Source organism: Phallusia mammillata, chromosome 3, assembly GCF_965637545.1.
Source record: "Phallusia mammillata chromosome 3, kaPhaMamm4.hap1.1, whole genome shotgun sequence".
In the NCBI taxonomy this organism is placed as follows: Eukaryota; Metazoa; Chordata; class Ascidiacea; order Phlebobranchia; family Ascidiidae; genus Phallusia; species Phallusia mammillata.
The window spans coordinates 31390210-31532936 of NC_137254.1; the positions used below are offsets into that span (position 1 = coordinate 31390210).

A 142727-nucleotide genomic window follows, 5' to 3' on the forward strand; every position below is an offset into this window, starting at 1 on the left:
TTAAACCATGGAACAAAACTTTAGGTAGCAAACCTACATAGTACATAGAGGGTTGCTGAAACAGATTGTTAATACCTTAGGACACACAACATAAGAAAATTTATTCATAATCGCCTATATCATATTTGTAACAGTATACATAAATACATAAATAGATATATTTGTAACAACACATAGATAGAGCTTCATTTTAAGTTTTTAGCTTCTCCTTTCCTCATTTCACCAAACTTCTTTACTGAGATCTGCTTTGAGGCATTTTAACGGCAAAAAATTATCAGGATTTTTTTCAGCGAAAGCAAGTGGTAACTGTGAATTTCACCAACTTTTTACATGATTTACAGATTTTTACCTTTGAAAGTTTACCACATTTTAACACAGTTACACAAGAAAATGATCTGAGTTCCGATGAAGTCGTTTTACCTGAAATGGGGCTTGAGCCTTTGCGGCGTTCTGCTTATAGTGTCCGTTTATTACCACCATCAATATGGAACCGCTGTGGGTTTAGTCACTGAAAATACGAAAGTTGACAATAACAGAAACGCCCCGGAGGTTTTTTACCGCCACATTCCAATCGAAAACAATGTTTTCTACAACTTACGAACTCTGAGATTGGCTGACAACAGCAACCAGTATGATGAGGCAAACCTACTCGACGCCATGCAGCGAAATTGCACATTTTCATCGACATTAAACAGTTCAAACTGGGTCCGACTTCCAGATGGGCGAGTCGAGTCGATTGACAAATACAAGAGTCGCAAGAAAAGCGAGTTTATGAAATTGAAAGCGAACCCGACCAAGAAGAGTGAAGTCCGACCGACTGTGAAAGCTTTTGATGTAAGTTACGAGTTTGTTTTTAGAGTAAAATTTTAAACTAACATTTAAGCTTTGTAATTGAAGTATAGCCGGAATTTTCGTTTGTATTTTTTTAGTGTGTAGATTTCGAAATTTTTATTGGTACTTTTTAGATTTAAAGTGAAAAAAATGGGGCTTATAGACAATATTGCTTAGAACAACGCTTAAAATTTAAATTCTGTGACACGATTTTTAACATTTTCGTTTAAACATTTGTGGAAATATTGAAGTATATATTTAACCTTTTATTTTTATTTCAAAAACTACTACATAATTAGCCTAGAGTGTGTTGTTTATTTCCATTATAATGAAAAACCTTTTCTATTTTCCAGCAAAACGCTCCCGCCAACCCAACCGGAAGGGTGAAAGATCCGAAAGAAGAAATCAACTTTGAAGCAAACTTTGCTGAAGTTGCGAGAGAACGGGAGAGATGCAATAAACTGGGCAATGACAATATTCTTAATGTGAGGAGAATTAAATAAGTTTATTAGCAAAACTGAAAAACTTTGTCAATATGTAATTGTTTGAGTGGTTAACCACAGTACGCCAGGTCTGTTAAAGGCGTTGCAATCAAGCCGGTATTCCAAGCATTCCATATGGCGCTATGGTTGAATGCATGGAGCTCGTTAGGACATCCGCTTTAAGTTGGCAAAATGGTCGGCAAAGGCTAGAAAAATCTGCATGGCCTGCAAAACTTGGTCAATCATGGTACGTCAGGTCTATTAAAGGCTTAATAATCAAGTTAGTTTCTAAGCATTTCCATTAGATTAAAAAAGGTTAAAAAATGGGTCTGCGGTGGGATTCGAACCCATGAATTTATGTTCAGAATTGCGAGTGTTATACGTTATGTTTACAGCCTAAATTAAAACTGCAGAACTGGATAAAAACGTGATTAAATATGTTTTGAAGATTAAGTATATCGCGCCAGGCCTATTAAATGCTTTCTAATCCAATCGGTCACCTAAGCATTCCTATTAAGCAATGGATTGTCTAAAAACTTTGCCTGCTGTGGGATTCGAACCCATGAAGTCATGTTCATGTCAACTGTTCAGAGCTTGTATGTGGGAAAATGTTTATGAAGCTTTAACAATATCCGTCTCGCAATAATGATGATGACAACAGCAGTGGTTAAAACATCTGCTTTACAATATATTCGCTATATATAAGCTCACTGCCAGTACAAGTTCTTTTTTGTCAAGCTACATAAGTTCTGCCTGCTACTACTGCCCCTTAGTTCATTTTTTAACAATAAGACGTTGTGACATCACAGTGATATCATCCATTATGACGTATTCTTTTCACTTTAGATTCCGGAAGTTCAGGAGGAAATGAAACAAACCGAATACAAGATTCCGAACCTCGTTCACTTTATCTGGTTTTCCTGCAACCCGTTCCGTATCGACCACTACATGGCGTAAGTGAGCTATGACGTAGCAATTTGTATGACATCATAACAAATCTGCAAAATATTGTTTTCGTGGATTCAGCTCGTGAAAACTTGAAAATGTGTTGAATTAATGATTCCTTTGTGTAAAATCACGTACAAAAACGGATGGGCATCATGGGCCTATATAATAAATCTAATGAAGCATGGTTTAAAAAGTAAAAACAATCAAATTTTAATTGTGTAGTTTGTGGGTCCATCTTTCGTGTAGAAATTATAAACCCAAGTCAAAATATTACAGTACGCCAGGTCCATTGAAGGCGTCATGTTGAATCAGCCGGTCTCCCAAGCATTCGCATATGATAAGGCACAGGCTAGAAAAATCTAATTGCACTCAGCAGAGAATTCAAAATTGCACTCAATGTTGCCTATAAAATGCCACTTAGCTGTGTAGCACTCAACTCATCTCTATTTTCCCCCACAGAGTGATGGGAGCACTCCGGTATCAACGTCCTCGTCTCGTTCTCTTCCACACCGACTGTGAACCACACGGAGATTACTGGGAAGCACTGAAGCGGATCGCAGGAAACAAGTTGAGAGTTGTGAAGAGAAGTCCTCCTGAGAAGATTTGGGGACTCGATATTAAGGTATTGGGACATTTTCCGCGACCACTGCAGCTTGTACACGGGCTACAGGTCACTTTGTTTCAAATTATCACTGTATCCGTCTCGCAATAATGTCTTTCTCACTTAAAACTACGCTTTGAACCTGTTTAGTTTACAGCACTTTGGAAGTTTTAAAAATTTTCCGACTTGACGAATTTGAAACACGTGACGATAGGGCATTTATTACGTCACTGATCAAGACTTACTAAGTATAATGTTTGTGAAAAAACTTTCCCACTGAACCACGTAACAATACATCATTGTTTACGTCACTGCTGGAGATTTTCACTTGACTGAGTATGATATCTATGTGCAGGTTGTTGAGCACCACGCTGACGTTGTTAGGTTGGAATTGATGTTGGAGGTTGGAGGGATGTATATGGACACTGATAGTATCATACTGAATAACTTGGACAAGTTCAGGAAGGAGGATATTGTGTTGGGACAAGAAACTACTGATGCTGTTGGTAAGTATATTAAAATAATGGACTAGACCAGTGGTTTCCAACTACTTATATTGCGGCTCGCACCAGACCTCAGAAAACCACCAAACATTGCTATTTTAGCTTTCAAAGTAATAATCTTTATTGATTTTCTCAAGGTTTTTTTTTTGCGGCTCCCTACACACTTAAAAAAATAAACATTTGGCCCCGACAATAAAAAAGTTTGAGAACCACTGGACTATACGTTTACGAAAACCTCATTAAGAGGTCAATAAATGTTACTGTCAGCTTTGCCCACCGCACCACGAGGGGTTACTGTAGGTCAAATTATGGATATTGATTTGCTGGAGAATAGTATTTTTTCCAGTTTTTTTTTATTGTTTATTGCATAACATGAAAATAAGCTAAAAAGAATATGACAGTTACATTTGGCCTAAACCTTTTTACTATTTTGTCCTTTGGAATCCTAAATAATCCGACCATTTTTTATGTCCTATTCGCATGACATGTTTTGGAGACCCATTCCTCCATATATTTTCGGTAAATACAATATATTAATTAGAAAATATAGGAAAGTAGCCTTTCCAGTTAAAGTCTGGTATTCTTCAGTGGGCTGAAATTTTTATGCGGTTTTTAGACTAAGAACTTTCCGCAACAAAAATGCCTGAAGGCGCATCCGCGTTATTGCTGTTTAAATCGGCATGTTACGTTTTAGCTTCGCAAAAATCCTTTTTCAGTAACTGTTTTTATAATTCTTTACACTTGGAGACTTCGTTAACCGGTCGAGAAAATTTTGTTATTTTGCAAATACTGAAATATGTTGTGACTGTATTATACTATCACTTTTCTTTTATACTAGGTTATAATTTACATAAAGTCATTTTTAGGTCAGTTGTATTGTAATTAGACTTTGCTGTCGATTATATGTAAAACTTATAAAAAAGCCTCATATACAAAAGCATAAAAATTTCTAATTGGTCACCTGTGTACAGGTTTGTTTCGTGGTTATAAGTTCAAAATAAACAAAAACATAAATATTTGTTTAACTTTTTATAAAACTTGTTTTTCTAGCCAACGGAATAATACTCTCCAGTCGTAACTCGTGGTTTCTCCACCGGTGGTTTTGGGAATACAAATATTTCCGCGATGATATGTAAGTTGTAAAACCCTACCCTATAATCCTATGTATGTTATCGAAACTGCTGTCATTCTTTACACACAGTGGTGGGATTCAACCGGTTCGCACTGTTTCTATAAAACCGTCTCATGAGACCGGCTGAAAAATATGACTTTTGTGAACCTGACAAAAAATTGAAATCCCACCACTGCTTACACATTAATAAAGCATGTCGTTTTTAAACTCTTTTGCAATGCTATATTTCTGGTGATTGTGATTGTTAATTTCCAACAAATTCGTCTTGTTACGTCAATATCGTATTTGTGATGCAACACAAGGGAATGCTTTATCAAGGTTTCAAAACTTTAAATTTTGAGAACCTGTACCTAAGAATGTTCGTAAAACGTTAAGAAGTTAGACATGCTGTACGGTCAAAGCAAATTACTAAAGAAAATAATCAGCAAATAGTTTTTGATACACTTGCAAGCACTGGTTCTATAGAACCGTCTCAGGAAATTTTATGAGATCAGCGAACCGGTTAGCATTACTGGTTACTGTCAATGGACTTTTTGTGACATAACCGGCTGAAAAATATGACTTTTATGATAGAACGGGCTGGCAAAAAATTGAAACCCACCACTGGTTAGGACTATAACTTGGGATACATTAGGACAACATCAGCACTTTAACTTAAATTCTTCTTGCAGCTGGGGCCACAATTCAGTGTTGGTCCCGTGGGGAATCTGGAAGTATTTTCCTGACACGATCCACATCGAATCGAACACGTTCTGTCGACCTAACTGGGGGGAGTTGAACCTCCTCTATTATGACCTCATGGACTGGAGCAAAAGCTACGTCATGCATCTCTACTCCAGGTGGGACTTCCCCGCTATGAAAAAGCTTTACTTGTGACGCCATAACGCTCGATTATTGCTTTATTTGTCCCCTGTTATTGTTACAAAACTCTAATAAAAATGCTCGGATGATAAAAAGAAGACCCTTTTTGCATCTATTGATTTAGTTGGTTAAAACCAATGGTGGGATTCAGCCGGTTCCATAGAAACGTTTTACGAAATTTTACGACATCATCGAACCGGTTAGCATTACTGTTCACTGTCAATTGATTTACTGTCAATAAACCGGCTGAAAAATATGACTTTTGTGATAGAACCGGCTGACAAAAAAATTTGAATCCTATCACTGGTTGTGATGCAATAAATACGTATTGATGTATATATCTTTTGACGTCATACCTGCCATTGTGACGTAGATTTATGGCGAGTTATGACGGAACAAGGGAAAGGCCGCTAAAGGAACTGGCCGTCCTCAACACGACCTTTGGTGAGGTCGCTAGACACGTGATTTTTGGCGACAAAGAAGTTCGTGACATCACAAACTGGATTGTGACGTGTGACGTTAAGGAAATTTTATACAGGTACGCGTGTAAGTTTTTTTTTGAAGAAAAGCGCTTTTTTAATTTTTATTTTTCATTTTTCAGCGCAAGACCATGGCATCATTAGTTGATGACGTAACCTGAAGTGTCACGTGATACCCACAGTGCAGTAGTTAGGCCGTGTGCGTTGAATCATGACAGCATAAGTCTTTTATTATTTTTAGTGTCTTACCTGATGATTATGATTTGTGCAGTAGAAACGATATTCTTACGTTTCATCGAACTTTCGTCGGGCTTACGAATTGCTTGTTTGTTTGTGAAGGTTTCAAAAAATCAAAATTGTTTATAAATAGGTTCTTTGTGTCATAATTATGAATAAAAAGTTTATTATTTCCCGCAATTCTGTTTTACATTTTATTATTTTTTTCACAACATGGAAATCAGCATTTGTGTAGGTTGCAGTGACGTCATGAACCCAATTGTGACGTTTTTTGTGACGTATGTTCAGCAGTAGAATGATCTCTCGAAATTTTATAATGGTACATCGATATTGCGCCATCAATTGTGTCTGTGTCACGTGTTTTTGCGTCACAAACCAAATACACATTTCCACGAGATTTCCGTGTGCGCGGAGCCGTTAGGTGGCGACGGAGAGCTGATATGCAAATCAGTTGAACTGGTTTGCGTTATGAAAAAAGATTATCCAAAGCGTTTCTAGAAATAGTTCAGAAAATTGTTAAAATGCTGGATCTTGATTGTCGGTATTGTACCAATCAATGACGGATTTCATATTTTCGATCCATTTCAAGTCCGGAAAGTCGCGTTTAGTTTCAAAGTCTTTGCAGAATACTGGGTACTTTTCGAAACAAATTGTAACAATTGTTCAGTTAGTCACGTGTCTAGATAAAGAACACGAGACAATGGGAGATTCCCCTGCGCTCGTCAAAGTTACTCTTTTACTAAGCCGGAAAGAAACTCAACTAAACTGAACAGAATCGATCGAAACACTTTCTTCAAGAGCGGAAAAAATCAGCACTGACTTTCCTGTCAAAGAATTCTCATTTTTTAAAACTCATTTTTTTCAATGTACGATGGTTTCAGTTTTGTTACCATTTTTAACCTCTGACGGCAACAGGCATGGTGGAAAAAATGAAAACTGGATTTCCTAAGAAGAATTTATTCAATCTGTTTCATTCTGCCGTCATGTTTTCACGTCACGACTTTTATAAAATCGTGACAAGAGTGTTTTTCCTTAAAATCTGTCTAGTTATCACGCCAGGGTTAAACTGTACAGCAGTTACTTGTACGCTTTACTTAACGGTTTTAGGCGTCTTACTAGTTTTGTCGCAAGCTTAGACCTTTTATAATTAAATCGTGAAAAAAGAAAAGTAAAGCAGTAAAATATAACTTAAAATGGGTTTCATGAGAAAAGTTTAAACAATCAAATATACTTGAAATCCCGATTCAAGGGTTTCATCAGTAAAGTTTGGAAACTAGTTTGGTTTTGCGGTTTGTTAAATGTTTGTCGCAATCTTGATGAGAAAAGTATTTTAAAAGGTGAATCAACAACTACAACAAATGTTCGCACCTTGTAGTCATTTTTGCAGAACAGGGAAAGTCACTTAACAACATTTGTTTCGATTCAGTTGTAGCCTACCGGTTTTGGTGTTTTCCAGCAATCGTCGCAATATTCAGGGCGAGCCATGTCATCGTCATCACCTCGACCTTTCCCGGCTTTCGGATTCGATTTTCAGGCAACAGCTTCCGGTTTCGAATATCAGAAAGTCGCACCGGAAGCTGTCAACAAAGATATCACTGACGACATCTGCAGTCGAATAGACAGAGCGGACCAACGTTGCATACGCAACAACCTAGCATGCAGGGCATCCCGACTTCGACGCAAACTCCGAAAAATTAACAATGAACGGCTAGCAACGGGACTGGAGACGCAAAACCAGGAGTTGAGAGAAAGAATCCGACAACTGGAATCGGAATACCAGGTTACCCAGCGATACCGCAACGTACTTTGTACTACGGGCGGCTGATTTACATAGCAAAGCAATTGACTAAAACTGAATCAAACAATGCTTTTTCCTAAATGCGAGGTCATCGGACGATTTATTTATTTCGTGACCAACCGCTAATGGAACATTCCCTGATAGTTTCATATACTGTCCCTATTGTACAGAGGTTTCTATTTTTGTTGTTTCTATTTAATTTGAAAATTGTTCTATTGTATGTAAAGAAAACATGTTTCTTTCTTTTTTTCTTTTCTACATGTTTTGTTTCTATCCTGTGTGAGTATCAACCATTGTGAATGTAACGCGGGCCGATTTTCAATTCGCAAGTTAATTAACTTATAGTCCGTCGCAGCGAATTAATTTATTTTTTTAAATATACCTCGTTTTTTTGACATCTTTTTTAATCCTTCAAACCTTATTACCCAATATGACAACAAGAGGCTCGGTGAAAAATGAAAACTGGATTTCCTGGGAATAAATAATAATTCAATCTGTTTCATTCTGCCGCCATGTTTTCACGTCACGACTTTTATAAAATCGTGACAAGAGTGTTTTTCCTTAAAATCTGTCTAGTTATCACGCCAGGGTTAAACTGTACAGCAGTTACTTGTACGCTTTACTTAACGGTTTTAGGCTTCTTACTAGTTGTGTCGCAAGTCCAAAGCTAATTTTACTTTGCTCGCTAGTTCGCAAAAATCAGACAATTTATGCATCTTTCTGTAGACAGGAAACGTTTAGGCTTGCGTTGTTAAATTAAACAAACCATGCATTTCAAAAATGAATAACCGATGCATTGTTTCTGGTAATTGGTAACGTATATTCGCATGTATTCTTTTTTTGTAATGTAAAGTAGAACCACGTGACGCCAGCTGGCCACCGGAAGGCCGCGCCCAGCTGCGTCCGGGAGAGTTTGACTAAGCCTTTGTGAAGCCCTTACATGTGTTGTTTATATTAATGACTGTCCATTAATATTATGATTAGATAATCTGTCATTTTTACCCTGCGTTACATTGTATAGTGTTTATTAAAATCAGAAGGTGGTGTGCTAATAGTTGTATATGCATTTAGAGGCATAGCCCTGCTAAATAGTTTAACTCTAATTTTAAACTGAAAATAGTGCACAAAGATCCGTAAGCGTAAGAGTGAATTCACACTTGATTAAGTATAAATTGAAAGATTTAATCTTTGTTAATATAAAATTGTATTTTAGTTTGTGACGACAGTTTGGACTTGAGACAGATATAGCAGTCTTAATAGGCTAACTGGAAGCGTTTACATTCAGTTAAGTTTGAAACTTAAAACTTAAAGCTTACTGGTATTGAACCACGATGAACACTGAATGTGTGGGGAACGCGTGGTTTGTGCCAACTGATTTAAATGGTGAATGTGTATTGCTCTTTCAGTAGTTTTATTATAAATTAACGACGTTTCGGCGTCCCATAGACCCATACTAGACGTTTTGGTCGGGTTAATGACATATCTAGAAGCACTATTTTTTTACAAAGCGACCAAAGGCATCAAAACACCAAACACAACGATGCCAAGCATTATAATAAAAACTTGCATGAAACTATGAACAGTAAAAATTGGGACTTTAAAATTTAAGTTTGACCTAAAAATTGTTTCCTTAGAAACGTTTGGGCCACATAGGAAGACTTAATACGTTCTAGCCCCGTGTTATCGTTTCATTCGTTTGCAATAAAGAGAGTCATATAATGACACTGAGCCGACATCACTTTGTTTCCAAGCAGTTGTTTGGTCATTGAGAGCCAGTTTCCTTTATGGTTTAAGCCTGGTTGTGGCATCGAACAGAATAGGTGAAGCATGGCGTTTTAGCCTGTACTTCCGACAAATTGAAGTGCCATTGGGTGACTACACTAGCTAATAAGGCCGATCTTTCGTCACCAGCTGCGCTGATGAGACCTTGTAGTTCGAAACATTGTGCACTGTCTGCAGCTTTTCATTTATTGGCTTGATGCTTTACATTGATGTGACACTGAGCCGACTTTACAAACTGTGCTTGAATTTTGCGTGTCAGGGAAAATCGCCTCGCTTCCCAACCTTTGTGTTCGTGCCAAGGTCGCCGTTGGATTGTTTGCACACTATAAAATTTCACAAGGTTTTATTTCCCGGTTTCGACTTGAAGGCCTTGTTGCCAAACAACCGTATACAAAGAGTGGCCGTTTGCCAGATTAATTTCGTGTGTTGAATATGAGAAGACTGGACTGTGGCAGTTTTTAATGCCACGCTGGAATGCCTAGTTTAAGCATTGTCAAAGTCAGCGAAAATCTATTAGGAAGTAAAACGAAATTCTGAACAGTGGAAAAGAATAAATTCGCGGAAAAGACAGTTTATTAAATCTTCTCTGCGCCTGCCCTCTGCTTCTGTTTACACCGTGTTCAATCTGTTTCTAGACTTGAAACTGGCAAAGCAAAAAACGCGTTTTTGCAACTATTAGGAAATGAAAAATCTATTAGGAAATGAAAAATGTTCTGATCAGCGAAAAAAAAATGGCGAAAAATCAATATTGGTGCAATTCGATAGATCGATGGGAAATTGTTTAAAATTCATTCCGTTTCAAACCGTTGTTACTTCCAGAAGGGGGCGCCAGGGTGTGGGATGTGAAACTTTGGTATCGCTTTAATCTAAGGAGCTTCGTTGAGCGGTGAGGCCGCCTGTGGAAAATGCCCCGGGGGAGACAAGAGAAGTGCGTTGACTTTAACAGGCTGCTGAGTTATGCAGTAGCAAATCAACTGTTTAAGGTTGTAAGTTAGAAGGACGAGTTGTTATTAATTTTGTACAGTTGAAATTTACACTGACGATTTCTACATATAAATATCTCGATTAACAACCTCGTGTCTTTTGATTTTGAGTCAGAAGCATTTGTTTCTTAATTAATCAGTTACTGAAACAGTTTTGACTCAGTGATCGTGGATATTAACATGCCTACTATTAGCGGGATATATCCGGTGCTTATGTTTATTGAAATTTACAACTGTTTCGGCATATTATTAGCCATTGTTCGTCAGCAAACATTTATTGCAGTTATCGGCCAAGTTCTAGTGCGCAAAATGATATGCCACGGTGGTTAATGCGTCTCATCACCCAAATGGTTGAAAGGTTCTTTGGAGCATGACTGATATGTAACAAATACATATCAGGTACTTTATCCCATTCAGTAGAAATATTTCAACCCGTTTTTTCTGTGGTCAATGCCTCAGGAAAATGACAGAAGCGTTTTATCTGAAACAGACTGATGAATTATTCAGTACTCAGAAAAGCAAGTCAGCCGAACAAGACTGTGGATGGAAATATGGAAATATGGGATAGTTATGTTGTATTTGGTGCAGTCGATATATAAAATTGTTTTAGGCTTTTTATGTGCTTTTCAAGTTGTGACATTTAGGCAACTTTTAATAGCTAACTTGTCGTTACAAAAACATGATTTAAAACTGAGACACACTGGCATAAACTCAAATACTTCAAATAACTCACTGGCAGTTTTCATTAAAGCGGTTTATTATAGATTCAAATTTGATTATAAAGTCGACCGTTGAAGGTTGTAACTGGTATGCCTGCTGTTGTTTGCAGTTTTACGTTTTTACCAACAGACATGTAAGCGCCAGAAGGGCATAAATTTATCTTGCAGGCAAATATTAAGCAACCCAACCTACTGAACTCAACAAACATACTATACATACCTTATCAAGGGACTCTTGTCGGGTGGGTATGCTAAGGTCAAATATTAACTATATAAAGCTAATCTGGATAAACATGCTTGTTACGCACAGTGCCTTTTTATTCGATGCGCTTGTATGTTTGGTGCAGTGGTGGGATTCAAATTTTTTGTCAGCCGGTTCTATCACGAAAGTCATATTTTTTAGCCGGTTCTATCACGAAAGTCATATTTTTCAGCCGGTTCTGTTACAAAAAGTCAATTAGTAACTAATAATGCTAACCGGTTCGCTGATCTCATAAAATTTCGTAATACGGTTCTATAAAACCGGTGCGAACCGACTGAATCCCACCACTGATTTGGTGGTATAACTTGTGAAGCAACTAAGTGACGTAAAAACCTATTTTCACATTATAGCGTTGATTTGGATTTTCCCAAGTGTTGGTTACGCCTTGGAGTCTCTTTTATTTACATGTTGCGCAGCCATCATGGTAGTTACGTCACTGAAGTTCTACGCCAATGGTGACGTAATTTATCGTAATGATTCTTAACACCAGATGGAGCGAAACGTGTTTCTTCGGGGCAGCAACGTTTTTCAACCAGATTAGCTTTATTACAGTTTTATTGGAAAGAGTAAAAAGCACAATGCAAATTTACTGATAGAGAACACTAACGAACACTGAATGTGTGGGGACCACGTGTGCAAACATTGTGGTGTATAATAGTGATTTGTGCCAACTGATTTAAATGGTAAACGAGTATTGCTCTTCCAGCAGTTTTTATCATAAATATAATCGACGTTTCGACATTCTATATACAACACGCCTTTATCAGGATATTGCATATCTTGCAAGACATATTTCTCATAAAGCGACAGTGTAGTTATTTCAATTCGATCAAACTGTGCTTGAATTTGGCGTCGCCTCGCTTACCAACCTCGTGCCGTGGGATTGTTCGCAGACTTAGAATTTTCCCAAGGTTTTTATTTCCCGGTTTCGACTTGAAGGCCTTGTTGCCCAGCAACCTTGTATGAGTGGTGACCGTTGGCCAGATTAATTTCGTGTGTTGAATATGAGAAGACTGGACTGTGGCAGTTTTTAATGCCACGCTGGAATGCCTAGTTTAAGCATTGTCAAAGTCAGCGAAAATCTATTAGGAAATAAAACGAAATTCTGAACAGTGGGAAAGAATAAATTCGCGGAAAAGACAGTATATTAAATCTTCTCTGCGCCTGCCCTCTGCTTCTGTTCACCACGTGTTTAATAATCTGTTTCTAGACTTGAAACTGGCAAAGCAAAAAACGCGTTTTTGCAACTATTGGGAAATGAAAAATCTATTAGGAAATGAAAAATGTTCTGATCAGCGAAAAAAAACAAAATGGCGAAAAATCAATATTGGTGCAATTCGATAGCTCGATAGGAAATTGTTTAAAATTAATTCCGTTTCAAACTGTTGTAACTTCCAGAAGGGGGCGCCAGCGTCTGGGATGTGAAACTTTGGTATCGCTTTAATCTCAGGAGCTTCGTTGAGCGGTGAGGCCGCCTGTAGTCAAATGCCCTCGGGGGAGACAAGAGAAGTGCGTTGACTTTAACAGGCTGCTGAGTTATGCAGTAGCAAATCAACTGTTTAAGGTTGTAAGTTAGAAGGACGAGTTGTTATTAATTTTGTACAGTTGAAATTTACACTGACGATGTCTACATATAAATATCTCGATTAACAACCTCGTGTCTTTTGATTTTGAGTCAGAAGCATTTGTTTCTTAATTAATCAGTTACTGAAACAGTTTTGACTCAGTGATCGTGGATATTAACATGCCTACTATTAGCGGGATATATCCGGTGCTTATGTTTATTGAAATTTACAGATGTTTCGGCATATTATTAGCCATTGATCGTCAGCAAACATTTATTGCAGTTATCGGCCAAGTTCTAGTGCGCAAAATGATATGCCACGGTGGTTAATGCGTCTCATCACCCAAATGGTTGAAAGGTTCTTTGGAGCATGACTGATATGTAACAAATACATATCAGGTACTTTATCCCATTCAGTAGAAATATTTCAACCCGTTTTTTCTGTGGCCAATGCCTCAGGGAAATGACAGAAGCGTTTTATCTGAAACAGACTGATGAATTATTCAGTACTCAGAAAAGCAAGTCAGCCGAACAAGACTGTGGATGGAAATATGGGATAGTTATGTTGTATTTGGTGCAGCCGATATATAAAATTGTTTTAGGCATTTTTATGTGCTTTTCAAGTTGTGAAATTTAGGCAACTTTTAATAGCTAACTTGTCGTTTACAAAAACTTTTTTCAATTTTCAACTAAGACACACCGACACAAACTTGAAGTATTTTGGCAGTTTTGGATTTAGCTGTTTAATGTAGATTAAAATCTGATCATAATAAATAAGCTATTGCTGCCAGGCATAATATCAAGGTATTTCAGTGTTATTTACCCTGATGAAGGCGACCTGTATAGGACGTCGAAACGTCGGAATAAAAATACATTTGCCAGAAGAGCTCTATAAACTTGATCTGATTATAGAATCAAACGTTCAAGGTTGCAGCGGGTTGTGATGTGTTTTGTGCAGTTGTTATATGAAACTGTTTAGGTATTTCATGTTGCTTGAGTCTGAAAAGCGTGTTTTAATATTTGGACACACTTGTACTTTGATAGAAAAAGCCAAAGTTGATTGTTAATTCCAATTTGATTTTAATTCAAAAATTTCATTAATTTGACTTCATCAAATTGACTATAGCTCTTATTAATTCTTTTTTAAGCACGTAATAGCAATAAGTGACGCGTGTGTTGTTTGTAGTTTTACGTTTTTACTAGCAGTTAGTATGTTTGTGTCAATTTTTACATTAAACGTCTAGTCCAGGGGTCGGCAACCCCTGGCATGCGTGCCAAGGTTGGCACGCGAGGTCATTAATACATGGAAATAACAAGTAAAATGGCACGCGTCGCCTAAAAGGTTGCCGACCCCTGGTCTAGTCAAAGCCTGAACGGCACGTTTAACGCGAAGTTAAATAGGAAATAGTAAAAAATAGGAATAGACACGTTTGTAAGTTATATTTTGTGGTTCAACTTGCGAAGCACCAACAATGTAAATAAGGCAAAGTTTATATTCGCTAATTTTTGACGTGAAAACCTATTTGCATATTATAGCGTTGATTTGGATTAATTACGCCGTGGTGTTGGATGCCTCCGTGGTAGTCACTGAAGTTCTACGCCAATGGTTGCGGAATTTACTGTAACGGTTTCTCACATCTGGTGAAGCGGAACGGGGCAGCAACGTTTTTCAACCTTTTTAAAACCACAGAACAGTTTAATCATTGGTTCACAACCTTTATCGACGAATTCCTCACTTAACAATTCAAAACATTTTTATTCCTCTCCAATAGACTACATAGTAGTAGATGCTAAACCATACAAAGATCATTTAAAATTGGGCATTTTATTAATTTTGCAGGGTTATATTCCCAGAGACAAAGTGACTATTTACAAACCACGTGCACAAATTAAAGTAAATTCCTTTCCTCAAGTGTAAAATCCCTCCCCTGTTAGGAACCACTGCTTTATGCATTAAAATAATTTTGCGGAACACCAAAAAAAAATTTACGGTAGTTATCTACGCCCATTCTATTACACCAGGGATCTTTTATTGGTGTTCGACAGAAATGGATTGCTTGCGAAACACCAGTAGATCTTTAACGGAACATTAGTTTTCTGAGGAACATCGGTTGAAAATCAGGGCCTATGTTAATGTTTATGGGGATGCAAGCAAAGCCGCAAGCGTTAGGGGAATGTCGATTACGCTTCTGAAATTTCAAGCGTGAAGTGATTTGAGGTTTCTGCTTATAGGGCAGTGAAAAACTTTCTGTATTGGCAGTTACATCTTCTTGTTATCGCTGATTTTTGTGTGCTCTGTTGCGGTTGTCGTTTTATAAGAAATTTGTCCTTCTCGTATGAGACGTCGAAAGGTCGATTATTGTAATAAAAACTGCTGGTATAGCAATATTAATTTATACACCAAGTTGCATCTATTACAAAAATCGTTCTATTAATTCCCCTTAATATTTATGGGCTTCCAACCCCCTATATACATAAAGTGCCATCCGCCTTGCAGTTAGATTTTGTCGCAGATTTATTCTCAACTCTGTCGGTTTGAGCAGCATCAAATTAGCTCGACAAGTGGTGCGGCATTCACTGCGTGTTTAATTTGCTTAATATATTGCAGTCTTTGTCACCCTCTTTATCTTTTGCCATGGGACTTCTATGCAGGCATATATACAGTAAAGTGTCGGAGTGTCAATCGCTAAACTTCACAGGGTTTTAGGTTCGAGTCCGTCTTCTGACTTACAAATCGTTGCTTTGATCTGTTAAGTCTTCCCAGCCGCATCAAGCCTCAAGCCAGTGGCTCTCAACCTTTTTTGTAACTTCCCACTATAGTCAGTCACCATTCATATCCCCCCTTTGTTATTGTCATAAAGATATTGTATTCCATACATTTACAATAATCTTTAATAATCAGAGTTGAGACCATAGATATCAAAGTAAACCTTAAAACAACAATTTGACTTGTACAATTTCCCACTGGTTAAGAACCGCTGCCTGAAACGAATTAAAAATTGCAACGAAGGCAAATGAGGGAGCTGAGATCAGGAAGCAATACGTCGAAAACCTTTTGACGTCGAGCACGTCTGTCGCCTTTCAGCAAAGCATACTGGCTTCATGAACATTCATGGTGTATGGTTAAGGCGAAGAGACATGTTGAACCATGTTAAGATGTTGTTGCTTGCTGATAAGAAAACTGCGTTGCACATTAGTTAGCAGTTGGATTTAGCATAAGCCAAGGAAGGGCTTTATATAAAGAATGAGTGCTTTTATTGCTATTGTACGTTACTGCCGTTTGTTTTAGTTCGAATTTACGACTTAGGAACACTACTGCCTTGAAAGGTGCTAGAAATGTTCTCGCTTAGTCAAGTCAGGCATCACACCTGGAAAGACTCTGTAGAATTAATGAGTGCATTTTGTTGCCCTTTTGTAAAACGTTGTTGTTTAAAGAACTTTGCATGCCATTACGTCCGTAAGACACGGAAGTAACAAACTTTAAAACAACAATTAATAATATAATTAGTGTGCACCGAACGTGCCTCAAAAGGAAACCAAGTATTCGACCGCGAGGCCTTTTCAACGTTTTCAACTGAACCTTGTGTTGTTGATGAAAGTGATGTGGTTTATGACACTGCAAAATCACTTTCGCAATGCGTCAGCTTTGCTAAACCTCTAAAATTCTGCAGAGAACGTAGCTCGTATTTTATAAATACAACATTTAGTTAACTCATAATGTTTCATATTGGCGGGACAATGTTATTGTCATTGTCCTGTTTGTTCGACTGGTTTAAGATCCTATCCGTCCGCATTTTTTTTCTTTATGCCCCTGAGGCGCTGTGCATTGAATTAAACCTTGCCTGCATTTATATCAGTGCCTATAATTATTTCTAATGACAAAATTTTGAACTTGCAAAAAAAGTTTTCATTTGGTTAAGCTACTTATTCAAGTTTGTGTCACGTGTTTCCTAAAACTGACTTCTTGTTACAATTTATGCAACAATTACGTAACAGAAGCAACATTTACTTGGTATAAATTCCAGCTACCTTTGTTAGACATATTCTCATGCGAGTTTTTTAATTATGCAGACAGTGTAAAGCTTAATTTGAAAAACCTTATTTTGAAATCTTCTGGTCAAATTATAAACATTTTTCCACCAAATTTTCCCTAATCAAACCATCAATTTTTTCACCAGAATATTGCAATAATGCGTCTCAGGTGCGGGACTTCCTCAAAATGTAGGACTCGCGCTTTTCTCTCACTTCTCTGTTTCTGCATTCTATCGCTCATCGGATATCAGTTTGTGACGTCACAATACGAAATCGACGTAAAACGTCGAAGTCTTTGTGTCGTTCAGCCACCGAGACTAAAAAATGGAGTCAAATCTGTCGCAGAAGAAACTTTTCTCACGCTTATGACGTGTCAATGCGACTACAAACTGCCTAATGACGTCACAATTGAAGTTGGGGGATTTTTGGGAAGACGAGATTTGACGTTGGATGAGTACAAGGTATTTCAGGCGAAGAGATTTGTGGATAGGTTTGGTCGGATGAGGGGAAGCAAAGTATCGAGTTTGCCGCCAATTCAGGTAAAATGGTTAATGGATTACTATCGCAACATTAGTTGAACAATAACTTCGAAACAGTCGGCACATCTTGTTTTTGTCCGATTGTTCTGCTAATTTTTGTTGCAAATTTACTTAAAATTTATATCTTTTGGAAAGTGGAGCCATCCACCCATATTGTTTTTGTATGTTTTATTTTTTTGCTTGTCAAAGGCTGATTGCACCCTTAGAAAAAGTGGTCCCAACCTAGTCAATTTTTTACGCATTCATCAGAATATATTTAGACCCTGGTTCACCCAAAACTCTACCCTATACGCGTAACCATTTTTATCAACCCTGAGGTTCTAGTTCAATTATCCGACCTTGCTTCACTCTTATCAACAAGCTTAAATTAATTGGAACGAAAAACTTTTTCCAACCCGCTGTGACTTGGCTGACGTTGGTTTTTTTTTTTTTTTTCACGGGGTTCGAACCCAGGACTCTCCCGGGGACGAATCCCGATCAGGGTTTTTATGTCTGTATATGGGTCAGGCGCGCCGGACCATTCGGCCAAGTTCCTGCCCTGGTTTTGGTCTTTGGCCCGCTGCAAGCAGAAGTTTGCTCCAGCTAACGGACGACGACGACGTCATGCTGGGCACGGCGGTCCGTAATTTGCTATGGTTGCTTAGCATGAAATAAAACAGCCGGTCTAACAAACGGTCTACTCTACACACAACCAAATGTTTTATTCGACGTGGGTGAGGTGGCAACCCAAGCCAACCAAAATTATCCGGCCCGCGGCACGTCTTAACAAAAAGTCTGGTTAAAATTCAATTTGGAGGTTGGATAAAGCTTAAACTTGAATGGAACGGGACAAATTAATGAGGCCCCCTGCGACTTGTGCCAGCCGAAGTGTCATATTGTGTCAGCCGGGCACGACGGGGGTAACTCGCAGTTTAATATAGTTGTTCGGCATGAAATAAAATTGCGGCTGTACGCACCATATGGCGTGCTCTTAACGATTTTTTTGCCCTTGACGACAGACATTTACAGAAATGTAATGTATAAATAATAATTCATATGTTATGAATAGAAACGATAGTAATAAAACCGTTCCTCAAACAATACGGCCACAGAAACGAGTTTGTGCGGCCGTAAACACATGTTCATTAAAATAATGTACTGACGGCCATGATGTAATTAAAATTCCATTGCAAAAAGGAAAATGTACTGACGGCCATGCTCAATAGATGGTATATATATGATCTATACCTATTTCTTTACATCTGTAATTTTAAAACAAAACCAGCAGATAAATGGCGCCTGTTTGTGAAATAAGGATCTACAAAGCGGCCGTCATGGCGAAAGTTTGTTTAAGTGTATAACACTAGATTAAAAATCACATGCGGCCCTCGGCATAATTTTTAAACTGCAATGTGGCCCTCGAACCCCACGAGTTTGACACCTCTGGACTACATCACTGCCATGTACCGATGATATAGATGTGATGTGTTTTAAGAAGTGCACCGGTATGCTCTTCGTTTTTATGTTCAGCAGACCTATATTAAACAAACTAAATCATAGTACGCCAGGCCCATTGAAGGCGTCATACCGTATCAAGCTAGGCTTCTTCTATCCGGTGCCTTGCCACATGGAAATGCTTGAAAGGCCGTTTTGATTCGGTACAACGCCATAATTGGGCCAGGCGTATTACGATTTATCGTAGTACGCGTATGACGTGATCGTTGGTCTGCATAGACCAGGGGTGGGCAAGCTTTTCAGTGTAAGGGCCACATTCAAAAGTTCTTAATCTTATGGGGCCGCATATTATTTTACCAATGGCCGCCAATTGCTTGTTTGTTTTTGTCTTAAAATAAGTGGTGTAATGAATTTGGTTTATATCATATATACCGTTTAAATCCACCTAAAATGCTCAGATCAACAATTTCTAACTTGCTGCATAAGTTTAGCAAAACGAAGCTAACTGTTTATGACGTCATAATCTGTAGTGTGACGATTGCGGTGCCTGTTTTTTTGCATTGTTTGCACACAAAGCCTGACGCATATAGTTACTAGGCAGGTAATGTTTTTTTCCAGTCTCACGAAATCTGTTTTTAGCAGTTTGAAAATCAAAATATTTGGCAAAATAGTTTTAGTTACGTCACGGCCGCCTGCATGTATTTAAATATACATGGTCACGGCCGCACAAACTCGTCTCCGCGGCCGCGTGGGGCCGTACGACCGCAGGTTGTGCACGCCTGATCTATCCCAAAATATTAACATAGTATTTCAGCTATGTGCAAATACGTTTGTTGTCACTTGATTGGACAAACATTGGTTGAAACGCTACAGTTGTAGTTGTTTTAATATAAACAAGCACGTTTTTTTGTTAATAAATTCCTTGCGCCAACATTAAACAATGCGAGCCGCCTTTAGTATCCATCTTTAAGTGTTGTGCGGGTCTGTGCTAATGATTCTGAAGCTTTTTTTTTTGCCCGTTTGCAAAGTACTGCAACGACCTGATCCAAAGTGACCAAAGTTTTGCCTTCAACAGTGCGAAGTGGGCTGTATTTGAAAACGTGAATCGATTTTACTTTCATTTACTTTTATCGAACGAAGAAATTGTGTTAAGTGACGATTTGCATAATAACGTGGCAGAAACAGTAGTCTAAAGCACGAACAAAGTTTCTGTGTTTAGTTCCTAAGTATGGTACGGATACAGATACTGCACATGGTATCGGTATAGCAAGTCACAACCTCGCTATTTTTTAATTTTTTTAAAAACTTTACGCCTGTGCTTATAATACTATTCATGGTTGCTCGGTAACTTTTCTCTTTGAATTTACTAACAATTGGCGGGCCGCATGAACTCCTTTGCCGGGCCGCATGCGGCCCGCGGGCCGTAGTTTGCCCATCCCTGGCATAGACGCTTCAGGGCTGACCCCAGTAAGAGTTTATGTTCATCTTAACTGATTACTGGTCATCCCGGCGATCCCCTACTAGGTCTGGACCGGCGTCTGCATGGACGCTTCAGGGCTAACACCAGTATATGTTTGAATCTTCACCCTAGCTAAAAAAACGTAAATTTTACATTAAACAATTTTTTAATCCCTTGTTATTTTATCAGGAGAAAGATTATTCCGACCCTTATCCACTACTGCACGATCCACACCAGAAGATTGAGATGGAAGAGATAAAGGCTGAACTGCAACGGATTAAGCAACAACACTTAGACTGGGGCGATGACGATCTTGGTCAAGTACGAATTTTCAGTGTTTCCCAAATTTTTTTTTACCGCGCCAGTGTTTAGGAAACACATCTCTGCAAATAAATTACTTTTCGCGTTTTTACAGCTGAAGCAAAAAGCTTCAAAAACAGCGATTATTTAACCCTCAGATGGGATAATTTATAATTGTAGGGGTTAATTCGATCATCACTTAATAGTTGGTAGATTTTCAAAACGAGGGTTTATGAAATTAAGTTGATGGTTTACAGCAGTGCTTCCCAAACTTTTTCATATTTTTTTCAAAATGGTCCCTTTGCCATTATTTCGAGGGCTCGCGGTTCTTAAGCCTAAATGTGTATTTCATAAAAACGAAGTTGATTGCAGGATTTTAGGTAGTTATGCAAAATTGCGCAAAAAAATCATCCAAAGACAGCTTGTGACATCACAGACAAGACAAAAAGCATTACGATTGTGCGCGAAGCATTTTTGGTAAATGTCATGCAGTAAAGGCTATTGTTTAGCAATGAAGACAGTCGATTTTCAATTCTACTTTGATTTAAAATTATTTAGTGGCACAAACTGAGAATTATAGAATTACTTCAACCACTTCGCGGTCCCCCAAAATTGCCTCACGGACCCCTAAAGGACCGCGGACCCCAGTTTGGGAACCGCTGGTTTACAGAAATAACGAATATGACAACTACTGCAATAAAACCACGCGTTTCTTTCTAAATTTTAACTGTTTTAGCTGGCAGCTGAACAGCGGTGTAAGCAATATCAATCAAATGTTGTTTCGCTTATCAAGGATAACATTACAAAAACGTATAACGTGGTGTTGAGAAAACCGTGTCTTTTATTATATGAGTTCTATTAACTTGGTGTCTTTTATTAGATTCCTGAGCTTCAAGAAGCTTTAAACCGTTCCACAACCCGAATACCAAACATTGTCCATTTTGTGTACTTCGGATGTTTAAAAGTCAGAGTTGATCATTACATGGCGTAAGTTTACAATTTTATTTCTTGTAATGCATAAAAACAAAAAACATTGTCTAAAAAACAAGTTTTCCACTTTATATAATTGTTTGTAGTGTTTATGCATTACAATAGTGCTATGTAACGTTTAATTTTGACATAACGGTCACTATTATTTTAATAGGACAATGAATTAATTTTATTTCAAATGTCCCCACGAATAAACCGTTAAATTACGATTTTTCGCCGAGGTTCTGGTTTGTTTACTTTGACCAATCCAAATTGGATGAACACGTGACCAGGGGAACCAATCACAGAGCTTAAATTTTTATTTGGGGATTTTTGCTATGAGTTGCTGAAGGAATGTTTTAATTTTTCATTTCAAAACAAAATTGTTGACTTCTGTATTGTTCACATTTGTGGCTAACATAATCAGCAATTCTTTGCCACATTTAAAAGTTTTTGCCTTAATTTCTGTGACTTTTATGTTTACACAAACAATTTTGTTTAGATTTTCTGGAGTTTTGCGATATCAGAAACCTGACTTGATATTATTCCACACTAATTGCGAACCCACAGGAGAATATTGGGAAGCTTTTAAATTTCTCGCTGGAACGAAACTGAAGATTGTCAAGAGGTCGCCCCCGAAATCTGTCTGGGGGATTGATATTGATGTAAGTTTCTGTAAAATTTTAAAATATACTTATTACGTATCTGTGATATGCTTGGTATAATATAAAACAAAGTGACACAACTTCACTAAAACAATCACTAAGCTAAATTAAGCTGTTGAGTTTGACAAAATGAAAATTAACATCTGTCTTTTTTAGGTGATGGGTAGAGTTATAAGTTTGTTTAACTTGGTAAAAAAAGACTTGTTGGTTGCACTAAAGTACTAAAACAGTTACCAAGCCGAAAATAGCTGCGCAATGTTAAAACAGTATGAAGCGCAAATTAGTAGAGGACACAATTAGTGGATAATGGCTGCTGCAGCAAAACAGTTTAAAAAAGTTCAAAAAAAGACTAAAGACTTCCTGTAAAAACCTGTAAAATCTAGTAAAAAAATGAATTGCAAATAGTTTATTAAAACGCTTTTGTTTTTGTAAGCACTATATCTCACTTTCAAACATTTTTTGAAGGTCAAATTTATAGAGCTCTTCTGGCAAATGTATTTTTATTCCGACGTTTCGACGTCCTATACAGGTCGTCTTCATCAGGGTAAATAACACTGAATGCGACTAGAACAGTGCACGATAAACAAAGGAAAAAAGAATGAAACGCAAGCACGTCACAACGCAACGAAAACACCTTTGATTTTTTGAAGGTCGTTGAACACAAAGCTGACGTAGCAAGGCTGGAGATTTTGTTGGAAGTCGGTGGAATATATCTCGACACTGACAGTGTTGTACTTACTTCGCTGCAAACACTTCAAGACAATGACTTGGTTCTTGGCGAAGAGAGTGAAAGAACGTTAGGTGAGTAATGAAGATTGTTGCTGTACAGTTGCTAACCCATAGTCACAAATCCTATTAACATTAAACAAGGCCAAGACAATCCTTTGTAACTCAAATGCTAAAATTAGATAAATTTAAGTATTGATCACTGTTTAATATTTTACAAGTCTTACATTAGTTGCTGACCTTAATGTGTGTGCAACTGCAACAAGTACATGCTATTGTAGTGTAAAAGATTGTTGCTGTACAGTTGCTTAACTCATGGGTCACAAATCCTATTAACATAAAACAAGGGCAAGGAATTTTTTTGGTGGGAAACTTGGCCGAATGGCCTGGCACGCCTGACCCATATACAAAACCTGATCGGGTTTTGTCCCCGGGAGTATCCTGGGTTCGAATCCCGTGAACGACAAAGGGCAATTTTCAGTTCTCGGACTGCCGCCTGATTGTCGAAAAATACAATGAAAAAAAAAAGAATTTCTCCTCCCCTCAAAAATTGCTACATTTTAGATAAATTTAAGTAGTGGTTGATGTATAATATTTTACATAGGCATCAACATAAGTTTTAGGTTAGTTGAAGACCTAAATTTGTGTGGACCTGCAACAGGTAAAGACTATTGCATTATTGGGATGTTTTACAAAATAGTGGGTCTAACTAGAGGTGTTGAACGTTGACCGAACAAAGAAGATCTCATTAAATAGATTTTAAACTGAGTTTTAGAGGGTCATTAACCCGGAATCACTGTACTGGTGTATTTTTAGAGCCTGCTTGTTTAGACAACAGTTCCTATTTATGGTCTGTTTCACCAGCTGGAATCATGTATGTTTTTAACTGGGATTTACTAGACTGTTTCAAGAAATGTTGTTTTAACTAATTGACTGTTTTTTGTAGCTCAGGTAGTTGTTAAATGTGAGTCAATGTTTTGCAGGAAATGGTGTGATTCTTACCACCAAGGATTCATGGTTTTTGCATCGATGGTTTTTGGAATACACATATTTTAAAGATGGAGAGTAAGCAAAACACTTTCATTTATTTTTCTGTTTTAAATATGTTAAAAACACAAATTATGCAAAAATGACTTTTTGTTATGTCTGACATTTGAAGGTGCACAATACAAAATATGATTTAAAAACTCTTTACCACTACAGTACACAGTAGTTTAGTTGCGTTTAACGCAAAAATACAAATGTTTAAGCAGAATTGCAGAAAGTTTATTTTTTTGTAATTTTTACTCCTTTTCTATTCACTCTATTGTGAGCTACATGTTTCAATGTTTTGAATGTAAGAAATGTGTACATACAAAAATGAAAGAAATTTATATCAAAATACTGCATGATTAAAAATGTTAGTCACACAAACGTAAGGGAAAAAACTTTATTGGAAGCAGCTTACAATGGAATATACACAGTACTTACTGTGACTACTGCTCTGTTGTACTTAAAGCTTGGTCTTACCAAAGCCCACCCTGCCAATTGCAATAAAACAGATGAATTAAACCACACATGTTTTATGCTTAGCTGGGCTCACAACTCAGTAAGAGTCCCGTGGGCATTATGGAGGATTTTCCCCAATCAAATTACTGTTGTGAAATCGATGATACTTCGCCCAAACTGGAGAGAAGTGAAATATATTTACAACAACAGATACAACTGGAATAACAACTATGTAATGCATCTATATTCAAGGTGGGTTTAATGCAAATACAATTAAACAATGTGAAAACATCAAGCCAATAGATGATAAGTTGTAGACAGTGCACAAGTTTCGACCTACTCTCATCAGTGCAACTGGTGACAATACATAGGCCATATTGGCTATTGTAGCCATCCAACGGCACTGCAGTTTGTTGGAAGTTACAGGCGAAATACCATACCTCACCTAGAGTAGAACTGTTACTTCCAACAAACTGGAGCCTCACCACCTTGAAACCAAAATGAAATTGTTACTCCCAACAAACTGGAGAGTTCTAAGGGGCTAAATTAGCTCATACAGCCAATCTCTCATCACCAGCTGCTGTGATGAGACCTTTTTGACACATGTTGAAATAGTCTTCTGGCTATTGAAGCTTGGTAAATTGGTATGCAATAAACTAGTGCAGTGTTTTGAACGAGAAGGCAGTTGTTTGCTAATGCACATTGTCACACTTACATGAGATCTACCATAATACATTCATGCTTAATCAACATAATAACCCTGCAAAAGGCAAAATTCCTAAATCAAATCGTTCATTTTTTTGTGCAGCGTGTTCAAGCATTTTTGTGCAGCAGCGCTTAGGCTGTTTGTAACCTAATTGTTTTTAAAAAAAAGCTTTACCCAGCACTGAGGTTGCATGAAATAAAACAGATAATGTGTAATGAAACTCTGAATTTTTTGTTTATTGGTGCCCCAAGGGTTCACAGAAGGGGACACATATTGCTTTTCTGTCTGTTGCTGGTTTGTTCCAGGCATTTGGTAAAGAAAGAGTGCTTCAAACCTATTAAATTTACTCATGTTAGTTCGTTATCCAGAGTTGATCCTCCTGAAGTTTGACCTCAAATGACCCAGCGGTTCACCCACAGGCCCCAAAGAAAAAAAATTATGGTTAAACCTACTAAGTACATCATTATGGAGTTTTATATTTTGTTGCTTGATGATTTGATTCAATTCAAATCCTATTATTTGTTTTGAAGGAATCTGTGGAGGTACGACGGTGTGGTGGAGCGCACTTTGAAGGAGCTCGCAGTGTTACAGTCAACTTATGGGGAGGTGGCCCGCCACGCGATCTGGGGGGATGCCCGTGCTCGTGACGTCACAGAGTGGATTGTGACGTGTAACATAACGGAGAAGCTGCTCACATGACCAAGCTACTGTGATGTCACACACGCGAACTGTTTTATTTTAAATTTATGCAAGCGAATCGTCTTTCGTCTGATACACTAGTTTAGAAGTAGAAAGTTTGGTGGTAAAATATGTCCTTGTGTTTGGGTTGCTCTAAAAGATACAAAAGAATCCACATCCACCTGAAGATTAAAATCTAGTTTAAAATGAAATCAACCCAACATTAGCAAATTCCCGGTGATTACTGTTCTCAACATCAATATAATCCAAAACCCAGTGTAAAACCCTAGGCCAAACAGAAGTAACGGTTATATACACCTCAAGATTAAAAAAAATGCAAATTCAGCAGTTTCATAGACATTTGACTCTCAAGAAAAATTACAGATTGGATAAACCTTCCTGGAAAGAAAGTCTCCTGCTCTTTGCACCTGCTGTATTGTACATCACGCTTTGGATGTTCCGTACTCTTATGAAGTCGACCTCGGTACAAAAATACGACTGGCTGAAGAGTTATGCTATGTTTAAGTTTTACCTGTCGGCAACGGTTTATATAAGGCTGGATATCTAAACATGTTCCACTTTTGTTGTTGTTAAAATCGGTGTGATTCATGTTTTTTTTGTACTTTATCACATCATGTTGTCACTTTATTATGAGTTGCATTTCTGTTTTGCCTTTCGCTGCTTTAATTTCTTCATACTTCCATGTTACTAAGTTTCTATGCACATTTATTCTCCTAGTTGCCTATCGTCTCGTTGTCTCTAATAAACTTGTTCCGTTCAGAATTTTTCAATGGACGTGAAGACACATGGTTTGAAACAAAGTTCTGACGATTGAAGCGGGGTTAAAACGAGCGCCCTTTTGCTTAATTATTTCAATGGAGTATAAGTTCATATCCGTTAGACATATCGGTTAAGCTTGCAATAACAAACCAAGTTAGAACTGTTGAATGTGACGTGGCTTGAAATCGCTTTGTTAAAAACGTTACCAAGCGAGTAATGTTTGCATATTGACTGAAAACAACCTCTGCGATTAGATTTATGCATTGGAATTTTTTGTTAAATTTCAATTGTTGCGTTTTTGTGAAATACCGTGTTTGTTCGATTGTAAGCCGCGGCCTATATAAGAGTTTTACCCTACAGTTTGTGCGGCTTACATTATTTGTTTGACACTTTAACATGCGGCTTACAATAGAGTAAATATGATAGATTTCATTCAGGAAAAAACAGTCGCTGGGTGCATAATTTGTAGTACTTTAACCTGACCCAAGGAAGTTTCACGTGATGTCGGGAACCAATCAGAAGTCTCCAAATTTACTTTTTGCGGGAAATTATTATTTTTATATTTGTCGTTGTCGAAGGAAAGTTTCTCACAAATAATAAAAACTCTAAACCACTTTTCAAGTTAAACCACAAAACCTCAACCTAACCCTAATAGCACTAACCGTCAGCAATTTACCCGATATTGAGCGGTTTCCGCGACGTCCCGCCCGTCCCGCCCATTCAGCGTTTTAGTGTCACCCCAAATATGTGTCTGTGTGAAAAAGAATACGCTGATAATTGTCTACAAGTTTGTTTTTGTATTGAGCAAAATGAAAATCCTTGACAATTTTTAGTGCACTTACTTAAATGTAGACTAGATAGGGCCAAACTGAACAAATGTGGAGCTTATATAGTTAGAGAAAAGGAATGGACCTTGCAATATTGACTATTGAGCTATGCATTTGTAGTACAGATAAATTTTGTGTGTGTGTGTAAGGCTGTGATTACTTGATTCTTATGCAATTAAATAGATTATGCAATTAACCGGTTGTCAAATAACCGGTTAAATGGGTTGGTAATTAATACCACAATTTCACCATTTTAAATAAAGAAGGCCATATTGTTCTAACAATCATTTGTACATCTTTTTGCTTACTTGCACAGCTTAAAATTTGTCAGACTTATTTTTTTCTCTAAAATAAACTTAATTTGGTCCATCCTAAAAGGTTTGCCTGACTTTAATAACATGAGTGTGTCTAAACTTGCATACAAGTGCAGTTACTCATGAAGGCTATTCAACATATTTTAAAAACCTCAATATCCAAACACAAAGTTTAGGTGTAATAACAATTCATTCAATTTACAGAATCTGAAGAAATACAAAACTTTGCACAACAGAATGGTGAGATGTTTCATGAAAATGTGTTAAGCAATGAATAAAGTGCATGTAACCAGAAGTAAGTAAAACTTTATCTTATTGTAACATTTAAGATAAGAAAGATTGTATTTATTTGTTGGTTTAGAGCAAAAAGATTTAGCAAATCTTCTAAAGAACACCTAATTGACAAAACAGTTTTAATAAAAAGTTCAAAACAAATAAAAACAAAATAAGCAAAAACAAAATTCTATGTACAAATGTTAACTGTCTGTTAGTTGTGCAGCTGAAGTTTCATGTGTCTTTTAACCAAAGGTGCAATAACACACACAGTGTGCAAATATGGTTTGCCAATGCTGTTTGTTTTTAGTGGGGAAAAGAGGTTTATGCATTGTGAAGTTATTTGTTTTTACCAAAAGTGGGACCAGTCTGACAATATGGTGAGTTTTTGCTATACAACTAAGCGAACCAGTAGTACAGTAAATAATGTGCAAAATTTTTTGGGAAACAATTTGTCTGCAACATGTCACGGTTAAGCAAGCTTTTCCATATTTTCATGCAATAATGATTATTATTATAGCCTTTAGAAGGCAGCAATGAACTTTTTCGTTTCACTTCACAGCTTGAAAGGAATACAAAAATTGTTGTTTATAATACATTACCCTCAGTTCACTGCGCTTGTGGTAAAAAGGCACAAATGCCAAATATGTTTTGTGTTCCCATGTGTGCTTGTGTAGCACCTTGCATGCATACGCTCTATATAAGTAAGTTTTTGTAATCACAGTTGTGACCCTGTGGCCCGACTGCTGAAGTCAAATTTACACCAAATGAAGAACCGTCTTTTGGCTTTGCTTCTGTATGCTCCAAATTGTTTACATGAAGTCACCATAGTGATCAGTGATTTTCAACCGGATAATGACCTAACTTTGTTTATATTTTCTGGGATGAAGCATTGGTTTGTGAAGTGAACTGGGCGCCTGCTGACGATGATGAACGAATGGTTGCTGTTTTTACAGGTTGGTACTTTCCGCATGTCACGAATTTAAGCACTGGATGGAGCCACAGAGCACGGACGTTTGGTTGTCGGACGCAGTTCAGAACGAAAATAATCAGACCCTGTAAAAAAAAGAAGCAGGTTAGGGTTTGAGGTGTTGTACTTAAAAAAATAATTATGGATGGCGGTTAAGGCGTTTGTGCTGAGGATATTTTTAGCGTTGATTAAGACCTGAGGTTGTTTTGAAATTGTTGCAGTCAATATTTTTGCATTGGTTCGATCGCCTTTGATATTAATGCGTGTTTTTTGACTTTTTTATTGGATTTATGTTGAAATTTGTCGAAGGCAGTTTTTCTAGGGTTTGTTGGTCAGTCTGCCAAAGCCCATAAATGTGTTTCCGTTTTGGCGAAGTTCCGGATTAACCGAATCCGGTTTAACGAGTTTTTAACGAGTGTATATATTGATAAGCGCAATTCGAATGTGACAAGTTTGGTCGTATTTAGTTTCCCCTGCTTGTAAACGCAGCACCAACTGTTTAAATTCTCCATCGACGCGATTGTGTGTGTTTTTTCGCAACACACATCCTGGTCGTTAGGGGGCGCTCACCTGGAAGATGTTGAAAATGCAGAAAAGCCATGAAGTGATTTCCAGATAGATTGTGTCGTCAGCCACAAGCATAAGAAAACCGAATATCCAAGTTATTCCGAGCATCACTATTAGTGTTGCCGCTACCAGCATGTCATTTTTGGTCGTACGCGCTGCAGCAGAAGATTGGACCTAAAACGTATAAAAAAGTGACGAATTAGCAACTTTTAGGGATCTTAAACGTATTAAGTGATGACTACGCAATATTTTGGGACCTCAAACGTATTAAGTAATGAAGCAACATTTATTGAAGTCTTAACCGTGGAAAGTTACGAGAGAAAAAATTTTGGATTTGAAACATGCCCAGTGATGACTCTGCAATTTTGTAGATCTTGAAGATATAATTGATCACTCAGAAAATTTATAAGACCCAAAACGTATTAAGTATCGACTTAGCAAATTTATTGAACCAACAGACAAAGTTATAACTTAAATGAAACTTTTGGTTTGAAAACACATTAAGTGATGACTCAGACTAGTTTTAGGACTTTTACCATGAAACACCTTCCACAACTTTTTTATCTTGTTGGATTCGTCTGTAACAGAACTTACATAGGTCTGTTCCTGAGCTGTGAAAGACATTTTTACAAATCCAACACATTTTTGTAAAAGGGCTTGCAAGAAATGTCTTTTGCAAATGGCAACGATTGGTATTTTCGATCCTTATGTAATTAACCGGAACCGTCTGTATAAACAACATCACTTAATACCACACAACTAAATCGGTCCTTTTGCGATTAAACATATTATGTGATTAAATGTAATTGTCTATAACACAACACAACATCACCAAATAACACGCAACTAAAACGACCATGCTGTACGCGTCATTGGGAGGATATTTTTAGTGTGTCAATTATGAGGTAATAGTGCCGATTCTCTTACCTCTTTTCGTTTGCAAGTGAGATGAACCAGAATGGATGAGCAGAAGAGAACATTGGCGATCGAGAGGATTGCGACTGGGATGATGAAAGCGTATCTGAGACTGTAGATTTGGAGCCAGCACATGTTCCGCGCTCTGTAGTGCGATTCGAAGAAAGGACTCGCTGAAAAAAAGTAGCACATTCATAAATTGTGAAGTGAAACTGACTTGAAACAACAGATATGTTTAGTTCAAGTGAAATGTCATAACATACTACAGCAGTGGTTGTCAAACCTTTTAAGCATGCGACGCATTAAAGTACAGAAATTTCCTTCCGCGGCACACTTCGCAGGCAAACATAACAATAGTTGTTCAAAGAGTGTTAATTTTTAACTTTAGTGTGGTGCTTTTTATTACCAACTAGTAAAATATGAGCATTGAAACGTTGTCATGCACACTAGTATTGCGGCATAAAGTCCTAAAACACCAGGGACGGTTTGCACTTAAAAAAGGCAATGTTTCGCGACACACAGTTTGAAAATTACTGGATTACAGGTAACAGGGTGGCGACCGACGGATTTGTCTTAATTTCAACTGACGCTGATCGTCTGTCGCTCTTTTTCAGTATTTTGTAAATGTTTCGTTTATTTACTGTTGGAGACCTGTTGGAAATTTCTATCAAGCTCACAGAATAAGAAATCTTATAAGGACCCCGTGTTACTTTTTAGTTCATGGTCCAAATCGTTTTGTTTCACCATACCAAAGAGCTCCACAACATTAAGTAACCGCCCAATCTAACAATGTACACGCGCTTAACCTATGAATTGTTGGAATGGTAATACAAAATCTATGGCACATTGTTACACCCAAAACACAACTCTTAAATGTTTTAAACAAGACCTCTTTGCCCTATTTAGAATTGAAAGTGCTTTCAGGCGTGCGTCTAGGTTGAGGTTGTCCCATTTTGCTAAGCACTACATAACAACGCTACCCTAATTTTTTTTAAAAAAGTGCTGTACGGCGTGAAGCTCACGTTGAGAAATTCTGTTACATGGGGAAAGCGCTCAGTTGTCCCAGTTTGCTTTTACTAAGTAGTACGTAACAACGGAACACTGAACTTACTTTTATTTGTAGCTTGTTGGTCAAGGTGGAATAGGGTAACCCCCGCAGTCAAGACCACGATAAATGCGGGTGTGACGTATGAGAAAACAGCTGACAACTTCCAAGCTCTGTTGGATCTCGCTCCCAAAACCTGGCGAAAAGAAAACGTTTAAACTAAATGGAATTTGAAATACACGAAATGAGCGTCGCTGTTAAACAAACATTGAAATATCACATTAGAATGGTAAGATAAACGCGATTTAAGTCTGTCGCTTTTAATGTTGACCATACAGAAGGTTTTCACAGAAGACCATGTTTTTAAATTAGGCGATAAACTCTTGGGTTTTGTCAGTTGCCTAAATATGCTTCTTAAAGGATCACTATCACAAACATTATTGTATTTCAAAGCTGTGAGCATCACAAACAATCCAATTGTTGCTTTTGTCGAAAAGGTTGCTCAATATTTTTTTTAATCGTTGGTAATTTTGTTTTTAATAAAACTACTTTTTAAATCCTTTTGTGCCCAAGAAACCAAATGTATACGGTATTCTGGATCTTACAATAACGTAGCAACAGTGGTGGGATTCAGGCGATTCGCAAATCCCAGCACTGCACTGTAGTGCTGTTTACCCTACCTGAACCAGAGCTCTGTACATGTTGTAGCCGTTTGCCGACATCCAACACCACGTGGCCAACAGGAAGTAGTGTAACAATACCGTTGTGACGTAACAAGGCACACTGTTGTGGATGTTGGAGATGCCGAAGAGAAATAGAAGATTGGAGACCAGCAGACAGAAGCAGATGTTAAGAAGGAAAATTGACGGTTGGCGACTTCGTAGCTCACTGAAAGTTGTAAGGTTAGTGGTTCAAATCACATGTTGGTTGCTATTGGAGGTTACGTATTTTTTGGTGGATTTTTTTAAAGGTAAGTGATTGTTTAGTTGCTGAATATTTTCTGCTGTATCTTAAACATACTTTAACAGCTTTAGTACAACCGTTTTAATGCAGGTATTTTTATAAACCTCGGGATTTAGGTAAATATAAATTTTGTTTGGTTGATAAATATTTTCTGGTGTCTCTTTAATAATTCTTTCACCGTTTTGCAACTATTGCTTTTCACGTAACAAGCATTTTTACTTTATAAAGTAAGTAAATAAATTTGGATAGATTGAGAGTGTGCCATGGTAGGTGCATCTCATACAAGTGGTTCACAATCTGCTTGGGTTAATTGAAGTAACTCGCGTTCAAACTTTAAACATCATGAAGTTATGCAAACGGAAATATTAAGGCACGTTTTTGCCATGTCTATGCTACCGTTATACGAACTACTGAACTTCACATAAAGGATTGGGCCTAGTCTTGAACTACTTTAAACGTTTTACACAATGTGCTCCCAAACATGTATGTTAGTTGCATTACATGGTTAGTTAGTAAGAAAACATTCAGAGTGTAGTTTACTTACGGGACAGTCAAGTAAATGATGATAGTTAGGGCGAGTCCTAAACAAGACATCCAGAGGCCGATTTCTGAGAAGATTTGTTGTGCGAAGCTTGATGCAAAGGTTTCTTCGCGCTAAAGAAAATACAAAGTTACAGATTTTATTATTTCTCCTTCCGCACTAATTGAGTACAAAATATATTAGAAACACAATTTATCAACGCCAAGTCAACATTTCATTCTATAGAAGACCTCGGTTAATCCGGATCTTTGTATAATTAGGACAAAACTCGAGGTACAAATGATTTGTAATGTGATAAGGCTTAAATTAATTGGTGAATCCGGATCTTCACCTATTCTGGACAATTTTTTTGGTCCAACCGGGTCCGGAATAACCGATGTTTACTGGACTTTGATTCTTATACAAAACGCGTGGCTTGTTTGTCCATCACCTGATGGAAAGTTGTAATTTGGAGTTCAGTATAGCAGAGTTGAACAGCAAAAGGGAATTCTGCGCACCATTTTATCTAACGTATTTATCCGACGCTTGTTTCGCACCTTTTTATTATTCCTTCACGTGACTCAAGTGGTTAAAAACGGGTGTAACTGATGTGGCCTTTCATATCACTGTTGATGGCATGAGCATTTGTCGAAACGTTTAATTATTAAAGCATGTCGCTTTTTATGTTAATTTGGGTCGTTATTTTTCTCATTAAACTCATGAACAGATCAGTATATAATGTTCCAATAGGGAATCGTATTCACATCTGGCAAACCGTCATGTTTTAATGCAGAAAGTTGTAACTTACGAATAGAAGGCTGTAGCTCCCAGGCTTTGCATAGAAGCATTCTTGATGGTTTGGTTGTTCCACTAACCGACAACCCTCATCTATTACAAACAAATTCTTTACCGGGTCCCAAATCCCACAATGCAAGTCGGTGTAGACTGCCTGCGTAGAAATAAACAATTTTAAAAAAATAAATGACTTTTTGGTGTGTTGACAACAAGTGCTAATACCAATCCCTTTTTTTAAAACATTTAAAAAACTTTTTCACTAAATCTAGACTGGAACACCATAAGCAATCAGTGCAATGCCTAAAACTTAAAAAACTGTTTAAACTACACAAACCAAACGGGCAGTAAACAAATGAATGAATTAATCAAGTTAGAAAATGGACAAAGTTTAGCGAAATAAGTGACTGAAAATGCAAAAATAGCCACAGAATCAATCATTGAATTTACACAAAATATTTCTAAAAAATTCGCCTAACTAACTTCTTCAATTCCTTATTCAAAGAATTTATTTTTATGTTACTTGGAAAATGGAAATCATTTTCCATTCTCAGTTATTATGGGTCCCCTTCCCTGAAGGGGACACATATTGTTTTTGTCTATATTTTTTTTTCTTTTTTTCTTTTTTCTTTTTTTCTTTCTAACGCAGATTTGTTCCCACGTTTTGGTCAAGAAAGAATGGTTCAAACTTTTTCAAATTTACACATATTACAGATATTGGTCTAAAGATGGTCCATGTGAATTTTGACCCCGTTTGATCCCTCGGTTCACCCACAGCCCCCCAAAACGTGAAATTTTTAGCGCGGATTTGTTCCCACGTTTTGGTCAAGAAAGAATGGTTCAAACTTTTTCAAATTGACACACATAATAGGTATTGGTCTAAAGATGGTCCATGCGAATTTTGACCCCGTTTGATCCCTCGGTTCACCCACAGCACTCCAAAACGTGAAATTTTTAGCGCGGCTATTGTTCCCACGTTTTGGTCAAGAAAGAATGGTTCAAACTTTTTCAATTTTACACACATTACAGATATTGGTCTAAAGATGGTCCATGTGAATTTTGACCCCGTATGACCCAGAGATTCACCCACAGGCCCCCGAAACGTTAATGTGTCTAACGCTCGTTTGGTCAAGAAAGACACTGTAGGCAGAAGTACCAAGAGAGTAACTCACTGGTTTACGATAGCGGGAGGGCTCAGCTTGACGTCGGACAGACGTTTTACGAGACATCGTTTCAGTGATTAGAAATCAGCTGTTTTGCACAGCAATGCTATGTCGTTTTATTAAGTTATCACTCACATTTTTAGTTTTGGCGAAGGTTTTACACCTATGACGTGATTTAAGCCTAATAACCGTGCTTCGGTTTTGTATATGTCAAGAAAAACTTTGTTAATAAAAGTTAAGATGAAAAAATTAACTTGACTTTTTTGCCAAATAAATGTTTTTTTAAATGCTCGCTGTCAGGTTGGCCGCCGCATGATCACGGGTTACTCAAGGTCAACTAGTGGGTATTACAAACACAGCTCAGAACTTTCTTCATAACGTAGCGTTTTTTTAACAATCAATTTAGGAGTCAATACTCAAGGCATGTATAAATTAGGCTTAACAGTATTGTTGAACACGAATGACGGCGTGCTATTGAAAACGGTGTCAAAAGGTCAAACAGTCGTTTGGCGTGTGCACCCTGAGAGGTTACTACAGGTCAATGGTACTCATTTTGCGAAACAAAGTTAAATGAAAAACAATTTGTTATGTATACACTTGTAGCAAATTGCTTTTTAATTTAAAGTGTCTGTAACACAACTGTTACAGCTTTCTAAAAAAAAATGCCCGACCTTGGAGGACTATATCTGGGTTAAAGCAAGAGATTAAATTAAAGTATTTGTTACGTTTTTTTAATGTTTTTGTAATTACATGACAATAATAGTGCAAAAAGAATACGAACAATTTTTTTTATTGTTGGGTTAATGCTTTCTAAAAATTTGTCCTTAACAATGTAAAAATCACCGCAACATTTGTTTACCGTAAATCCGCACAAACATGCGTGTGGGGACCCATTAGTTTTTGTTTACAAAAACAATCATATGTGTAGATCAAATGATGTGTATAGTAAATTGGTAAATATCGTATAGAATATATAAAATGGAAGTATATCAGAAAGCCACTCTTCTAGTTTATTCTCATAAACAGTGGTCGCCAATGACCATGCTGTCTGCTGGTAGATCTGATACTCTTCAGTTACCTTTGTTGGGTTGTCGACTAATTTCTCTTCGCTGCCTTTCGTCTTGTTCACCTCGAACGTCACATTCGTCTCAAGTTGTCCCGGAAAAATGATCAGATCACCAACTGCCACTGAAACTATCTGTGTGACGTCACAAATACGTTTGTTAGTTGTGACAATAAGCTTGTTCTCTAATTTGCGAACAATCAACAAATGCCATTGTGACAAAGAACTACTATCATTTTAACAATAAAATGCGAGCATAAAAACCTTGAAAAAGAGATGTAACTGACAAAATTTTGGCTTTTTTTATTGTGAAAGTCACTTAATGATTGGAATACTTACAGCGAATCCGGATAATTGCAAGTTTTACTTTGTTGCATATTGAATCCCAAACGTTAGGCTATCATTGTTAAAAAAAGTTCCGGTTAGTAGCAAGCCAAATTGGGAAATTGAAGTTGTGTTTAACGGGAATCAACTGGATTTGCATAAGTGCGCCAAATTGGGCAAACCAAACATTTAAGCTGCATTGACGCCAAAAAATGGGAGCTAATAATTTTTGTAATTATTTGGGCCAAAATATGTTATAGGCAAACGAATTTACCATAAAGTAGATACAAGTATTTGTTCGATTGCAACTTATAAGGGGCAGACGCCCGAAAGGTAGCCTACATGAGCGCAGCGAGAAAAAATATTGTATGTGGTCTTTTGATGTGAAATGAACCAGGTTTAAACTCCCAGGGGTTAAATTGACATGCCTTGGGTCACAAGCAGGAAATACCTGTAGCTAATGGCGCATTATGGAGGAATTACATAGATTGATGGCATCTAACGGAGCTTATTGCTAATGATGCATTAACATTTCCGGAATTGTTCCAAAAAATAGTCGCGCCATGCATGTGACGTGGCAGATCATTGTTTCGTGTAAATTGCAATTGTGACGTTTATCCTATCGCTTTCCAATACAAAATGAAACAAGCGTAGCGGAAACGTGCATCTCTCTCTCCGTTGCAGATGTGAAATACAGCGGAATAATGTTATCGACCTGTATGACTAGCTGCCTCTAATTCTTGTTGTAATAAAACATCGCAAATTAGCCATGCAGTGCTGCTGTACATTTTATCTTTTAACATTTGCACGTAAATAAGTTTCCTTTTTCAAAAAAGCTGTGCTAGCTAACATTTTGATTTAACTAAAACTGAAAAAATGAAATATAATTATTGGCTACCAAGCTTTAAGAATAATAATTTAAAGCTAGGATTCGATTTCAGCTTAAAGTCGGATAATTTAAGGCTACAATTCATTATTATAAAGGTGAAAAAATGTTAAAAGAAAAAGTCCCGCCTTTAAAATAAGAATGAATGAGTTAAAACTACATGAAAGTTTTCCATTTACCGTTGTCGCTTTGTTGTTAGGATCAGTGGATGGAAAGAGATTGTCGTTGAGGTAAACGATGAAAGACACTTGGGGCACTGTCCCATTGGTCGAGTTCGCTGCAGCCAAATCGGTAATATTACCCGGCACCGCTACATGGAGTGGGGTCGTTGTGTTCCCTACTCTTTCCAATACAATATCTCGTGTCCGGTTTTGTGAGTCCTTGGTTGGACGGTAAACCTGCGGAAGCAATGACAGGTAAACCTTTTTTGAAAAAACTGAAAGCATCAGTTTGCGCCGTTAGATGGCTACACTAGCCAATACGACCTATATCCCTTGTCACCAGCTGAGACCTTAAAGTCCGAAACAATGTGCTCTGTCTTATAGAATAGAAAATTGTTTTGCAACTTATAGAATAATGTTTTGCAAAGACATTTGCCCATTGAACGTAAGTTTTAAACGGAGTTGGTGGTTACCAATCGAGATAGTAAAACATGCAAAAAACAGCAGATACATAGGAATTAAATGCTGTTGGCCAACATTGTGTTGTTTAAACCCGTAGGTTATAAGCCCCCAAAGCTATAGGTTTATTAATATAAACTTATAGCTTTGCCCAAACTGCGCATTTTCGAATAAGCTTGTGTATATCACGTCGTGTGAATACGTACACCAGCAGTTAGTGCGTTCGCTTTCACGTCATGTGACCGCTTTAACAACAACAAGTGTGATTTATTCAAGTCACGTGGTTGTTTCAACCAATTAAGTACGTCACGTGAGCGCTTGGACCAATAAGATTGTTTTATTAAAGCCATGTGACTGCCTCGACCAATTAGATTACTTTTAATTCCACCAATCAGCGCGTTTAAACCTAGTCACGTGAGCGCTTTAACCAATCACCTGGAGAGACGTGTCTTTGGTGGCGAGCTGGACAGAGTTCTGTCCTGGTGGGATAACGATCCTCTTGGTGAATTCCTGCAACACTGTCACTAGCTGTTGTGCTTGTCTGCAAAGTACCATAGTTATAATTTCTCGAACTTGATGTAGGCTGCAAATCTTGCTTAAACTCAAATTTATATTCAGATATTTAAATGAAGTGCAAATTTTTGCTGCAGGGTTGTACGTTGACTCAGGTGCGGGCTTGATTCGGGCTGTCATTATACTCGGTCGTAATTTTTTCATGGTGAATCGATTTTTGAGCATAATCCAGGCTGTATTTCGAGAAAAACTCTGGTTCGGGTCGGCTTTCGCGTTTAAATTCCTCCTATATTGTGGATTTAAATTCCTGGTAAAATGAGCTGTAATTTAGCAGGTTCTATTTAAATAAAATACAGGGTTGTGTGTGCATAACCATCACGTACAAGGATTAGAATTATAAAGTCCCCTTAAACGTAACCCTCCCCCTCTTACCAGCCAGTTGCATGGCTTTCATGAGTTCGTGACTACTTTACAATATTTGGTAGTTAGTGCAGACCAAACTTTGGTGCAGACGATTTACGAAAATATGGTTTATACTGTTTCAGTTTATCAAACAAACGCTGAACAATCGACTTACTGTTGTTTTGTTTCTGTGTTTGAAACATTGCTGGCAGCCACAGAACTTGCGACAACACTGATTACTGCCATGGTGTTGAACAAGTCGATCGGTGTAACCTGTATCGAAAAACGGTCAAATTTGAGACGATTTCGCTTAATGCGAATTCCACTTAATTGCATACTGAATCAGAAACCGAAATTACAATTTTACGGTACAAGAACTTAATCATAAGTTTAATGGTGAAAATAACGGCCCAAATAGACGTAAAAAGCGACATGCTTTATTGTTTAAACCAGGGGTTCCCAACCTATGGTACGCGTACCACTAGTGGTACGCGAACGTTTTTCAGGTGGTACGCGAGTAGCTTCCGTTTTTTTTCACACAAACCTGGATTCACAACTTTATCATTTATTTATCTGGTTTTGTTCACCAATTGGTTGACAGTAAACAAAAATGTCTTAGTTGTGGTGTTTTAGTGTTACTTTAGTAGGCCAATATTCTTCTTAATAAAATGCGATTCTATCAAATTATTGTTCTGCAAGAAGTGGTACGGCTGGCAGTACAGAGCGTCCAAGTGGTACGAGATCGTAAAAAGGTTGGAAACCCCTGGTTTAAACGTTCAAATACCAGAATAGTTTTTAAAGACGATGTTTTTAAATCACGCTTTAAAATATTTCTAACTTGAAGTCAAATGTTATGTATTACGTACTTACAGTTCTGATTAGCAAGAGAATTTAATAAAACGTTTAATAAATTTTATGTCACGGATATTTGGCACATGATAATAATGAACAGAGTCGTAAACTTGGACTTCACCTGCACTTGCGAGGCGCTCGTGTTTCCGAAAGCGGACAAAATGTCGATGGTTTTTTGTGCATCGTCTGCCGAAAGAGCAGAAACATTTCCCGAAGTTACTACATTGATCTCAGCTAGGGTTTGACCCACGGCTGCGCTATCCAATGCTGTAATGTTGGTCACGTCCACCTTTGGATGTAAAAGGCATCAAATCAGTGAATTTGAAGAAAGTGCACACTACTCCAAACTAAAACGGTTCCATCATAGCTACACTAGCCAACACAGCTTTTGTCTTGTCACCAGCTGTACTGATGACACCTTAATGTCAGTAAATAATAAGTAAGGTGGGGCAGTGCACAATGTTTCGAACAATTGTTGAGGCTTGGCCTTTCAACATATTATATTCCCAATAAACTGTACCGTTAGATGGCTGCACTAGCCTGCACAGCCAATGCCTTATCACCATCTGCACTGATGAGACAGTGGCGTAGGCAGACGAAAATGTTGGGAGGGGCCAAATAATTTGCTGTCCGATACCGATTGTTTTAACGTTTGGCGTAAAAAACTGTGCTTCGACGGGACAGCCAAACGATTTATTTACTGATTTATTCCATGTCTGCATAAATATCTAAAAAGCACGGATTTCGTCTAACAACTTGGCGACAACAGTCCATCTTTGGTAATTTATACATTCCTTTGATAAGTTAAGAGTCGAAACTACACTAAATTCAAGTTTCTCAATATACAACTTTAAAAATTTGGGAGGGGCCATGGCCCCTTTGGCCCCTCCCTGGCTACGCCACTGTGATGAGACCTTGTAGGTGGAAACAGTCTACTACAGCTTACTTATCTATGAAAAGTTATATAATATAAAAGTCCGAAGTTTTATGTGTTGGCTTACGGAGATCGTTGTTAACATTCATTAAATAGATAATAGTTTTTCTTTTGTTTGTATATCACTGATTTTGTTTGCTTGCACTTGGTCTGATCAGTTTGCACAGTTGAACTGGACGTAATGTTTACTTTGAATGTGCTTCTACCTCAACTACTGTACGTGTAAAAAACATCGAGCCAATACATGATAAATTAGCTGCAGACAGTGCACACTGCTTCGGTCTGTAAGATCCCATCAGTGCACCCAACACTGCTTGTCTCACCAGCTGCACTGATGAGACCGTATAGATCAAAACAACACTGTCTGTACCTTACATATACTGTATGTGTGTTTTTTGATTTGTTTAACAATTAGTTTTTCTTACAGATTGTAGTAAATCTGTGGTAGTTGTTTCGCACAAAACCACCACTGGAGGGGCGAAGAGAGCCGATGGAGTCGCGGTGGCCGAGCTCTGCACACAAGCCGCTGACGCAATGCTGCGACCTGTCAATAGAAATCGTAAGTTTAAGTATTTTACCATCGCTTTATGGCGCAAGCGGGAAGCAACCCGGGACAAAAATTGTGGAGCTAAAATAAATGGAAAATGTTATGTGACCAGGTTGGCACAGGATTAACTGAAAAGTGTTTTTAAAATGGTTTCCTCGAACGCCGGAAACAGTAACGACGTATGCAATGATGCAAAGAGGTTAGGTCAAGGTCACAATCTTTACGGTCTACACAAACCAGTGGTTCTTAACCTTTTTTCCTTGCTGCACCCCTTTCAAATCACCAACCAATTTTTGCACCCCCCTGGGTTTTTGTATTTATATAGAATAGACCTAACCAACCTTAATGATGCAGAAACCCTGACACAGACCCTTATTTAGTTAGCTTAGAGTCTGGTTTCTCAAACCTTTTTTACCCCAATCAGGGTGCACCTCTAAAATGACCTGAACTTTGAATAGCACCATTGATATGAACAAGGGGTAATTAATTTCATGGGTGCAATAAACTAATCTAACAGTTTCTTGCGTGTGAAAAACGGGCCTTAGTCGGGCTCATAAGGTTCTACCCCAAACTAAACATGCACAGTTTGAAGTTTCCACATCCTCCCAACCAACCCACCTGAAGAACATGTTTCATTTGATAGTGACGTCACACTCAGAGCGGCTGCCGCGAAAGTGAAGTTGTATTTTTTTCCTCCCGATTTGTATTCCACAACTTTTCCCGCACATTCCACTGAAAACAAATACAGATAATGACGTCACACAGAACAATCGCAGTGTTCTAAAGTTTATGTTTAAAACAATAGCCAGCGCTTTTACGTGCTAATGTTCATTAATTGTGTTCTTTAACGATTAGGAATTTTTGAACCGGTTCTTTAGGCTAAGTTTATTGAATCAAACCGGGTTTAAATTTACGATCCTATTAATTTTTTGTCGTCACAAACATAAGAAAACGGGGTTAAAGACAGTGCTAGCTGTTTCGACTCATTAGGACTCATCAGTGCGCTGGTAACAAGACATTGACCGCATTGGCTAGCGTAGCCGGGCTATGACCTATATCTTGTCACCAGCTGCATTGATGAGGCTTTACAGGTCGAAATATTGTGTATTGTTTGCAGCTTACTTGCTGTAAAAACTCGATGCTCCTATACAAGAAAACTACACCATTAAATAATGACGTAACAGTTATTAACAATCGCTGTGTTCTAGAATCGACAACAATTGGAACTTACGAGTGCAACTTGTCTGACCATCACCAACGAATCCGGGTTTGCATTGGCAAGATAGGTTGGCAGGGTTACAGACGGCATTACTGATGCAAACCACACTGTCACAAGCTGGAGGGGCTGAAACAACACACAAGTATGTAGAATATGCTTTATGAGTCATAACCAACTCGACCTAACGTCGCGCGTCTTCTACTCACGGAACAAGATTAAAAGATAACTTGCAAAATGGCGGAATTAATTTTTTTAATGTTTGGAATCCCATCAACTTTTTAGGTCCTTACGAAACCCTCCTGCGCGCTTTTTTCTACTTAAATTGTGTCAAAAATATATTCTAAGACAATTCTACTGTAAACGCGAAAATAAAATGCACCAAACATTCTCTCGCAAAAATCATTTCGACGTTTTAACATTTATTAATGTCGTATCTCAACGCATTTGAACTTTTCTTCTCCTAAATCCCCAAACCGTTAAGCTTAAACCGGAAATGGACAACAAAAATAAATAATCATTGTATGGTTTAGCATTTACTATGCAGTCCATTGGGAAGGAATGAAAATCTTTTGTTAAGTTTGTCTAAATGTGTCGATAAATGTTGGGAACCACTGTTCTTAGCCCTTACACATAAATCGGAAACGGACAAAAATCGGTTATAACTTTCGCTTACAACTTCACCGGAGAAAATCTTACCTTGCTCGCAATTCTTTCCATTGTACCGGGACGGACAAGTACAGTTGTGGTCGAGAATCAGGTCTTTGCATTTTCCGCCGTTCTGACAAGGCATCGACTCACATTCGTTCTTGGCTGCCGAAATAAATTGTAAACTAATAAATCTGTCACACAAAAGTAAAGTTTCGAAAATTCTTCTTAATATTCGTTCCTTGCTGCTGAAAGACGATTGGAATTAAACAAAACAAGGTTTTATGTAGATACACAGACAAACTATAATATTCGGGCAAAAAATTGATGATTTTTACAGTTATTTTGTTGCTCTCTCTAAACAAATGTTTTGGTTTGCATACCCTTAACGTAAATTTGACTTGTGATTTAAACAAAAGCCTCATGTTTTGCTTAAATTTGTGTCCATGTCTGTTGTTTTTTAGCATATTTTTGGCAAACGCGTCATTCGGCGTTTTCTGTATCGAGGCTTGAATCAAGACGGCGGGCTCGGAAACGATTAAAAAGTCAAAACACGAAACGTCAAAGTTTTGTCTGTTGCCGGTTGATGTGGCTTGCATGAGTTGACACTTTGTGAGCAGTTTCATTAAAAAAAGTTGGAACATGTTGGTGTGCCGTATGTTCGATCTTAAAAAAGTATTCGGACAAAACTTTAGGAGGGCCTAAAATATGCTCCAAAATCTCTTCCGAGATTCACCAACGTGAAATTGCGGTGCAAATATTAAACACAGACTAAAACCCAGCCCGAATATCATTAATAAGCTGTTGCTGTCATGCATATATTTCCAGAAGCAATTGTTCACATGGGATTTTCATAACAAACTAACCGGCGTAACAGCGTAATATTTTGGTCCATTAAATTGTTACAAATAACGACACAGATGCGAAAATACACAGACTATTGGATGCTACAGTTTCGCAGAATCGCAAGCTTCATTGTGGTACATTTTAATGAATTGTTCATGTTATTCTCTTTGGATGCCGCTTCTTTAAGGTAATTTAGGATATTTGATAAATCAAGGCAGATCCGTCGGTCACCACCCTGTTACAGAGGCTGATTCTTGTAGTCTGTTATGACATTTTTACTTAATCTGTGTTTTGTATTCAAAACAACCGCATTTTCAAGAGTTTGAAAAGGCAGGACACTATTTTTTTTACTTTTCAACCTTAAGACCTTTGTTACCTTTTTTTCTGTGGAGGTCAGTTACGGGTTTAGTAGCCACAAAAGGGAAAATTTATGTAGAGTTGGTTCTGGTTTGCGCTAAAAATTGCCACCAGCAATTATTAACGTATGTATATAGCCACTTGTAACAATTACACCCGCTCGATGCAAGCAACATTAACTGGCGGTTGGTCAAGTACCGAACCTGTTAGTGGTAATCAAATTGCGCTGTACGTTTTCATGTGACGCTGTTTTTATCATTAATTACTTAGACACTCTGCTAGTTCGTCTCTGATATTTCGCACAACAGCATAGACATCGTATGTGACACATTGTTACGTCATATCCTGTATGATTGTGACGTATGTAACGTATGTGCTGCCCATCACTTAATATTGAACCGATTTAGAAATTAAGCGCGTCTAATTCTTTCGTTAGATCATGAATTGTGGTTCTGTTAATTCAATAACATTTGAAATTGAGTCCATGCAAGTTATTATTTTCCCGTGCAAACCAAGTTAAGTGATGTTCCTTTTGAGGTCAAATACAGGGGCGCGCAATCGTTTCGTTATTGTCGGTCGCGTTTAAGGTTTTTCCCAGCCCTGTAAAGATTTATTCTAGCCCTCAAAAATCGGTGTATGGACATGAGAACATGTTTTACAGAGTGCAACCGTCATGTCGTGTTTTAAGGCTCAATTGCAAAACGCGGGGGTGTATGTATGACAATGTTGCATTTTTTTCTTGTAACTGTGTTTAACTGACTGAAAATTAATTTTAAATACTCCTGTGTTTTCAGTTTAAAGTGCAGTGCAAAAAATTTCAGTTGTTTGCAACTTAAATAAGGTTCCAAACTACTCAGCTTAACACACTTACAGTGATGACATAAACAACTTACTGATGGTGCAGTTTGTCCCACTGTAACCTCTTGGGCACATGCATTTGTATTCGTTAAGCCGATTATCACAACTTCCTCCGTTCTGGCAAGGTTGCGGGGCGCACTCGTCGATATCTTCATGAAATAAGTTGTGATGTTAATTTAATGCATGACTGTGTAGAACAGTGGTTCTCAACCAGGGCCCATCACCCTCCAGGGAGGGGGGGGGGGGGGCATAGGTGTCAGCTGACTATAAACACCCAACAAAAATTAGTGAGCCATTTTCTTTGTTAAGGTCAGAATTAAGTGTGTGTTGCAAATGATTTCATTTCCTATAATTTAATCGACTATTTTGTCCATATTGAGGTTTATTTTTAGCAAAAACATTATCCGGATAGATTATGGACTTTACATATATTTTTGGAAGGGGGCACGGGTCTTACGGGGTTACTTATAGGGGGCCACGAGACCCGTACAAATGAGGAGGTTTGAAAATGGTTTGGCTTTACAAAAAGGGCAATTTCAAATATTTTATAGTTTAACATAAAGTGGATTTGCAAGGGTCATAATTCCATAAAATGTATTTTTTAAAACATGTTAGGCCTTTTATAACGTGGGTTCACTGAAGTCTTGCTTAAAATAGATCGGCCAGCAGATTTTAAAGTTTAGCCCTGAGCATCAAAAAGGTCGTTGTGTAACATTGTGCGGACATGTAGCTAATATATTTTCAGTTGATTTTGTGAGGCGGATATTAGGAGAAATTCCCCTGTGATCAAGGTATTTTACGCGGGACGTTGTCATCCTTTGAATTAATGCTCGGCCCGTTGAACCACTTGTCGGGAAGGCCTTAGGTAAGCGAAAATTAGAGGAACTTTTTTGTATGTCAGTTCAAGCTGCTTTTTACAGGACCTTACTTCTTCTAGAAAACGGTCACAGCGCATACCTTCCTGTGTTTTGGAAACAACTTAGTGCGACCAATGTCTTTTACCAGCTGCACTGATGATACCTTACAGGTCTAAAGAGTGTGCACTGTCTGCAGCTTATCACTTATTGGCTTGATGCCTTTTCATTGAACGTGTAATGTTTTAGTGTGAAACAGGCTGGATTTAGTTTCATGGTACACACCTTGGCTACAGTTCTTCCCCGTCCAGCCCGGCACACAAGCACATTCGTACGAAGTGTCGGTTCCGTTGCTACAGTTGCCCTGGTTTTGACACGGTTTGGTGAAACACTGGCCGATATCTGCATGAGAAACAACAGTTGTTAATAAAAAGCATTCACGTTAAGTAAGCTGCAGACAGTGCACACTGTTTTAACCTATAAGGTATAGATGGCTACACTGGCCAATACGGTCGTTATCTTGTCACCAGCTGCACTAGTGAGATCCTTATCGGTCGAAATAGTGTGCACTGTCTGCGGTGTACTTGATATTTACTTAATAGAGGTAATGCAATTGCCAGAAGAGCTCTATAAACTTGATACTATACCTGGTAGCAACTGCTTATATTCACTAAATATTTGTTTAAGTGTAAAAATTGGCAACTCGTTTGTCCAAATCTCATTGCATACAACGTTGCAACAAAACAGGTTTAACCAAACAAGTGTGTTTTACTAAACTGTTTTTAAGCGATTTTTACTAAAAATCTGTCGAAAGCGGATTCCAGCGTTTTGTTTAAAACTATAGTGCGCTGGATCACGTCTAAAAATAAAGACGTGTTTATAAAGCATAAAATACACATAAGTGGTATAATAATAAGTTTTAAATGACATAAGTTTTCGCTTACATTCTGTGCAGTTCCGTCCTCTGTAGCCGAAATGACAAGTGCAGTTGTAATCGTCCACCAAATCAGTGCAAGTTCCATTCTGACACGGGTTGATGGCACAGTCGTCGATGTCTGATGAGAACAACATACAAAGGATTACAATAAAAATTAAACCCATTTTATACAATTATAATTTGGGACACACTCCGTTCCCAGTATTTTAATTTTGTGATATAACCTTCAACAACATACAGTGCTTAACAAATCAAAAATGGTTTAAACATAGCGAACTTGCTAACACTTTGGGACTCTATACACGAATTTGTACATTAGTTCAATGACTATTTGTACATTAGTTTAATGACAAGGGCCCAAATAGACGTAAAAAGCAAAACGGGTGTAACTGATATGGCCTTCATATCACTGATGATGACACGAGCATTTACTGAAACGTTTGAATAGTAAAGCATATCGCTTTTCACGTCTATTTTCGGCCGTTATCTCTTTAAACTTGTAACTTTAAACCGTTAAAAAAGTTAAAAAAAACACGAAAGTAATTCTCTGCACTGTAAGCCAGGGTTTAATTCGGTCAATACTTGCGTTTTGTCGATTTGGGCCGTTATTTTTACCATTAAACTTGTAATTAAGTAAGTTTAAAGCGTTTATAGAACACGGAAGCAATTCTCTGCACAGGGTTAAATTTGGTTGATACTTAAACGACGAATTTCTTGAAACTCATAACGACTTACTCTCTTCACAATTTCCTCCTCTATAGCCTGGGTGACACGAGCAGTAGAATTGATTGATTCCTTGTGAGCAATTTCCGTATACACACGTGTGGTTCTTGCACTCGTCCGCTGCAAAGCACAGAAACCGATCGGTTAATTCGGATGAAACTTCTGTTGACCGTCGATACACCTGACATGTGCACCTTATGCTGTCTGTGACGTTATAATGGAATAACAATGCCCAGCGCGCGGTACCGCTTTGTGTGAGCTCGTTTGGGCCATTGTTACAAGAAAAATGGATATATCTGTGACGTCGTAATGAAATAACAATGCCCAGCGCGCGGGTTCCGCTTTGAACTGATCGTTTGGATCATCATTACAAGACAATACGTACACTAAGCACTTATTTTGTGGTACCTGATAACAAGCGCACTTACAAGGCATTGTTACGTAATCTTTTTTTGTGGCACAGGATCTTATGCAACTTTATGTCGGGCTACACACCTACAACGACGTCATAACTAACTATTTGTACGTCATAAGGGATGTCAAGTGTTGCGTCATACTTGGCAGTGACGTGTTGAAGATGAATGAGGTCGGTGATGATCCACAATCTTCGCTCACGATCCCGTTTCCACTTGATCCGTTGTAATATTCGAGTCCCGGTCGTCTAATGATACGGACTTTTCCTCCGCTCGCTAAAATCAGTTCGCTCATTGGATTAAATAGTAGGTGGGGGATTTTACAAATGACTAGGAAGCGGTAACTATAATTGTGCCAGGTCATGCTCTGCGTGCTACTGGTAATATGTAATCCAGTACTACCTGTTTCATAGTCGGGTCGTTAGAAGTTGCTAGGAAGCGGTTACTGTTATACTTTATATTCATGCGAATGCGTGTTTTTTGTGCCATGCCACTCTTTTCAAGTTTAATTTCTCCATAGCCCGTTAATGATCTTTACTTTAATTTTATCAAAAAATGTTTGAAATATATAAGCTATCGCTGCCAGGCGTAATATCAACTCATCCCTGATTTTTTACCGTGATGAAGGCGACCTGTATAGGACGTCGAAACGTCGCAATTAAAATACATTTGCCAGAAGAGCTCTATAAACTTGATACTGTTTGAAAGTGTGTAAGCTTACCATTTCAACTGGATTTAATAGTTAAAAAATCTGTACAATAAAATGCAGCTGCGCCTTTATCAAAAACCGCCAGCATAATAACAAAACAATCACCGTATTCGCAGGTATTTATGATCTCACAACCTTGCTAATGATGCGACAATACTCTTTATGACGTCACACTCACCATTGATGACGCCAGCGTGGATAGCAGCAGCACAGATAGAGGATTGGGAGCTGTAGGGACTTTTACCACAGACCTTGTGAGCCTGGCACTGGGGAGGGCAAGTTAGTGACGTCACTCCGAACTGGGGATCCCCCGTCGTGTTGCAGGTCGCTGGAGAAAATGAAGTGAGTTTTAGAAATTAAGCGTTTTTATTTGATTTGATGTGTTTAGATTTTGCACATAGAGTAATTGTATACGCTGGCATTGGGATTCAGCCGGTTCGCACCGGTTCTATGGAACCATCTCACGAAATTTTATGAGATCAGCGAACCGGTTAGCATTTCTGGTTACTGTCAATGGACTTTTTGTGAAAGAACCGGCTAAAAAATATGATTTTTGTGATAAAACCGGCTGAAAAATATGACTTTTGTGATAGAACAGGCTTAAAAATATGACTTTTGTGATAGAACCGGCTGACAAAAAGTTGATCCCACCACTGTATATACATATACAACAATCCAACTATAGTGAAATACAAAGAAACGTTTAAAACGCCCCTAAATTATTTCATTACAGTTTAAATATAGAACACAAACGTTGATTAAGTAGCCATTGTTATCACCCTGGCTAATACTTTCAGGTCCTGTAAATCAGGCCAAAAACAATTAATCACTATTAGTGAATAGGGTAGTGATTGTGACAAAACAATGCGTCATCTGTTATAACAATGACTACAAGACAAAGCTCGTGTATGTGAATGAATTGTTTCTAAGTTTTATGTAGGGAGTAACGGAATATTACCGCTTTGGGAAAAGGATTTTAATATATATTTTTATATTGGATTTTTTATCATTATTCCTGATAAACATTGTTATTATGGGTACCCTTCCCTGAAGGGGACACATATTGATTTTACTCAAAATGTTTTTGTTTTTTTTCTTTTTTTTTCTTCTACCCGAAGTTTGTCCGACTCGTTTTTCCATCAAATCCTTGATGGATTTGGATGAAATTTACACAGATGGTAGATGTAGTTATGTAGATGTGCATCCCACTTTGTTTTGTTGATAACCCCGTTATTTACCCCGTTAGCCCCCTAAAATGGGTGAGTTTTTAAACAGTGTCAGAATTGGCTGAAATTTGGATTTCTTGTATAGTATGCCATTTATATGTGTCGATTGTTGTGTTCAACCCTGTAGTCCTAACATTTACCCCACAAGCCCCTAAAGTGTAAAACGTATTTGTATGTTACTGGGCACCACAAACGAAAGATTTCTTTGGAGCAATAGTGTTACAAGGGCAACCAGTTGTATGTTGCTCATTAGTGGGTTGCTTGGTGGTCGTTTTTGCGCCATGGCAGTTAGGGGCCCTATGACGTCAGAAACATTAACGGTTGTTGCTCAAAACACCTCTAGTGGTCGAAATTTTAAACATTGGCGGATTGGGCTGAAATTTTGCAGTACTATTGATTGAGTCATTGTGGTTTTTATATATTTTTTAGTTTGTGTGTCGAACCCAATTAGTTGCTCTACCAGCCCCCTAAAATGGGTCAGTTTTTTAAAACATTAAATAGGACATACTTCAAAGAATATCTGGGTTGAATCTAATTTTATAGTTTGTATTCTACATAGTATTATTATTTAAGCCCAGTGCCGATCACTGTGTTTTACCTTACATCACCCGACTTTCTCATGGTTATCTCTTGAATTGCATTATTTTTAACTTTGCATGTGTGGGGACCCATGAGTTTTTGCCTGCAGAAATGACTAAAGTTATAAAAGACGATGGCTAATATGGGACCCAATACAAAATAAGCATGGGAAATATATTTATGTTTTAAAATAGGTTATAGTGTATATGCAAGGGCAATATGTGCTAAGCCACCCTTCTAGTTTTGATAGAATGTTTAGAATATATTGAAACATATGGGATCTGTTACTTTAACATGAAACTGTTGTAAAAAATGCCCAGTAACAATTACTACTCTTTCCGGCAGATTTTTGTTGTGATATAACTGACGTTTTGATGTCCCATACGAGACGCTTATCGGAATAATGGCACACTAAGAAACACAAGTATAGGCTACCAAAGCAGGGATAACAAGCCTGTACGGCTACAAACTGGCACCAATAAACCATTAAACTTAAGGTAATCACATTTGTTAGTTGTGAAACGGTATCTGTAAAGCTGACAGCAAAATAGCAGAAAAAACACTATCTAAATTATTTTTTCTCCTAAATGTTCACTCATTTGTGCCTCTTACCCATAAACTCACTAAACCCAGTGATGGGATTCAGCCGGTTCGCACCAGTTCTATAGAACTGTCTCACGAAATTTTATGAGATCAGCGAACCGGTTAGCATTACTGGTTACTGTCAATGGACTTTTGTAATAGAACTGGCTGACAAAAAATTTGAATCCCACCACTGCTTAAACCCCACACCCGAGCCCCATAAATCCCCCTTCCAGTTCACCCAATTCACTCACCATCAAACGAATATGTAAGAGTGGCCGAGCAAGTTGTTGAGTTTATTCCGTACGACAAGTTTCCCACCACATCCGTTACTCCGTGCTTGTAAACCTCGATGATCCCGCCCGAATCTGTGTGACAATAATAATCATCAGGTTTTCCTTAATCTTATAGCAGTGTTTTTCAACACGTTTTAGTCTATGGACCACCAGTTCAATTAAAAGAATATCGTGGACCAGTATATTGGTCAGTAAGGTCAAAGAAAGCATCCACAACAAGCATGTTGGCAAAATTTGAAGGAGTGATATAAAACACTTCACATGAAGCTAAACAATAAATATCCAATACCTTGTATAAGCTTTTTTCTTACTGAACATTTCATAAATTATATGCAACTATTTCCAGTTTACCACCAAACAAAATAACATCATGTGGGCCACCCGAAAAAGCCACCATGGTCCAACAGTTAAGAACCACTGTCTTATAGCGATTCGCGATCCTTTAGTGACGTCACAATGACCCGATGGCATAGGTGTGGAAAATTTTCGAAATTATATTACAATGGTTTGGTAGTATCACCGATTCGACAAACAGAGTGTTGCCGTATTATTTCCAACAGTACAAGGTTTCTAGGCGTTTTCAAGCGAAATATACGATCGAAATTAGACACAAGCATGATTGTTTACGTCACTAGCGCGTTTGTGCACAATGGTTTGGTGCAATGCAATGTTGTAGGTGGTCAAACAGAAACACTTGTGTTGATTTACCCGGTAGAAACTGAACAACAAGCATGTTGTACCTTACACCGTAATTAAGCGTTCGCGCGAGCCTATTATTATCACTGCCCAGCCAGTATAGATAACGCGCGCCGTGTTTCATTATTGGAAGGAAGTTTATCACATAACGATTCTGCATTGCACGTCACAATTACTCAACACCCGAATTGTGTTCGTGATTTTCGGAAGCGGAATTTATAAATAACCCAATAATGGTTTCGAAAACTGTTTGTTGTTTCGAAATAAATGTGAATTCTATTGGGTAAAAAAATAAATGTGAATTTTGCAGCTCGGAACTAACTAATAAAAAAAATGTAAGAATAATTTTAGGTTGCCGCTTGCGAAATAGACTTAAATTTTATGAAGTCGGTATTTAAAACCTTGTTGCATGAAAACAATACTGATGCCAAAGCAGCAGTACTTCTATATTAGAATCAGTCAACACAACAGTACTTTAAAACGTGATTTATATTTCGACCTTTTGGACATCATCAGTCTCTCTGCAAAAAATAAGGGATAGACCCAGAAAAAAAAACGTTAAACAAGTAATAGAGAGATTGTATAAAAACGTCATCCAATCCAAGGTCGGCAACCTTTTTTGTACACTACGGGCTATTTTTAAAACTGAAATTTTATCGCGGACCGACTTTCAAAAAACTACAAATATTTAGCAATAAAAACGCCTAAATTAGTTTATCATCCCCGGGATACGTGGGCAAAATGTTTCAAAACATTTAACCTAAACAAATATACGGTACTGCAACGAACTCCTCGCGGACCGGCGGTTGCCGACCACTGATATAGACAACACCAGCAAATAAGAACATCATTGGCGCGCAGTCACGTGATTTTATCAGCCTATCAGCGACTTACTTGAAATCCTTCCACCGTGCATGGCTGCTCGGCAGATGGAACCGGAGTAGAACTCACTCCCACAAACGCCCGATTGCTGCGCCCAACAGGTTCCCGGACACGTCACTACGTTAATCGAATGATTGAGCGTCGAGAATGTGACGTCACAAAGGGTACAGTTTGCTGTGGAATAATGAACAATTTAGATTGCGAAGATTAAAGCAAATACTTTGAAATTAGTAACTGTTGAGTTTTTCGCCCACAAACGGCATTGCTTTTAGTTATTTAACGTTTGTATTATTTGTTCAGGCTAAATGACAAGGGATTTGTTCAAAGAAATTTAATGGTTTAGGTGATTTTGTCCAAAACGAAATTAACATTGGAAGGCGTTGGTATAGACAAACTTTATATAGTGTCAAGTTTATAGAGCTCTTATGGCAATTGTATTTTTATTCCGACGTTTCGACGTCCTATACAGGTCGCCTTGAACAGGGTAAATAACACTGAATGCGCTTAGTACAGTGCACGATAAACAAACGAGAAAGAATTAAACGCAAACACGTTACAACGAAACGAAAACATATAGTGTGGCTGGCAGCAAAAACGCTTAGCGCAAGAGCTTAGTTCCAAAACCCGAAGTCTTGTTGAGGAAATTGCCAATAACGAATAAATCCCGGTTCAATTATGTTGTTTATATTATTCAGTTGACAGTTTGCGAAAGAACTTTGTTGAAATTTACGGGAAAAACGATACAGTTGTTGTCGACAACGAAACATGTCGTGTGCACGTTTGACAAACCAAGCAGCTGTTTGTGTGGTTAGTCATATAATTAAAAGAGAGTCAACGGTTTTACTTCATCTGTTAATCATAAAAAAATATACTTTAACAATAAGGTGTCAACACCAAAAGGAAAAATCATCTAAGTTTAGTCTCAAAAATTGTGTGCAGATGAATATAAACTGATGGTGCGTAATTTATGTTATCCGTACAAAAATCGTGAAATGAAATCTTTTGTTGGTTTTTACCTTGCAATGATGGCTGGAAACAAAAGGCGCCAAGCAATAAAAGAGAGACGAAGATTTTCATCTTCTCAACTTGTTACGAATTTCCGACAAACAATTTCACAAATTTTAAAACAACGAAGTCAATTATAAGTTCAAAACCTGAAGTTAATAAAACTCAAATGTTAAAATGTTCGTGCCTGTGAACATCTTTCAATTGGACGACTTGATATCTATGAATACAACCATCGAACAAATCCATCTAAAACAGCAATTCTCAACCCGAGCCCAATTAAAAAAAACATCGTAAAGTTACACCGGCAATTTCGAGAAAGTGATATAATTGACAGTTAACACTTTGGACTAAAATATATCGATTTTAAACGTCCTGTGGAGCACCTAAACATTTATCATGAACCACCATCACATATATTGTTATTTACTACGCAGCTGATCCAGGTTGCTGATTGTTAAATACCTCTACAACCTGATACCAACCACCGTCTCTTCTCTCAACTTGCACCTGACCAAAGCAAATGCCAGCGTCTAAGTATAATACATTGATTTCAAACGTTCTGTCTGTGGTCCACCTTAAGTCTCATCATCAACCAGCAGTTATGAAAAAACAACCTGAGAGTAACTATCGTCTCTTCCCTTCATCTGCAACTGACCACAACAGAGGCCAGCGTCTAAGTACAAGCTCAGCCACCACCAGCACAACAGCAGAGGCGCGTAAAAAGCTGATCCTTATCACAAGCTTTTTACGCGAGCAGCCAAATCCATCTGTCGACTTCACCAGCCCAACACTTCCGCCGCGTTCATGCGAATCATCTCGCGTTGATTGTAGCGACCTTATGACGTGTCTGACTCGTTGCCAGGGTAACAAGGAAGTGACGTAGGTGCTGTAGAGATTTGTGAGATCGACTCGAGGCGAGGAAGTCCTTCATTTGTCATCTTCATTGTGTGCTGTGCCCGAAAAGACAAAGGGTCACTGTGATCAAATAAAATTATATTGTAAAAAAACTAATTATATCAATCCAAGTGTCATTGAAAAGGACAGTAATTTAAAGTTTTAAACCACTGGTGGTAAAATTACGGATGTAACACTAAGGGCAAACGCCCATTTTAACTTTAGACCAGTAGTTCCCAACCTTTATCGACGAATTCCTCTCTTAACAATTCCAAATCATTTTCATTCTTCCCCAATAGATTACATATTAGATGCTAAATCATACAAAGATCATTTAAAATTGGGTCTTTTATCAACTTTACTGGTTATATTCCCAAAGCTTAAGTGTCTATTTACGAACCACATGAAAAAATGAAAGGAAAATCCTCTCCGGTTTGGGAACCACTGCTCTAGACGTAGATTGGGTAACGAGTTTGCTTTAACTGCAAAAAAATGTGCTGTTATGATTTTTAAATGAGATTATTTTTCACCAACAAATGCAAAGCAATACTACTTAAAAATAGAATCGTCCAGCTAGTTGCTCGGTGCATAAGTACTATAATTAACCTTGCAAATGACTTATTGTTTTTCGTAAACTTTTTTTTAAATACCAAGGATGGAACTTTATTGTTGTGGTGACGTTACAGCGTAACACACATAGTGGTTAAATATAGTTTGTGAAACTCGCGCACCAAAAATTTCACTTCCGCCAACTTTCCCTTGTTACATGACAAGAGTTGGTGAAACACGAAACATGTATTTTGTGACACAATGCACGCTTCTCAACTTTCACGGCAAAAAATATCTGTTTATGGAACATCACCTAAACGGGACAATAGAATTTGCTGTCATCTTTAGGTGGATGTTATATGTAAACAAATATTGGCTTGTGTATTTTTACTGCGAAACAAATATGTTTTGAAAATACTTTTTTTAAATTTATTTGCAACGACAAAATTGAAAGTGCGCGACTTGCTAATTTGAATTTTTTTCAAAGCCTAAAAGTTGAACACCCACCCAGCCATTTTGGTGCTGCTGAAATTAAATAAAGATTGTTGACCCGTACCACTAAACCCGTTTGAAGCGACGCCAAAATGAACAACTTATTAAAATCACCTCGAAATATAATTGCAGCAATTAGCAGTTACTGATGCAATGGTTAGGCTGTATGTGCGTGAAAATAATTATGTTTTAATTTTATCTGCGATTTCACCAACGCTTGTTTCTCTGTGTTAACTTAATATTTGACGAAGTCTTGTGCTTCATTTTGTCTTAACTTGAAAAAATAGTCTTGAATTGTTTTTGTGCTATCATATAAATGTATTACAAGTGTTAAAAATGCTTTTACGTTGGACAAGACGTGTTTAAACCAATTAGGGGCAGCGCACGCCTCCAAAGGCTTGGTTTTGTTTGGCAAACGTAAGTGATTTACAGCTGTTCTATTCACGAGCATGTTGAGTTGCGTTGAGTTTATTTCGCTTGGTGAAAGAAACATAGCGACACAATTGCGATAAAACAATCACCAACCCGGAAATAGCTGCGCAACGTTAAGACGTTATGGGGCGCAAAATAGTGGAGGGCACAATTGGTGGGTCATGATTAAACGCGCTGTAGCTACACCGTATTATAAAGCATATTTGTCACATGTTTACATTTGAATTGTTTCTTATTGTAAACGTCACTATTGACTCATTGCTTAATTACTTTAATGCATATAATGTAGATTGTGTGAGGTAATAACATTTCGATTGTTTGACGTAATAACACTTGTTTACTTCTTCCTGCTTACTTTCTCATTTTACATCTTCTGATACTGGAGATGTGTTGGGTATTTTTGTGATTTTTGGTTCTCGGTTATCGCATTTTATTGACGTTTTTTTCCCAATTATTTGCATTGATATATCTATTATATACAACTAATATTTTATACATTTAAACCTTACCCAGCCCATTTTCTTCAGCTTAACAAGTTTCCTCCCAGTCGTGTTATACTTACAGTGCGTCAAAATCTTTTTCTGGTGAGCTCCTGCCACATAACGCTTTACAATACGGTGTAGCAGCAGCGCGTTTAATCAAGATCCACCAATTGTGCCCTCCACTTTTTTGTGCGCAGCTATTTCCAGCTTGGTGATTGTTCAGTGCTGTTGTGTCGCAATGTTTTTTTTTTTTTTTCTTTTTTTTTATTATTGGCGATAAAATATGGAAATGACAAAATAACAACATAGGAACACACAGTAGCGAACAAACACAAAGGCAATTAACGCAAGTGCGCATTCCACTTTAATTTATACTTAGACAGAGTATCATTTTTCATTGCTATGATTTTTTCGTTACATTGGCAACGTTTCACTTGGTAGACAAACATGTCTACTCTTGGTTTCAGTTTTTGTAGTTTACATCTGTAGATGACAAATCTGGCGTTTAAAAGCATACAATTCACAAGATTCAAAAAATAGTGATCAATTTTTTCATTATGAAGTCCAAACGTTTTTATACCATTATTTAAAACGATTCGGCAGCCTAGAACACTGTCGATCCATGAACTAACATTTTCCCAGTATGCCTGTATACATACACATTCACAAAATAAATGTAACATAGTTTCTTTGCACACGCCGCAAAAAGTGCACTCATCAGCATCAGCAATCCCGAAGCCATAAAGGGTGTCGTTTAGAACAATAGCCCTAAGATTAATCTTAATTTGGAAGGAGCGTAATTTTGTTTCCACTGTGCAATCGTATAGATTTTTGTACATTTCTCCCCATTTTTCAGTGGTGAGCGGTTCCCATTGTAAAATCTCCTCCCATTTATTTTCTTGCTTTGTCGGCCGCTGTAGGTTTATTGACGCGAAAAACTGGTATGCATTTTTGCTATTTGGTAATTTGTTGCGTATACCTGCCAATATTTTTTCAGTGGAAGTTTGTCTGTAGATTTTACTTGAGGTGTGTGTTTCCCATGTAGTGAGAATAGCCGCGATTAGACACTGGTAGTCAGAATGATTTTTACTGTTGTTTGCCAAATCGTAAATTTCGCAAAGTTTATTGAAAGTTTGATATTCCGATTTGTTGTCAATAATTTGGTGGTATTCAAGTATCCCAGCGTTAACGAAATTCTCGTAGGCGATTGGTTTTCGCTTGAACAGTACACTTCTATTTAACCACATGCAGTTGTTGTAAACAGTGGGCTGCTGCCAAAACTGGGTTACGCAATCTTTCCAAAGGTCGACCGATGACCAAAACGTCCTGAGGGGTGTCAGTTTTTTAACTTGTTTATGGGTTGGTTTTAGATTGGTGGCTGCGATGCATATCATGGTATGTAGAGAAGTAATATTCGTTTCGATGCTTTTCCAAAGCGAGACATAAGCAGTATCGAATAGTTTTCTTATCCAAGGAAAACGTATTGATTTGACGTAGGCTTCCACGTCTATCATATTTATCCCTCCCTCTTCAATTTTACAGCACAGTTTGTTCCTTGCTACTCTCTCCCAGTTTGAGCCCCATAAAAAGGTGAAAAGTTTTCTTTTAATTTCTTTTAAAAACGGTCGAGGTATATTTACAGGCAAAACACTTAGTTTGTAAAGTAGCTTGGGTATCGCCAACGTTTTGATAATAATCACTCGACCCAATAAGGAAAGTGACCTTGCCAACCAAGGTTTTGTTACAGCTTGAATTTCCTTACTTACAGATTCAAAGTTTAGTGTAAACAGGTTACCACTACATCTGGTGGTAGGAATTTTAACTCCGAGGTACTTAACGAAAGTTTTAGGCCAGGTTAAACCTTCTGATTTCAGGTAGTATTTAGGGTTTGTCTCTACCTTGCCTATGTGCATTGCACTTGATTTTGTGAGATTTATATTGCAGCCAGTGTGCATCCCAAATACATTTGCCTCATCAAATGCTGCTCGAAAGCTGCTTTCCGACCCATCCAGAAAAAGTAGGGCGTCGTCAGCAAATAGCGAAATTTTTACTTCCTGTTTTCCTATACTGATTCCTTTTACGTTTTTGTTCCCTTTAATTGCCAAGGCTAGAAATTCTATTGCGAGTACGAAAAGCGAAGGGGACAACGGGCCACCTTGACGAACACCCCTTTCAACCCTGACAGGATTTGACATGTGGTTATTGTTTATAATCAAGCACTTCGAGTCCGCATAAAACGTTTTTATCCACCTGCACAAGTCGTTTCCAAAACCAAATTTTGAGCACGCTGCATTAAGGAAGTCCCAATTCACAGAGTCGAACGCTTTGCAAATATCTAAAAACAAAAAGGCCCCCGACGTTCCTTGCTCGGCAACGTGATCCCAAATAATAAAAAGCGTTCTTATGTTATCTCCTATGTACCTGCCCCTGACAAAGCCCGTCTGTTCGGGGGCGATGATTGTCGGAAGCACATTTTTGATACGGCTATTGATCGCTTTGGCTGCTATCTTATGGTCAGCGTTCAGTAAAGTTATCGGACGATAGTTTTCCGCGTATAGAGGATCTTTCTCTTGTTTAGGAATTAAGGTTACTACACCCCAAGCCATTTGTCCACCAAAAGAACCTGTCTCGAATGCGTTGTTAAGTGCGTTCACCAGTAAGTGTTTTAATTCTTTCCAGAACGTTTTGTAAAATTCCGCTGGTAAACCGTCTAGTCCCGGGGATTTGTTATTTTTCATTGTCCTGAGGGCTTCTAAGCATTTCTCGGCGGTCAATTTTCCCTCACACATACGCGCTTTTTCCTCGTCCAGTGTTGGGCATGCTATGTTATTAATATAATCGTATATTTTGCTGGTGGTGCACAACGGGTCTTTGCTCGCGCTGTACAACGTTTTAAAATACTCTTGAAGAGTGCGTAAAATTGTATTTTGGTCCGTTTCTATCTTCGAAGTTGAGTTTAATCGCGTAATGGCTTTCTTTTCCATTCTCTGTTTTTCGAGGTTTAGAAAGTATGCATTATTTTTACCTCCATATTCAGCCCATCGCGCTCTACTTCGTATTATTGCGCTTTTGGTATGCCTTTCAATAATATCATCATATTTTTCTTGTGTAGCTGCGATTTCGGTGGTTGTGCGCTCATCATGGGGTTGGGGTAATTTTCGCATTTCATTAAGTATATTTTCCAGCTCTGTCTGTTTTGCTTTAGCTTTTCGTTTCTTTTCGCTTGCATATTTTATAATGCAACCGCGAAGATTGCATTTTAGTGCTTCCCACAGGATTTGCGGAGATACTTCCCCGTTATCATTATTTTTGATAAATTCAGCGATCCATTTTTTGGTATTTTCTACAAATTTCCGGTCTTCTAATAAGGATGTATTGAATTTCCAGTAGCCTCTACCCCTGGGTATTTTATCAAGGTTGAGTGTAAGTCTAACAATACTGTGGTCCGATTGCGTGCTTGGGTCAATTTGAATATGGGTTGTCTTGTTTAGTAGTTCGTTTGTGACAAGCACAAAATCAAGCCTACTAGCCGTGTGCGGGTTAGTTTGTGTGCGCGTGTAATGTTTCGCCTTGGGATGTTTGATACGAAATACATCATATAATTCAAGGTTTTCCATAGCTTGTAAGATGGTAGTTTTTGCGCGTTGGTTAGTGTGCATTGCTCTACCTCCTGTCTTGTCTAGCTCATCATTGAGTACGCAGTTAAAGTCACCAACTAAAACCATATTTTCGGTTCCGCTTTTAGCGCTTTTATCAGCTACAACCCGAAAGACGTTTTCGTAGAACTGCGGGTTGTCCTGGTTGGGCCCATAGAGATTGCACAGCGTTATGCGCTGCTGGTCATTTATTTCAAGCTCAATGATTATATAACGTCCGTGATTATCAACAGTCACGTCGTGTTTCAGGTAGGAAAGGTTTTTGGAAAACAAAACCGCCACTCCTTTACTTTTTGTTGTGCCATGCGAAACTACAATTTCCCCGCCCCATTCTAACTCCCATTGCTTGAGATTTGATGCAGATGAGTGCGTTTCTTGCAGACACATTATATCGAACTTTTTTTGTCTTAAAAAATGAAAGACGCTTCGCCGTTTCCTAGTGTTTCGCAACCCTGCTACGTTATAGGTTATTACAGTGAGAGGCATTTAAATACGTTCTACACCAATGTCTATATCATATTCATATTCAAAGCCACAATCGCACAAGTACGGGTTGTTAGGTCCCATTAACTGAGATGTTATTTTCCCGCAGCTACAGTGGACAAGCGTATATTTGCATGCATTATTCACACAGTTAGTAGTCATTGTCCGTTTTGGTATAGCGTTAACAGTTTTACAAATGCAAAACATTGAATACCTTCTGCATTCCACGCATTCGAAGGTTCTTTCATCTGTTTGGTACTCCGGCTGAAACTTGTGGCAGCACGGCATCCTTCTCATGGGTTGGTGGCATGTGACACAATTAGTTTTCACCTCCCTATCCGGGACCAAAAATTTATCAATTTCGTTGCAGCACGATGCAGCAATGTTGAACTCTGATGAACATTTCCAGCAGAAGAATGTTGAATTTTTTTCTGTTACGTAGCTCTCCTCTTTACATTTCGGGCAGGAAATTGGTATTTTTAGTTCACTTAGACTTATCGATTTCGCTTGATGTAGGTTTCCTTCGGTTGGGCTTCGTTGGTGCCGTTTCCTTGATGACCTATTTTTAGTTTCCAAGAGCGATCCGTTAATTAGCTGTTCATCAGGCAAGTTAGTTTCGGGTTTTCTTATCTCCTTTTCTGCTGTTTCGCTTGGGGTGTGGACGGTTTCCAAATCTATTGTTGTCCCGTTCGAGTCAACAGTGCCCTTATCTTCTCCCGCGCCGTCCAAGTTGTTTCGTTTCTTATCAGAAGCGGTGCAATCCTTGCCTTCTTGGTTCACCTTTTTGGTTGTTTCTGAGAGTTTTGGGTAGTCTTGTATTCTTTTTAGGCAGTCTTGCTGTTTATGTCCAACTTCTGAGCAATATTTGCAGGTTATTTGCTGGCCGTTATATGTACAATAAAACTCATAACCATGTAATGTCACGTAACTAGGTATTGGATTTTTTTCCACGTCAGCTTTGTCTAGCGTAACAATTCTCATTCCAGTTAGTAAACCATTCTTATCTTTTCGGTGCTGGATATTCTTCACTTCTCCGAATCTTTTTTGAAATTCTGTTTTGATTTCTTCGTTGGGGAAAGGTATAGGCACCCATCCTACAGCCACATTAAGCTTATCAGATTCGTAGAGTCGAACGGAATAAATTGTTTCTACCTGAACCAGTTTTTCAAACAATTCTAAAACATCGTTTCTTGTAGTGCATGTTATGTCGACTAGGTTTCCTTTTCTTTCTGAGATTCCAATCAGTTTTTTGACAGAGAAACTCTCTTTTTCTATGATATTCAAAATATCATCTCTTTTACTTTGATTTCTCGTTTTAAAACTTAGACAGGTGGGCCTCTTTAAATAGCCCCCACCCTTTTGTTGCGTGACTTGCGCAAAACTTGGACCTTTATCCATTACTTGATTGCGTCCGCTCGCTACGAGCGCCAACATAGAAAATGTTGTGTCGCTATGTGTTCTTTCACCAAGCGAAATAAACTCAACATAGCGCCCTTGCGTGGTTAACAAGAAAATTAACTTACCGTTAGGTGGCAGTCAACATCTGCTTGGCGCCAACATTCATGCAAGCCTTGAACAATATAAGTTTGGAGACATAAGAATCAATTCATAAACACATGGTTACGCAGCAGAACAATTGCTCACTTGGTTGATGTATCGTTGTTTATTATCCTACCAAACCAGGCTGCATTACAAGTTTTACTAAGAAACCACCTGCTGTAAAGTTAGATTAGCCTGAGCAAACCCTATGTTACCAAGATAATAATTGAATATATCAATAGAAAATTCGCTGAAACCAAAAACTGACATTGAAATCCCGTTCAACAAAGTCGTTTTGTAATTTAAAAAACGTCTCTTTAAACTTTGGTCATTCTTAAAAATCCGCATATTTTCCCAGTTTTAAAGGGTTTGTCTTATTCGAGTTTGTTGCACCTCAGCGTGGAGAAAAATAACATTAACCTACGCTCGTACAAAGTTGCAAATGGGGTCGAATCCAAAGTGCTTAAAAAATCCCGTAATATGTCAAAAATTACTTTAAAAAAGTCAGCAAAATATTACACATAAAAAATGTAATATAAACAAAACATATGTATATATTACGCCATATCTACGGCCGATTGTGAAATCAGGCCTGAATCAAACCCGTTTTTATGAAACTTAGCCCAAATTCGAGTTCTCTTTCGAATGTTGCTGTGTTTTAATATTTTTTGTCCTACCTAAAGGCCCTTGGGTTTTATAAATTTCCATAGCAATGATGTTTTATAGCTTCCATTCAAAATAGCCAAACTCTGTAAAACATATTCAGTAAATGAGGTTTCAAATGTTGACTGTTAACCCCCCCAAAAAATCAAAAAAAATGACATTTAGTGTTTATTACAGAATCTTTCCCGCAAGTAGGCATCTTCTTTTTCATCAAAAAACTGTTAATTTTGCCGTAAACCGATGTGCAGGCAAAGTACCAGACATCTCGAAAAAAAGCTAAAAATATTTTATTTGCATGTGTTTAGTTGTAAAAATAATCGCCAAATGAATTAAGTTGTGTGATGCATGAATCGCTTGCGGCTATATCTGATCTACAAATAGCCGCAGACTTTTGTGCATTTTAAGCAAACCTCTCAACATATACGATTTCCATACCCGGAAGCTGTAGTGACGTCAGATGAAATTCCAATGCATGATTTCATATTTGCCCGCGGGCGATCATCCGTAACCGCCTCTGTTGCGTCACAAGATCTTTTATTACGTCAACAAGTGACAAATTTCGGGACTGGGCATGCCAAAAATGCCGTTGCGTCAAATTTCTGCGAATGTTTTTGCAGCAAAACACATAATTTGGCTATTTTTGGTTTCAGCCCCTTGAATTTTGGGCGTGACTTTCGAGTGCTTTATTTTCGTCGCAGTATTTGGTTTGACCAAGAGACTGGACAAAAATAACAGCAGAAAATAAAACAAACATTTACCAATTAGGCTATCGAACGCATATGTTTTTAGTGCATTGGTTGAATCTAAATCACATCCCAAAAGACGCTTGACTATACATTTCTATAGCATACATCAGAAAAAAAACTACAGAAAAATTAACCCTTAAAACTTAAATCGCGCTTTACATTTTTTATTTTAAAAATATAAATCGCATTGCAATAAAACCATTTTTTAAGTGTTGAAGTAACACATAACATTTTTCATAAATGTTAAATGAGGGATAAAAAATAGTTTAATCGGTGTGGATTTATGCCTCTTAGGCCTATACATTTTTTAAAGATCAAGTAATAGCAACAAAATTTACAAAGTTTGTCGTAAATAGGTGAAGTCAGATTGCAGATGTAAATTTCAGCCAATTCCAAGAACTTCCAAGAAGTTTCAGGTTTGGTTAAATATAGCACTTCAATCTGATTGGACATTTAAAAGTGCGATCGTCCAATTTATGCATAAAAGCGAGCAAAAAACTGTTTGTTTCCAGAATTCAATCTTTAATCAAGTTTAAAGTCAACCGCGAAACAGAATAGCAACATTGTTGAGCAGATGAACTCCTGTTTAAGTAAGTAATTTTATTTTGCGCTGTTTAAGCGGCGGGGTGGCGAAAAACCCTAAGGTTGCCTTATCAGCAACCCTCAAATTCAAAACAGGCAGTAAATTGAATAAACAAAACAAAAAACATGCAAAGGTAAGAAAAAGAATCACCCATCGAAAAAAGTAGCATATTTACATTTAAGCAAAGAACGAAATCGAAACGGAGAGGTTAATGTGATTGTTTGAGGCGAAATTTCGATGACACGATTTTCATTGTAGCAATTGTTATTAACCTTCGTCACGTTCAAGTTGTTCATCTCTGAAATTACATTCTAATGGACACGTAACAGAGCCTCGTTACATCGTCATAATGTAAACAATGCGGTGGTATAATGACGACAATTAAATTGAGCGGGAACTTAAAAGACATGTTCGATTCTATTCGAATAAGGTAATTACTGCTCACTCTGTTTGGCAAACGACCAGCTCAGGTGATATTCGTTTATGTGGCAGAAAGCTTCAACGCAGGAACTCGATCAAACCTGTTGTTTTTGAACTGAAGTATTTTATGAATGAGTATGCTGTTGTCGCTGGTCTGCATGGATGCTTTAGTGCTGATCCCAATGTGAATGTATTTATCATAACCTGAAAAAATGTAGTTAAGGTCCTTGACGGAAAACCTTGAGAAATTGAAACAGTGTTTCTAAAAGAAAATTTAAACATATCGGATTTTTTAGCTTCAACATAGTTTGCGTGCTCAATAAACAGTATTCACTAGAATCGGGCAATTTTAGTTACATCTTTGGCGGACTTTGAGAACTTAATACAGTGTTTTAAAAACCTTTTAGTGACCTTCGATATTTTTGCTTTAGCATAGCCGCGTTTGCAAACTTTACGAAAATGTGATGCAGTGAAGCTTATTAAAAAGGGTTATATACAGTGGTGGGATTCAATTTTTTGTCAGCCGGTTCTGTTACGAAAGTCATATTTTTCAGCCGGTTCTGTTACAAAAAGTCCATTGACAGTAACCAGTAATGCTAACCGGTTCGCTGATCTCATAAAGTTTCGTAAGACATTTCTATAGAACCGGTGCGAACCGGCGGAATCCCACCACTGGGTATAATGTTACAAATATCTATGTGTTTGGTATAAGAATGTCCGTAAACTCTTTTCACAGTCCGCAGACTCCGGTTTTTGAAACACGGGTTTAAAGAGTAAGGGCGCATTTGCTAACGTTAACAAGCACACGACCACAAAGGTGCAGAAAATATGTTGGCGAGCTGCAGCAAAAACAACCATTGAACAAAATCAAGATTAAGCAATAGATAGGATTGATCAAAAAGAACTTAGTTATACAATCAGCTGAGCTGTAATAAAAAACAACTTTTTAAAGTAAGGGTCAATTTTAAATTAGGTTATTCGTACATAGAAAGATTTTACGATATAAGTGTGATTTAAAGTTGAAAGACGAAAAGTCAAGAGTTGAAATCCAACAGAAGGCAGCGAGTGATGTAATCTGAATCATTTATTCGGTTGCTATTAAAGTCAAACTCAAATTTGTTAATAATGATGTAACCGGTTTGGTTACTGGAAATTCAGACTGGTAAACAATTCGAATAACTAGCTGTGACGTCAAAATCGCTATTATTTTGCGTTGGTGATGTCACTATCTGAATGACATAATTCTATTTCGATAAGTTAGGGTTAGAATTCCTAATTTGTTCAAACGCTGGGTTGATATCAGCTTTTATGTATTTGTTAGTGGGGAAGCTGACGGCAGATGTTTCTTGGAAGATTCGCGTTTTTACGCGTCTCATGTCAAAGGGAAAATCCGGTTCAAAACATTCGACAAAAATTGCTGCAAAATTACGTAAAGTATAAGACTGATGACGGTTTGAACCCCAACGCAATCTGCATTAACTTAACCGGCTTGCACAAGTTTAAAGTCGCGTCTTTTTTCATGTAAAAAAGAAATAGGCCTTGGTTTCAGCCAAAAATTCAGTTGCAACTGGAATATTGAAATTGTTCATTTAGATAAATCGAAGATCTTTATGTAAACTTTTCTGTAAAACTGAACGTTGCAAATTTAAAATGAGAAGTAATGAATTTCTTGGCTTGTGATCAAAATAAAAAGCTTTACAGATCAACTTTTGATTCGGCAGAATAAAATCATTTTTTTTAAAACACTTAAGCATTTGAATTAAGCGTTAAAACAAGCGTACACGCAAGTCTGTACAGCTAATTTATTCCGATCACGACCATGCCTTCGTTCATTAACAAACGAGTGTCAAACTTACAACGAAGTAAATGAATTGAAACCGACCCTCATTACTGAAATATCCCGTTTCCATTTTACTGTGTATAAGGCACTATGACGTCACAGTATGGTATTGACATTGCCGGAAGTGACGTATGGCGCTGGTTCCACTGGCCGTTGATGTCACGACCGGTTGTGCGTGCTTTGATGTGGTCGCCATTTTCGGGAAATAATAAAGTTGAAAATTCGTAGATGGGATTTCATTAGAGTTGATATCCTGTCCGGGAATTGATTTTCGTAAACAACCATTTTTGGAGGTTTTTTATCGCAAACTTTCAAGCTAAGAAGTAATTACGTTTCCATATTTGCCGATTCCGTTTATAGAACAACGCAATCAATTTTGCGACTGCGCCGAGGCTAAAAATAAGATCTCGAATTAGTTCCGGAAATTTTTAATTGCGCTCATCCAGTTGCAAATAAGGTTTAAACGTCAATTAACAAAATTGCGTTCAAACTAAGTCGAAAAGGTCTGCAAAAAAATTGAACTCAAAATGCTGCTATTATGGAGTGCTGGTAGGAATTCGAATTTTTAATTTCTCAACCAGTTCACCGGAAGGAAACCTATTTCCGGTGAGTTGTTACGTCACAAGTAAAAGTTAATCGCCGCATTTGTGACGTTGGAAAATTGAAATCCCGATTGAATGTGAAACTCGTGGTAGTTTAATTGATAGATATCGTGTCTGAAGATAAAATAAGAAAAGACATTAATCAAAATTTTTTGGTTTATTTTGGATTCGTCAATTTAATATTGCACTGTCAGATTTGGGGGGTTTCTTGGGAATACAATAATTTTTCTTTCTTGGGTTTCTTGGGAATACAATAATTAATAAAGCTTCGGCTGAAATTAACACATGAAGTTCGTTCGTTAACCCACTTTACGTGTAAAAAAGTCGCCTAAAGACAAAACGTAAAGAGATTTGACGTAAACCAAATATTTGGGTTTATTTTTCATTCGTTAATTGTGATTAAACTCGCTAGACTTTTTAAGTTACCTGATTCTTGGGTAATTACTGCAATAAGAAATACAGATCGATGCATAAGGATCGTTCGTAAACCCTTTTAAAATGAGAAAAAAAAACGTTGGCCTTCATACGTTTAAACTTTAACAAACGTTAATATGCGTTTTTCGTTTATTAATTCTTTAAACGTTGCTTGGTTGACTAAAGCTAGCTCGTGAATCCGCTTTAATCGATGCAAACAGCGCCGAATAGTTGTGTGGCGGCAAACCAACACTTTGTCTGCGAAAAAACATCGTTTAAAGTTTCCTCAAAACCGGATCATCAACTTGTTACGTTGTCGCCAGCAGCGCAGATCTGATAATTAGCCTGGCAACATATTTCTACGGACACGTACATTTGCGTGAACTTCCTCCACCATGAGCGCGCCGCTATTTACACCACAAAGCTCGTAGTTCGCTGTCACAGCCCGAGGCGACAAAAAATCGCGTCAAATTAATTCTTTCGCTCTTGCCGCCGCCGCCACCCCCCAGTTTATCATCACTGTGACGTCATAGCTTCGCGACGCCGATGTTTACGTCACAGTGGGGCACCTGAGAAGAAAAAACGAACGCCGGCCTAGTTTAGCGGAATGGAAACGGAATGACTTTATTTGCTGCGACGCGCGAAGCAGAAGAACGTGCCGAGTGTGACATCACAAAGCATTTTGTGTCGTGACATGCGTTAAAGTTTGTGAACGCGATTTGTGCAGGCAAGCAATGGTATATAACATGCAGTCGATGCAATTATTCCAGCGCAAATGCAGATGATTATCAGTTGGGCAGATCGCTTGAGCTGCAGATCACAAAGTAATTGTGGCTGTAGTTTTGCCTCAAGCTGATTTTCCGTTTGATTTGAGAGGAACCGAAGTTTGTGTGGGAGTTTTCGTTCTTGTTGTGACAATTGCTGGTTTGCCTTCAAATTAGTTTGTTTGTGAGGCAACGTCGTTCAGCAATTCTAGATGGTTTGTTTGAGTGATCACAATTCTGAATGCTTGTATTTCGATTTGGCAGGTTTTGTGTAAAAAACTCGGAGTGTTTTAATTTAGTTTACAATGTTAAAAGTAAATTATGTTGTACTTTGTTGATGTGAGTCAAATGCTGTTAGTGTAACAAGTTCAGGTTTTTGTTGTTGTTTGAACTCGAATTTACACTTAAATGTTTGATTTTGTTTGTAGTTTAACATCGGCATTCACTTTGGGTAAACACTTCAATAACCGATGTAGAATTATACCCAAATGTTTTCCAACTTGGGATACTACAAGTGTAACACAATACATAGGAAGGGAAAGGGGAAAAATGCAAAGTACTTTGTTTCTAGAAAGGTACAAAGTAGTTTCAATCACGAGTCCCGTGATAGTACGTAACCTATAATGGATCATTACATATATTTGTGACAAACACTCTTGCGCTATTTTTAGGCCAGTGGGAGCTTTCGGCAATACAAGTCTAAAAGTATTGTGTTTGCCAGATCATTGGCACTTTGCATGACAATATTTAGCGGGCTTTACAAGTGTTTTGCAAGTACGTAGAAAATATGTAAGTCTGAACTAGACTAAGTTTCTACAAGGTCTTGTTGATAAATTATGACAAATTTGTAGAATCGAATGTTGTTTCGAAAATATTCAGTTTTTGTTCAGCTGCCATGTAAAACGGCGAAGAGTTGTTTGTGACCGGTTTGTTAAGCCTTAAAGCAGAACGAAATTGATTAAGTCTAATCGGATTTGTTCTGTGTTCGATGGAAGGCGTCTTTCATGAAGTTTAGAACATCAAAATCCGCACGTTATGTAAAATTATGGGGTGGGTGGTACAGACTTGAGTCATTCAAGACATCTGTCTACGTTTGTGGCCGATAACCATCTTTCTTTTAAGCAAAACTGTGTACGTATGTGGCTCTGTAAAAGCTTTAACACAGGGCAAACTTTCTTTACTTAAACTGCAAAGCTATCGTTGAGCAAAAGAGCCGAGGTTTAGTTGAAAGTTAAGCAAGGTTTTGAATCAAAAACTAACAAGATGCGTAAAACTTAAAACTGTAAATGTTGGTCGTTGAGTAAAAGATTTGAGAAGCCTCAGATTAAAATTTTAACAAGGTTTTAAGTCAGGTGATATTACAAAATGCGTTGGCGTGTTGTATCTGGGTTGGATAAATATATCCTGCGCCTTGAACTGACGAAGGTTGTAATCTCAATTGTCAGTCCTGCTTCCACCCTTGGGGCAAAACGATCGTCCGTAACCGACAAATATAACTTCACAACGCTTCAAGCGGAAAATTCCCCTTTCTTTGATTCTTCATTTTTCTGTTGTCAGATTTGAGTGAGCGACTGGAAAAAGCAAATTATTGTTGTAAGAAAGAGTGTTTCCAAAAATAAAAAAGACTGAAACTACTGCTGCTGCTGGGATTTAATTTCGGGAAACACTGTAATGATGTTTCATAGAAAACCTGTTTGGGCCTCGGTGGCAATTTGTGTTTTATTCACTGGTGAGTTGCAGTTCCTAAACAACCTTGTTTCAACTTGAAATCATCTAGAAAATTGTACAAATTTTATTCATTAAAATTATCTCTTTCCAGATTGGCAAAATTTGCAGAGCAAAATACAACAATTACCTCACAATTACGCGGTCTACCTGGAAAATTTGTCACATTCGAACAATTTGGCACGTGTCCAATATAATCAACCTCTATTACGTAACAATTAAATCATTCGCGCAACAATTTGCATACGGGTTTCGGTGCTATTTTTACGTCATAATGATAATTCTCTGTAAGATAAAACGGCAATCTTACTACATTGTGACGTCAGAAACGGTTGAAGAGTTCAAATTACACAATTCGTAGAATCGAACGTGGTTTTAATTTTTCACTTCAAAGTCATCTTTAAACCGATTGTGACGTCATTTACAAGCATTGTTGTAATTTGCGAAACAAATCGGGCTCGTTTTTGTTTGTGAAAGTTTGAATTGGAGCTATAATGAATATTTTGTTTTTAGTTTTCCGACATGTTTCCGGCCAAGGCACTGACACTGTTGACGAACGAACGCAACTGGATTGTCGTAAGTAGAAGACTGAATAAGAATATTTTATAAAAAAGAATTAAGTTGTCAAGTTTATAGTAAAATAAAACAGAAAATGTGCATTTGAAACAGCGCTTTTCAAACTAGGGTCCGCGGTCCTTTAGGACAGTGGTCGGCAACCGCCGGTCCGCGGCCCGGTACCGGTCCGCGAGGAGTTCGTTACCGGGCCGTATAATTTTTCAGGTTTAATGCTATAAAACATTTTGCCCATGTATCCCGGGAATAATGAACTAATTTAAGCGTTTTTGTTGCTAAATATTTGTAGTTTCTTGAAGACCGGTCCGCGATAAAATTGTAGTTTCAAAAACGGGCCGCAGTGCAAAAAAGGTTGCCGACCCTTGCTTTAGGAGTCCGTGAGGCAATTTTGGTAACGCAAAAAATAATGAAATAGTTTGAGAGCCACTGATTTAAGACCATTTACTAAAAATAGATTAGATTGAAAACAACATTTAAAGATTTATTTTGTATATCACATGTTTGGAAACGTTTGATTCAAGACTGAAATCAGTTAGCTTTAGTATAAAGGACAAATATATTTTCGCTATGCAAGCGTTTTCAGTGTCTAAAAAGGCAACACTAAAATAATATGAAAACGGGAAATCGTTAGAATAGGAAATAGTTAACTCCTCATTCAAATAGAATCCTACATAAAGTTTTTCAACATTAAAAACTTTTTTTTCAACACAACACTGTTTTCATTTATTTTTGACGAATCTTTCTGCTTGTTCGTAGATACTGACGATGATACTGTAATAGCGAAATATATATCTCTTTAAAACCAAAGGGTTATGTTTTTTTCTGAACTTACATCCGTTAAAAAGGAAAATTTATTTATTTATTTGTTTATTTATATTCAAATAGAGTCTTACATAAAGTTTTTCAACACAGTGAAAGGAAAACTTATTTATTTGTGTGATTTCAGAACCTACGCTGAACAAACCGAGCAATTTAGCTTCGGGATTTTTCGACGGCCTCGGTGAAACCAACATATTGTTATTATGGAAGGCTCCTTTCCAATCGTGGGGTTTTACTGTTAGAGTTTACACGTGAGTTTTACTGGCCATTTTTTCACGGGGTTCGAACCCAGGACACTCCCGGGGACGAATTCCGATCAGGTTTCTATGCGTCTGTATGTGGGTCAGGCGCACTCTGGCATTGCATTGGTTGAATATATTGCACTGCTAATATTGCTGCTTTGAGCGTTTGGATTCGAAATCTGAATACCTGTGTAAAGTTAATTTCCTTATTAATGTAATTTCCTTGCATATAATGCAAAAGACTGCGACGATTTAGGTTCATTAATTCATTACCTCAGGAAATTTTAAAGTTAAACACTAAATTTATTGTTTTACAAAACAAATGCATTGCGCTTTTATAAGCGTCGCCATTCTCTGAAAAACAACCAAACCGTTTATTACAGAGCTTACAGAGAACTTACGAAGCAATCATGAAAATAGCAACATAGAAAAAATGTTAATTTGGTCGATTGGAAAATATGAAAAGATATTTTACTTTGGAACACTATACAACGGTCTGCTCTTAAGTTTAATGACGAAAATAACGGCCCAAATGGACGTAAAAAGCGACATGCTTTATATTTCAAAAGTTGCCATCATCAGTGATATATAGGTCATAACTTATCAGTTTTTATAAAATTTGTTCTCAATTTTCACAGCATGGATGGTGTTCTACGGAAGGAGATACAGAATATCAGGACGCCTTTCTACAACGTAACAGACCTGGACTCGGGAACGACGTACAACGCCACTGTGTCTGCCATTTACGTCTACGATAACTCTCCGCTGAAACTTGCCTCTTGCGAAACCGAAGCTTACACGTTCACAACCTGTAAGACCACGTGACTAAAAACAACCAATAGGAGAAAAGGAATTTTTTGTTAAACGTGTTGTTAACTTTAGGGGGCGAATTTTTAAACAGTAAAAACAAAAGCAAGCTGTCAAAAGCCCAAATGACCTCTACGGGCTCACCAGTGCAGCTGGGGACAGAGTAATGAGTAAACATACGTTCTGTGTGTGTCAAGGTTGAAAGCCAAAATTGCTGGACTAAACTGAACAATATCGCTTAAAAATGTTCCAATATATTTGGTGTTTGCGTTTGTTAAAAATATGTAAAATGTGTAAAATATTTCAGTTATTACAGAACAAAACCCTAACTAGTCCGTTACAAAATCTTTTTTGCGAAAGACACCTGGCATATAATATAACCTCTTATGTTTTCACTGAGGTGTCAGTTACAATAATTTTACAAACTAATTTATCATAATTTCTCATTTCTAAACTTACATGAAATAATAGTTGAATAATTTAACAATAATGAGCAGTTTGGGAGAAACGGTTTTGTAAAAACCTGACAACTTGGGTTTCAACATTTCATGGTGTTAGTCATAATGAGAAGAGGGCTGTTAAACTGCGGTAGCCGGTAAATTTAGAATGTTTGGCTACAAGAATTTGGTAATCTGATAGTTTAATGATAATCAGGTGATTTAATAGCGATATATTGAGTTTAAAACTTCGATTGTAATGCTGACAAATAAAAATTGTCGTAAATAGCGCACAGTCATCTTGTTGTTGGTCATCTTACGCAATCCTAGTTGTAAGAAATTGGATTTATTTCTTTACATGCGATGTTAGAGTTATTTTATGCCTTATCCCAAATGAAAATGGTTCATAAACAACATACAAGTTGATTTATTTAATTGAACTTTTACGGTAGTGGTCAAAGTGTTTATATCGAGGGGATTTTTCGAAAAAGTACCCCAGGCCAAGGAATATTAAAATTTAAACGTAAAATCTATTATTTAATAAGAAATAAACTATTTAGTCCTTCTTCTAGGTCATTCAAACGCATAATAATGGAAAATTTACGCTTCTTGTTAAATACACGACATATGTTTTTTGTTTTTTAGTCCAGTCGTGCACAAACGGCCAGGTGCATACAAGATGTTTGGGTCAATGTGTAGCTTCATGCGATTATCCTGATCCGGTTTGTGGAAGAATTTGCTCACCAGGATGCAACTGTCCTTATCCCACCCATATATGGCACAAGGGACATTGTATTCCACCACTGCTGTGTCCTGCAAAAAAAGGTTGGCTTCACTGTTAGTGTATTTCTACAACAATATGAAACCAGCCAACAATTGCAATGTCGTTGATTATTTAAGTTTCAACACAATTGTCTATGCTTTGAGAGCTTTTAGCGCACAAACTTATGTCAAAAAAATAATTTTCAGTTATTAATATGTGTCTTTTTTAATTAATATTCATCGATAAGAATGTCATGTCATTTTTAGTCTTTCTGAAAAGATAATGCTCTGTTTCTGAAAGTGTACTATTGTTCAAAGTTTTGAACTCCAGATTAATAAAAAAACTATTGGCTTGACTCTGACAAAATTTTTTTGGTGGTTTAAAAGAGTATTGTGTCATGAAACTGATGCTTTGGAATACATTTCCTAAATTTTTATTTCAAGCTGGACAACAAGTGCTGTTTATCGTAGTTACTGCAACATAACATACATAAAAACTAAACTCTTTTTTTGTTTAGTTTCTGTTGTGAAACCCAAAAACCTTCGATTGATCCCGCTTCCAGGAGCTGCAATATTGCTCTCATGGGACGCAGTAGATGAGGCCTCTGGTTATTCTGTCCAGGTAATTACAAGCATTATCCAAACAATTAGGATAAGCAAATTTGTAACTGGGATCATTAAGTATTGATACAGACCAGTGATCACAGCACACTCAGGTGTCATATGGAACCAGCTGGTCACCAAGCATCAAGGCTAGAAATAAATATAAATATTGTCGAAACAATTGAGATGGACATAATTTTTTAACTGGGATCATCCCTAAAGTATTGATACAGACAAGCGATCACTCAAGTGCCATGTGGAATCAGACAGTCACTAAGCATTCCCATACATCAGGCTAGAAATGCTTGGTCACCAGCTGAATAGGTACAACGCCTGCAATGGGCCTGGCATCTTATGAATTATCCAAACAGAATAAATTAAATTTTGTAATGCTGGACATTACAGGTTATACTAATCTATATTCATGATAAAAACAGACAACACTCAATGAAATTTAACTGTCAGTTTTTCACATTCAATTGGCTTAAACCAGTGGTTTTCAAACATTTTAAGCAAGTGGTGCATTAAAGAACCAAAACTCTTCGCAGGTTGAAAAATAGTAATTTTCAACTTTACGTTCAAAAATGGTAATTTTCGACTTTATTGTGGTGGGTAAGGAATCTTTTCATTACCAATACAAAAATAGGAGGCTTGAAACATTGTCATACGCACCAGTATTTCGTCATGAAGTCCTAAAACACCAGGGAATGTTTGCACTTTAAAATAGTGAATATTTCACGCCACACTTGGAAATCTCTAACGGCACACGGTTTGAGGATCACTGGTTTAAACACAATATTTATTTTAGGTGAAGCCTACTTCAAATCGAGAGGTCACTGTTCATGACTCCAAAACGAAAGACACATCAGTGATCATCAACAACTTGAGGCCGGGTCAGGAATATGCCTTCATCGTGAGAGCAATCATGAACGCTCCCGTGACGATGTTACCCGATATAACTGGTCGAACCATCACCCCAGATGGAGTTGTCATCTCAGGTGTAACAGATGAAGGATTCCTTGTCACTTGGAATAATATGAACGAAGCCAGGGTAAAAACATCTTGTTGATTTGCTTGCCTTTCAATCCAAAATATTAATTTCTTTACCCATTTTGTCGATAAATCATTTTTGTCAGTTTGATATTTGTTAAATAAAATGTTTCAGGGCTTGTTAATAATACTGCCAATTTATTTTTTGAAATGCAAAACAACAGATATAAAAAAGCATAACTGGGCGAAAACGTTACATAGTAACACATAAAACTGTTCACATAGAATTAATTACGGAATCACACATTTAACTTGTTAATAAAAAATAACTAAACAAAAATTTAGATTATATAACACATAAAACATAGAAACATTTTATAGAACATAGAAATAATTATGGAATCACAGATTTGAATTGTTATTGTGTGTTGTATGTACTCCATGATATCCTGAATTTTTTTATTATAATTTTTATATTTTACAGCGATATGGAATCGCGGTGTACGCTGAAGACAAAACCACAGTTCTTTATTCGGACTCATATCTTTCTCGAGCAAAGATCCAAATAGTTGGGCTCGCTCCTGGCACTTTGTATTACGTCGCAACAACTGCAGCAAAACACCAGGACCCACTCGGCCCGTTCAGTCCCATGAGAGGAGTCCAAACCACTGGAACCAAAGACCCCAACATGGAGTACACAGGAGCTTCCATTACCGGGCTCCTTCAGGAACCTGTTACCACGACTACAGAGGCCATGACAACCACAACACCCAAACCACTAACACAGTGAGAACCTATCATAAATTGTTGAGTTCTATACCTAAATTGCAGGCGCTATAAAGCTTTACAGCAAAAATTGTGTGTGATCGAAATAATCTTTTTTAACTTTAGCAAACATGCAGCTAATTTGTGGTACTGTATTTGTGTTTGTGTTTTCTGTATTTATGGTAATTCTAACAATTTCTTTTTTCAATTTTAGTTGTCTCTCTAAACATGCTGAGGCAACCGCCTATTACGAAGCCAACCCCCAGTCAAGTAATGGTCCCGAATACCCCAACTGCGATGCTGAAGGTCTTTATGTGACGACAAAATGCAAAACAGGCACAAACGAGTGTCATTGCATCGACACAATTGACGGCATGAAAAAACTCGGCAGCGATTTTGGTGGAGAAGCTTCACAGATTCCATTGAATTGCGACAACTGTAAGTTTCAGCTATGAATAATATTGCATGTCACAAACACTATAGAAGCCCAAATTAGACATAAAATTGAATGCTTAATCCTCATATTAATCTATCTATTTCTAAGACTTTATGAGAAATGTATACATAACATTCTGTGCAACAACAAAATTGTCATGATTTTTCTTTCTGTAGATGGAAATTACGGAAGTTCTGCCAGCAATCTTAAAGTGAATGGTCTCACTACTACCGGAGCTGAAATATCATGGACCGGCCCACCAGATGTTTTTGGTTACATTGTAGTGCTTACAAGTGATGTGGTGGTTGTGCAGAGTGTTATCGGGAAAACCTCCATTAAACTTACTTCACTGATTCCTGGCACTGGTTATATTGTGGAAGGTGAGACAAAACTGAGTGGTTGTTGTTGTTGTTGCTTTCTCAATGGGAATATTATTTAAAGGCTGCTGATGGAAGTTTGTTTTTAATTGGGATGTCGTTGGTGAATTTTAGAATGTATTCTGATTGTAGGTAGATTTTAACACACATTTTTTTTAATTACTTTGTAATGGACATTGTTAAGGTGAATAAAAAGCTAGTTTGCTATTTCAGTTTTTGCTTAAAATAATATTAGGCAGAGTTACAATCATTTCTTACAATATTATGTGTAAATTTTGTTTGCGTAAGATGTAAGTCAGTCTTTTGGTAGAAAGAGATAAACACAACTTAAATTAAAATCTTTTATTTAATTTTTAGTTATTGCTGTGAATGGAAATGGTTGGACCAGTTTGACGATCAGCATCTTGTTTTCGACGCCCACCATTAACATTCCAGCTCGTTTGAGAGAAAAGGAAAGAACTGAAAACAGGTTCGGAAAAAAATGTTCATTTTTGTGTGTTATATATAACACAGCAATATTAAGCACACCAGAACCAGGCACCAAAATGTAAATAGCTGCACATTGATTTGAGAGCTAAATACATTGTTCAGCTACTTATTCAAAACTAAGGTTGTGGCATTGTGGGTAAACACGACTGGGGTAAGATTAGTGGGTTTCTTGCTCTGACGTTCCTGATTTTACCAATTTGTATAATAGACTATAGTTTACATTTTGACTGTAATGCTTTCATTATGCTATTACATTTTAATATTCACAAACATCTTTCTAAATGATTCCAATACAGTTACAGATATTGCACAATGTTTCAACATATAAGGTCTCATCAGTTCAGCTGGTGACAAGATATTGGTCACATATGATAGTGTAGCCATGTTTAAAAAAATCAGTTTTTGGATCTTTGCATCAATTTTAACCCAGTTTTATCTATTCAGTGTGACTGTGAAGTGGGACTTGGTAGACGGAGCTGAATCTTACAATGCTAAAATCAGTGACAGACTTACTGGTGTTGTGGTGCAGAGTCACGATCTTGCAACAAACATAATCCAATTTACTGGTTTGCAACTAAAGACTGCCTACGTCATTCGTGTCAAGTAAGTTTGCCACACTACCTGGCAAATCTAGGGTTTGTTAATACAATAGTTATTAACTTTTTTAAGCTTGTAACCCTTAAGTTTTTGTAAAATTTCCTGAGCCTTATGTTAATAAAGCTCTGACATAATACAAAAGACTTTATAACTAGTACTTTTGGAACTATTAAACCGTCCCAACTTTCATCTCTATCACCCCTGGTGTATATAGAATACATCATGCACATGTTTCAATCTCTTTTGTCATCATCCGTGCATTATGTATTCTTGATACACCAGTTCTATGGAAGTTACGTATATGGTTAAATTACTTTTCAAGTCCGTGTATAGTGTTCCTAAGCCAGTTCCTACTGTGGTAAAAACATAATTTCAGTGATTTTCAACCATTTTAATATTTGTTTTAGATCTGTGTCCACGATTAATGGAGTTGCTCACGAAAGTCCACCAGCTGAGCTAAACGTTGAAACGACCTGTAGAATGAAACTGGATGTTTTGTTTGTACTTGACACATCCAGTAAAACAGGCTGGAACAGTTTCCAAAACGAGAAAATGTTTTTCTCTGAAATCATGCAGAAACTTCCTCCAATCGACTTTGAAACTGGAAGTCGGATTGCAGCACTGAAATACTTTAATCGAGCTTTCACTATGTTCTCTTACACAAGGTAATATCAAGTTTATAGAGCTCTTCTGGCAATTGTATTTTTATTCCGACGTTTCGACGTCCTATACAGGTCGCCTGTTTGGAGTAAATAACACTAAATGCGCGTTGCCGTACAGTGCACGATAAACAAAGTACAATCAACATAAAACCACTGACCCTGCGGTGGAAGCAAAACTTTGGGGGCAGCTTCTAAAGTTTTTTTGATGGGGCAATAAGTACTTTGTATGAGTTGGTTTCAACAGGAAAAAACATAGACTTTTGTTTCTTTATTACCCACCCCAACCTGGCCATGCTAATGGACTGGGCACATAGACCTAAAAAACACTCTACAGCTTGTATGTAGAAAAAACATTGAAAGGCAGACTTTAATTCCTTATTCATTGCCCAAATAACTTAAGTGTTATAATTGTGGTAGAGCTACTAACACAAGACCTCACGGTACAGACAAGTATAATTCAAAGTTTTTACGTTTCAGATTCACGCGAACAGCTGATGCTTCTGGAGCAATCAGATTCACCCGTTACAGTGGAACTCCTCCTTACCGGGGCAATATGCTAAGGACCGTGTACGATCACTTCTTCGACGGAACACCCAAGAGCGACAATTACAAACCAAGACCCGATGCATTGTCTGTTGCTATCGTCTTCGTTGGAGGTGAGAAAATGTATTCCTATTGTGGGTTCGAATCCCAGGCTAGATTTAAAGTGCCTTGCCACATGAGAATGTGTGAGAGGCCGACTTAATTCGGTATGACGCCTTCAATTGGACTGGCGTACAAACTACTCTTTGTATGTGAGCGCGTCGTGAACGCTGGTCTACATGGAAGCTTTCAGGGGTGATCCCATGTATGAATGACTTTATCTTATTTATTACCTGTTTGTGCACTCGTGTCATCAGGCCAGTGATTCTCACAATGGGTACAGCTCAATACGCCGCTGGTGACGTAAGGGACCTTGGAAAGCTACAAAACTAGCGTGGAATTGGGAATGTTTGTGGCGTCACAATCCACCGAGCATTAACTTGAGATGCTTGGTGTTCGGCCAAACAACACATTTGCGGTTTTGATCAATTCCTAATAGACATTGAAGATGTATGTCACTAATAAAAAACAAGTTGCCATGTAGCCATTTCTTTAGTTTAAATATAGCTTATCGCTACAGTTTAGCGAACTCGAACACGTTTTTTTAATTCGTTTTAAGAACCGGGCACTTTGAATGTTTCAAATGTTTTTCCAACCGTTTTGATTATTTTCAGGTAAATCGAGTGACGTCGTATCCGATTCAGCGAAGGATTTGAGAGAATCCACTCACGTGATCGCGGTTGGCGTCCAGGAAAACAATGAAGACGCGATTTCTACTGATGACGCTGAACTAAATGCGATCGCTTCGTCCCCGGACTTGAAGGTCGTTGCCCCTAGTTACAAGGAATTGCCGTCGGTCGTGGGGAAAGTGATTTCTATCATGTGTGATCTCGCCGAAAAACAAGTGAACAAACAAGCCTAAGTTGACCCGACACACTGCGCCACCCAGCGACATGATTTTTTGTAACCTTAGCCGCGCGATGGCGCTTTGTACTGCAAGTTTCGTCTGAAAATTTCATATGATGTTTGTTGTTGTGTATATTGTTTATCTGAACTTTTGCGTTTTTCTTGAACAAAAACGTTTTAAATGTTTACTTGAAGTAGAAATCGACGAATGAGCAAAACCTGTTATGATCAAAAGTATTTATTCCCTCCCGTTGATTTTAACCCTGAGAATTGTTTTTGTCGAACCGAAATGTTCCCATTTTTAATTGTCAGATGATTTGTTGCGTGACAATCGTTTGTAATGCACTATTATGTATTCACAAATAAATCGATTTACCATATACTTGTAACAACTTACTCTAAAACTTTTTTACTCATTTAAAAAAAACTAAATTTACTGTTGAAGTTACTGCATAACCAACTTTTTTTAGTGAAGCCTCTCTTCGAAGTTGTGATGGAAAGTTGTATTCCGTTTTGTGATAGAACAACACTTTTGCCTTAAAATAGCACGGATTAAGCCGGGAAAAGCTTCGCCGCGTTAGAGCGTTATGAAGTTTCAGCTTCAGCGGGTTAGGACGTTACGAAGTACAAAATAACGAAAGGCACAATCGGCGAATCAAGGTTAAACGCGCTGCAGCTGCTCCGAACAAAATGTGAATTTGACAGGTTTACAAACAAATATTCGTAGACTATAACACCGAAAATGGCAATATGTTTTGCAAGGAGCTGTTTTAGGCTCAAAAACGCAGTTTAGAATATCAGTTAAGCACATAACAATAAAAAGAACTTACATTTTAAGTTTAGTTGGTACTTTAAGCATATCAACAAGTGTGAAGATAATTTGCCGACGCACGTGAATTCGCTGTAAAAAATTACAGGGTAACTAAAAATTGTTCAGTCAGATTGTATTTGAACAATAATCCACAATTATTTTGTTCCAAGTGCTTAAATTGCATAAGTTTGTTACAAATGCATACATTTAAAGTTTGTAGTAATGTTAGGTAGATTTTAACGCAAATTTTAAGGAATAAATTTACTTTTTAGTTTTGTAAAGTTTTTCTATCGGCCCTGTTAATTGGTTGCGAAGGTTGAACAGATTTGCTAACTGTTTGATGCAAAAGTGATGAAATTGTTTGAAACTTTTAATTCTGTATTGTATTGAATGTTTTGGTTGATTGGCAAGCCATCAGTCAGTTTGTAGCACTCTAAAAAGTTCCTTAACCATTAAAATATGAGTAAAATAAAAATTAAAGCGTTTAAAGTTGAAACAGGCTGCATACGGTTTTACGCCGTACATTGCATTGATTGCATACTTTTAAATGTACTGTAGACCGTTTTTAAAATAGTTCAGACTAGTTAAATGCAAGTATCTAAAGTGAGACATATCATAATTTCTTCCTCAGTGTACAGAAAACATATAGTTATTAGCAGTGGTGGGATTCAAACTTTTTGTTAGCCGGTTCTATCATATAAGTCATATTTTTCAGTCGGTTCTGTTATGAAAAGTCCATTCACAGTAACCAGTAATGCTAACCGGTTCGCTGATCTCATAAAATTTCGTGAGACGGTTCTTTAGAACCGATGTGAACCGGCTGGATCCCACCACTGGCTACTTTGCTTTGGTATTAAAAATAAATCAAAATTTAATTTTTGAAGATAATGCTAAACAGTTGTGATGTTTTCTTTCAATGTATAGCGATGGACAATTCCATATTAGGTCGATTCTTTGGGGGTAAAGGGGCCGATATCCCCAATGTGACCCTTGACCCCTCCACTATTCCACCTCCACCTACTCCACCTGACAAGGATAAGGACAAGAAAAAAGGAAGCCCAGGCGACAAATGGTCAAACTTCGACCCCACTGGTCTGGAACGAGCAGCTGCAGCGGCAAAAGAACTCGACAGATCAAGTAAAAATGAATTCCTTTTATTTTTGAAAAGTGCTTTTTTATTCACGAACGAAACTATTTTTCCGAGTAACGGAATCAGTCGTTCAATACCATGAAATATTTATATTTTGCCTTCTGCAAGTTTTACAATAATCTAAAACTAGAAACGGTTGTAAGCACATGGTTTAGTTTCTTTGTGAGTACAGTTTTAGAACAGATATAATGTTACATTTGTGACACAGCAGAATGTAAATCTTTGTTTTACATCTCAAAAAAATGTGTTGTCACTAATTTAACTTTGAGAGTTGGTGTGTTTGGGAATTCACCACATAGTAAATTGTCTTTGAAAAAAACCCTCCACATTGAAATCTTAAATGATTTTACATCATATGGTGATAATAATGCATTTTTCTTTGTTGTTTAGGAAATGCCAAAGAAGCGCTTGAGTTGGCACGAATGCAGGAAACCACAAAACAATTTGAATTCCAAGGCAAAGTTAAGGTTAGCTGTTAATAATATTGATTTGTTGAATTATTTCATGTTTGCTCAAAATAAAAAATAATGCTTACTAATGTTTGAGTGTGCTGTAAGAGTGTTCAAGTAACAATGCAGTTACATATAACAACATCCTATGATCTAGCAGTGAAAAGTCTAAAACCATGCACTATTTAACTTAGGCAGCGCTGGCCATGTAAATAAGTGTTTGGTTCCACATGCTTTTCAGACTCAGCTTTGTGACAATTACAAAACCAATGCAGTGATTCATTAGTGGATGTTTTTTTATTTTTGCTTAATGGCAGTCCCAGATATGAAAATCATTGAGAAGATTAACATGTTTGTGTGTTTAAGTAAAAAGGTCATCACTTAAAGTCAACTGTTTGGTCCAGTGGTCTTTAGGTATGTATATATATATATATATAGTTCTGAAAATTGACAATTTGTTTTAGGAATATGAAATTAACTTGGAGCACATGAAAGTGGAACAAGTGAAACAACAAGGAGAAGAGAGAAGAAAAACGCTTCAACAAGATGCAAAGATTAAACAAGAAGTGACTACCTATAATAGGAATGCGTTTAATTGCACAACTAATTTGCCAAACTTTTGATGCAGTTAACTAGATTAGGCAATCACCCACATTTTTCTGTATTGCCAAAGACACAATTTTGAACAACACTAATTAAGTGCTAACTACCAACTGTACATTGTGAAAAATATTTTTGTTATTTTGCAGCAAGCTGAATACCAAGATATCCTTGCCCGTCGTCGCTATGACGATCAACTTAAACAGCAATCAGCGATGAATGAAGATAATTTAAAGCGCCAGGAAGAATCAGTTCAAAAGCAAGAAGCAATGAGACGAGGTAAAACAACATGGTGGTTTTGCAGCTTGTTAGTGTGTTGCATATTCAATGTGTTACATGGAATCTTCTTTATAACCTTTACTTCATGATGTACAAAACACTTTTGGGTCCCTTGTTCTAAAGAATAGGTCTTAGTGTATGGATAATGTCTACATGTGCACAATAACCCTTATATCTTTTGTTCTGTTCACTACGATATTTAACTTTAAAAAGAAAACAGATTCCTAACCTTATTTAAAAAGAGGTGTTTTTAAAGTTTTGCTTAATCGTTGTCAGCAACACTGGAGCATGAGATGAAACTGCGGCGTGATAATGAAATGGCGAGGGCTGAGGCTGAAGCGAATGCACGAGCGAAAGCCGACCGACAAAATCGTGATTTACGACGAGAGGAAATTAAACTTGAAGGAGCGGAAAGAAGACAAACTGTCCTCGAATCAATAAAGTAGGTGTGCTTTACTTAGCCGATTTTTAGTTGAAACTGCAAAATCTAAAGCATATATAGAGGACATGCAATTGGAAAGGAGTTGCACTGGAACTGAACTGCTGTGAAAGTTGTATAAATAGTTTGTTGAAACGACTGAATTATGAAACTTGTTTATTTTTGTTACAGAACAGCTGGAAGTGTTTTGGGTGAAGGAGCTCGAGCATTTTTAACTGATTGGGACAAAATTACCGCAGCAGTAAGTTTGACAATAAAATTCTTATATTTGAGAATTTAAACAAACAAAAAGTATGTCATTTGTGGTTGTTGAGGATGTAGCCAGCTACACTGCATTGCAGCACAGCGCATATGGCCAATGTCTTGTCACCAGCTGCACCGATGAGGTCCTATAGCTCTAAACCAGTGGTTCCCAACCAGTGCCCATTGCCCCCCAGGGGGGCCACGAGCTGTGTTCCGGGGGGCCACGGACGTATATTCACAAGAAACACCCACTAAAAGTCATTTTCACTAACTTTATTCCCGAATTTAATCGACTATTTCACATACTATTTGTTTATAGTGAGGTTTATCACGCTCATTTACTATATTAGACCTGTTTAAGGCCAAAATTAATACCGCATTCCAAACCGAGATTACTATCTACATTTTAAGGGGGCCACAGGTCCTACATGGTAACTTGAAGGGGGCCACGAGCCCAAAAAGTTACTTTAAGGGGGCCATGGTCCACGAAAGGTTGGGAACCACTGCTCTAAACAGTGTTTACTGTCTGCAGCCTACTTTTCTTTTATCGGCTATTGGCTTTTATTGGATCCTGTGTTTTTGTTTTGTTTTTGTATTGTAAAAATAAATAAAAAAGTTTTAAACAACCCTTGTATTTTGATTTTCGGTTTATGTTAGGCCAACAAACAAACAAACAAATTATTTCTTGATTCAGGCATTTGGTGTAACGCTAATAGCTGCTGGAGTTTACACTTCAAAGAACACAATCGGGGTTGCAGCTCGTTACATAGAGGCTCGACTCGGAAAACCATCGTTGGTTCGAGAAACAAGTCGATTTTCTGTGCTTGAGACGTTAAAACATCCGGTCTCTACCGCTCGGAGATATTTAAGCAAACCTGAGGATGCTCTGAAAGGGGTTGTGTTGAAGGTAAGGAACAAGGACCTAAGGAAACATTTCTTCTGTCAAGTCATAAAACTGTTTAAATGAGGGCTTGCCAACCTTTTAAACGCTACATGTCCATTTACCTAAAATGCCAAAATGTTAGTGACTTGTTATACTGACATTTTTGTGTCTAAATGTTTGAAACAGAGGTTAGCAACCTAATCTTGCATCTTATTTAATTGTTATTTCAACAATTTTATTTCAATGTGGTGATTTTTAACAGTGTCTCATAATAGCTTTTAAAAGTCATCAGAAAGCAGACAAGTTTTTGCATATACAGTCAAACTTCGATACTATGCCACCCTTTGGGACCGAGAGAAAGTGGCATAGTAGCGAGGGTGGCATAATACCGAGGGTTGGTTGTAAAAATAGCCTTGTGACGTGATAATGTACTGTAATGCCACGTTCTGTTGTACGATTGTAATTTATTACAGTATAAGGTACAGCATACAGTATAATTTGTTACAAAAAACGAATAGATCATGCATAGAACAAACAAGTTAGTTTTGTCAGGACACAAGCACGGAACGGCGTTTACATAACTCGCTGCAAAGCCGTGAAACCTCTTAACATGACCATGTTTGTTTACTCAACGATTTGTTTTTCATGTTTTATCATGAGCTCAAACCGAAAATTTTCAGAAGGCCTAATTTTCAATCCGGAACCAGACCGTTAATACAGTAATACTGTACTCTCATGTGTCATAGTATCAAGGGTAAGGGGTGACTAAGTGAAAACATGCAACCTAATAGTTTCATTAATGTCAAAAAATTTGAATAAAAGCAACCAGAGTTGAGAAAAATGCAATAAAAAAGGCAATTCGGAAAAGCCAATCTATCATATTTTAAACTTTGTGCACAGCAAGTATTGAACAACTGCTGCTGTTGGTTACTACTTACTTTGAATTGCCTTTGGCAGTAAAAAGTTGTAACTCAGCTGATGCATCTCAAATCTGTTTCTAACCTGACTGTGTCAATAGAAACAACTTTACTTTTATAGCCGACTTTGGAAGAGCGTGTCCGAGATATTGCCATAGCAACGAGGAACACAAAGCGAAACAAAGGAGTTTATCGAAATATTCTTCTTCATGGTCCGCCGGGGACGGGAAAAACTTTATTCTCGAAGGTAAGATTACTGTTGGATGTCATATAATTCAGCATTACCTTCAAAAAAGTAAATATTAATTAGTGATGGGACGATACCAGGTTTTTAAGCGAGTACCGATACCGAGTACGAGTACCACATGTATATACCTTCGATACCAATTACTGAGTACTTTAAGTACATTGTTGTACTTAGTTGTATATCGCTGGCTAATTTATCTGCCACAGTCGGGGTACAGGCTTGCACACACACATGCCGAAAAATGTAATCACCATGTGATAGCGAAAAAATATATACGTAAACTGGCAGAACTTTTTTCCAATTTTGTGCTGTCCGAAGCAAATATTAGCATAAAGTTGCCCGTATTCTTATGGTGTAAATCGGCCTTTGGTACTTGCACGTTGGTATCGAAAACTGAGACAAAATATTTCGATAACAAGTACGAGTATCGATACCACTGAAATCGTTCGATACCGAGTACCGGGTGCCCGTCCCATCACTAATATTAATGCCATCATTAAGTGTTTGGTGCACTCAACGGACAATATCAAGCTTATTAGTTTATGATGGATGATAGATTTGTCTTATTTCCTCTACTAATTTTCAGTACACATTATGATGACTTTGCAGATGGAAATGCAACATAAAACTTTACTATCTTTGTACGATGTAGAGAAATAAGCTACTTAACAATTGTATTAAATGCTTTTCCAACAGAGGATGAATAACAGACTCTTAACTTTGAACGATTGTTGCTCTGTGGGTTAGTAAAGGTTGTAGGAGTTATGTTGTAAGAAGCTTAACATGAATAGTCAGTATATATTGTGTTGATGACTTACAATTAACTGACGTTGTATAACTCACTTTTGGAAAGACATTTTAACTTGCTCATTAGCAGTGGTATTACTAACAGATCTTTTATAAATTTCAATGTCTCCTATGTTAGCACTTGCATTTTTGGAATTGTATTGCCCACTTTGAGGGTTTTTTTTCAGAAAAGTTTTACATGTTCTGTTACAGAAACTTGCTATGCACTCAGGGATGGACTTTGCGATTATGACGGGAGGAGATGTCGCTCCGATGGGTCGTGAGGGGGTGACCGCAACTCACAAATTGTTCGACTGGGCAAGCAGCAGTAGAAGGGGGTGAGAAATTTTCACTTGTGTAATAAAGTTCTCAACATTTCCTACTAAAGAGATTACAACTAGTGCTACCTCATTTGTTGTTTCTAAGCATGTGCTTTTTTAAGTTATTGTGTACCGGTTTGTTTTTTGTTTTCTTTAAGTATCATACTGGCTTGTTTTTTCTGCTAATGAGATAAGAACTTGTGTTGTGCTACATCATGTGCTGTTACAAGGAGATTGTGGTATAGTTTTATTGTTAAATGCAAAAACTTTAAAATCAAGTGTATATTTGTATTTTATGAAATACTACATAGCAAATACAAACTCTTTATCTGACATACAAGTTTGACTTGTAATTATTTTCTGCTTTCATCAGTTTTTGTGGCAATGTGGGTGTCATTTCATTCTGTTGTGGTAACTTGCTAAACTTTTTATGTTGTTACAGATTGTTGTTATTTGTTGATGAAGCAGATGCATTTTTAAGGAAGCGAGCAACGGTAAAAACTTTTATATTTGTTTGTTAATTCATACAAAATGGGAAAGTTTCATGCAGTTTTGTGTATTATAAGCATGATGCCTAAAATTTTATAACTTTAAACCATACAATATATTATTACTGTTATAATAGTTATATGTTGTATATATATTGTACTTGTATTTTAGGCTCCTTATATCAATCTGATTTATGTTCCAGGAAAAAATAAGTGAAGACTTGCGAGCAACTTTAAATGCATTTTTGTACCGAACTGGAGATCAATCCAGCAAGTGAGTAAAAAAATAAAAATCACTAAATGGTATTTGAAAAAATCTAAACATAATCTATGGTGTTAACTATTGATTTGCTTTCTGGTAGCTTTCGGACAATTTCACTGATATATTCCTTTTTATGATGATTAGGTTTTGTAATTTGACTTGCAGAAACAACTATTGACTTATGTTTGAAGGTGACAACCTCAATTTGATTTTGTTTGTCACTAAAACAGTCTGAACAAAAAGTTGACAACCAATATAAAATTGCACTGTATTTGATTCATTTCTTAAACTACATTTCATGTTTTAGCTAAAAAAGGTGTGTTGCAAAAATTATTAATTTGTTAATATTGCACAAGCTTAAACTGATGTTGAATGTTTCAATCCAGTAATATTTTTGTGTGTTAGATTTATGATGGTGCTGGCGAGCAACCAACCGGAACAGCTCGATTGGGCCGTTAACGATCGCCTCGATGAAATGGTTGAGTTTGGTTTACCAGGAATCGACGAACGAGAACGACTTGTCCGATTATATTTCGACAAATATGTCCTTGAGCCTGCTCTCGATACAAAACAGTAAGTTGGAAAATAATTGTTCAGTAAACCTTGATTAATTCCAACCCACTTTTATGAACTGTTTCCTTTTTGTTTTTCAGACGATTAAAACTTTCCGATTTCGACTTTGGACCAAAATGTTCTGAAATTGCAGCAAAAACTGAAGGAATGTCTGGAAGAGAAATTTCCAAACTTGCTGTTGCTTGGCAGGTATGGAATGATTTTTATGATTATTTTATGCTTACATGGTCTAAATTTATCTGTCCTTATGTTTTTAAATATGTTTAAACTGTGCATGCTTAAGCAGTGCACATTTAGCTTTTAGTTTGATATACTGCAGCTAATGCGTTAGTTTAAAACTTTGTCAAGTTATAAACAGTATTGGTAAATCAGTTGCACTGTGCATAACAATGCTCCTAAATACAAAATTTATGGGAAAAAAGTTTTTGAATTTAAATTTTCATTTAGGAAACTGTTCGATGCTTATAACCAGGTAATGTTTGACAGGCCTACGGTTATGCTTCATCCGACGGGACATTGACGGAAGAAATGATCGACGAAAAAGTTAGCGATGCCGTGAAACAACATCAACTAAAAGTTGATTGGATGAAATATCACTCTCCAGGGACACCTAGTGAGGGGTCAGGTGACCGAAATACGGACAATTTGTCACCGAAAAGCAGTGACTATGCATCTAGTACAATGACTCAGCAGAAAACTTGATGAATCAGTTCAGTATTTTGAAGGTCAAATTTAGAAAGCCAAGGTCAAACCTGAAGGTAATTCAGACCTAGGTAATTGTGTTCGTGCTTCTTTAATAAACCTACTATACCTTGTTTTACTGTGTTCTAATGCTGATTGAAGAGTTTAGTGCAGGGGCCTTCAAGTAGTGGTCCATGATGACTTTTTGGATGGTCCACTAAATTTAGTGAGAAACTATAGAGATGATTGCATATTACATGTTGAAAGAGTATGAAAATGTGAACTGGTAATAATTGTATCTCACTTTTGAAAATCTATCTGTTTTAAAGAATTATGTTTCAAGCCCAAATGGTTGTTTCCTATGCGTCCACAATATTATTCTAACTGGGCCGGTGGTCCATGGCCCGAAACAAGTTGAGAATCACTGGTTTAGTGCAAGAAAACAGTCAGAGAGAGCGAATTTTTTTAAGTGTGTTTATTACAAAACATGAACCAATCAACAATATGAAAAATGCTTTGTATGGCTTTTGGTGCAGTTGCCATAAAAAAGATCTGCATTTGATAATTTGTGCTGTTTTATAAATGATCCAGAAAAAGTGTTCAGGAAATCACAGTCGCTTTGAAATAATCTCGTGAATTCCAGAATTATGCTGCATTAGGTTTGTGACATCGTTGGTTGTCATGACGATGGCTCTTCATCTGAAACTTTTTGACGCTTTTTGGCACGGATTTGGTTTAAAGTTTCTTCGATGGATCTCTGGTCGCGCTTGTTTGTGCTCGGAACTGAAACAACAGAAAGCACAATTAGAAATTTGTTACAGTTGAATCAGCAATGTCCAAGATATTTTTAGCTTCTGTGGAACATAATATTACATCTTTACAGCCAATCACCTTCTTTCTAAGATAAGTATTGGTTAGATTAATTCCAAAGTTATCTAATCCAGCCACTACTTCTTAGTTAATCAATAAATCCTAATCCGACAACAAGATATATAAGGCAAGTTTTTTGCTACCTTTTAATGAAAGCATGTGAAAAATTTGCCCAGCGTCAATAAACATATTGACTGCACAAACATAATCTAGAATTAATGACATTAACTGCACATGATTGGCTTGACTGTATGTGTTCAGTTGTGGGACTCTTGCAGCAAAGACAATTTGTGTGACAAGCACTTACCCATTCCAAAAGTTTTGTTTGCTTCTGTTCGTCGTGCTGCGTCTTTAGCTGCCGAGGTTCCAATCAGGTGGTTGTATTTGTCCTTGTAGTTTGACATTGGCTCACTGACGTCGTTGGACTTTGTATGTTTGCTTTCCTCAACCTCAACAATCTAAAATACAACATAAGGTTGTGGTGGGATTGAAACCTTTTTTGTCAGCCGGTTCTATCACAAAAGTCATATTTTCCGCCGGTTCTGTTACAAAAAGTCCATTGACAGTCACCAGTAATGCTAACCGGTTCGCTGATCTCATAAAATTTCGTGAGACAGTTCTACAGAACCGGCTGAATCCCACCACTGAACATAAAGTTGTCCTGGTGTACCTAGTTGTGGTACAGACAGTGCCAACTGTTTCAGCCTATAAGGTCTCATCAGTGCAGCTGGTGACAAGACATAGGAAGTGCTATAAGTATACCTGTATAGCATGTCTTACCACAAGCCACATTGATAAGACCTTACATGTCAACACAAGTAGCAATAATAAGTCCTTACAACAACATGCACTGTGCAGTTACTTTATCATTGTAAGGGCATATTTTGTATCTACCATGTTTTGCTGTGGCAACTGTTTTGGCCTCTTAAGGTTTTATCAGTGCAAATGGTGACAAACCACAGAAATTTCTAAAGCCTGGTATACCTGTCTAGCATGTCTTGTCACAATGCCAACTGTTTCGGCCTATAAGGTCTCGTCAGTGCAGGTGATGACAAGACAAGTGCTAGAGGCTGGTCACCTGCATAGTATATATTATTACCAGCTGCACTAATAAGACCTTACAGTGGCATGCACTGTTTGATACTTATCCTGGTATTGGCATATTTTGTATTCAGTGTGTTGTGCAGATTGTCTTATACTTTTTGTTGTTTGACTTTTTCCTGCGTTTCTTTATTCCATTCCTCCCCGTGTTTGTAAGCATTTATTTCATCTTCAGTTGGTGGGTCTTCTTTTTTAAACAACATCACATATCTGAAACATAAACAACAACCTCCATTTGATCTTTACCAGGTTTCTACCAGCAGGTACTTCAACTCAAGCCTGATCGTTTAAGTTGTCACAGTTATTTATGAAAAAAGATTCATAATACAGTTATACTACTAGTTATATGACAATTTAAGTTATATTATTACCTTTTTAGTTTACAAACAACTTTTGTATGTTTACAAACAGCAGGTACTTTGAGCCAAGTCTGATTGTTTAATTTTGTTTTAAAACAAGACTTATAATACAGTACAGCTGGTTATCTGACAATTTAAGTTTACCCATTTTTACAAACAACTTTGGTATTTTTTGTTTGCAGTAGGTTATGTTTTGTTTAAGTGGTCACAGTTGTATATTAAACAAGGTTTATAATGCAGTATACATAAGTTATATTTCCCTATTTAGTTTTCTAAACAACTTTAGATTTGGTATTGTTCGCAAAAAAAATCAATTCCATAACAACTTGCCACACAAATGATCTTTTTGTTTTTACCTGTCATTATCTTCTACTCCGAACGCTTGTGAAGTGATGCCTGCTATTTCAGCTATCTCGTGTCTGAATGACAAACAGTGGCATTAAATTTTCACACATGAAGTTGAATACCATGAACATATTTTATGTGATCAACAACAATTGCTTTTTATTCTTTAAAAGCAAGGGGGCAACCTTCTGCCCATGGGCCATATGCAACTTATATTTTTTTTGATCAGCTTGTGGAAAATCTGTGTCATATCCTTTCATGTACCAGGGAGTTTCAAATTAAACACTGCATGTTACAGTTGCCTTTAAGTTATGTTTAAGCATCATTCCTGCCTGCCTCCATAATATTACTGCTACTTTGCCCCATATATGCAAAAGGTTGCCACATTTGTTTTAAAGTATCTCATAACAAACTACTTTCCATTTTTAACTGCAGTTACGGTTTAGGTTGCATACTTGCATTATCTGCAACTAATAACCTCAAATATGCTTAATTTTCAGTAGGCCTATTATCCTAACAATTTGTGGCAGTAAATGATAGAAAATTTTACAAACAAAACCGAACACAATTTTTTACCACACATTCTCACACAATGGTCCTCTGCAGTTTGTTCATCGCTTTCAATCGATGTCGTGTCTTGGATGAATCGCGAGCAAAATCTGAAATTGTCTTTTCAACTTCAACGCGGAATTTCTCTTTTTGCTCCCGTTCCACTTTTTGAAGTTTCTTTAATTTCTCTTGATGAGCTGAAACAAATTAGGAAGCTTTGCATAAAGTTTTATGGCATAGTCCACAAACCTAATAAAGTGTGTATCAAACTTATTTGGTTGCAAGCTGTTTTTTACTCCACCAATAATGCGGCATATTTTTATTGCAATGCTAATATTATTTAGACCACCTTGCTCTTTGATGCAATGTACATTTAATGTTCTTTTTCACATATATACTATTTAAAATATCTTGAGCACCTTAATATGCAAATTACAATGGGTAAATGTGTTTATTGTATTGTTTCTTGTTGTAAGACAAAATACTTAATTTGGTAACAACGGAAAAACATCAGTTACGAAGACCAACAAAGCTGAATGCAAATCTTCATCATTATTTCTACCCGCTGTGTAAGTTTCATCCAAATCAATGAAACATTTCATGGCAAAAAAAGTCGGACAAACTTAATCTAGTAAAATGTTTTTAACCTTTAGCCTTCTTTCGTTCCTCTTCTGATGCAGTTGGAGGTTTTTGCATCGAACCGAGGATTGAGCCGAGCAAATCGGCCATTTCTACTTAATTAACAAATCTGGAACAAGATTGACAAACAAGTAATGATCTACACTGTGGAATAATAAAACTCAATTGGCACAACCTAATTTAAATGCGATGAACAAATAAAAACAGTGATGCATCACTTTGTATGTTTGCATAGTTGAGAGGCTGGACCGAAAATGACAAAAAAGTAGGACGATATCGGCTAATGGCACCACAGTTTAAATTTTCTTTGCAGGAAAACGTAAAAATTCTTCCTACAGCCTTTCTCATTTCTTATGACAAACATTACAAGTCCATTCAGTCAGAATAAACAACAATGAAATGATTTTCTCATGGATACAATAACATGCCTAACACCAGAGTGTTTAAGTAGAATCACGAATTATCTTAAGGTGGACTGAAACAGGTAGACCATTGCATTAAGAATAAAAAAACAGCTTTGGTTTTAAACAGGACCTGCTGGATGACCAGAATTAAACTGTTTTGTTGTCAAATCTACAAGTCACTGGTAGACAAATGCAATAGGGGTCAAGAAACATTCCTGAGCACACTGGATAACCTTGTTAGGTTATGGTGTTTTATTCCAACACTTGATTTACTTAATTAAACTTATATTAGTTGCAGGACTTTTGCATTGTCCCAGCACAGATGTCAATTCAGTTTCATTTCCTAAACTTGGAAAAGATTTAAACGAGCTGGTTTTGAAGAATCCCTTAAAGTTTCTCATCCACGAATCCAAAATGTTTTGTTTGTCCGTGACTTTCTGCTCCACATTTTTCAAAGTCATCCCCTCAAATTCTTTTTCGAGTTTTTGGTGTTTTAACTTGAGATGTTTCAAAGTTTGTTCCTCTTCAGTGGTCGAGTGCTCGGCTAATTTCTTTTCCAAGGAAACTATTTCTGTTCGAATTCTGACTCGCTCTCTGAAAAACATTTTGGTAATATGTCGGCTGTTTGCAACAATAAAGTTATTGTCAAGTTTATAGAGCTTTTCTGGCAAGTATTTTTATTCCGACGTTTCGACGTCCTATACAGGTCGTCTTCATCAGTTTTTTTACCCTGAATAAAAATACATTTGCCAGAAGAGCTCTGTAAACTTGATACTATGCCTGGCAGCAATAGCTTATATATCCATTGTCAGTTTGCATTTCGGGGCAATTGAGTAAAAGTCATTTAAACCCTGATCCAAAAACTTTATGAGACTTTTTACAGGAGTGGTTCTTGACTTTTGTACCCCATTAAGATAAAATTACTCTTTAAACCTTCTACAAATACTTAAATTAGCAACTATGACAGCATAGAAAGATTATGATGTCATTGAACTAAATCACTCTTTGAAAAATGTCAACTATCCTGTTTTGGGGTGATCACTCCATGTTGAGAACCCTGTTGAACAGAAAAATTAAATTGGCCTTACCTGATGTTAACTGTGAGTTTTCTCAGACTGTGGGCCTTCTCAAGTGGATTTTCAGTTTTGGAAAGTTCGGGGCATTTGCATTTGATCCTTGTTATTGTTGCATCTGGAAGTTTTTCCTCCAGAAGAAAAGCTCTTCTCTCATGGCTCGGATGCGTTGAAATATATTCCATTTCGCCGACAGTTTCTCCGGCAAATTGATCACAAGCTTCCTAAAAACAATTGTCAACTCAGTACAATCATGGTTATAATACTTTTGTACAAAGAGGAAGTTCTTAGACTTTCAAAACATTTCCAATGACATAAAAAAGCCCAGAGAAGTGCAATATAAAAGAATATACTTTACATCCAAAAACAATTTGACATTTTGTAAAACTATGTTCAAACATTTTATCAAACTATCAATCAGCTATACAAGAGTTTATTGGTTCAAATCTCTGAGTTTTATACTTAAATTTGTTTGTTTGTTCAATTTCTTGGATGTGCACTTGGATAAAGCAAGGATCTTAAAGGCCAATTTATTGCAAGTTGCAAGTTTGGAAACATTTGCATCAATGCTTAAATCAGTTAGCTATCTTATATAGAACAAATATAGTTCGCTTATGCAAGCATCTTTAGTGTCTAAATAGCAACACAAAAAGGATTTAAAATTTTTGCGAGCTTTCATGGAAAATGTTTTCATGGAAAATTACCTTCAAAGCCATTTTGTCCCACAGTAGAACGCTCCACCTCGGATCGTAACAAGCTTTTGCTGCGAGCGTCAAACCGACTTCGTCAGCCTCAACTTCAAGTTTTCTGCTAAACGGCAAATTGAACCCAACCTCAAATATAAGAGGATAAATTAATTGTTGAATCGAATACACGATGAAAGCTGCAAAGTCCTCGAACAAAAACCAGATGAATGATAAAACGGGAACCATAAGGATTTCCCCGAAAGCCAGGAAGCTTTGTTGCTCCTGTAAAAAATGGGAAGTTATAAATTTTCTCCTTACATGCATCAAAGTGATTGTTATGTTAACTTTATGTATAGAGTAACTTTGGGTTGTGGACAAATCATAAAGTGGGGTAATTACGCAACCAAGTAGGGCCCTACAAATTTGTTTAAAGAGGGTAAGTGAAAAATAAGGACAACTGATGTAAACATAGTTTAAAGCAGACAACTGGAATTACTGATTGAAGCAAACAAGTTGATTTAAACTGTAAGCAGCCTCCTTTGACAAGTGAACCTGTGGATACAGACATGCAAAGTCAGACCAATAACAATATGGTTTGGTTCAAAGGGCATAAATGCTCACATGCAATCCAAGTGGTACCATGTAGTGTTTTGTACCATCCATTTTAGTAAGTAAGTAAGTCTATTTCGCACAAAATATTTCAAGTTAAAAAACTAAAAAAAAAAGAAGAATGTGCGGAAGACTCTGTGGTCACCGTGTCACCTACCCCTTTTTAAATAAACTTTAGACCAAGAAAGGATGCCTGGCAAGGCTGTGGCTTTAAACATAACTTACCTGCACATGGCCAAGCAGAGCGTGGGACATCTCATGGCCGATGATTACAGCCAATTCCTCCCAACTGTCCAGCAACTTTAAAATTCCAGTGAACACGAATATCTCACCACTTGGCAAAACAAAAGCATTGTTCACTGAGTCGTCATTGACAACATTCAAGTTCCATTTGATGTTTTTCACCAAGTCCATGTCAGAGTTCCGGCTCACCAAGGTGTTTACGATGGTTTGACATTTTTGAAACAATTCTGAATCTCTGTTGACAATTTTGCTCTCGTATTCATTTACCAGTTGTTGGTAATTCATCTCGGAAAGGGCAAGAATTTGATCCTTGGTAAATGAAATCCACCTTTTTCTGCCGGTCAGTGGACAAGTGTCGAAATGCATGTATGAATAATAACCGATGTACACCAAAGTAAAAGAAAGAAAACTCAACGAAATCCTATGCCTTGTCAGCTGTTCTTGCATTTCTTTTGGTAACTTGTCATGCCATTTTCGAAACGACCGACCAAACACAATAGAAACACCTTTAAGCACTTTAATGCCTTTCGTTTTCAGTAGCAATGCAAATATTGGGTTAATTGAGCTTCTGGGACTCGTACGAAACAAAACGACGTTTGGTCGATGATTTCTGACATAGTTTGGTCTCAAAAAAAGTCTCGATGTGTTTGTAAACCGGTTTCCAAATTGATTTCCATCATAAAGAAGATTACTGGAATTCTTTGCTTTGGAAAAGAGAGCGAAACAAAGTCTAGACATTCTTTTGCAATAACAATACAGACACAAATATAAACGGACTGTAAGCTGCTGAAAAGTCTGATAAGATTGTTTTTATTTACAAGGAAATAACAATAGAAGAGCAAATCCAACGTCCACATACAGGGTATTCCCCGTTTCTGCAGTCAGGTACAGTGACATAAAAATGGTAAAATAGCATTTTACAATTTATAAGTCTTTTAATGCATTTAAAAAATGTAAATTACGTAGTACTTCTTGTGAAAATTTCACATTACATTGACTGGTTTTATTTGCACTGTAAAATGGCTTAAGAAGACTCATAATTTGAATTTATTGTTTTACAAGACAATACTGAAATAAAGTTTTTACCAGCGTAGGAATTTTTATGTTTAATTTACATAAATCTGTGATGTTCCGTTGGGTTGTTTTGTTGTTACAATGGAGTTGTTAAAGTAGGATTTTTAGATTCGCAAATATTTTTAGTACTTTGACTTATCCTAAGAACGTCCCACGTGATTTGTTTGTTGACAACCGCGCGAGTTTCAAGTTTCTAAAGTTCGCAAAAATAAACACTGTTTTGTCTTAAATCTTTGGTATAATCACATTCACATTTCATAACAGGTTGAAATACCTAAAGGATACAATTTGCAAACTTTGTCAGTTTTTTTTTATTTACGCTACGTAAAAAATAAACAGTAGAAAAATTGTGTATGAAACATTGAACTTATCACGGTAAAATACTGCACTACTGACTACAATGAGTCTTTAGAAGCAACGAGTGGCAAGTACGTTTTATATTGAATATGTTGACGTAATGTTGCAGCTGTGATTTTGAAGTATTTCTTAGCAGTTAACATAGTTTAGTTTGAAATTAAAACACAAAAAATGAAAAATCAGACATTCGTGCGATAACGCTTGCATTTTATGCAGTTAATGAATAATTTAAAACATCATGTACACATAATTTTGCCTACTATTCTAGTTTAGTGCAAGTCACAGTTATTATGCTGAAATACAGAAATAAAGTGGAAATAATTTACACATGTGGCCAGCAGACTAATTGACAGTTTTTGTTGTGCTTTTCGGTGAGCAAAACATGACTGTTTGGCAAGAAAAAAAGCCCCTAGCTCAGTTTAACTACTAAATTGTCAAGATAGGCAAGATTTGCGAATGTAAACAAACATTGGTGGGATTCAGCTGGTTCCCACCAGTTCTATAGAAACGTCTCACAAAATTTTATGAGATCAGCGGAACGGTTAGCATTGCTGGTTACTTTCAATAGACTTTTTGTAACAGGACCGACTGAAAAATATGACTTTTGTGATTGAAACAGCTGGCAAAAAAATTGAATCCCACCATATTTATACTGACATTAGAGAATAGTCCAGTGCAAAATAAATTCAACTCTCAGTGACAACTGCTGGCCACTGTATAAACTACAAAGGCACAATGCATGATATACTTCTGGTATCCACTGCAGTTTTGCCTTATCTCTGTGTCACTGGATGGGCTTGCATAACATCTCGTGGGCCTCCAACACAAACTGCAAGCCTCTATGATGTAAGTTTTGTTGTAAATATGTTTTACTTTATTGCTTTTTTTATTGTATTGAGAGAAAATAAGTTAGACAAGTTATTACTCACACCTTTATTCGCTGGCCTTATTCACTTTATTACCATCTAAGTTGAATGTGTGTACTGTTTTCACATGTGGCATAACTTTCATTCCCAAGCAATTGCTTGGCCATTGTAAGCTAGTTATCTCCGTGGTTTATGACCAGTTGTGGCATCGCACACGATAGAGACGTATGGGTTTCAGCCTCTTACTCCCAACAAATTGAAATGGGGTGGCTGCACTAGCCAATACGGCCAATGCCTTGTCACCAGCGGCACTGATGAGATTTTTGGGTCAAAACAGTGTGGACTGTCTGCGACTTATCATTTATTGGCATTATACATTTACACATAACTATTTTGCTTGTGAATTTGAATGACTAGGAGAGTTATAACAAAATAGAATATAATCAAATTTGTACACTGTCAACAAGAAGCCTAAATCTGACACTTACAGGATTTTGGATTCGATCTAGTTCTGCCTGTATGACAGCTCTTTCATCCTCGTTTACATTTCGTCTCATTCCACCAGCTTCGATAAATGCATCTCCCATTCGGAAAAACCTTCCAACCTTCGGTAAAATACTGGCCACCACTCTGGCGCCATCAGTGTCCAAAGAGTTGTTGTGGAAGTTGACATCATCAACCTGGGGGAAATGTAAGTATAAAAAATCCACCAGTGAAGTTTAGTTTAAGTTGTAATTTTGATTGCTTGAAAAATGCTAACATCTACAGTAGTAATACAGTAGTATTTGAATGTGGTTGGTTTAAATTAATTTTGGGTAAAAATCAGCCACTGATTCAATACCAATTTGAAAAAAAATGTACAATAACTCTATTTTATTTTACACCATAAACAAACAAATACAACCCATTCATCCAACATGCTATACATAAACAATATTAGTTGTTCACTGTTACACACATTAGCTATCAACTTCATACTAAACCAATCCTAAAACACTATTTTACTAATCTTAGTGTAAAATTGGAACACTATATACGGATCTGTTCATAACTTTAATGGTGAAAATAACGGCCCAAATAGACATAAAACGCGACATGCTTTATTGTTCAAACGTTTCGGCAAATGCTCATGCCATGACTGATGATGGCATGAGCATTTGCCGAAACGTTTGAACAATAAAGCATGTCGCTTTTTACGTCTGTTTGGGCCGTTATTTTCACCATAGTGTAAAATTATTATAACACCTGCATCACTAACCACTGAGTCCATTTCAACAATTCCTGAACAGATGAGTTCGAATTGATGTGTTGTAAGGTTGCAGTATCGCAGATCCATGTATTCAATTCTTTTTGTTACATGTCGAAGGACGAATGCAAAAGCATGTGCTTCACTTGCAGTAAAGGGTGTTTGTTCTAAAATCACCTGGCTCGGAAAACATTCAGCAATCGCTCGGGTTACTTCTTCATTGTCACATTCGCGCACATCCAAAAGCAGATCAATGAATAACTGCCGCTCTTTAATAAAATAACAATTTATAGTTGCATAAAGTCAGTGTTATAGCAAATTAGTTTTTGTTTTTTTAGTTTGGGCGGCCTTAAGATGCTGTAGTGCCACATAGATGTATTGGGTTATTATGGTTCTTGTCATTTCAAAGAAGTATAAAGCAACAAAAAGACAAAGTATGATGGCAATGAAGTTTCTAGTTGCGCTGCTAAGCCATCTATTCATCTTCTTAAACACAAAAATGAGAACCACAAGTATCTTCAATTGCTACTGACAAGGATTTAGGTACCAATAGCTTTGCTAATATTGTACATACATAATGTTCTAGTTAATAAAAACTTAAACTTGCGAAGCATATTTCCAAAAGACAGACTACAGTTTGAAAATATGTTTGTAGTGGTAGGTTTGACCAAATTCGGGCAGAACAAATAATATACAAACTTTTCTTTCTTTCTTGTTCATCTGCGGTGCTCAGAGCAATGCCCGTCTCGGCAAAAGTCTTGAGGAACTTCTTTAAAAAGCAGATCCTTTTTTCCTTGTCATCTGAGGAACAAATCATGCTGTATGTTGGCCTCGTAAATTTAACAAACCCTTCTGTTCTTACCACAGACATTGCTGATTCCCATGCGCTGCAATGGTCCACTGAGTCTCCTTTTTAACGATGGGCGAAGGGTCAGCCTCACAGCTTCATTACCTGGAAGTAAACAAAATTGTTCGGTATTATTTAATAGGAACACCAGGCACAAGAATGTAGCTTTGATGCTGGATCAGTCAAGTATTTGTTGGCATATTTTAAATAAGTCACTTGTATTTGGCATTTATTGGATATAGTATGTGGTAAAATAGATTTGGTTAAGTGTTTAAGAATTAACAGGTGTAAGAATTGTACTTTAAGAGATTTGGTATGAAACCTGACCAACTTAGTGCAGTGTTATACTGTTTTGCAGGCGCATCTATGCTTACGGTTTATATCATAATGTTTGTGAGATAACTTTGTGGCACATATGATTTTTATGATGATATCTGTTGTTGATCTATAAAGAGACTAAAAGGTATTTACTTGCATTGAAGGCGCTGTTGATAAGCAAAGCAGCAGCGAAGCGTCGAACCATCGTCCAATGAAACTCAAACAAGTCGTCCTTTACGAAATATTTGAATGTGGCGAGATCCATCTTTTCACTCACTGCATACTTGGATGAGAAGAACTCTTGGAGGGTTTGATGGTTGAAGTAAAGCTTGTATTCACCATCAAACATGAGAACATTGTGGAATCCGGCTGGAAGGACTATGGTGATGTCCTGGACGTCCGCAATTTCAAGTTCCACTTCTCTGAGATTATTTTCAGTGATGAGTACCGTTCCTCTTCTGGTGGCTTTGTAAGCGATCACCTCAACTTTGGACATCAACTCTTCGACCGGAATCGGAGCCCGACCCACCGACCTCTGCACCCCCCTCAAGACTTTCTGCAGCACTGACGTAATACTGGTTACGTCATTGCCTCCTTCACAGCATGCGGCGGATATGTAGACGAGCATAGCTGGGTTGGCGCACATGAATGGAAGTTGAGGTGCTCTACGTTGAAGTCGCTGCCATTGATCTGCTCCAGAATCCCCCACTAGATGGATAAAGAGCTCTTCCGCATCACCAGGAGAAAATCCGTTGAGCATGACGACTCGATCAGGCTGGAGGTGTACCGGAAGTCCGAGCATCGCGTGCGGACGTGACGTCAACAATAGTTGGATCTTGGGGAGGATTCCCGCGTTGAAGAGATTGCCCATTATGACGTCAATAGCGGCTTTGTTACGTGGGTTGATGTTGGGAGGGTTGTCTAAATTTTGCCAGCTGGCCTGGTCGTATCCGTCCAGAATCAACCTGCATTCTTCCTGATGCCTTTCAATCCAATCGAAAAACTCCGTAGTGGCTCTGTCGTCACAATTGTATCGCTTACTCAACAATATCTCAGCGATTGTGACGTCATAGTTGTAATCCATGTTCATGAAGTTGGCGTGGAGGATAATCTTGTCTGTTGCGTCACAGAGCCTTCTGCTGATGGTTGATTTCCCCGCCCCAGCTTCACCCAGTACCCCTACAACACGAGGGACTCTCCCCTCTCGCTCACTGAACAGCTCATGTGGCAGTAGGGGGCCGAGACTGGCAAGGGTGGGACGAGAACGTGGATTGTACTCCTCGTTTTGGGGCTGCGCTTCACCGGTGTAGAAGAGGATTTGGTTCATGACCGGATTTTTTTCGGGCACATCGTTCCTGTTCACTCCGGGCAAGCGGATCTGGAGTCTCTCCTCTCTGTTGTTCCGGAGAAGATTCAACAAATCTGCGCGAACTTTGTCATCGTTGCGTGGAGCTATATAGAAATCATATCAATGCGAAACCGATTTTTGAACAGTCTTAAGTTTATGCGGGAAATGCCAAGGTTTTAATCAACAAATCTTCCCAAATTGTTGCTTAAAACAGGATTTCAAACTTTCTTGCTGTGCGACCCCATTTTAGAAAAGAAATTTTTATGTCACACCTTGATGGGTATATGCGTATACACATGAATGATGTTTAAACAATAATTTTACGCACGTATATACCATTTATCGTGACATAATAACGCATAATGTTTCGCGACCCAAAAACTATATTTCTTTGGGTCGCGACCCACAGTTTGAAAAGCCCTGGCTTAAAGAAAATAAAAGCATTATTTTAATGATATAAATGAATTCTTATTTTTGGTAAATTGTGGCTACAATGAAAAAGTTTTTCCTGTTACCGTTAGCAACGTGACGTACCTGGTGGGGGCGCCACCGGGTGGATGTGGATTTGGTCACCAACTGTGGAAATAAAAGTTGAAATCACAAACATTAACTGTCTTGTGACAATCAACTGGTTGTTATTTCAACTTACAGACAACATTGTCGGCATGCATTGCGTGGTTTTCGTTCCTGTTCATTCTCTGCTAGTTCGGATCAGATGCCTGCACTGCTCCGGATGCGCATTACGTCACAATGCCAGGTTACGACATTTTGCTAATTATAACAACATGTGTAAATAATTTAAATTTGTTCACGTCACAATTACTCATCAATGACGTCATAAATCAACTTAATTTAAGTCTGCCTTTGACACTCCTAATAAAAAAGTCCTTTCATTAGGGGCTTGAAATTATCTAACATTTCTTTTCCTCTTTCCTGATACGGGCCTTTGACTTCTATAGCCCCATTGACTGGTCCCACTAATGTTCCGCCTCCCTCAAGTCGTGTTTTACTCACAATGTGCGCACTTTTCGTTTTTATGAGCCCCAGTCACATAACGCTTTACAATACGGTGTAGCTGTAGCGCGTTCAGTCATGATCTACACCAATTGTGCCCTCCGTTGTTTTGCGCTATACATAACCTAACGTTTCAACGCTGCTATTTTTCGTCTTGGTGATTGTTTTAGTTTGTGACGCTATATTTTCTTTCACCAAGCGAAACAAACACGCTTTTATTCATTCTTTACATTTTCGCTATTATGCTTGTGAACGTAAACACCGAACCTGCCTTAAAAAGCTTCCGAAACCAAAGATTACATCGGTTTTCTCGTTAACTCGTTTATGACTTCCGCAAATACCTTTTATGGAGTGTAAGCTGTACAAACCCTATAATATTGTTTTTATTTATATGTTTGTAAAAAAAAGCAGTTTTTTAGAAAACTTTATTTAATTTGTTGCATTTAAATTGGTCGGTTGCTAAAAATTTTTGAACTTTAGTTTCACACAACAAAAAAGTTTGGTTTCGGCCAAATTTTCTGAACAGTTCCAGCCGAAACTGAAACACCACCATAAACGCATATTCGGCAGAAAACAAGATTACAGTTTTGCAACTGCATCTAAATATTTAACACAAAATAAAGCAAAAAAAACAACATTTTTAATCCAGAAAACTGAGAAACCGTTTCCTTCTGATCTCAACTGTTTGAGAAACCACCAAACCAATTTCCTTTACTCAGTAATTCGACAGTAAAAGAGATAGTAGCGCGTTTATATTGTGACATCACACAAGCGAAGATCCTGAATAAAGAAAACAAAGTCCATCTGTCGCGTTTCAAAATGCGGAATTTCCCCAATGTGTGTTTACGGTATTTCCTTGAATGCGAGCGCGAATCAATACTCAGTTTATATCGGGGGACGTTCCCATGGCTACGCGACAACGCATCGGAAGGAGAGTGTCACGTGCTGATGTTATGAATAACACGACGGTGTTTGTGTGGGCGAGAGGCGCAACAACGTGTCTTTGGTTTGAGCGACAATAACCGCTTCCACCTCCATAATAGTGCTGACTACATGTTGTGGCTGCCTCATGTAAACAGAAACAGACCATGTGAATTCTGCTCTGCTAAGCTTAATGGCTAAGTCCTCATTTAAGCCTAGCAAAGTATAAAAAATCTTTACAACAGTAGCTTGTATCACATAATACCGCAAGTTAATTTGAACTAATTTTTTTTTAATTTTTGAAAGCACTTTTCTGGGTGGTTTTAAGTAGAGATGTACCGAATATTCGGTTTGCCGAATTTATTCGGCCGAATCGATCATTTTTGCAAAGATTCGGTTTCGGCCGAATAATTTGTTGCGATTCGACCGAAACCGAATCTTTTACGAACACAAATTTAAAGCGTTAAACGTGTCTTTTCTGCTTATTAAGGTCCACGCAATCTTTCAAAAGCCCAAACATAACGAAAATTGCGTCAATGTTTATCTTTTTCAACACATTATCGTTTTTCCCACGGTAGTCAAAAACATTAGTAATTCATTGGCAGGTTGCCAATCATGCTTAAGGCAATTTTAAACCCCACAGAACTGAAATAAGGACGAAACACAACTGTTTTGCACTGGCTGCCTGGTAGATAAACATTTTTTTTCACGTCAAACGCGAAGCGTACGACTTCGCGGGACGTCATAAATGATTCGGTTGATTCGGCCGAATTTATTCGGCAAAACCGCCGAATATTCGGTTTCGGCCGAATCGAAATTTAGCCGATTCGGTACATCGCTAGTTTTAAGACTCACATCAAATACAACCTCCCGTCTATTGTCACTCCCCTTCCATGTTTGTTGCGCCACATTAACCATTGTTGCACTAGACCGAGCACTATGACGCCACAATATATTTCCCCGTCCTTAAAGTTTCCCTTATGATTCACAGCTGGCTGCAAAGATGCTCTGCCAAGCAAACCTAATATTGCAGCTAAATATAAGTTGAGGCAAAACTTGTGTCTCTACTTCAACGTCATACTGGCCGATCAACTTATCAATGCAAACTGCGATTACGGCTCATTCCATTTTTAGTTTAAATTCAACCCCTAAAACTGAAACTTGCGAAACGAATTGAGTATCTAAAAAATGTTGCGGCAATTCTTCTATGACATCATATTCGTGCGCACAGAGTTACATTCTTTATGACGTAATAGAAATATGACGTCATAAAGCTAGTTAAGGTTATTTCAGCTTGGAACATCATTTGTCTAAAAGAAAATAACGGCCCAAATAGACTAAAAAGCGACCTGCTTTATTAATCAAACGTTTCGCAAGAGCTAATGTCAGTTGTTTAGTTACTTAGTTCAGCTTTATAAGCATATAGCTCAAGACTTATTAAAGATTATTTCAGCTCCACTACATAAACCATGTTGGCGCACTTTAAGAAAGCAAATCGTATAATAAACTGGTTTTCGCGTGGTCGCCACAATGCTACGTTAAAAGGGGAACCAAACTCTCACTTTCTGAGCGGAAGTACTTCAGTTGTTACGTCACAGTGGGCAGGCATCATTCAAACTACCCCAATGCTTGTGACCATAGGCATAGAGCGTGCCCTTATGTTGGTAATAAAACCAATGCGTTTTGTGTGTTTGTACAGAATTGTCAGTCTATTATTCTCCGTAGTGTGTGTATTTCTTTTAATAGTGAGTGTGTTTCTGCCAATCAAACTTTTGGGCCAAAACGGGCTTCTTAAAAACGATTAGGCTTTTGGGCTTCAACTTTTTAGGTCGGGCTCGAATGTCGGAAACTCGGAATGCTCGATAACCGTGCAATTTGTTAAACCGTGCACTTGCCAACAATGGCCACTGTTATCTCATTTGACCTCCCAATCAATGATCATTGTCACGACACAAGGCCTAGGTTTTTTTTCAACTTGTTCCAATTTTAGGCTGAATTTGGGGTCACATTGGTGCATTGCAGTACTCGGATATATTTTGCTATGACTGAAACTGACGAAAGACGATTGGCACAAAAAAATAAAACCTGCATAAGACTTGATTGTAAAAAAGGAGTTCCTTCAATTCCCACAAACAAGCCCCGATAGTCAATAATAAACACGTTTCGATGTTAAAAAAATATTTACAAAACGTTTCGATTTGAGAAACAATTATGTGTCTCAATGTTTAGATATACTCGCGTGAGATGTACTGGTTTTGTTGGACTATCGTTGTATGCAAATATTGTAATGGCACAAGAGGTTTCTCCTTACTATGGTAAATATTTGCTTGTTAACAGGAACAGCTACTATTTTGTATTCACTTTTTTATATTCCCATTTCCCATTTCTACAGTTTTAACTTCTTTGTGTTAATTCACTTATTCAACAAATCTTCCCACTTTTCTTTCTTGGCACGCAGTATTTCGTTTTGTTTGCATAATTGATTAATTCATAGGGCTAACAAACGCAAAATCAAGTTTATTTCCACTCATGTAGAACTACTGACACGATATTAGGTTAATCCAGCGGTTCCCAATCTTTCTTGTGCCGAGGCCCCTTGATAAAATTAGTAGGCTCTAAATTAAAATTGGGTGTATTGTTTCTCACCAAAAAGTGGCCCATGAGTTTATTTATTGGGGCTAGCGGTCCTTTGCCTAAAACGAGTTAGGAACCGCGCCTAAGGGCTTAGGCGACCCCAGTCGGGTACATTAATTTGGGGCAAAAATAAACCAGCAGCAATTCTGTGATTTCTTTTTGTGGTCAGGTGATATGCATAATACCAACTTAAATTGTTTTATTTTAACTCCGACAAATTTCACGCCTCATGCTGTAGTCTTAAAACACTATACATGCGGAGCAGGGCTGCCACTTTGGTTTGAATGAAATAATCTAGTTTGACCTCCAAAAATATCTAAATCATCTAGATTGAAAAACAAAACCTCCAAAAATATATCTAAACATAAAATAATCCAATTTAATGTAATATATTAGCAAAACAACAACGCATATGAAGGTTTTTGATATAAATTGCTCTATATTTGATGCTAAAGAAGCTTAGCCTACTTCTTCCTTTTCATCACTCTATTTTTTCTGTTACAGTTATAACATTACAACGTTGAAGCTTTTGTGGTTATCTGTGTAGAACGTTTGTAGGCGTGTACTCAATGTACTGTTCCTATACGATTCCTATGATGCGGATGTCACGTGATGTGACGCTGGTGCCATATATGGTCTTTACAAACGTTAAAAACACTATCTAGATTTTATAGCCATCATCTAGATACCAAATTTTACATCTAGGCTTAACCAAAACTATCTAGATCTAGCTATAAAATATCTAGAGTGGTAGCCCTGATGCGAAGTACGTCGCTGAAACCAACTGGTCTAGCAAGCATGTTTTTCCCAAGACTGTGTACGTCAAAATACTCAGGTGATGGCTAATTTGTATTAATTACTTTAGGTAGACAAATATACGTGCTTTACCATTTACCAATGTTTGCTTGTGGAAAGTTGGCATAAGAGGAAGGGTGGGGTTCAACAGGAAAAGAAACCACAGTACGAAACTCTGTTGGGTAGTTTTAGGCGCCGATAAAAAGGGTGCAGCATTAACAAGTTTACAAAAAATGGCACACAAAAAAAGAAATAAAAAGGGTAAAAAAGAGTCGATGGTTGTATTTGAAACACTGCAAATGATTAAAAACTGAAGGATTGTATTGTACGCGCAATAAAATTAGATTTCTCAAGTTGTGATTGTAACCGGAAGTGATTTTACGGTTGAATGACCGCTACATCTCATGCATGACTGCCCATGTGCAAAAATGTGATTTTTTATTGTTTACAATCGCAAAGTTTTGCAAAGGTTTGGAAGGGTTGTAAATAACTCCCATTAGTAAATAATATCGTGTAAAATAATAAATGCAAACTTATGCAATTGTGTGTAGAACAGATGCTTCTTAATACTAAGTGAGAAGGTTTAAAATAAAACGTGTCTGTTTGTGCAAATTGCAAACTAATGTTTAAGCCAGAAAACTGTCACACGCACAGTTTTGAAACTTATCCATCATTGTGTGTTTGTAAGTAGTAAAAATTCTACCTGAAATATTTGAAAATGCTTCAAATGCCTTGAACTTAGCTTGACTTCTATCGGTTTTGGGCTTTCAGCAGACATGTTGTAGAAATAATTTGATTGCAATTTGTTTGGTTAGTTTTGCTAAATACTGATGATCAGTGCTTAAAAGAGATAAGGATCCTGCATTCGCAATACATTGCAACCAGAAGAATGCCTAAATGTCCGTTGCCGTGCTGTCTTCATGATTCAACGAATCATGATGAAAGAGACAATGAATCCCTTCTCTCATCGCACCATGTCGACCATTGCAAGGATTATGAGGTTATAAGCTCAATTTATTTGTAATAAATTGCATTTGTCAGAATATTATATATTTGATTTGTAGCTGTTTGGATACCTTCTGTTTTTTGTAACATAACATATATAAAGCCAACATAGATTGTGTATGTTTTGATTTTCTCAATTTATTGGTAATGAATTACATTTGTCTGATCTTCGTGTAGTTTCAAATCAATAATAATTGACTTTTTAGTTGTTTGGGCAAATTAGGCTGTAAGTAATGTTTTAATGCCAATATAGTGTCGGCATGTTTTCCGTCAATCTATTTAATGAATAAATACCAAGTGATAACACATTTGATCAATATTGTGTTCACTTATTTTCTTTTACAGAGTTTGGATTATGACAAATGTTATAATCGGCCATACAGGGAATTAGTACAACAAATTTCACAGCAGGTAATATGTATTTTTTGTGTAAAAAGATGAAACAACAGTGCCATCTAAATAGGCAAAAAAATATTTCTGTTATGTATATGAAAGATTACTCTGACACTGATTGTCTGCCACTCTTCATTGAGTATTTTGCATGTTTGATAAGTGAAGGCAGATCCCTGTCACACAGGCTGATTCCTGTAGTGTTATGACATTACACTTATGAAGAAACAGGTGTGTAATTTTTGCTTATATTGTTTTAGAATCGAGGCATTCGTTATGATGTTAAGAAAGAAATATTAAGCTGGTTTTCAATCTTTATTATTGGAATCCTAACTGCACTGGTAAGTTGGTTAAGGTTTGAATAAAACTATTGCTTTGATTCAAATCAAGTAGTGATGGGACGGGTACCCGGTACCCGGTACTCGGTATCGAACGATTTCAGTGGTATCAATACTCGTTATCGAATATTTTGTCTCAGTTTTCGATACCAACGTGCGATTACCGAAGGTCGATTTACACCATAACAATACAGTCAACTTTATGCCAATATTTGCTTCAGACAGCACAAAATTTGAAAAAAAGTTCCGCCAGGTTACGTATATCTTTTTCGCTATCACGTGGAGATTACATTTTTCGGCATGTGCGTGTGCACACCTGTACCACGACCATGGCAGATAAATTGGCCAGTGATATACAACTAAGTACAACACTACACTTAAGTACTCGGTATCGAAGGTATATACATGTGGTACTTGGTATCGGTACTCGCTTTAATACCTGGTATCGCCCCATCACTAAAATCAAGTGGTTTCTATAGAATAAACTTCATCACAGTTGACTAGATTATGTTTGTACAGCATATGTTCTTTTGTTGCAAATTTCACAATAGCTTTCTTAATAATGTTTGTTTTTCCAGGTGGCATTTTTCATTGACAGTATCATCAAGTTGTTGACCCACCTGAAATTATCAACAGTCAACAATTGTAAGTTTGTAGCTTCGAATTTTGTTCGGGTATATTCATGAATATATTTCTTTATTTCAGTTATGGTTGACTGCCCACACTGGTCATGTGTTCCGCAAGCATTATTTGTCCTTCTCGCTTTCAACCTTTTGTTTGTCGGAATTGCAGCATTTCTCGTCGTATACGGTGAAGTTAGTTACAGTTTTCTATTTATATGTAGCTTATTACCCTGGGGAAGATGGCTCTGTGGGCCTTATAAAAAGTCATCTAGATAAAAGGTGTCAAGGCCAAAAACAAAATTTTTAGTAGGCCCAGGGCCGCACTATCGAAAAATTTGTTACAGTGTAACATGACAACAAAAACAATCTATGTGGGCCCCATTAAAGTCCCGTATATTAGTGTTTTTCAAACTTGCATCCTCCTGTGCACTCTTCAGAACTCATGCAGTGGCTTATTGAACTGGTTTACTCTTGAAATATAAAGTTGAGCTAACAACTTCAAATGTACAGTGGCCTTTTTCAATAAAACACAAAAATGTATTGTAATGATACATATGCAATTATACACACACTTTGTAACAAATCACACCTGTATTTTATGAGTACATCTATGGCTGTCATAATGCATTGGGATACTTGGTTGAGGTCGGTAGCTTGTTATAAAACAGAGTGAATTTTAAGAAAAGCTAGAAAATGGTTTTTATAATTTTATTATTATAGCCGCTAGCTGCAGGTTCTGGCATCTCTGAAATCAAGTGTTACCTAAACGGAGTAAAAGTGAGAAATGTTACAAGATTCCGGACCCTGGTTTGCAAAGCAGTTGGTGTGCTCTTCAGTGTCTCCGGTGGTATGTTGTTTAAAACTATGTTTGTGAATTTTAATTGCCAAATCGCAAATTTACCTGCCATCAACCACAACAGCACATGTTTTTTTAAATGTTCCAGTTTATTTGTTTTGTTGCAGACTGCTTGAAGCCTTGTTTGTTGGCATGGCAACCACTCTTGTCGCCTACTTAAGCCCTCTCTTTATCGGAGATTGCAAGAAAATGGTTCCTGAATATTTTGTTTGCCAATATATCACCATGGCAACCTGTAACTCCTTTCCATTCAGACATCGACATGAATGCCTCGACTGCTGACGAGGTGCAGAGATTTCTATGTCCCAACAACTCGTACAACGATTTGGCAATGTTGTTCTACAATCCACAGGAAACTGCCATCAAGCAATTGTTTCATCATTCCGGTGAGTTTCTGCTGTTTGCATGGTAACACACCTAAAAATCCCTGGTAAGTGTTCAACTTGTTTCGAACGATGGGATTGAGGCATTTGCCTGTTGTTAACAGCACAGGAGAGGTAAAGAGCTATTGTTGTCAAATATTCAAGTAGTTTATGTGTACGGCTAAACAAGTTTACTTTAACTGATTAAATTAAACTTAACCTTGTAACTGGGCCGAAAAACTTTGTGAAACTCAAGTATACTCCCCTCTTGCCAGAGTGCCCAGAAATCTTATGTAGTGGTCCATTACCTGCAAACTTTGTTTTTGTCTAATCTACTAATTGAGTTTAATGTTCACTGGGACAACAGCTTTGTATGGCGGTGTAGTTGCAACCAGTGGTGGGATTAAAATTGTTTGTCAGCCGGTTTTATCACAAAAGTCATATTTTTCAGTCGGTTACAAAAAGTCCATTGGCAGCAACCAGTAATGCTAACCGGTTCGCTGATCTCATTAAATTTCGTGAGACGGTTCCATAGAACCAGTGCGAACCAGCTGAATCCCACCACTGGTTTGCAATTTGTTTGGTGATTGTGCCCTCCACTATTTGGACTTTATTATGGGGCTATTTGCAGTTGTTGAATTGTTTCGCTATGTGTTTTTTGACTTATTAAAACAAACCCAACTTTTTTCCAGGTTCTTGGCATAATAACACGCCACAATTTGACACATCATTACATTGAAGAGATCAGTAAGAAGATGAATCATGCACGAAACACTGTCATATCTTGAAACAACTTTTGTAGTATCCAGGTTGTGCAGTTAAAAAATTTCTGATTCTGCCTTATTATTAACATGCATTGGTTCCCAACCAGGGGGAATTCTGTAATTTGTAGGGGGGAATTTGTGTCACAATAATAATCTCTTACTGGTTGCTATGTGTTATTGGTTGTCTTACATATATGAGCAACTATTTGTAGGGGGAATTAGATTTAAATATCGACTAAAAGGGTGCACAGGACAAAAAAGGTTGGGAACCATTGTTAAAGTAACAAAATTGTTATGCTGCTTAACAAGAATTTACAGCTGTTTAAAAAATTGGCAGTTTGAAAATTATTATGATTCTCACTTGATAATGTTTAAAATACAACTCTGACTTTGGAAAGTACATGTCACAATCGTAATAGTAACATATTTTGCATGAGCTTAAGGTTGTGCACTTTTGAACAGGTTAAATTTACAAAATGAAGCCAACTAACATTGATTTTTGTACACTACTATCTCATTTACAAGTCAGATTTTTTAACAGTTGTATTTTTAGCTGTAATTTTTTATACCACTGCAACAGTTTTAATGTGTTTCTTGATTTCCAACTTGCTATTGTGTTTTGTATTGTACCTCGTTTCTGCTGGTTTAAGTTATTATGGGTCCCCTTCCCTGAAGGGGACACATATTGTTTTTGTCCGTATTTTTTTTTCTTTTTTTTTTTTTCTTTTTTCTGTCTAACGCTGGTTTGTGAGACGCATTTGGTCAAGAAAGAGTGCTTCAAATTTATTCAAATTTCGACATATGTTAGATATTAATCCAAACTTGGTCCACCTGAAGTTTGACCCCAAATTACCCAGCGGTTCACCCACAGGCCCCCGAAACGTAAAATTTTTAACGCTGGTTTGTAGCGCTCGTTTAGTGAAGAAAGCGTGCTTCAAATTTATTGAAAATTGGACATATGTTAGATATTAATCCAAACTTGGTCCACCAGAAGTTTGACCCCAAATTACCCAGCGGTTCACCCACAGGCCCCCGAAACGTAAAATTTTTAACGCTAGTTTGTAACGCTCGTTTAGTAAAGAAAGAGTGCTTCAAATTTATTGAAATTTGGACATATGTTAGATATAAATCTGCACTTGGTCCACCTGAAGTTTGACCCCGAATGACCCAGCGACACACCCACAGGCCCCCGAAACGTAAATGTGTCTAACGCTCATTTGGTCAAGAAAGACATGGTAGGCAGAAGTCCCAAGAGAGTACGTTTACGAATAATAGGGCAGAGCGGGAGGGCTCAGCTTGACGTTGGACAGACGTTTTACGAGACGTCGTTTCAGCAATGCTATGTCGTTTTATTAAGTTATCACTCACATTTTCAGTTTTGGCAAAGGTTTCACACATATGACGCGATTTAAACCTAATAAGCGTGCTTCGGTTTCGTATATGTCAAGCAAAACTTTGTTAAACAAACTAAATATGAAAAAATAAACTTGACTTTTTTGCAAGATAAAAGTTTTTTTTAAATGCTCAGTGTCAGGTTGGCCGCTGCATGACCACGGGTTACTTAAGGTCAATTAGTAGGTATTACTAACACAGTTCAGAACTTTCTTTCGTCATAACGTAGCGTTTTTTTTTTTTGAATCAAATACTCAAGGCATGTATATATTAGGTCAAACGGTGTTGTTGAACACCAAGGACGGCGTGCTATTGAAAACGGTGTCAAAAGGTCAAACAGTCGTTTGGTGTGTACACCCTAAAGGTTACTACAGGTCAATGGTACTCGTTTGCGAAACAAAGTTAAATGAAAAACTCGTTTTGCGAAACAAAGTTAAATGAAAAGTTATGTATACACTTGCAGCAAATCGCTTTTTAATTGTCTGTAACACAACTGTTACAGCTTTCTAGAAAAAAATTGTGTTTAAAACCCGACCTTGGACGACAATATCTGGGTCAAAGCAAGAGATTAAATTGAAAGTATTTGTTTCGTTCTTTTTTATTGTTTTTGTAATTATACGACAATAAAAGTGCAAAAAAATACAAACAAAATTTTTTTATTGTTGGGTTAATGCTTTCTAAAAATTTGTTCTTAAGAATTAAAAAATCACCGCAACATTTGTTTACTGTAAATCCGCAAAAACACGCATGTGGGGACCCATTAGTTTTTGTTTACAAAAACAACCATATGTGTAGATCAAATGATATGTATAGTAAATTGGTAAATATCGTATAGAATATATAAAATGGAAGTATATCAGAAAGCCACCATTCTAGTTCTAAATGTTGCCATGCCGTGTTTGTTGGGACCAATCATTTAAATTTTTTTGATTTTAGTTGCTGAAATTCAAACTGTGCCAAAGTGCAATAAACCACAATGCTTGTTTATAGGACATGTTGTGTCAAGGAAAAGTATGTTTTATGTAAAGAGAAAGGATTTTAGCTGACAAAAGTAGCAACCAATGACGTAACCAGGGCTAATAAACATGTTATTTGTGAATGTTGTATTAAAACATGGTGGCAAAGGTTTTGCTATATGGTAGGTTGAAAGACCTAATAAGGAATACTTGTGTTACGTTAAACAGGCAGTATGAATTGGGAAAGTAAAAGATAACATGTTGCTTCATTTTTTCACACATTTTCACAGGCATTTTTTCACAGGCATTCAGTGTTATTTACCCTGATGAAGACGACCTGTATAGGATGTCGAAACGTCGGAATAAAAATACATTTGCCAGAAGAGCTCTTTAGACTTGAAATAGCAAAAGGTTGCTTATAAAAGAGTTGGAAACAGTTTATATGGCAGAAATAAATAGTGTGCTTGGTTTTCATTCATGCAACCCTATTGTGTCCAGGAACTGTGACCAGTCTGGGCTCTCTTTTTCTGCCTGTTGTGGTAAAACACCTCTCGTGCAAAGGTCCGTATCAATGGTGCCGATTAGGGCAAATTGAAGTCACATGCTTGCAAGGCAGGTTTTTCTTCCTCACTCTGGGTCTCCTGGACTGGCAGACAGCACTTGGCATGTTCAAGGTTGGCTTCTCAGCTGACATTGGCCTCTCCTGATAAGATAGGCAAGATTTGCGAATGTAAACAAACGTTGGTGGGATTCAGCCGGTTCGCACCAGTTCTATAGAACCGTCTCACAAAATTTTATGAGATCAGCGAACTGGTTAGCATTACTGGTTACATGCAATGGACTTTTTGTAATAGAACCGGCTGAAAAATATGACTTTTGTGATAGAACTGGCTGACAAAAAAATTGAATCCCACCACTAAACACCATATTTATACTGACATTAGAGAATAGTCCAATGCAAAATAAATTCAACTCATAGCAGTAACTGCTGGCCACTGTATACACTGCAAAGACACAATGGATGATATACTTCTGGTATCCACAGCAGTTTTGCCTTATCCCTGTGTCACTGGATGGGCTTGCATAACATCTCGTAGGCCTCCAACACAAACCACAAGCCTCTGTGATGTAAGTTTTGTTGTAAATATGTTTTACATTTTTGCTTTTTTATTGTATTGAGAGAAAATAAGTTAGACAAGTTTTTACTCACACCTTTATTACCATGAATTTGAAAGTTATTACAAAGTAGAAAATAATCAAATTTGTGCTTTGTCAACAAAAACCCTGAATCTGACACTTACAAGGTTTTGGATGCGATCTAGTTCTGCCTGTATGACAGCCCTCTCATCCTCATTTACATTTCGTCTTGTTCCACCCGCCTCAATAAATGCATCTCCCATTCCTAACCTGCCAACCTTTGGTAAAATACTTGCCACCACTCTGGCACCATCAGTGTCCAAAGAGTTGTTGTGGAAGTTGACATTATCGACCTGCGGGAAACGTAGGTGTACAAAATCCATCTGTTAATATTTTTGATTGCTCTAAGAATGTTAACATCTACTGTATTTGAATGTTAATTGGTCTAAATTTAGTTTGGGTAAAAATCAGCCACTGAACCAATTTGAAAAAAAAAACTGTATAATAAGTATATTTTGCAACATCCAAACATCATTACTTTTACCCATAAATGAACAAATACAACACATTCATCCAACATGCTATACATAAACAATATTACTGGTTCTCTGCTACACACATTAGCTATCAACTTCATACTAAACCAATCCTAAAACACTATTGTACATATCCTACTGTCAAATTACTATAACACCTGCATCACTAACCACTGAGTCCATTTCAACAATTCCTGAACAGATGAGTTCGAATTTGTGCGTTGTAAGGTTGCAGTATCGCAGATCCATGTATTCAATCCTTTTTGTTACATGTCGAAGGACGAATGCAAAAGCATGTGCTTCACTTGCAGTAAAGGGTGTTTGTTCCAAAATCACCTTGCTCGGAAAACGTTTTGCAATCGCTCGTGTTACTTCTTCATTGTCACATTCACGCACGTCCAAAAGCAGATCAATGAATAACTGCCGCTCTTTAATAAAATAACAATTTATAGTTGCATAAAGTCAGTGTTAAAGCAAATTAGTTTTTGTTTTTTTAGTTTGGGCGGCCTTAACATGCTGCAGTGCCACATAGAGGTATTGGGTTATTATGGTTCTTGCCATTTCAAAGAAGTATAAAGCAACAAAAAGACAAAGTATGATGGCAATGAAGTTTCTAGTTGCGCTGCTAAACCATCTATTCATCTTCTTAAACACAAAAATGAGAACCACAAGTATCTTCAATTGCTACTGACAAGTATTTAGGTACCAATAGCTTTGCTAATACTGTACATACATGATGTTCTAGTTAATAGAAACTTAAACTTGCGAAGCATATTTCTAAAAGACAGACTACAGTTTGAAAATATGTTTGTAGTGGTAGGTTTGACCAAATTCGGGCAGAACAAATAATATACAAACTTTTCTTTCTTTCTTGTTCATCTGCGGTGCTCAGAGCAATGCCTGTCTCGGCAAATGTCTTGAGGAATTTCTTCAAAAAACAGATTCTTTTTTCCCGATCATCTGAGGAACAAATCATGCTGTATGTTGGCCTCATAAATTTAACAAACCCTTCTGTTCTTACCACAGACATTGCTGATTCCGATGCACTGCAATGGTCTACTGAGTCTCCTTTTTAACGATGGGCGAAGGGTCAGCCTCACAGCTTTACTATCTGGAAATAAACAAAATTGTTCGATGGTATTATTTAATTGCAACTGAACACCAGGTCCAAAGATGCATCTTTAGTTAAGGTTCAGTCAAGTGTTGGTTAGCCACAATTCTATATTGTTAAAGAGTCACTTTTAATTGGCATTTATTGGATATATTATGTGGTAATTGGTTAAGTGTTTAAGAATTAAGAGGTGTAAGAATTGTACTTAAAGGGGTTTGGTATAAAACTACAACAGCTTTGTTTGAAGTAAAGTAAAAAAAAATATTGCGGGTGCATCCATGCTTTTGCATTTTATATCCTGATGATAATTTTGTGACTCTTTGCACATATGATTATTACGATGATATATGTTGTTGATCTGCTGCAAAGAGACTAACAGTAGTTACCTGCATTAAAGGCACTGTTGATGAGCAAAGCAGCAGCGAAGCGTCGAACCATCGTCCAGTGAAACTCAAACAAGTCGTCCTTTACGAAATGTTTGAATGTGGTGAGATCCATCTTTTCACTCACTGCATACTTCGATGAGAAGAACTCTTGGAGGGTTTGATGGTTGAAGTAAAGCTTGTGTTCCCCATCGAACATGGGGGTGTTAAGGAATCCGGCTGGAAGAACGATGGTGATGTCCTGTACATCCTTGATTTCAAGCTCAACTTCCCTGAGATTATTTTCAGTGATGAGGACCGTTCCTCTTCTGGTGGCTCGGTAAGCAATTTCCTCAACTTTGGGCATTAACTCTTCGACCGGAATCAAAGTCCGGCCCACTGATCTCTGCACCCCCCTCAATACTAGGTGCAGCACTGACGTAATACTGGTGACGTCATTGCCTCCTTCGCAACACGCTGCGGATATGTAGACGAGCATGGCTGGGTTGGCGCACATGAATGGGAGTTGAGGTGCTCTACGTTGAAGACGTTGCCATTGATCTGCTCCCGAATCCCCCACTAGATGGATGAATAGCTCCTCTGCATCACCAGGAGAAAATCCGTTGAGCATGACGACACGATCTGGCTGAAGGTTCACCGGAAGTCCGAGCATCGCATGCGGACGTGACGTCAACAACAGTTGCATCCTGGGGAGGATTCCCGCGTTGAAGAGATTGCCCATTATGACGTCAATAGTGGCTTTGTTATGCGGGTTGATGTTGAGTGGATTGTCTAAATTTTGCCAGCTGGCCTGGTCGTAACCGTCCAATATCAACCTACATTCTTCCTGGTGCCTTTCAATCCAATCGAAAAACTCCTTAGTGGCTCTGTCGTCACAATTGTATCGCTTACTCAACAATATCTCAGCGATAGTGACGTCATAATTGTAATCCATGTTCATGAAGTTGGCGTGGAGGATAATCTTGTCTGTTGCGTCACAAAGCCTTCTGCTGATTGTGGATTTTCCCGCTCCAGCTTCACCCAGTACCCCTACAACACGAGGGACTCTCCCCTCGCGCTCGCTAAACAACTCATGAGGCAGTAGGGGGCCGAGACTGGCAAGGGTGGGGCGAGAACGTGGGTTGTACTCCTCGTTTTGGGGCTGAGCTTCACCGGTGTAGAAGAGGATTTGGTTCATTACCGGATTTTTTTCGGGCACATCGTTCCTGTTCACTCCCGGCACGCGGATCTGGAGTCTCTCCTCTCTGTTGTTCCGGAGAAGATTCAACAGATCTTCGCGAACTTTGTCATCGTTGCGTGGAGCTGCATAGAAATCGCATGAATGCGAAACCGATTTTTAAACAGTCTTAAGTTTATGCGGGAAATGCCAAGGTTTTAATCAACAAATCTTCCCAAATTGTTACTTAAAACAGGATTTCAAACTTTCTTGCTGTGCGACCCCATTTTAGAAAAGAAATTTCTATGACACACCTTGATGGATATAGCGTATACACGTGAATGATGTTTAAACAATAAATTTACGCACGTATATACCATTTATTGTGACAATGACATATTGACGCATAATGTTCGCGACCCAAAAGCTATATTTCTTTGGGTCGCGACCCACAGTTTGAAAAGCCCCGGCTTAAAGAAAATAAAAGCATTATTTTATTGATATAAAAGAATTCTTATTTTGTGGTAAATTGTGGCTACAATGAAAAAGTTTTTCCTGTTGCCGTTAGCAACGTGACGTACCTGGTGGGGGCGCCACCGGGTGGATGTGGATTTGGTCACCAACTGTGGAAATAAAAGTTGAAATCACAAACATTAACTGTCTTGTGACAATCAACTGGTTGTATAAACTGGTTCAACTTACAGACTACATTGTCGGCATGCATTGCGTGGTTTTCGTTCCTGTTCATTCTCTGCTAGTTCGGATCAGATGCCTGCACTGCTCGGGATGCGCATTACGTCACAATGCCAGTTTACGACATTTTGCTAATTATGATATCTTGTGTAAATAATTCAAATTGTTTTCACGTCACAATTACTCATCAATGACGTCATAACTTGACATGTGTTACGTTGGCCTTCGACATTCCCTAATAAAAAGGCCTTTCCTTGAGGACTTGAAACTATCTGATAGGATTTCTTTTCCTCTTTCCTGATACAAGCGGTTGACTTCTTGACCCCCATTGACTGGCCCCACCAATGACTCCCCTCGCCCAAGTCGTGTTTTACTCACAATGCGCTCACTCTCATTGCTTGTGAGCCACAGCATCATAACGCTTCATAATACGGTGTAGCTGCGGCGCGTTTAGTCATGATCCACCAATTGTGCCCTCCATTGTTTTGCGCTATACATAACCTAACGTTTCAACGCTGCTATTTTTCGTCTTGGTGATTGTTTTAGTTTGTGACGCTATATTTTCTTTCACCAAGCGAAACAAACACGCTTTTATTCATTCTTTACATTTCCGCTATGTGTAACCTGCCTTAAAAAGCTTCCGAAACCAAAGATTACATCGGTTTTACTCGTAAACTCGTTTATGACTTCCGCAAATACCTTTTATGGCGCATAAGCTGTACAAACCCTAAAATATTGTTTTTATTTATATGTTTGTGAAAAAAAAAACAGTTTTGAAGAAAACATAATTTAATTTGTTGCATTTAAATTGGTCGGTTGCTAAAAATTTTTGAACTTTAGTTTCACACAAAATTTTCTGAACAGTTCCAGCCGAAACCGAAGCACCACCACAAACGCATATTCGGCAGAAAACAACATCACAGTTTTGCGCTTATTGACACCTCAACTCCATCTAAATAATTAACACAAAATAGAGCAAAAAAAACATTTTTAATTTAAAAAACTGAGAAACCGTTTCCTACTGATCTAAGCGCATTAAAACTGATTGATAAACCAACAAACTACTTTTCTTTACTCAGTAAAAGGAGAGTGTCACGTGATGTAATGAATAACACGGCGGTGTTTGTCTGGTGGAGAGGGCGCAACAACTGACAGTTGGTTTGAGAGACAATGGTGCTGTGTACGTGATGTGGCTGCCTCATGTAAAGAGAAAACGACCATGTGAATTCCGCTTTGCTAAGCTTAACGACTAAGTCCTCATTTTAATAGCTCTGTCACAATATATTGCCCCATCCTTAAAGTTCCCCTTATGATTCACAGCCTGCTGCAAAGGCCTGCTTTGTCAAGTAAACCTTATATTGCAGCTAAATATAAGTTGGGGCAAAACTAGTGTCTCTACTTTCACGTCATACTTACTGATCAACCTATTAATGCAAACTGATAACAATTAGCTCGTTCCATTTTCAGCGCGAACTCCACCCTAAACCTTAAGCTTACGAAACGAATTGAGTATCTAAAAATGTTGCGGCAATTCTTCTATAATATCATATTCGTGCGCACAGAGTTACCTACTTGATGACGTAATGGAAATATGACGTCATAAGGTTAGGTCAGACTTGTCAAGGATCATTTCAGCTAAGAACACTATACACGGATCTGTTCAAAAGTTCAATGGGAAAATAGCGGCCCAAATAGACTTAAAAAGCGACATACTTTTTATTTATTAATCAAACTTTTCGACAAATGCTAATGCCAGTTGCTTAATCGCGTATTTAGGCTTTGTAAGCATAAGCCAGACCTATTAAAGCAGTGGTTCTTAACCTTTTTATAACGGCCGAACCCCTACGATATTCTTCAGCCTTTGGTAGAACCCAAAGTTACATCCTAGGTTTTTAACCTATTTTGCTTGGTGGGTCATAATTATTTTTTGTTCAAACATAGTGTTACTGTTTTTCATTTTGTTAAATTCTGACTAGTACAAGCAACTTTTTTTCCACAATGAAGCATGGTATTTTTAGCATCTGTGCACAAACATGAAAATACTGAAGGAACAAATTTTGCTGCCAACAGTATTTCGTAGTTTTTCCGTTTAAGAACAACTCCCACAATGCTCTTTGTTACGTAAAAAAGAAAATAAAATCTAGTACAGGGATGCACAACCTTTTTGCTAGGACGACCGCATCGCAGATTCTTATTTCACCGACGGCCCCCAATTACCTGCTGATTTTTGTTTTAAAATACTTGGTTCATATCATATATATACCATCTAATAACGCCCAAAAAGCCAAGATTAATTTCCAGCTTGGTGAACAGATTGAGCTGCACATAGCGTGGAGATCAGTAAAATGTTTATGAAGTCATAATCTATGTTGTGAAGCTTGCGGTACCTGTTTTGTTCTGATTGTTTGCACACAATAGGCGTACAAAAAGTCGGAAGCATATGGTTATTACGCTGGTCATCTTTTTAGTACCACAAAAACGGTTTAGAGCAGTTTAAAAATCAAACTTTGACGAAAACGAGTAGTTGTATTGCACTTCAAAAAAACCTTCGTCGAACCCCTGATTCGGCGTTGCCGAACCCCTGGGGTTCGATCGAACACCGGTTAAGAACCACTGTATTAAAGATTAATTCAGCTTCACTACATAAACCATGTTGGCGCACTTAATGAAAGCAAATCGTACAATAAACTGTTTTTTGCGTGGTCGCTACAATGCTACGTAAAAAGGGAACCAAACTCTCACTTTCTGAGCGGAAGTACTTCGGTTGTGACATCACAGTGGGCAGGCTTCGTTTAAATTACCCCATACTTGCAGCCGTAGAGCGTATCCTTTTGTCTGGTAAGAAAACCAATACGTTTTGTGTGTTTGTACAGAATTACAAGGATTTTATTCTCCGTAGTATGTGTATTTTCTATATTAAGTGTGTGTATTTCTTCCAATAGTATGTGTATTTCTGGAAATCAAAATTTCGGGACCAAAACGGGCCCCTTGAAAGCGATTTGCTTTCGGGCTTATACTTTTGGGTTCGGGCTCGAATTTTAAAATGTTTGATAACCGTTTGCTTGCTTTTCCAGTTTGGCAACAATGACCACTGTTATCTCATTTAACTCAATCTTTGATCATTGTCACGACACAAGGCCTAGGTTATTTTTCCACTTTCTAATTTTAGGGGTTACTTGGAATCGCATTGGTGCATTGCATTACTGCAAGATATTGGCTCCGACTGAAAATGACAAAAAGGCGATTGCCACAAAAATATAAAACCGGCTTAAGACTTGATTGTTAAAAGAAGTTGCTCAAATTTCCACAAACAAGTCAATATTAAAAAAAACGTTTTGATTTTACAGAATTCTGTGTCTCAATGTTTAGATATACTCGCGTGAGATATACTGGTTTTGTTGGACTATCGTTGTATGCGTATATTGTAATGGCACAAGAGGTTTCTCCTTACTAAGGTAAATATTTGCTTGTTAACAGGAACAGCTACTATTTTGTATTCACTTTTTTATATTCCCATTTCCCATTTCTACAATTTTAACTTCTTTGTGTTAATTCACTTAATCAACAAATCTTCCCACTTTTCTTTCTTGGCACGCAGTATTTCGTTTTGTTTGCATAATTGATTAATTCATAGGGCTAACAAACGCAAAATCAAGTTTATTTCCACTCATGTAGAACTACTGACACGATATTAGGTTAATCCAGCGGTTCCCAATCTTTCTTGTGCCGAGGCCCCTTGATAAAATTAGTAGGCTCTAAATTAAAATTGGGTGTATTGTTTCTCACCAAAAAGTGGCCCATGAGTTTATTTATTGGGGCTAGCGGTCCTTTGCCTAAAACGAGTTAGGGACCACGCCTAAGGGCTTAGGCGACCCCAGTCGGGTACATTAATTTGGGGCAAAAATAAACCAGCAGCAATTCTGTGATTTCTTTTTGTGGTCAGGTGATATGCATAATACCAACTTAAATTGTTTTATTTTAACTCCGACAAATGTCACGCCTCATGCTGTAGTCTTAACTTGGGTTAAAAACACTATACATGCGGAGCAGGGCTGCCACTTTGGTTTGAATGAAATAATCTAGTTTGACCTCAAAAAATATCTAAATCATCTAGATTGAAAAACAAAACCTCCAAAAATATATCTAAACATAAAATAATCCAATTTAATGTAATATATTAGCAAAACAACAACGCATATGAAGGTTTTTGATATAAATTGCTCTATATTTGATGCTAAAGAAGCTTAGCCTACTTCTTCCTTTTCATCACTCTATTTTTTCTGTTACAGTTATAACATTACAACGTTGAAGCTTTTGTGGTTATCTGTGTAGAACGTTTGTAGGCGTGTACTCAATGTACTGTTCCTACACGATTCCTATGATGCGGATGTCACGTGATGTGACGCTGGTGCTATATATGGTCTTTACAAACTAGATACCTAGATACCAAATTTTACATCTAAGCTTAACCAAAACTATCTAGATCTAGCTATAAAATATCTAGAGTGGTAGCCCTGATGCGGAGTACGTCGCTGAAACCAACTGGTCTAGCAAGCATGTTTTTCCCAAGACTGTGTACGTCAAAATACTCAGGTGATGGCTAATTTGTATTAATTACTTTAGGTAGACAAATATACGTGCTTTACCATTTACCAATGTTTGCTTGTGGAAAGTTGGCATAAGAGGAAGGGTGGGGTTCAACAGGAAAAGAAACCACAGTACGAAACTCTGTTGGGTAGTTTTAGGCGCCGATAAAAAGGGTGCAGCATTAACACCTTGACGATATTACACCATACGTAGTTTACAAAAAATAGCACACAAAGAAAGAAATAAAAAGGGTAAAAAAGAGTCGATGGTTGTATTTGAAACACCGCAAATGATTAAAAACTGAAGGATTGTATTGTACGCGCAATAAAATTAGATTTCTCAAGTTGCGATTGTAACCGGAAGTGATTTTACGGTTGAATGACCGCTACATCTCATGCATGACTGCCCATGTGCAAAAATGTGATTTTTTATTGTTTACAATCGCAAAGTTTTGCAAAGGTTTGGAAGGGTTGTAAATAACTCCCATTAGTAAATAATATCGTGTAAAATAATAAATGCAAACTTATGCAATTGTGTGTAGAACAGATGCTTCTTAATACTAAGTGAGAAGGTTTAAAATAAAACGTGTCTGTTTGTGCAAATTGCAAACTAATGTTTAAGCCAGAAAACTGTCACACGCACAGTTTTGAAACTTATCCATCATTGTGTGTTTGTAAGTAGTAAAAATTCTACCTGAAATATTTGAAAATGCTTCAAATGCCTTGAGCTTAGCTTGACTTCTATCGGTTTTGGGCTTTCAGCAGACATGTTGTAGAAATAATTTGATTGCAATTTGTTTGGTTAGTTTTGCTAAATACTGATGATCAGTGCTTAAAAGATCTAAGGATCCTGCATTCTGGAAGACATTGCAACCAGAAGAATGCCTAAATGTCCGTTGTCGTGTTGTCTTCAGGATTCAACGAATAATGATGAAAGAGACAATGAATCCCTTCTCTCATCGCACCATGTCGACCATTGCAAAGATTATGAGGTTATAAGCTCAATTTATTTGTAATAAATTGCATTTGTCAGAATATTATATATTTGATTTGTAGCTGTTTGAATACCTTTTGTTTTTTGTAACATAACATATAAAAAGCCAACATAGATTGTGTATGTTTTGATTTTCTCAGTTTATTGGTAATGAATTACATTTGTCTGATCTTCGTGTAGTTTCAAATCAATAATAATTGACTTTTTGTAAGTAATGTTTTAATGCCAATATAGTGTCGGCATGTTTTCCGTCAATCTATTTAATGAATAAATACCAAGTGATAACACATTTGATCAATATTGTGTTCACTTATTTTCTTTTACAGAGTTTGGATTATGACAAATGTTATAATCGGCCATACAGGGAATTAGTACAACAAATTTCACAGCAGGTAATATGTATTTTTTGTGTAAAAAGATGAAACAACAGTGCCATCTAAATAGGCAAAAAAATATTTCTGTTATGTATATGAAAGATTACTCTGACACTGATTGTCTGCCACTCTTCATTGAGTATTTTGCATGTTTGATAAGTGAAGGCAGATCCCTGTCACACAGGCTGATTCCTGTAGTGTTAAGACATTACACTTATGAAGAAACAGGTGTGTAATTTTTGCTTATATTGTTTTAGAATCGAGGCATTCGTTATGATGTTAAGAAAGAAATATTAAGCTGGTTTTCAATCTTTATTATTGGAATCCTAACTGCACTGGTAAGTTGGTTAAGGTTTGAATAAAACTATTGCTTTGATTCAAATCAAGTAGTGATGGGACGGGTACCCGGTACCCGGTACTCGGTATCGAACGATTTCAGTGGTATCAATACTCGTATTCGTTATCGAATATTTTGTCTCAGTTTTCGATACCAACGTGCGATTACCGAAGGTCGATTTACACCATAACAATACAGTCAACTTTATGCCAATATTTGCTTCAGACAGCACAAAATTTGAAAAAAAGTTCCGCCAGGTTACGTATATCTTTTTCGCTATCACGTGGAGATTACATTTTTCGGCATGTGCGTGTGCACACCTGTACCACGACTATGGCAGATAAATTGGCCAGTGATATACAACTAAGTACAACACTACACTTAAGTACTCTGTATCGAAGGTATATACATGTGGTACTTGGTATCGGTACTCGCTTTAATACCTGGTATCGCCCCATCACTAAAATCAAGTGGTTTCTATAGAATAAACTTCATCACAGTTGACTAGATTATGTTTGTACAGCATATGTTCTTTTGTTGCAAATTTCACAATAGCTTTCTTAATAATGTTTGTTTTTCCAGGTGGCATTTTTCATTGACAGTATCATCAAGTTGTTGACCCACCTGAAATTATCAACAGTCAACAATTGTAAGTTTGTAGCTTCGAATTTTGTTCGGGTATATTCATGAATATATTTCTTTATTTCAGTCATGGTTGACTGCCCACACTGGTCATGTGTTCCGCAAGCATTATTTGTTCTTCTCGCTTTCAACCTTTTGTTTGTTGGAATTGCAGCATTTCTTGTTGTATACGGTGAAGTAAGTTACAGTTTTCTATTTATATGTAGCTTAGTAACCTGGGGAAGATAGCTCTAGGTGGGCCTAATAAAAGTCCTCTGGGTTAGTGTTCTTCAAATTTGTATCTTCTTGTGCAGTGGTTCTCAACCTTTGGTGGACCGTGGCCCCCAAAAAGCCATGTTTTGGCCTCATGGCCCCCTTTAAGTAATCCTGAAGGACCTGTGGCCCCGTTGAAAAATGTAAAAGGCAATCTCATGTTGGAATTCGGTACTAAATACGGCTTTAAACAGGTCGATAGAGTAACCAAGAATCCGCAATTGTGATAAACCTCAATATAGACAAATAGTGTGTGAAATAGTCGATTGAATTAAGGAATAAAGTTAAAAAGAAAATGGCTTTTAGTGGGTGTTTCTTGTAAATCTACACCTGTGGCCCCCCTGGGGGGCAATGGACCCTGGTTGGGAACCACTGCTCTTGTGCATCCCCAGAACTGTTGCATTGGCTTATTGAACTGGAATATAAAGTTAAGCTAAACTTCAAATGTGGAGTGGCTCTTTTTAATAAAACACAAAAATGTATTGCATCTAATGATGCATATGCAATTATACACATTTTGCAACACCCTGCAAGAAATATATTGATGAAGGCCTATTCAGGCTCATATACTCCTATGGCTGTTGTAATGCACCCGTTAAAGGTGTGCTGCTTGTTTTAAAACCAGAGAAAATTTCGGAAAAATCGATACAATGGTTTATGTTAAAAAGTACAAGTATTTTACTTTCATAATCTCCGTTTTGTTTTCAAATTTAGCCGCTAGCTGCAGGTTCAGGGATCCCAGAAATCAAGTGTTACTTAAACGGAGTAAAAGTGAGAAATGTTACAAGATTTCGAACCCTGGTTTGCAAAGCTGTCGGTGTGCTCTTCAGTGTCTCCGGTGGTAAGTTTGTTTAAAACTATTTTCGTGAATTTTAATTGTAAAATCCCAAATTTACCTGGCATTGTACCATCTGAAATGGTTGTTAGAGTAGGGCTTCCCAAACTTTTTCGATTGCGACCGCTTTTAATCGCCTCAAATTTTTTTTTGGTTGCGAAATTGCACCTGTTTGAACAACTGCACTTGAATTAAACGGCTGAAACATAGAATAGTATAAAATGGAGCACTTTGTGTAAAATTGGTATAGCTCTCTACAACCCCTAAGTTTGGGAAGCCCTGGATTACAGTACAGTATAAGTTCCAGTCTGCATCTGCGGTGAGACTGGCATGTTCTGTTTATGGCAAACCAGTCATTAAATTAATTCCATACAAACATATAAGTACACTTTGCAAACACCTGTTAGTTTTTAGGTGGTGGGTTTCGTTCAAGACAATTTGAGTTACTGATTAACTAATACTCCATCCAGTTTGATAACTGCCTAAGCCAGCTTGGTAATATTTTAAATCATAAGATATATCTCAATTTGGAAACATTGGCGTCAGTGTGTAAACGTGAATGTATTGATATCAAATGTAAGCTAGTTAAATATTTGCACAACAGAAAACCAAAGCACTGTATGCAACATCAGCTATAAAACTGCTACATTTCAGTGCCAATAAAGCAATCGATAATGTTGAATGTTACCCCATTATATACAAGCTATTGCTGCTGGGCATAATATCAAGTTTATAGAGCTCTTCTGGCAGAGTTTTTTTGTGCACTGTACTCCGCACATTAAGTGTTATTTACCTGATGAAGGTGACATGTATAGGACGTTGAAACGTCAAAACACAAATACATTTACCAGAAGAGCTCTATAAACTTGTTACCCTATTATACTTTTATATTTGCAGGGCTACTGGTGGGTAAAGAAGGCCCTATGATCCACAGTGGTGGGGTAATCGGTGCCGGGGTTCCACAGTTTGAAAGTTTCACTTTTCGTGGGTTGAAACTGAAGTTACCGTTCTTCAGATCTGACAGGTGAGTTCTTCAATGTTTGATTTTAACATCCTGCTTTTTGTAACACATGTAAAACTAAGAACTCATTCACTTAAATGTCTTTGACATGTCTTTTTACTTGAATCTTTTTACTTGATTGAAAGATTAAATATTTCTTTTTTGTCCCCAAATTTACAGAATGGATGCCCAGTATGCTAGGTCTATTGAAGGCATCAGTCAGTCTCCCAAGCATTCCCATATGACAAGGTGTAGGCTAGAAAAATCTAGCCTGGTGGGATTCGAACCCATGACTGTAGTCTTTCCGGGAATGACGCTCTACCAACTGAGCTACACAGGCTCAGTGGTGAATCTGCCGAAAGTCGAATCACAAGCACCATTGCCTGCCTTGTATGCTGCACATGTCAGCTTCGTAGTAGGGATTGCCATTCGACCATATCAGCTAGGATAAACATATTCATCTTGGAAGTACATTAATAAGACTGCTTCTTTATTATGGGTCCCCTTCCCTGAAGGGGACACATATTGATTTTACTCAAATTGTTTTTTGTTTTTTTCTTTTTTTTTCTTCTTTTTTTTTCTCCCCAAAGTTTGTCCGACTCGTTTTTCCATCAAATGTTTAATGGATTTGGGTGAAATTTGCACAGATGGTAGATATAGTTATGTAGACGTGCATCCCATTTTGTTTGTGTTGATAACCCCAGTATTTACCCGGCTAGCCCCCTAAAATGGGTATTTCCCCCCGAAGTTTGTCCGACTTGTTTTGCCATCAAATGGTTGATGGATGTGGCTGAAACTTATACAGATGGTAAATGTAGTTATGTAGATGTGCATCCCCCTTTTTTGTCCGAATAACCGTCGTATTTACCCCGCTAGCCCCCTAAAAGGGGTGAATTTGTAAACAATGTCAGAATTGGCTAAAATTGGAATAGTTTGTAGAGTATGCCATTTATAGGTGTCAATTGTTGTGTTCAACCCTGTAGCCCTAACATTTACCCCATAAGCCCCCAAAGTGTAAAACGTATTTGTATGTTACTGGGCACCACAAACAAAAGATTTCTGTGGCACAATAGTGTTACAAGAGCAACCAGTTGTATGTTACTCATTTGTGACTTTGTGGGTTGCTTGGTGGACGTTTTTGTGCCATTGCAGTTCGGGGGTTGTTAACAGCCCTTTGACATAAGAAACATTAACGGTTGTTGCTCAAAACACCTCTAGTGGTCGAAATTTTTAACATTGGCGGTTTAGGCTGAAATTTTGCAGTACTATTGATTGAGTCATTGAGGTTTCCTATTTTTTTAGTTTGTGTGTCGGACCCCATTAGTTAACCTACTAGCCCCCTAAAATGGGTCAGTTTTTTTTTGAATTGTTATCTATTGAATTGCATTATTTTCAACTTTGCATGTATGGGGACCCATGAGTTTTTGCCTGCAGAAACAACCAAGGTTATAAAAGACGATGGCTAATATGGGACCCAATTCAAAATAAGCATAGGAAATATATTTATGTTTTAAAATTGATCATAGTGTATATGCAAGGGCAATATGTGCTAAGCCACCCTTCTAGTTCCATTTTCACTTTACATCAAAATGTCTGTTCAAGTAGTTTTGGTCATTTGACAAGTGAGGGGAGGTCCATGGGTCACCACCCTATTGAACAGGCTTATTCCTTTAGTGTGTGATAATGTTCTTGTGTTTCCAGAGACAAACGAGACTTTGTGAGTGCCGGAGCTGCAGCTGGGGTTGCTGCGGCATTTGGGGCTCCCATAGGCGGGGTTCTCTTCAGCTTGGAAGAAGGAAGCTCATTCTGGAATCAAAGTTTAACTTGGAAAACTGTGAGTACCTTCTTGTTCATCTGATAAATTTGGCTTCAACAGTCTGTGTAAAAAACATGTACTTGATGCAGAATAATATGGACAAAACGCAGAATATTTTAACTATCTGCTCTTTTCCAACAAGAAATGATCATGGCATTTTATTACTGTTACCAATTCACTCATATACATATGTGTCAGGACCTATTTGTTACAATTACTGTGATAAATGATGCGTATAAATAGGACCCTGTAAATATTTGACAACAGATGTATATCTTTTGCAAGTTTGGAAAATTATGTATGTGAATAGCTATTGTATGTAGTATGCATTCATCTTAAATATATAGGTAAACAACATTTCTATTTTTTCACAGTTATTTTGCACGATGACTTCCACCTTTACTTTGAACTTTTTCTTGTCTGGAACACAACATAATTCCTGGGGATCATTTTATCAAAACGGTTTGCTCACATTCGGTGTTTTTCAGGTAAGTTCGGTGAAACCTGAAATACATTACAGTAACCTGAAATACATTACAGTAACCTGAAATACATTACAGTAACCTGAAATACATTACAGTAACCTGAAATACATTACAGTAACCTGAAATACATTACAGTAACCTGAAATACATTACAGTAACCTACTCACTGTTAATAAAAAAACGAATATTGTTAATAAAGCTCAACAGTGGACTTGGAGTATAAATATGCAACCCACTTTTAGTTAATTAAAGTACAATTGAATGAACATATAAACTTGATTAAGTAATTAGATTAAAACCCTAAACATCATGTTTATGCTGTATCTATTTGATTGTAAATCACAGCTTATATGTTTCACCATTGTGCTGCTTCAATTAAGTCAGACATTTTTTCTCCCACCCAGTCTTTTCAATAAGATTCTACTAGCAGTGATAAAATTTACATGACAAACTTCTTGTTACATTTACTCAAGGCAGACATTTTTTATCGCGTTTAATGTTTTTGCATGTATACATACATTACATACAACAATTTTGCAACGTTTCCACGTTCAGCTTTTATTCGAGTAAATATGCTGTAGTATAATTTACCCAGCAAACTTCTGAATTTTCTTCTGCATTTCAGTGCCCTCCTGACAATACAAAGTGTCATCTATGGACGGCCAAAGATCTCCTCCTGTTCATAGTGATGGGATTCGGTGGTGGAATATTCGGACTCATATTCAACGCAATTAACACAAAGATCACAGTTTTTCGTCTCCACTATTTGGCGAAGAAACCAAAAATTTACAGGTAAGAAAAACTCTGAACCATAGTCACAATAATTCTTTTTCCTATGTGGATATGGATTTTGTAAATTAGATAAAGTAAAAATTTTGTTGGCTTAATGCTTTCATATCTTTTGACTCTTGTTGTTGCATTTTTGCCCCTTCATTGTCAAATTTCGCGGCAAAACTATGTATTTGATGACAATACACATTTTTAAACAATTGGGTTGGGTGAAGAAAAAGTTATTGTTATCAATACAAATACATTTAAACAGAAAACAGTTTTAACTTCAATTACCATCAGCATTTCATGAGTGTCTGAGTAAAACACAGCACACAATTTTAAAACCTAGCTTTTCAGTTATTAAGCGTCTGTCATCATCCAAAACAGCACATGTGTTTTTCAAAATGTTTCAGTGTTTTGTTGCAGACTGCTTGAAGCCCTGTTTGTTGGCATGGCAACCACTCTCGTCGCCTACTTAAGCCCTCTCTTTATCGGGGACTGCAAGAAAATGGTTGGTTAATATTTTTATCGCCAATATATCACCATGGCAACTTTTGAAAAATTTTTTATTCAGACATCGGATGGAATGAACGCCTCGACCGCTGACGAGGTGCAGAGATTTCTATGTCCCAACAACTCGTACAACGATATGGCGACGCTGTTCTACAATCCACAGGAAACTGCCATCAAGCAATTGTTTCATCATTCTGGTGAGTTATCTAAAAATTTGTTACTATTTACTACACACCTAAAAACTAGTTACTACACACCTAAAAATGTGTAGTAACTCTCAATAATTTAGTGCAACCTATAAGAGCTGCTTTGGGTTTGAGCAATGCTGTTCAAGTTTCTTGCTCAGAGAAATGCAAGTTTGTCAACTAATTTTAATAAAAAATCCCTTTCGTTCAATATTCTTACAATGACACTGAGGTGATGTCTGACGAAAAACCTCTTTTTCAAAACACATGATAAGCATTTCGAATAGCAAACTAAAAAGGCTTGGGCACCATTGTGTAAACACCAATGTTATCTTAAACTCTTTCACTTAATAGACCTTACTTTCCAATGGTTAAGTACTTGAGTTGCATTGTCATATGTAGTAGCAATTTGTGTGAATCCAAACCAAGCATTTTCAGTATTTTTTTTCATTTCAGGCGAGTTTTCACTTCTTACTCTTGGAATCTTTTTCATTTTCTTTTTTCTACTGTCGTGTTGGACTTATGGGGCAAGTGTGCCAAGTGGACTGTTTGTACCATGCATTTTGTGTGGAGCAGCGTACGGAAGATTTGTAGCAAATTTCCTGTCAAGGTAATAAATATTCAGTTTTTTGTAAGCCTATTGTTTCATTTTTACACCATGATTGTTTTAAGTCGGTAGATACATTTTTTTGAATGGGGTTGAGGTCTAAAAAGAAGGCTAAACATTAAATAATAAATGCAAACTATTTTTGAGACATATAAATGAAATTTTAGTTATTGACCAATTTGATTTTGTGTTCCAATTAATTTGTAAAAGAGTCCATTATTAAGAATGTGGGAAACCATTGTTATAAAGCTTTAATGTTTTAAGAATAACTTGATCTCATTTGGTTGTGACAGTTTACCAAAACAGCTTTCATTTCTCAGTTACTTTGGAATGGATCATATTTACCTGGGAACATTTTCACTGATCGGTGCAGCAGCATTTCTCGGTGGCGTGGTTCGAATGACGATCAGTTTGACGGTGATTCTCATCGAATGCACCAACGAAATCACTCTGTCCCTTCCCATCATGGTCACTTTAATGGTGAGAAAAAAAAAAACAATTTCAAAGTTTTTAAACCTCAAAACAATTATTGTCATCCGTTAAAACGATATTCTTCTGCGGTTTCAAACAAAGCAACAGTCAAATTATTGAAATTAATTGGGTAAAAAATATATATGGTTTCAAACTAGAAAAACAAACTAGTGTGGTCAAACTAAACAAAAATGGCAACACTTATGATGATTTTTGTTTTAGTGCTGTTAATTCACTTGTACAGTAAGGGAATGGCGTTTTGTGGTCTGTTAATCATTTTTTTTACTTTTGTGGTCTGTCATTCAATTTTTTTTGCTTTTGTGGTGTGCCACTCATTTTTCCTCATAGCAATCTTTTGTTTATTTTGAAGGTTGCAAAGTGGGCAGGGGACATCGTTAATGAAGGATTGTATGACATTCACATCCACCTTAAATCTGTTCCATTGTTAGAATGGGAGTCACCAAGCAACGCAGCAGAGTAGGTTAAATATCATTACAATGATTTAACTTGTCTCTGTCTGTGCTTGTTAAACTGTTGAATATTTGGTTTTGGTTTGAACTGAATTTAACCGGTTCCATGTGTTACATGTGGTTATCGCCAAACAGGATTCATTAACGTAAATGTCTGTATTTTACTGCCAGAAAATAAAAACTTTCAAACATCATTTAAACAATAAGGATAATACACATGAATCCTTTTTACTTCAAATGAGAAACAACCTTTAACATGATAAATCTGCAACAAGTGAAGTTGTACCCAGTGGTGGGATTCAGCCTGTTCGCACTGGTTCTATAGAACCGTCTCACGAAATTTTATGAGATCAGCGAACCGGTTAGCATTACTAGTTACTGTCAATGGACTTTTTGTAACAGAACCAGGTGACAAAAAATTTGAATCCCACCACTGTAATATTTAGTGTTTGTTACAGGATTTACCCCACAAATAGTAGGCATCATATGTCAGAGGCGAAATATATATCGTTCAAGACTATTTGTTGACTGATTCTGATTAGGAAGCACTTGTTTTGCCAATTATTCAAACATTTACAAGTAATATCAATCTGCCCTAAGCCTTAACTATTATTCTGCTCATAGAGCATTAATAAACATTTAACAATATTTTTGTAGCCTCGATGCTTCTGACATAATGAACACTCGGTTGAAGTTCGTCTTCCCGTACACCCGAGTTCGATCCATCATCAACCTGTTACGCACCACAGCACACAACTCATTTCCTGTCGTTACCATGGCACCCAACACTGATGATGAAGTTGTAACCTGTGAGGGGAACTCCCCTTTTGTTGCTAACCAAAGATACAGGGTAAGACATGTGTTTTAGATGGAGAACAATTATTGTGATATTGCGACATAGTTGTACCTACAAAATTGGTCTTTGTCATTTGTTTAAAAAGCATCATGGACTATTGCTGATTTAGTATTTACTAGTACTAAATAAGCTGCAGACAGTGCACAAAGTTTCAACCTATAAGGTCTTATCTGAGATATCGGGTAGCGTATATTCAAAAAGAATAAGATGCTCTTGATGGCGTTACTTAGGTGAAATATACATGCATAAAAACGGTGGATGACTTCAGACTTGTCAAAGTTTTCAGTCTGTTGTTATGCTCAATTGTTGAGTTACTGATAACTTGTGATTTTGTAATATACTACACACAGTTTATATTAACTAATAGGCTACAATTTGCTGAACGGAATAAACTGGTTATGAAGCTGAATTTAATCTTACTAAAGTATTAATTGTATTTATTCAGTAATTGGTGTTTCATAACCATTCGTTGTGTTTTAGTCGTCCAGCGTCCTCACCCGACTTCAAGTTGAACGGCACCGAGCAAGAACGCTGAGTCACAACAACACTGAACTTGTTCCTGTTGAGTTGCCTATAAATGATGAGTCATCAGAAGCAGATATGACCAAGTAAGTCTTTCCGGGACTGGCGCTCTATCACCAGAGCTACACAGGCTCAGTGGAGAAACCGCCGAAAATCGAATCACAAGCACCGTTTGCCTGCCTTGTATGCTGCACATGTCAGCTTCGTAGTAGGGGATCGCCAGTTCGACCGTATCAGCTACGATGTTTCATCTTAATTTGTCTCTGTTGTGAAGACACCTTAACAGCAAGATCTTGGTTCAAATAAGCTTTCAACGAAAATAGCATTCCTTTTGAAACAATTTGAAAGATGTAGTAATTCAACCAAACATGCTAAATTTCTCCCCTAAAAGAATAGATTTTCCCCTGTAGTGCACATTATGTTACATTAGGAAGCACCATTATAAAGTGTGAACACAGTTAAAACTTTCTGTTGTGAAAAAGCCACTAGATTTTCATTTAAACAAGCCTTCAATGATCATGGCATCCAGTAACACAAAGTAAAAGATGGTAGGGATGTGCCAAAACTGCTCGGTGTTCGGCCAAGCACGCTCTGTGCATTGTGATGTCACAAAAAATCCCTGCTACGTTTTAGCTCTACGAGATCTCTTACGTCACCGGCGGTGTTTTATTAAGCTATCATGCCCTTTAAGTACGCGTTTTTCCACTATCTAATACGTTTGAAAAATCATTCGTTTTTGTTCATAGACACCCTTTAGAACACTGGTTTCGTATGTTAGCAAGGCATGAATGTGCAAATTTAACGCTCGGGTCAGTTTGTGCAACTGCTCGGCCGAGCACCGAGCATTGAAAACAGCGATGCTCGATGCCGAGTACTCGGGTTCTGGCTCGGCTCGGCTCATCCCTAAAAGATGGTTAAAGTTGCTAAATTACCCTGAATTTTTTACTTTCCTTCTTGTGGTGCATTTGCTCTATGTAAAGTACTGTGATAAGGTGTAAGCACAGTTGCAGTTCACGAATTGTAACCGATTTTGTGTTCAGTTCAACAGACAGTTGGTCAACACTGCATGACAACCTGAGACCGCTGACTTTCCATGGAATGATTCTTCGAACCCAGCTTACAACTTTGCTGAAGAATCACATCGACTATAAACAACAAGATGGGGTGCGTGTTGTATTTGAGCGTAACAGATTGAACCCAGTTATACAGCTTGACAGCTTCAGCTTGACAGCATACTTTACTGGGGTTTTATAAACATACTTTATGAACACTATAAACATTCACATTTAGTCAGTGCAAAAAGTTAAAACTTCCCTCAAAGCCGTTTGTATTTATGATATCCAGCAGTTTTTTGTCCAAATCTTCCGATTTATCAATCATGCCTTACTTTGTGTTTAAAACATAACACATTTTAAGTAAAGTGAGAAAAGTATTGGTTGTGCCAAAAATCCAGTAGAGTTGAATGTGGTACAAAAAGTTTGTGTAGAAAATATGTTAACAAAACTGTGCATTGCATGTTAACTAACTAATCAGTTACTTTATGGCCTTAGCAAAACACAATGTATATTTACCAGTCACACTAAATCCCCTGTAAGCTTCATAATATGAGACTCCATTTGTTGCAGCCTCAGAGTCAGATGAAAATGAATTACAACGAAATGAACAGAGATTATCCTCGTTTTTCAAGCGTTCACGATCTTGACTGGGAAGGCACAGATCAAAATCATATCATGGTAAATACTTTTGTTAATTTGCAGTAACATATGTTTTTAATGGTTTGATTGAAAAGGTATTGATATTGCAAATGTTGTTATTAACCAACTGTTTTGGGCAATTTAAGCTCAGTTTTGATAACTCGCTGAATAGAGTAAGTAGTTTAAGCCCTTAAATATTCTACTGGTTTGACCCAGGTCATACCTAATGATTTTGGACAAACTGCGTGTTGACAAATTGCTAGATAGTAACTACCTTTTAAATCAAGTGTGCTAATTTACCTGAATACTACAGTAAGTAGTTTTAAGCCAGATTGAATTTTCTGCTGTGGTTTAAACTCTTAAATATTCCACTGAACAATTTGGCCCAGGTCTGCCCTTTGATAGCAGACAAACTGTTTGCTGGCAAATTACTTGATAGTAACATGAGAATGGCATTTTATAAAATAAATACTGGTAAATGAATTGTTCAATGGTTGGCTACCTTTTAAATCTTGCATGCCAATTTAATTGTGTTGTAAATTGTTAATGGCTTGGTGTGCCAGGAATTTTAGCATTACAGTGGTTGGTTTGAATACCTATCAGGATGGAAATTTGTACTTAAAGACCCAGTGCTAAGACTATTACATCCGAACACAATGTCAGTGTTATGATTCAAATTATATTTCATCATAAAGTCGCAATTCACTTACAATGCCATAAAAAGTGCCAGGAGTTACTACCCCTTGCTCTCCATGTTCACAAGCTCAGTAAACACAATACTTCTGTTTCCCAATGTGCAGCTCATGGGGATAATACGCTGCAAGTGACTTTATTTGTTTACATGTTAAATAAACTGTTGTTATCAGGTTTTAATTAAGTCATTGCCCTGATGAAGGTGTCTCAAGCTGCTGGAAGAGCTAAAGTTTGTGTTTGCATGTTATAAACTAAGTTATGTATATATCAGTAATAAAGCAGTATTACACAAAGTTAATACTGGCATAATGGCATCGGTTACCAAAATTCATTGTACTATAACCGAAAAACAACACTTCATCTAGTTGTACACAAGCTCCCTGATTTTGTGTCAAAATTCAAAATCCTCCGAAGATTGTTGACTAGAAGTGACTTTGTAGCCAAATTTGTGTTAAAACAGAAGTTTTATATGTTGTCACATACTTATGCAGGACTTGACTCCTTACATGCATCCGTGTCCGCATATCGCACATCCTGACTCTCCAGTGCCTCAAGTGTTCAACTTATTTCGAACGATGGGCTTGAGGCATCTGCCTGTTGTTAACAGCACAGGAGAGGTAAAGAGCTATTGTTGTCAAATATTCAAGTAGTTTATGTGTACGGCTAAACAAGTTTACTCTAACTGATTAAATTAAACTTAACCTTGTAACTGGGCCGAAAAACTTTGTGAAACTCAAGTATACTCCCCTCTTGCCAGAGTGCCCAGAAATCTTATGTAGTGGTCCATTACCTGCAAACTTTGTTTTTGTCTAATCTACTAATTGAGTTTAATGTTCACTGGGACAACAGCTTTGTATGGCGGTGTAGTTGCAACCAGTGGTGGGATTAAAATTGTTTGTCAACCGGTTTTATCACAAAAGTCATATTTTTCAGTCGGTTACAAAAAGTCCATTACCTGCAAACTTTGTTTTTATCTTGGTGTGATGGTGTAGTTGCAACCAGTGGTGGGATTTGATTTTTTGTCAGTCGGTTCTATCACAAACGTCATATTTTTCAGCCGGTTCTGTTACAAAAAGTCCATTGACAGTAACCAGTAATGCTAACCGGTTCCCTAATCTCAGAAAATTTCGTGAGACGGTTCCATAGAACCAGTGCGAACCACCTGAATCCCACCCCTGGTGTTCAATGTGTTTGGTGATTGTACCCTCCACTATTTGGCCTTTATAATATAGGTCTATTTCCACTTGGTGAATTGTTTCGCTATGTGTTCTTTTTTTGCTTGTTTCAAACAAACCCAACTTTTTTCCAGGTTCTTGGCATCATAACACGCCACAATTTGACGCATCATTATATTGAAGAGATCAGTAAAAAGATGAACCGTGCACAAAACACTGTCGCATCTTAAAACCACTTTTGTAGTATCCTGATTGTGCAGCTAAAAACAATTCAAATTCTGACTTCCTTATTAAATGCAGTGGTTCCTAACCAGGGAGGAATTTCCCATGAGGAGGAATTTTGTAGTTTGTAGGGGGGAATTTGTGTCACACTATTAATCTATTACTGGTTGTCTGTGCTATGTGTCATTGCTGCACGATATTTTAGCCAACTAAATTTGTAGGGGGGAATTAGATTTAAATATCGACTAAAAGGGTGCACAGGACAAAAAGGTTGGGAACCACTGTTAAAGTAACAAAATTGTTATGCTGCTTAACAAGAATTTACAGCTGTTTAAAAAATTGGCAGTTTGAAAATTATTATGATTGTGACTTGATAATTTTTTAAATCCAACTCCGTTTTGGAAAGTACATATCTCAACCCCAGCAGTAACATATTTTGCATGAGCTTGAGGTTGTGCACTTTTGAACAGGTTAAATTTACAAAATGAAGCCAACTAACATTGATTTGTGTACACTACTATCTCATTTACAAGTCAGATTTTTTAACAGTTGTATTTCTAGCTGTAATTTTTTATACCACTGCAACAGTTTTAATGTGTTTCTTGATTACCAACTTGTTGCTATTGTGTTTTGTAGTGTACCTCGTTTCTTCTGGTTTAAGTTATTTCCTATGTTGCCATGCCATGTTTGTTGGGACCAATCATTTTAAAGTTTTTTGATTTTTAGTTGCTGAAATTCATACTGTGCCAAAGTGCAATAAACCACAATTCACCACTGATTGTGTGTAGAAGAACATGGCGTGTCAAAGCGAATGTTGAGTTTGTGAACAGTGGTGGGATTCAAATTTGTTGTCAGCCGGTTCTATCACAAAAGTCATATTTTTTTAGCCGGTTCTGTTACGAAAATTCCATTGACAGTAACCAGTAATGCTAACCGGTTCGCTGATCTCATAAAATTTCGTGAAACGCTTCTGCAGAACTGGTGCGAACCAGCTGAATCCCGCCACTGGTTTATGGAAAGGGAAAAGGATTTTGGATGACGAAAGAAACAACCAGAAATGCAACCAGGGCTAATAAACATGTTATTGGTGAATGTTGTACTAAAACATGGTGACAAGGCTTATGCTAGATCAGTGGTTCTCAACCTTTTTTACTATGCGACCCCCTTTAGAGATTTTCTAACACCACGCGACCCCTTTACACACGCACACACACAGGAAGTTTAACTACCAGCATGTGTTGATTGTGTTCATCACACATTTGCAATCTAACGTGGCTCCAATAGTTCGGCGTTTTGCTGCATTCCGGAAAACGCCTATTTTTCACTAACTATTTCACTACTTCGTGTTTTTTTTATGTTAAGAAAACCAAAACCCGCAATTATAGAAGTATACAATCGCAAATATTGTTGCGCCCGTTCTAAATCAAACGGTCGTGTGAGTTACTATATGCTAAACAAAAGTCACAGGGAAAGTTTTTTTGATACAGATAAAATAATTCCGTGTTCGGTTGCGTCTCCGCGACCCCCTCAAAAGTGCTTGGCGACCCCTTGGGGGGTCGCGACCCCCAGGTTGAGAAACACTGTGCTAGATGGTAGGTTGAAATACTTAAGAATACTTGTGGTAGAATGAACTGGGAGAGTAAAATATGAGATTTTGCATGCTTGACGGAATTTTTCATATGTTTACCGAAACACTTTCGTTAAATTTTGTTTAACTAAGTCAAAAAAAATATTATTTGTCACTGATTCTAATACTTATTTTTATTCTAAATTAAATGCAAAACATTTAATAAAATTAAAAGTTGTGATTGATTCTCTTTTGCAACGGTAATGCAGCGCATGAAACGTTGTGAATCAGTGTCAGCAATATGTGAGCGGCAAAAACAAAAAACAATGAAATCAGCTGTTAGGTGAGGAATGAGCGTTAAAAAATCCAGTGTATTATTATTTAAACAAATAGACGTCTCAAAAACTTGTAGTGTTGTTTGTACTTTTGACTTGCATCCTTATTTTTTCTAAGTTTTAACTTACAACAAGCTATAAGTTAATTTGACTGAAACAAAATAATTTGCTGTATTGGATTTTTCTTGGCATTAAAATCTCTGAAACTAACGTTTTGATGAAATATTTTAATGAAAACGTATTTTTATTTGTTTGTAGTAAACAAAATTATTCTAATTTGTGTCTATGTTCATCTCCAAATCAATGTTGGCTTTGGTTAGAAATAAAAACCATCTTGGTTTAAAAATAAAGCAATTTTTGGGAGAATGTTATTTAGAAATTACTTAACTTAAATCCTCAACTAGATTCATGGTGATTTGTTGAAATACTACACACCAGTCTGTTAATTTAGATTTTGACAGGCCAAATGGCGGTCACGTCTAAAACTGTGGGCCCACTTGAATCACTTGGTCCAGCACTTCATGCAATTGAAAAACTGCGGGCCCACTATATCCAGTGCTTGTTGCATCTCTCATAAGTACAAAAACTGCGGGACCACTATATCCAGTGCTTGTTGCGTCTCTCGTAAGTACAAAAACTGCGGGCCCACAGTATCCATTGCTTGGCCAGTCTCTCGCAGGGAAAAACGGGCTAAGCGGACCCGCAGTTTTAGACGTGACCCGGCCAAATGGACATAAAAGCAGACTCAATAATGGTAACATGATAGTATGTCGAACTATCAGAAATAAAAAGCATTTTACTTTTTGTTTCAGTACTTTGGCCATTACATTGCTTATACTTCATGCTCTTTTTGATTACTTGTTGTGAAGTTTTGGAAAGTATCACTAATTATAGCATAAGCATTTGTCGAAATATTTGAGCTATAAAGCATATTAGTTTTTGTTTTAGTGTTTTGGCCGTAACATTGCTTATCAAACTTTGTTTTTTTGCATTTTTAAAGAAAATGTCAGTTACGTGCGATTTCTGCAAATGTGTGTTGTCATGCAAAGCATCTCTATGGAGACACAGGAAACGGTTGCATTGGAAAAGATTGCATGAGTTACCCCCAAGTGCGAAGCTTAAGAAATGCGATTCATGCGACTTCACATGTTTTGCCACGAAAGATTTGTTCCAACATTACAAGATTGCGCACAAAAGAAATTTCAAAATCGAGCTAAGACAATTTGTTTCGGAAACTGAATTTCAAGAATGGAAGGAGTGCTTGGAAAAAGAAAATCAAACAAGTTTTATTACGTTCAGTGGAATAAAAAGGAACGGAGAATTTGAACGCCAATATTACTCGTGCTATCGATCCAGAAATTTTGTGTCGGCTTCCTCTGGCAAGCGGTCCCTGAAAAGCCAAGGCTCATGCAAGATATCTTCAAAATGCACAGCCTTTATGACAAAATGTACGCATAAACCATCAGGTATAATCGATGTTGAATACTGTCTGAATCATACAGGACATGAGCTAGACTTTTCCATTTGCCTTTGTTATCCAAAAACATTAAAGTCAACAGTTCAAAGAATGTATCAGCCAATGTTAAAC

General features: G+C 37.3%; 10 protein-coding genes, 1 long non-coding RNA gene and 1 pseudogene across 15 annotated transcripts; 7 read left to right on the forward strand and 5 right to left on the reverse strand.

The window, feature by feature from the left end:
* The first annotated feature begins 315 nt into the window (after window positions 1-315).
* LOC145220660 (uncharacterized) lies at window positions 316-6471 on the forward strand. The gene is made up of 9 exons (XM_080087875.1): window positions 316-834; window positions 1185-1316; window positions 2160-2266; window positions 2721-2883; window positions 3218-3368; window positions 4416-4497; window positions 5169-5336; window positions 5732-5896; window positions 5960-6471. Exons 1-9 carry the CDS (start codon window positions 406-408, stop codon window positions 5979-5981), a joined length of 1419 nt encoding a protein of 472 aa, XP_079944001.1. The 5' UTR covers window positions 316-405; the 3' UTR covers window positions 5982-6471.
* Window positions 6472-14333: 7862 nt separating this feature from the next.
* On the forward strand, window positions 14334-26983 carry LOC145218281 (uncharacterized). The gene is made up of 8 exons (XM_080085690.1): window positions 14334-17753; window positions 20836-20967; window positions 21827-21933; window positions 22418-22580; window positions 23231-23381; window positions 24290-24371; window positions 24879-25046; window positions 26031-26983. The coding sequence occupies exons 1-8, from the start codon at window positions 17373-17375 to the stop codon at window positions 26197-26199; spliced, it is 1353 nt and encodes a 450-aa protein (XP_079941816.1). The 5' UTR covers window positions 14334-17372; the 3' UTR covers window positions 26200-26983.
* A 1287-nt stretch (window positions 26984-28270) lies between these two features.
* Window positions 28271-54420, reverse strand: LOC145218679 (uncharacterized). Its single transcript, XM_080086087.1, has 25 exons — window positions 54287-54420; window positions 53283-53444; window positions 51651-51764; window positions 49188-49337; window positions 48445-48576; window positions 47900-48007; window positions 47172-47282; window positions 46513-46629; window positions 45409-45522; window positions 43364-43477; window positions 42680-42793; window positions 42067-42180; window positions 41327-41445; window positions 40089-40256; window positions 39291-39388; window positions 38636-38741; window positions 37760-37978; window positions 36386-36505; window positions 34161-34301; window positions 33377-33486; window positions 32550-32757; window positions 31936-32065; window positions 30837-30997; window positions 29913-30083; window positions 28271-29428 (listed from the first exon to the last, which is right to left on the reverse strand). Exons 1-25 carry the CDS (start codon window positions 54345-54347, stop codon window positions 29243-29245), a joined length of 3348 nt encoding a protein of 1115 aa, XP_079942213.1. The 5' UTR covers window positions 54348-54420; the 3' UTR covers window positions 28271-29242.
* Window positions 28329-56039, forward strand: LOC145218680 (uncharacterized). 2 transcript variants are annotated; one of them, XR_013857690.1, is made up of 10 exons: window positions 28329-28394; window positions 28683-28752; window positions 29263-29447; window positions 31948-32158; window positions 32578-32771; window positions 37780-37996; window positions 41329-41460; window positions 42657-42809; window positions 49126-49351; window positions 54713-56039. It is a non-coding gene; the product is annotated as an uncharacterized LOC145218680 (long non-coding RNA). The 2 variants fall into 2 exon arrangements; XR_013857691.1 differs by having other exon boundaries at window positions 29329-29447.
* A 1352-nt stretch (window positions 56040-57391) lies between these two features.
* LOC145218880 (uncharacterized) lies at window positions 57392-62698 on the reverse strand. The gene is made up of 2 exons (XM_080086276.1): window positions 61481-62698; window positions 57392-57610 (listed from the first exon to the last, which is right to left on the reverse strand). Exons 1-2 carry the CDS (start codon window positions 62662-62664, stop codon window positions 57469-57471), a joined length of 1326 nt encoding a protein of 441 aa, XP_079942402.1. The 5' UTR covers window positions 62665-62698; the 3' UTR covers window positions 57392-57468.
* Window positions 62699-70362: 7664 nt separating this feature from the next.
* LOC145218451 (collagen alpha-1(XIV) chain-like) lies at window positions 70363-80989 on the forward strand. The gene is made up of 15 exons (XM_080085844.1): window positions 70363-70566; window positions 71076-71138; window positions 72082-72205; window positions 72835-73007; window positions 74086-74265; window positions 74721-74824; window positions 75614-75856; window positions 76280-76581; window positions 76775-76998; window positions 77173-77376; window positions 77731-77842; window positions 78307-78465; window positions 78867-79124; window positions 79599-79777; window positions 80378-80989. The coding sequence occupies exons 1-15, from the start codon at window positions 70509-70511 to the stop codon at window positions 80623-80625; spliced, it is 2631 nt and encodes an 876-aa protein (XP_079941970.1). The 5' UTR covers window positions 70363-70508; the 3' UTR covers window positions 80626-80989.
* Window positions 80990-82322: 1333 nt separating this feature from the next.
* LOC145217807 (ATPase family AAA domain-containing protein 3-like) lies at window positions 82323-89871 on the forward strand. The gene is made up of 14 exons (XM_080085142.1): window positions 82323-82557; window positions 82961-83037; window positions 83484-83585; window positions 83769-83898; window positions 84175-84340; window positions 84509-84578; window positions 85275-85487; window positions 86502-86627; window positions 87627-87751; window positions 88176-88227; window positions 88425-88495; window positions 88889-89056; window positions 89137-89245; window positions 89543-89871. Exons 1-14 carry the CDS (start codon window positions 82347-82349, stop codon window positions 89756-89758), a joined length of 1836 nt encoding a protein of 611 aa, XP_079941268.1. The 5' UTR covers window positions 82323-82346; the 3' UTR covers window positions 89759-89871.
* Window positions 89872-90194: 323 nt separating this feature from the next.
* On the reverse strand, window positions 90195-94250 carry LOC145217809 (sperm-associated antigen 7 homolog). Its single transcript, XM_080085144.1, has 6 exons — window positions 93609-94250; window positions 93002-93158; window positions 92424-92486; window positions 91807-91918; window positions 90915-91065; window positions 90195-90520 (listed from the first exon to the last, which is right to left on the reverse strand). The coding sequence occupies exons 1-6, from the start codon at window positions 93688-93690 to the stop codon at window positions 90417-90419; spliced, it is 669 nt and encodes a 222-aa protein (XP_079941270.1). The 5' UTR covers window positions 93691-94250; the 3' UTR covers window positions 90195-90416.
* Window positions 93709-97502, reverse strand: LOC145217808 (metalloendopeptidase OMA1, mitochondrial-like). The gene is made up of 4 exons (XM_080085143.1): window positions 96598-97502; window positions 95782-96045; window positions 95093-95301; window positions 93709-94598 (listed from the first exon to the last, which is right to left on the reverse strand). The coding sequence occupies exons 1-4, from the start codon at window positions 97351-97353 to the stop codon at window positions 94274-94276; spliced, it is 1554 nt and encodes a 517-aa protein (XP_079941269.1). The 5' UTR covers window positions 97354-97502; the 3' UTR covers window positions 93709-94273.
* A 739-nt stretch (window positions 97503-98241) lies between these two features.
* LOC145219983 (NACHT, LRR and PYD domains-containing protein 12-like) lies at window positions 98242-103342 on the reverse strand (annotated as a pseudogene). The gene is made up of 7 exons (XR_013857931.1): window positions 103321-103342; window positions 103206-103247; window positions 101477-102775; window positions 100858-101110; window positions 100171-100427; window positions 99401-99592; window positions 98242-98885 (listed from the first exon to the last, which is right to left on the reverse strand). The product of XR_013857931.1 is annotated as an NACHT, LRR and PYD domains-containing protein 12-like (transcript).
* A 5468-nt stretch (window positions 103343-108810) lies between these two features.
* LOC145218588 (H(+)/Cl(-) exchange transporter 6-like) lies at window positions 108811-113159 on the forward strand. 3 transcript variants are annotated; one of them, XM_080085996.1, is made up of 8 exons: window positions 108811-109035; window positions 109386-109451; window positions 109691-109771; window positions 110347-110413; window positions 110474-110583; window positions 111112-111238; window positions 111502-111633; window positions 112302-113159. In XM_080085996.1, the coding sequence occupies exons 1-8, from the start codon at window positions 108925-108927 to the stop codon at window positions 112346-112348; spliced, it is 741 nt and encodes a 246-aa protein (XP_079942122.1). In that variant the 5' UTR covers window positions 108811-108924; the 3' UTR covers window positions 112349-113159. The 3 variants fall into 3 exon arrangements, with proteins under 3 accessions (XP_079942122.1, XP_079942124.1, XP_079942123.1); XM_080085998.1 differs by lacking the exon at window positions 112302-113159 and adding an exon at window positions 111355-111439 and having other exon boundaries at window positions 111502-111567; XM_080085997.1 differs by lacking the exon at window positions 112302-113159 and having other exon boundaries at window positions 111355-111569.
* An 11903-nt stretch (window positions 113160-125062) lies between these two features.
* Window positions 125063-140015, forward strand: LOC145218159 (H(+)/Cl(-) exchange transporter 6-like). The gene is made up of 21 exons (XM_080085552.1): window positions 125063-125315; window positions 125644-125709; window positions 125949-126029; window positions 126611-126677; window positions 126738-126847; window positions 127637-127763; window positions 128655-128781; window positions 130459-130591; window positions 130948-131061; window positions 131684-131850; window positions 132256-132340; window positions 132404-132539; window positions 132984-133137; window positions 133455-133614; window positions 133976-134082; window positions 134733-134925; window positions 135412-135539; window positions 136494-136617; window positions 137079-137186; window positions 138332-138457; window positions 139150-140015. Exons 1-21 carry the CDS (start codon window positions 125205-125207, stop codon window positions 139243-139245), a joined length of 2520 nt encoding a protein of 839 aa, XP_079941678.1. The 5' UTR covers window positions 125063-125204; the 3' UTR covers window positions 139246-140015.
* Window positions 140016-142727: the final 2712 nt, after the last annotated feature.

Coding starts and splice junctions, on each gene's coding strand:
- LOC145218679 (XM_080086087.1), bottom strand. CDS start 54,347: ATGAAAATCTTCGTCTCTCTTTTATTGCTTGGCGCCTTTTGTTTCCAG. Junction 46,630..47,171: donor AGGACGGAACTGCACAGAAT/GTAAGCGAAAAC, acceptor TTTCTCATGCAG/ATATCGGCCAGTGTTTCACC. Junction 42,181..42,679: donor TGGTCAGACAAGTTGCACTC/GTAAGTTCCAAT, acceptor ATTTGTTTTCAG/TGGAATGTGCGGGAAAAGTT.
- LOC145220660 (XM_080087875.1), top strand. CDS start 406: ATGAAGTCGTTTTACCTGAAATGGGGCTTGAGCCTTTGCGGCGTTCTG. Junction 1,317..2,159: donor GCAATGACAATATTCTTAAT/GTGAGGAGAATT, acceptor TTTTCACTTTAG/ATTCCGGAAGTTCAGGAGGA. Junction 5,897..5,959: donor GTTAAGGAAATTTTATACAG/GTACGCGTGTAA, acceptor TTCATTTTTCAG/CGCAAGACCATGGCATCATT.
- LOC145218159 (XM_080085552.1), top strand. CDS start 125,205: ATGCCTAAATGTCCGTTGTCGTGTTGTCTTCAGGATTCAACGAATAAT. Junction 126,678..126,737: donor ATTATCAACAGTCAACAATT/GTAAGTTTGTAG, acceptor TCTTTATTTCAG/TCATGGTTGACTGCCCACAC. Junction 132,540..132,983: donor GCAATTGTTTCATCATTCTG/GTGAGTTATCTA, acceptor TTTTCATTTCAG/GCGAGTTTTCACTTCTTACT.
- LOC145218880 (XM_080086276.1), bottom strand. CDS start 62,664: ATGGATAAAGGTCCAAGTTTTGCGCAAGTCACGCAACAAAAGGGTGGG. Junction 57,611..61,480: donor GAATGCGTGGAATGCAGAAG/GTATTCAATGTT, acceptor TGTCATCTACAG/ATGTAAACTACAAAAACTGA.
- LOC145217807 (XM_080085142.1), top strand. CDS start 82,347: ATGGACAATTCCATATTAGGTCGATTCTTTGGGGGTAAAGGGGCCGAT. Junction 84,341..84,508: donor ACTGTCCTCGAATCAATAAA/GTAGGTGTGCTT, acceptor TTTTTGTTACAG/AACAGCTGGAAGTGTTTTGG. Junction 88,228..88,424: donor TTTTAAGGAAGCGAGCAACG/GTAAAAACTTTT, acceptor TTTATGTTCCAG/GAAAAAATAAGTGAAGACTT.
- LOC145218281 (XM_080085690.1), top strand. CDS start 17,373: ATGCGTCTCAGGTGCGGGACTTCCTCAAAATGTAGGACTCGCGCTTTT. Junction 20,968..21,826: donor GCGATGACGATCTTGGTCAA/GTACGAATTTTC, acceptor GTCTTTTATTAG/ATTCCTGAGCTTCAAGAAGC. Junction 24,372..24,878: donor ACATATTTTAAAGATGGAGA/GTAAGCAAAACA, acceptor TTTTATGCTTAG/CTGGGCTCACAACTCAGTAA.
- LOC145217809 (XM_080085144.1), bottom strand. CDS start 93,690: ATGGCCGATTTGCTCGGCTCAATCCTCGGTTCGATGCAAAAACCTCCA. Junction 91,919..92,423: donor GGAGTAGAAGATAATGACAG/GTAAAAACAAAA, acceptor TTTATGTTTCAG/ATATGTGATGTTGTTTAAAA. Junction 90,521..90,914: donor AAACAAAACTTTTGGAATGG/GTAAGTGCTTGT, acceptor CTGTTGTTTCAG/TTCCGAGCACAAACAAGCGC.
- LOC145217808 (XM_080085143.1), bottom strand. CDS start 97,353: ATGTCTAGACTTTGTTTCGCTCTCTTTTCCAAAGCAAAGAATTCCAGT. Junction 95,302..95,781: donor GGGACAAAATGGCTTTGAAG/GTAATTTTCCAT, acceptor AATTGTTTTTAG/GAAGCTTGTGATCAATTTGC. Junction 94,599..95,092: donor AAACTCACAGTTAACATCAG/GTAAGGCCAATT, acceptor AATGTTTTTCAG/AGAGCGAGTCAGAATTCGAA.
- LOC145218451 (XM_080085844.1), top strand. CDS start 70,509: ATGATGTTTCATAGAAAACCTGTTTGGGCCTCGGTGGCAATTTGTGTT. Junction 71,139..72,081: donor ACGAACGCAACTGGATTGTC/GTAAGTAGAAGA, acceptor GTGTGATTTCAG/AACCTACGCTGAACAAACCG. Junction 76,582..76,774: donor ACACCCAAACCACTAACACA/GTGAGAACCTAT, acceptor TTTCAATTTTAG/TTGTCTCTCTAAACATGCTG.
- LOC145218588 (XM_080085996.1), top strand. CDS start 108,925: ATGCCTAAATGTCCGTTGCCGTGCTGTCTTCATGATTCAACGAATCAT. Junction 109,036..109,385: donor ACCATTGCAAGGATTATGAG/GTTATAAGCTCA, acceptor TTTCTTTTACAG/AGTTTGGATTATGACAAATG. Junction 109,772..110,346: donor TTGGAATCCTAACTGCACTG/GTAAGTTGGTTA, acceptor TTGTTTTTCCAG/GTGGCATTTTTCATTGACAG.